The 134,590-nt window shown below is 35.1% G+C and overlaps 2 protein-coding genes across 2 annotated transcripts; one reads left to right on the top strand and one right to left on the bottom strand.

Moving 5' to 3' along the window:
- Nucleotides 1-21,101: 21,101 nt before the first annotated feature.
- LOC132543657 (protein unc-93 homolog A-like) lies at nucleotides 21,102-30,882 on the top strand. The gene is made up of 6 exons (XM_060207172.1): nucleotides 21,102-21,564; nucleotides 23,671-23,828; nucleotides 24,234-24,479; nucleotides 25,111-25,246; nucleotides 25,704-25,835; nucleotides 30,650-30,882. Exons 1-6 carry the CDS (start codon nucleotides 21,117-21,119, stop codon nucleotides 30,880-30,882), a joined length of 1,353 nt encoding a protein of 450 aa, XP_060063155.1. The 5' UTR covers nucleotides 21,102-21,116.
- Nucleotides 30,883-59,771: 28,889 nt separating this feature from the next.
- LOC132543643 (pyrokinin-1 receptor-like) lies at nucleotides 59,772-110,529 on the bottom strand. The gene is made up of 2 exons (XM_060207159.1): nucleotides 110,109-110,529; nucleotides 59,772-60,691 (listed from the first exon to the last, which is right to left on the bottom strand). Exons 1-2 carry the CDS (start codon nucleotides 110,527-110,529, stop codon nucleotides 59,772-59,774), a joined length of 1,341 nt encoding a protein of 446 aa, XP_060063142.1.
- Between the last annotated feature and the right edge of the window lie 24,061 nt (nucleotides 110,530-134,590).

Raw genomic sequence — 134,590 nt, 5'->3', positions numbered from 1 at the left:
TTTGCTGTAGTCTTCACTGTAATAAGTTTGTATAAAGGTAGATTTTCACTCTAGTTTAGAGAAAAAAGCTTGTCAACAAGTTATTGATGCTTATTCCTGACTCCTGTTTTATATTTGTCGATTTATAGCTACAGATAGGGGGCATACTTCTAAATCGTACACATGAGCTATATCTGACGCATTGTTTACGAATGTATACCGACTGTAGATATTATTGTGATGTGTATCCTGGTTCAAAAGAAGAGAATTTATATACAATTATTATTTGTGATTGTAAATAGGTAATTGCAAGCTTGTATTATATTACTATCGGTTGCAGTTCATTGTTCTCCCAACAGTACACAAAGTGTGATAACAAAACATGACGAAGAGTCACGGTTTGTTTAGTCGTCTACTATCTGAAGAAAGAGATTCAAAAGTATAGATATTTTGGAGAAATTTTCACTTTTCTTACAAACAGCGACCGTTTTCACCCGGTCTATGTGTTGATGATAACGTACTCCTAAAACAACAAGAAATTACCAACATGTCAACATAATCATAATCCGAATTCACATTCAATACAACTAGGGCAAAACACCAACAAAGGAAATATTTACACGGAGGTTCCTAAGAAAGTGCAAGGAAAATAAGACCAGGTGTTGCGGAAGATTCGGCGTCTTCTGCTTCATTTATGACATCCGCCGTGCAAATCTTGGTCTATCAGAGTCAGAAACATCACGTTCTCAAATTAGATCAAGGTATACAACAACGGAAACAACAGACAAACTAACGAGAGTAAAAATACGACCTATAGAGTTAACTGGAAGACAAAGTCTATCGATGACTGTGTTACTGATGAATCTTCTTAAAGAGCTCTCAGGCAGGCGCCCGAGTGTAGCTCAAAATGATGTCGAGATATGACATCAAGTGTAAAGTTATCCCGAGATCCCTTCCCTTAAGTATTACCTCGAAAATCGCTACTTTTATCAGCAACTCTATACTTAGAGTCACTATATTAATTAACTTTGAACGGAGACTAACAACATCGGTAATTCTTTCGTTTTCTGAATCAACAGTTCTGAGAATGATACGATACAGGGCCATAGTTTCTATATGTGAAATCATTCATAAACAATTCATATTTAAGGGATCTCATCACAAACAGAACAAAACCAACAACCACAGATTTCTAAATCCAAATAGGTTGGACAACTTCTAGGGAAAGGTTAGAAAGTAAAACAATAAGACACAATACCAAAAAAATGCTTGGGGACGCTGGTAAAGAAAGTACAGCCCATTTTCAGAATAGAAATGCTTAGGAACTCTCAAATCCAAAGAAACACACTGTCCGGAAAACGTTAATGCTGTTTAAAAGATATGCATGGGAAGTTTCTACTCACAGTCTTGGAGTAATGGCATCTAATAACTACTCCCTAGCCTCATACCAATGTAAAACGCAACAACCGCTCCCCCAAAAGACACTACTGGAAAAAAAAAAAAAAAACGCAACATAATGGATGAATATCAGAGTGGTTTTATGAATAAATTTACATTCGATTTGCTAGTTAGAATCGCTTCCGACAAAAAAATAAAAATAAATAAATAAATAAAAAAAAAAAAAAAGGCAAAATCCAACATGTTGCGGCCATGTTTCTAGACCTCAGAAAATTAAAATATTGTTATCTCTCGTAACATCCTAAGATAATTCAAGTCAGGAAAAGAAAATCAATTTAATATCTGAGTAACATCAGTACAGTTCGAGTACAAACCACTAGATAACGGGTGCCTCGAGGTTGTGTTATCTCCCCTACTCTGTTAAAACATCTTGACCAATAGTGATATAAAAAACTCATATGGAGCAATTTGCAGATGATATCGGTATATGAAGTACAAAGAAATTCATTACAAATAATAGTGATAATATCCGGAAAACGTCAAATATAATTCAAGATTCAAGACAAATAACCAGGTCGTTTTTAAGTCGCAAGAGGAAAAAAAAAATGGTAGCAATGTGATTTCATAGGACATTTAAAAAGATGTAGAGTTAGGTGATAAGCACACTGAACATTCAAATCAACTGTTTTGATTTTTTATAGTGAACTACCCCCCGGAATCAACATTTCCAATAGTACACAAGAAAACTTCTTACGATGATCCGCTAGTTAATTTACTAAAGTAATTCGATTTAGACAAAATTTTGATATCAAAGTTTCAAAACCATATAACGTCTGAGCTTAACAATTGTAAAATAGAATAAGATACTGACTTGAATGTTATGATGAGAATTACGTCAGCACACTGCGAGTTCTGTGTAACATCCGGGACAGAACCATATCAAGAATTGAATAAACGATCAAATCCCAATGGGTTCAACCAACCAACTATAGCTACACTGTATATGTGTGTATGTGCTGCGTCGTCACCTCGCCAGGTGCACTAAGAAATTTGCATAATATATATATGTATCTATATGTTTGAAAATTACAAATACAACTCACTGAAAATACTTAGGTGTGATGTCTCGGGCTCATACCTGAGGCACTGTAAGGGATACAATCGGGCTCGTCTACAGAAATTTATGCATGTGTTAGATATGTTTGATGTATGTTATAGCTTCGTCATCCCGTCAGATGTACTTCTGAAATATTATACAAAAAGACACACAATTGACTTGCACCGTTTACAACAAATTTAGAGTCTAACCATTAATCAAACTGTACTGGTTTCGTCAAAGGCTTAAGTGATTGAAAGCAAAGTAGAAACCAAGAAAAGAGATTCACTGGCCTCACCATTAAATACATTTCAAAATTATCCATATATCTGATCAGTTTCGAACAAGTACACGTGCCAATATTCGAATGATGATATGCATGAACATATTATAAAACACACTTAAAAACCAGCAATGCCGCACAGACACATTAACATCAAATAGGCTAGACCATAAGAGTTCAAGTATGAGGAGCGCTTTGTTGCCTTAATACCCAAACAACCCTTTAACCCTGCATCCGATAAGGAGTCAACTTGTCTTTTGTACAATCTTTAAAATAGCAGGTGGTAGACACTGCTGTTTACTTTAAGGCCCCGAGGTTTGCCGTAACCTGCATCTCATGTTTTTATTCACTCGAATACTGGCAAGGTTCGGAATATACACATGTAGGCCTACCGGACGCTGTTCTAAAATTATATGATGTATGGATATTACGAAATGTTAATTATGGGACTGCTTCACCTTCCTGTCTAGATTTTGACATTTCTTTCGATCACTTTAGATTTTCCTTTGTCGCCTCCGAGGTTTCAAAATTTAGGGCATTAGCATCACTGACGAGTCCTAGAAGGACGAAACAGCTGTATGATGTAACATCACTGACGAGTCCTAGAAGGACGAAACAGCTGTATGATGCAGTTAAATTCATTGTACTGTATCTGACTCATTAACAGATGCTTTTCACTCGTGTGTCTTGTGTAGAATCTCTTACATAAAATACATTCTTTGATTCTTTAGTTTGCTTATTAGTTTTTGTTTTAATACACGACTGAATTCATGGAAGTGCTAATGAAAGCAGGCCACAATGACCTTAATAAGTCGTTTAATTTCACTTTCAGATATCTTGTCTGTAGGTAACATGACATTTCTTGACCACGTCCATCGTATACACATTCCAGAATTAGAAATCAAGAACACGCCAGACTCATCTACATCAGCCGCTTATCTCGATATTTTCCTACAACGTAACCAAACATGGAGAGCTTTCCACCAAGCTTTAAGCGTGATGTTTTCGATTTCTCTATTGTGAATTTTCCATTTCTTGATAGCAGCTTCAATGCGTTTCCAACCTATGGTATTTACATGTCGCATTTGATTCAATATTCAAGACCTGTTCCTCATTATCACGTTATCGTCAACTTAAGGACAACCTCGTAACTCGAGGTTTCAAATAATGCAGGTTGATGGAAATTATGTGTCAGTTTTACTACGGTCGTCATAAGATCTCACTGAGAAATATTCTATTTCATTTTGCGATATGAAGCTGTACGTGTTTGATGCGCGTTAGTTTGCCTGTTGGCTCGACTGTTGTATACATTTTTCTCATTTGAAAACGTGGCATTACTTACTTCGTCGACGAAGCAGAGGACGCTTACTCTTCCGGAATACTTAGTGTTATTTTGATGCACATTTTTAGGAGTCTTTCGTTCTTATCTGGCCCTGGTTTTATTGAATTTGATTATGATTATGTTGACATGTTGGTATTTTCGTGTTATTATTTTGTATTCTGTATTTATCTAAATAAATAATAAAAACCCCACCTTATTTACAAAAATTCTTATAATTGTTGTTATATCCGTCAAAGTTCGGAACTGTAATAAGGCGCGGAGATATTAATTTTACATACGTCATCAGGCATAACTCAGGGTAACGTCAGCGGCAGATATACAAAGATCGAACAACAAAGTTTCGATAGTTTGAGTTTTCAATATATGTTACAGGATAAATAGAGTACATTTAATTGTCTTAAAATATAAATAGCAATTTTGCAGGCTGACCACCTTTTGTCTTTCTTCATCCTCTCCAAAATACGGTTTATATAATAAGACATTGACTACAAAGTCTCTTAACATCAGGTGATCGTGACTGAGAATAAGCAATACGGCCTTATTGTTATTGTACGACTCCTACTAGTGAAGTCTTATTTTTCATATGCCAAAGCATCACTTACATTTACATGTGCTGTCTACCTGTCAGTCACGGATGAGTACACAAGGAGTGACAAAAACCCTTCCCATCAATTGACGTAACAAGCTGCGTTTTATCTGCTAGTATTTTGACCAGCAACATCCGCAGATTGCTTTATCGAAAGATAGATTATACACCTGGTTATCAGGTAAGTGTACATACGTTTACTGATTTTGTTTCTGTTTATTGAAGACAATGTTAAATCAATTCAGGAAAGTTAAAACTACTTGCCAAACTTTCAGGGGACACGTCTGGTAACTCGATAACAAATTATTATCCATGGTTTATTATTTGGACCGTAACTATTATCATAAGTATTGTTAAGAATTTATATTGTTGCTATTTTGTATTATGTTAAAATAATGTGAACAGATGTTTTGCACTTCTACATAGGCCACAAGTTTGATTGATACATGAATGTTCGTGTGGCCGGAAGGCACACTATGAGACAGCCACGTCTATATTGTTTTGTTATGTAAAGAATGTTACGGTACACGATGAAATAAACAATGCTTTTCTCTGAGGAATAAACATGTTTATATATAGATATATACCTATATTAATATATGTATATACATATCTATATTGCTCGCGGTATATCGTCTATCCTGTGACCCACCTACCACTGGTCACGATGTCGATGAGCTGCGTTTACATAGATAAACTTTATTACTTAGTAAGAGATTGACATAATATTTACAAGCCGTTTATTTTACCGTATAATTGCTAATACATGTGCTACATTACAATCTATTAACCTTTATATCTGAACAAAATAAAAATCAAGTTAAAGTTAACTATAGATAGATCAATTTTTAAATTGAAGATGTTTTAATCACTGTATAATGTTTGTTTGGGCTAATGAAATTTTGAATTTTGTTTTAGTATACGTATTTTCATGGCGTGTAAGATTTTACGTTTTGATTTATAATACCTGAAGTTTTAAATCTGGTCTAATGGTGTTTTTTGGGATAATATTTGTCTCTTGAATAGTTATGAAACTTTTTTTTTTGTATATGACGTAAAAAAAGTAATGTCAACCTTTACCATAAGGCTGTAACTGACAGGGACGAAATCACAGGTTTATTAACAAGGTTCTCTGTTCTCTCTGTATGACTAATATCAATATATTTCGCCTGTCGTCGCGCGACGTAAATTACCTTTGCTTTTCGAATTCTTAATCACTACTTCACGGATTTTTTGGCGTTTTAAATAGTCTGATTAAGAACTATTTTTACCTCCTTTAACAACGTCATATTTTAACACAAGTCCTGTAACTCTAACACATTCCGATGCCCCTGTGAATAAGGTTATTAGGACTAGAAATGTGATGATCCCTATTCATGAAAATTTGAAAGTTGTGACCCATTGTCTAACACACTAAATGTTACATTTTTGTAATTTGTGTGTACTTTGCTCTCGGAAGATGGGATAATAATAAAATAATTAATTAAATGCCACATTTAAATGGTTTTTGTGGTGAATGCCTTACAATAATAACTTGCCCCGTACCTTTGTTTCCCTTTTTAACCACTGAAAATAGTCTCTCTATTTTGTAAATGAACATTGCTATTTCTTCACTATATTTTCGTGGAGAGTACAGTATTAAGATATGCAATGCTGTTCATATCACGATTCCTCATTGCCAAAGAACGGTTAAATTCGATAGTCCTGGTCTTAATTGTTTAGGTATTTCTGTCGTGTGTTCCATTACTACTGCTGTGTGACCTGATAAACTATTAACATGATATACCAGTAAATGGCACCTTCCAGTACAAAGTATATGTTACAGGAACAGAATAAGCCGAGTAATGACTGAAAACGCATCATGTCTTCTAAAGCTCATGGAGTTCGTCCGAGATTCCCGATATTCTCCGATATTAAGACGAGCGTGGACGTCTTGATTGAGTATTTGTTATCTGTAAACATGAGCCATGATCGATAAGGTTATCTCACTTGTTTATAAAGCTACATAGGTATAGTGTCAGACGTACTTGTGTATTGATTAGAATTTTACTTCCCGGTTCATGAGAGGTTGTTTTCTTGAAATAGTACCTAAGCCTTTGTGTTTCGGTTGAAAAAGGATTTACGAAGAAGTCAGATGGTACCCTTTCAGGGCTTGCCATTACTGAATAACTCGGTTACTATTTGTTATAAGTACTGCTATAATTTACCTTGATTTTGATTATTGATTTATTTATCACACGCACGTACGATATCTGCCATCTTATCTAAGAAATATATACTAACTATTACCATGTTATTAAATGAGCCCAAAATGTTTGAAGCTTATCTCTAATTCAAAACAGGGACCTCCTTTGCATAGATATAGAACACCTTGACTTAATAAATAGAAACTATTACTGGGAATATGTCTTCTGGGAAATTAAGGAAACCGTAACTTTGTAAATAATGTGAAAATAGTTGTATACTGTCTTTAACCATCGAAAGCACTTTAATTCATTCTTAAAATAACCGTTGTTATTTCTTCAAAACATTTCCAGGATGAGAACAATTTGAACATACACAATGTTATTCATAACAATAATTCTTCATCGCCAGTGGACGGTTACGTCCGGTAGTCCTGGTTACAGTAATTCAGGTATTTCTATAATGCCAATCAATACTATTGCTGTTTGACCCGATAAAATGAATAAATAAATATAAATAATAATACAAATAACCCAAACAACAAACACAAACGAGTGCATTTTCAGTTTGGTAAATGCTTTTATTTAGCTTCATTTACAGTTATTATAGAGATATTCTCAGTATTCTTCAACAAGATAAGTGTAATTTGTTTATACACGACACACTAGTGTTACAATCCAGCGTTAATGAAATAACACATGGCATACTGGTGTTAACATCTCGTGTTAATGGATAACACAGGCATCCTAGTGTTACCGGCCAGTGTTAATGGATAACACAGACATCCTAGTGTTACCGCCCAGTGTTAATGGATAACACAGACATCCTAGTGTTACCGGCCAGTGTTAATGGATAACACAGACATCCTAGTGTTACCGGCCAGTGTTAATGAATAACACAGACATCCTAGTGTTACCGGCCAGTGTTAATGGATAACACAGGCATAATAACACATACATCCTAGTGTTACCGGCCAGTGTTAATGGATAACACAGACATCCTAGTGTTACCGGCCAGTGTTAATGGATAACACAGACATCCTAGTGTTACCGGCCAGTGTTAATGGATAACACAGACATCCTAGTGTTACCGGCCAGTGTTAATGGATAACACAGACATCCTAGTGTTACCGGCCAGTGTTAATGGATAACACTGGCATTCTAGTGTTACCGGCCAGTGTTAATGGATAACACAGACATCCTAGTGTTACCGGCCAGTGTTAATGGATAACAGGCCAGTGTTAATGGATAACACAGACATCCTAGTGTTACCGGCCAGTGTTAATGGATAACACAGACATCCTAGTGTTACCGGCCAGTGTTAATGGATAACACAGACATCCTAGTGTTACCGGCCAGTGTTAATGGATAACACAGACATCCTAGTGTTACCGGCCAGTGTTAATGGATAACACAGACATCCTAGTGTTACCGGCCAGTGTTAATGGATAACACAGACATCCTAGTGTTACCGGCCAGTGTTAATGGATAACACAGACATCCTAGTGTTACCGGCCAGTGTTAATGGATAACACAGACATCCTAGTGTTACCGGCCAGTGTTAATGGATAACACAGACATCCTAGTGTTACCGGCCAGTGTTAATGGATAACACAGACATCCTAGTGTTACCGGCCAGTGTTAATGGATAACACAGACATCCTAGTGTTAACGGCCAGTGGTAATGGATAACACAGACATCCTAGTGTTACCGGCCAGTGTTAATGTGTAACACAGACATCCTAGTGTTACCGGCCATCCTAGTGTTACCGGCCAGTGTTAATGGATAACACAGACATCCTAGTGTTACCGGCCAGTGTTAATGGATAACACAGACATCCTAGTGTTACCGGCCAGTGTTAATGGATAACACAGACATCCTAGTGTTACCGCCCAGTGTTAATGGATAACACAGACATCCTAGTGTTACCGGCCAGTGTTAATGGATAACACATACATCCTAGTGTTACCGGCCAGTGTTAATGGATAACACAGACATCCTAGTGTTACTAGCCAGTGTTAATGGATAACACAGACATCCTAGTGTTACCGGCCAGTGTTAATGGATAACACAGTCATACTAGTGTTACCGGACAGTGTTATTGGATAACACAGACATCCTAGTGTTACCGGCCAGTGTTAATGGATAACACAGACATCCTAGTGTTACCGGCCAGTGTTAATGGATAACATAGACATCCTAGTGTTACCGGCCAGTTTTAATGGATAACACAGGCATCCTAGTGTTACCGCCCGTGTTAATGGATAACACAGGCATCCTAGTGTTAACGGCCAGTGGTAATGGATAACACAGACATCCTAGTGTTACCGGCCAGTGTTAATGGATAACACAGACATCCTAGTGTTACCGGCCAGTGTTAATGGATAACACTGGCATTCTAGTGTTACCGGCCAGTGTTAATGGATAACACAGACATCCTAGTGTTACCGGCCAGTGGTAATGGATAACACAGACATCCTAGTGTTACCGGCCAGTGTTAATGGATAACACAGACATCCTAGTGTTACCGGCCAGTGTTAATGGATAACACAGACATCCTAGTGTTACCGGCCAGTGTTAATGGATAACACAGACATCCTAGTGTTACCGGCCAGTGTTAATGGATAACACAGGCATCCTAGTGTTACCGCCCAGTGTTAATGGATAACACAGACATCCTAGTGTTACCGGCCAGTGTTAATGGATAACACAGACATCCTAGTGTTACCGGCCAGTGGTGGTAATGGATAACACAGACATCCTAGTGTTACCGGCCAGTGTTAATGGATAACACAGACATCCTAGTGTTACCGGCCAGTGTTAATGGATAACACAGACATCCTAGTGTTACCGGCCAGTGTTAATGGATAACACAGACATCCTAGTGTTACCGGCCAGTGTTAATGGATAACACAGACATCCTAGTGTTACCGGCCAGTGTTAATGGATAACACAGACATCCTAGTGTTACCGGCCAGTGTTAATGGATAACACAGACATCCTAGTGTTACCGGCCAGTGTTAATGGATAACACAGACATCCTAGTGTTACCGGCCAGTGTTAATGTGTAACACAGACATCCTAGTGTTACCGGCCAGTGTTAATGGATAACACAGACATCCTAGTGTTACCGGCCAGTGTTAATGGATAACACAGACATCCTAGTGTTACCGGCCAGTGTTAATGGATAACACAGACATCCTAGTGTTACCGGCCAGTGTTAATGGATAACACAGACATCCTAGTGTTACCGGCCAGTGTTAATGGATAACACAGACATCCTAGTGTTACCGGCCAGTGTTAATGGATAACACAGACATCCTAGTGTTACCGGCCAGTGTTAATGGATAACACAGACATCCTAGTGTTACCGGCCAGTGTTAATGGATAACACAGACATCCTAGTGTTACCGGCCAGTGTTAATGGATAACACAGACATCCTAGTGTTACCGGCCAGTGTTAATGGATAACACAGACATCCTAGTGTTACCGGCCAGTGTTAATGGATAACACAGACATCCTAGTGTTACCGGCCAGTGTTAATGGATAACACAGACATCCTAGTGTTACCGGCCAGTGTTAATGGATAACACAGACATCCTAGTGTTACCGGCCAGTGTTAATGGATAACACAGACATCCTAGTGTTACCGGCCAGTGTTAATGGATAACACAGACATCCTAGTGTTACCGGCCAGTGTTAATGAATAACACAGACATCCTAGTGTTACCGGCCAGTGTTAATGGATAACACAGACATCCTAGTGTTACCGGCCAGTGTTAATGGATAACACAGACATCCTAGTGTTACCGGCCAGTGTTAATGGATAACACAGACATCCTAGTGTTACCGGCCAGTGTTAATGGATAACACAGACATCCTAGTGTTACCGGCCAGTGTTGATGGATAACACATACATCCTAGTGTTACCGGCCAGTGTTAATGGATAACACAGACATCCTAGTGTTACCGGCCAGTGTTAATGGATAACACAGACATCCTAGTGTTACCGGCCAGTGTTAATGGATAACACAGACATCCTAGTGTTACCGGCCAGTGTTAATGGATAACACAGACATCCTAGTGTTACCGGCCAGTGTTAATGGATAACACAGACATCCTAGTGTTACCGGCCAGTGTTAATGGATAACACAGACATCCTAGTGTTACCGGCCAGTGTTAATGTGTAACACAGACATCCTAGTGTTACCGGCCAGTGTTAATGGATAACACAGACATCCTAGTGTTACCGGCCAGTGTTAATGTGTAACACAGACATCCTAGTGTTACCGGCCAGTGTTAATGGATAACACAGACATCCTAGTGTTACCGGCCAGTGTTAATGGATAACACAGACATCCTAGTGTTACCGGCCAGTGTTAATGGATAACACAGACATCCTAGTGTTACCGGCCAGTGTTAATGTGTAACACAGACATCCTAGTGTTACCGGCCAGTGTTAATGGATTACAGAGGCCATACCAGCGTTACCAGCCAGTGATAAGCGATTACATAGGACACACCAGTATTACGATCTAATGTTAAAAGATTCAGCAGTACAAACTTATGGTACAATTTAGCGTTACCATCCCGTATTAAGTAATAACACAGGATATTTTAGCGTTACCATCTCGTATTAAGTAATAACACAGGATATATTAGTGTTACCATCCCGTATCAAGTAATAACACAGGATATATTAGTGTTACCATCCCGTATCAAGTAATAACACAGGATATATTACACAGGCTATATTAGTGTTACCATCCCGTATTAAATGATTAAACTGGAAACACTAGTGTTATAATAGAGTAATAAGCAATTGCACAGGTCACAATTTTGACATCTGTGTTATAAGTTAACACAGGAAACACTAGTTCTACAATCTATTGTTAAGTAATTGCACAAGATACTCTAGTGTTACAATCGAGAAAAAGAAACTTTGACATGATTAGAAAAATTCAAATTCGAAATGATATCAAACTAAAAGGTGTTATTTGATGCCGTAGGTAAATTAGAATTCGTCAGTATCGTGTTTGCTGTTTCATATTCCTAAAGTGTCCCTTGAGATAACCTGCGTTCAATTTCTGGAATTCGCAACATTTCTTAAAAAGTGAATTCCTTTAAACCGACGCGGAGAATACACAAAAGGGTTTCATAATATGTTCGTCACACGACTTGGAACACTCTACATTTCTATGTTGTCTCAGTGTAACGGTAAGGCATCAGAAAAAATTTCATATATCACGACTAAAGAAGAAATTCGTATGTCTGGATCTCGTAAACATCGTCTTTATCTTCCTAAGATATAAAATCTAATTGACGTCGTCTATAACATTCATATGTTGTTATATACACTACCGTTTACACTTCCTGACTGAAAACATGAAACACTTTTTAAACCAATAAACGCAGTACGTGACACATGTCCAAACAGGATCGGCTGTGATTGGTCAACTAGCGAATTAAACATCCTCGTTCTATCGTCGCCACAGAGAAAAATTAAAGACCAGGCCTATTATGAAAATGTAGAGGTCTATTTTGTTGTTATCACGTTTTCTTTGATACCTGGAATTAAGAGGTTAGAATTTGCGTATTAGTCCAAACATCCAAGTAAAATATATAAGGCGAAACTTTGATATCCGTACCGATTTTCAGCTTGGTACTCGCATATGTTTAGTTGGATTCATATTGCGGAACGTCCCATCGACAACTTTCGTAAATTTAGGATGATCTCACTATGTAAACGAGATGAGTGCGTGTGTCGAGAACGTGTTTGTGGGAGGCGATAAGTACAGTGATGCCTCAAGAAGGACACCCTACTCGGTCACAGAATATAGGCCATTGAGTCAACCAGTCTTGCATAAATATTTAAGACCACTTTAAAGTCTGACTGAGGGTTGCATTTAGGTCCTGACTGCCTGAAATTATACATGACATTCATTGAATATCGTGCTATTTTGAAATCATCAATTATTCAAACGTGACCGTATTGATGGAACTATAGGACAGTGCACATTCCCTTACTTTACATGATGTTAGATTTGGTCCATTCTTCCATTTTCTGTACATGAATTTATCTTCTAGATTATCATAAAGTCAATCTTATTCATATCTAAATATACACTGTACTCGTGTACAATTCATCACATATGTACACTGCTAACCACGTGATTTATATGTACACTTGCCAAAGTTTCCAGCTAAATGTTTTGACGGAAACGAAAGACATATTGGGCCTTGCTATCAGTCATAGACAGCATTGCTATCAGTCATATTGGGCCTTGCTATCAGTCATAGACGGGTCAATACGATATTTCATTCAATACAGAATTGTATGGCAGTAGACCAGACTGGTATACCGATTTTAAAGGGAATGGAATCGATAGTTTCGAGGGAGACAAACTTAGTCGTAGTCTGAGGTCCCTCCGATAAACTAAAGCCTTCTTAATATTATTTTTTAAACGGTTATACTAAATAATTTCAATTTTCGTTCTTGTGATTGACTCTTTGTCATGCTTAACCGAATCTTCGATTGTCAATTTCCTTTTCTGATTTCTACATGTCCTTATTGCTGTATAACACTTGTGCATCTTTAATAAATCTATCGGTTTGTAGCTAACCACGAATTCCATGTAAACTAAAAGTAAACTTGCCAATACTTACCAACTGATTGGTATAAAGGAAACTCATGTTCATATTTGCCCTTGTTATCAGTTGTAGCCGGGTGAAAGTGACTGCATAATCAATGAAAAATATGATGGTTAGTCATATAAGGTTGGAAAGAATTTACGCTTCTCTCGAAGCTGTTTGATAGAAAATAGAAAACAAAAAAGCCTTATAGTTCTCGGAAAGAAACAAACAGTCATCTTTAGTAAACAAAATTAAGATGTCAACGAGTCCATCGCGTGGAGTGACCCCCAGAACATCCGTAACTGTTACATTGACAACGCTTTCATGTTTCACGCACCTGCACCGTCCTCGTGAACGTGTTTGAGATAAGTTGTCACATGTTTAAAGTGGTACTTAATGACATAGATTTAAGTATTTTAGTAATAAATACTACAAAAACCAAACTTTAACCACAAATACTTAACCAGAAAGCTAGTTGTTTGTGATTTGTTTATAACAAGGATTTTGAAAAAAATTAACGGAAATTAAGTTAGTTTCTATAATTACTGAGCCAAAAATTCAGAAAGCATGCTGATGATGAATACTATTTGTACAAAATAAAAGCCAATGACGGATTACATCTGTTTGCAATGAAAACAGCAGGGGTTTCATACATAAAACAATGTTCCTTCTAAAGAAAGTGTACAGGTAGGTGTAAGTTTTCTAGAGTTTTTCGTTTGTGACTGTATTGTTACAGTGATAGCGGCTGAACGACCCACCCTTATTTAAGTAGGTTGTTTGTTATGTCTTTATTTCAGGGTCACGCCCTTCCATAGATCACCACTGTCGTCAATACATAGCTATCGTGTAGGATGTACAAACAGTTTATTGATAAGACAAACATTTTAACACTAGTTCCCATTAGAGAACAATACAGGGCGTACTGTAGAGATATCATAATCATCGTTAGTATCCGAATACAAGTATATAAATATCAAATGTATACAGCACGTTAATTTTACCATCGGTTCAGCTAAGAAAAATATTGAAAAAATGTACTCAAGGGATAAAGAAACGCAGGTTGAGTTATTTGCAATCTTTTGTGAACGCGCTGTTAAAAACAATCAAAATCGGTCAAGCTACTCTCTAGGTTACAGTGCACGTGGCCCTGTATCTAATGTTGCATTATTGTATTGCGTGACGATGTCTTCCGGGAAAAGCACGAAACGGGAAAATTTCGTGCACAAAAGTGCTGTGACATTGAGTTACACTGCTCGTCATACCATTAGGTAATCTTTATAGAGACACATCATTTTCCGATATTGTGATTAATTTCTGATAGCATTAAACAATGGCACTGCTGATGGAAGGAGCTCTTACGACTTTTTCACTAACAACAAAATCCACTCACTGGACTGGCCGCTATACAGCCACGACCTATTCCCCATTGAGCATTTGTGGAACCAGCTGGATAGACAGGTTCGACGACGCCAGTCTCCCCCTGTTATTCTGACCCAACTGAGAGCAGCCCTCTTGGAAGAATGAACCAACATGAGGAGGATAAACTCACTCATGAACTCCATGCCTAAGAGAATCAGGGCTGTGGAGAGAACATTGGGTGAAATTCGAGTTCTCTTTCAATTCCCTTCAATTACTCCTTAATCACTTATCAGGTACAAATAGTTGATTTTGCAGATTGTTCTGTATGGATGAATAATTCATTATACCCGACGTCTTGCCAAGATTCATCTTCAAAATTTACCATGCGTTTCTTTATCCGTTGAGTATATAAAACATTTGTAGTGTTCGGACAATGACTGATATATTAGAGAACAAAAACAATTGTTTACGATTGAAGAAAGTTACAAAACAATCTTTGTAAGATGTGATATTATCAAAACGTTATGTTTATTCTATGAGATTAATTAGGTGTATTGACATATAGCGTATATTTAGCATTTCCCCGTATTAGTTTTTCATTCATATATTTCTAATTCGATAAATGGAGTCCATTTTTTTTTCTATAGAAATGATTTGAACGATTTTCCAACAGTTTTTTTAGTAGGAATCATAATCACAATAAATATTTGGTTAAAACATATGATGCAGTTTTAGTGCTTAAGTCCTATCGGTAGCTAAAGTCAAGCGATGTCCTCAATAATTTGACCACACCAAGACGCATTTATTTTCAATATGAAGAAACGAGAATGTATACACCAGGTTACAATCTATATGTAGCGTCTAAGTTGTATATCATCCCGGATATTATTCCTTAACACTTATGTGTGTCTACTCTGAATATATTAGAGATTGGGTTGTGAATTTATTAAGTTGTTTTTCTTTATACAATCAATTTTGGAACATACGATATCTTTCTAAAAGAAATATAATTACCATCGTCTAAAAATTGTAAATGAATTCTACCATTAAAAATGATGACATATTCGTTTTATGGAGTTGTTTGTTCAAAAGTGCTGAAATTAATCACGAATCTTTATGGAAATAAAAAATGGTAAAAGAAATAATTAAAACGGCTATGCCAGAAAATATTTCATTCTTGTTGTTCCTTGTTATATTAATCATGTTTACAACTGCAAATAACATACAGATTAGTGAAAGTTATTTTTGTACAACGTCATCGCACCCTTCTGAAAAAATCTCGTTAAATTCAACCAGTATTCAACAAAAACATCATCAAAAAGCAGCACACATGACTATTATATGGAATATACGTCATTTAATGCTGAAATGTGTAGTAATGCCATTATTGTACATTACCTGGGGCAGTAATATCTATGTGTATATAAGTATAAGCAAATATCTGTGATGTATACATACCTTTACATAGTTAAATCAAGGCTTTTATTGACCCCAAACTTTATGGTATCCTACTAGAAGGGAAAATATTTACATATAACATAACAAGGAACGATCCCTTTTTATCTTTGCTCGGTGGCAAACGTCAACTTATATCTACTGCTTTTGAAATCTCATTAATTACATTCCACTCATAATTAACGTTTCAATAAGATATGTTGCTGGTGATGGGATTGCAATCGATGTATGAATGCTTGTTGCTTTGTTAGTTTGTTAATGCTTTGTTTATAAAAAATGACAAAAGAAAAAAAAATGCTATTATCCTTGAATCAGAATCTCTTAATTTACCACATAGGGCGATTGTTTTATGTTCATTTGTCTAGTACTTTTACGAAGCTGAACAAACATATCAGTTGTATATTTGTCATTTCCATTAAACTGCACAGAAACACCTTACGTCATCGGTAGTGGCTTTACTTTTTTATTTGCGATTTTACGTCATCACAACTGCCAGGGTCAAATGAAGACAACGTTCCTATATGATGGGGGCACTAACAAATGCCTTTCTAACGTCATCATACCCAGATATCGCCGCATGTCGCGTCATCCGGTTAGATTATACTTAAATAATGGTCAATGGAATAAGTCGAATAATACATATATATTTTTTCTGATATTGAAATATTCCTCATCGGCAAACCCCTATTTTGTTTCATTCTCCATCTGCTTTACATGAAGTGGCAGTGTAATTGTAATACAGAGTACCCTTGAGTAAGCCTGTAGTCACCGTAAGAAAGTTAATACGTTGTTGACAGATTTAAACCTAACTCTTATGTAATACATTAGGTGACTGACAGACGTAATAATTCTTTATTGTCTATCACATAAATTAGGTAGGAGAGGACAAAAATTACGAGCTTCCAGAACGGACGTGACATGTTCATCATTAAACGTTCATGAACATTAAAGGTGCATTTAACTTCATTTATTAACATTTGTCCAGCTAATTATTTCTTTTTCAGTCTGTTTCTTTGACGATAATGTCTCAATTTTTCAAAATATTTCATGATTGGATCATAAAGGGCACAAATGAAAGTCTCGTCAGGAATTCATACATAGAAATTACAATGGAATTATAGAATAAAATGAAGATATATTGGTTCAATAATGAAAATGAGGATGCAGGTGGTAGACAGTGTAGGTGAACTTTTTTACCTGTAATGTTTACCGTAACCTGCATGTCACGTTTTAATCATTCACACATATGTACTTGACTTCCGTTTGAAACCTCATGAAATATTGGGAATTATGAAATGTATTGAATTGTGGTATAACAGCACATACAAATCCGACTTTTCAATTTTATTTCAACCCATTTGAATTTTCCTCAATCGCCTACTAAATAACAACATCGTCATTGGCAAGTCCTAGAAAGACGAAATATGACTGTATGACACAGTTCAATGCATCATTTTAAAGGTGTTATTCACTGGTGCGTCGTTTTGCTACTTTCGTATAATCAAAACGTCATTATAAGTTACCAGTCAATATCTTTGAAGACGATTTCTACCCGTGATTGAACATATTATTGCAATCACAATGATCCAATGAATAGTGGTAGGTTTAAGTTGACTCCAATCGGATAGATATGGTTTTTAAGAAGAAGTTTTTGTTTTACTATTATCCCAAACAAAAAAGGAAATATGAGCATATTCTTAGCGATAAAGAATAAAAGATTATGAAGAATGTTTACAAGTTTCAAGTAGAGCTCCTTATTGAACCTCCGTCATAGAAGTCGGGTGTATCAGAACTTGCTATGATTGACAGGTCACGTGACGACCCTTCCAACGTTTACATTAGTAAGTATACGTATATAAACCCGTAGTTAAATTTACCTGATTTTTCTTCGCAGGTAACTCTGTGTGCATGGACGTTTAAAACTTCACCACATATTCGCTGTTAAGGTAAGTAATCCTTCTATCTCTCTTTAAGTGGCATATCTTATATTCAATATTTTCTAATTGATAAATGTGCAATATCCAAATAAACCAATTTATGTTTATTACTATTAACATTATCCGTAGAATTTTTAATATTGCGAAAACACGGTTTTTCAGACAAGATCGCAAATGTTCTTGTTCGGCATAGACATGGTAGATTTTACAAAAAATGCATTCTATAATCTTTATCATTGAATAGTCAAAATGTTGTCTACCTATCACTTTGAAAAATACACTGTCGTTTATGCACTTCATGGAATAGATTTATTTTGTATATACTTTTTCGCTCACAATGAACTGTCAACACAAATATAGCACTCATTTGTACCAAATGGATTTACATTTCAGGCAAAATTGACTGTTTAGCCTCTGGTCGTATGTAACCCATTATTGCTCTCATTTTCTGAGTCAATATCAGCCGAGTAGTATTGAGAAAAATTCATAACACAACATTTATGAAGTTAAGTCATTTGTAATGTAAGCATACTAATGTTATTTGTATGAACCGATTGTCATCATACATTAAATTCTAATCTAATCGTAGGTAATCAAACATTTACAGGCGACCTAAACAACTTTTACACGACACAGCAATTCCTTTAATAGAGGTAAAAGGTTTTGGTATTTTTTTTCTACATTTGAGAAGCTTTGGAATGAAATTTAGCTGAATATAACTAATACAACAATGTCGAATGCTGTAGCTGTGTAGCTGTTTTCGTCAAGGACAAATAATACTCCCGAGTAAATGATAGTATTATTCCCTGGAGAGGGGAGGTTATTGTTTTATCAAGCTGATAACCTACACTAATTTTTACATCCGAGGCCGATGTTATCTCTTGTTATGACTCCGCTTAAAACAGATAAAATAATAGGATGGTCGATAGACAAGAAAAACCCTTTTTTTTCACTCGCAAACTTCCGGTCTGTCAAACAAATGCGATTGTTGCGTTTAAGTCTCAATGCTGTCTTACTGACCAAATACAGCTGTACAGATTCCAATTACAATGCCATACTGTCAAAACCCTTTGTCGCTATTTGACCGAAATCTCATCCCCTGTTATGTCGGCTTGTCTTTGCAACAAATACTTATTTAATAGCAATAAACATGACAAAATCGTACTGTTAACTGTCCAAAGTCTAAAACATCACCGAAGGAACAATCAAGTAGGTGTGTATATGTCTTGGCCAATCAGATCACAGTAAACGGAAAGCTTGAGACACACCTCATCTTATGAATAGGTACACAAATAGTTTTATCATGGGGGATTACATACCTTTCAAGAGTCTCCATTCCATTGGATTCCTTTTCTTTAAGAAAGTTTCAAGTGTCGTTATAATTCAAATCTTTGAGGGTGCCATTTTATTACCGAATTCGATATAACGAACAGGCCTTATAAATTATTGCAATACTTAAATTGGTTTACGTGGCGCCATTGGCATTCTGAAGTTTCCAGGCAGATCTATCAATCAAGCCAGTGAAGTTTATCTCAGAAGGCTAAGGTCGTGACAGTACAAATATATAAACAGCTACTGAAAGGTATCTGCACAGACTGGTAACAATGTTGATATAAGATGTAATCTCGAGTTGAGTGTCTCTCCGCCATTCTAACCCGATTTTTGGATTCATGGGATAATAAAAATGCATTTACAAAGCATATTTACCACTCAGACTCAATAATGTTGCATGTATGTCGAAAACATATTTTTTGCTTACGGAGGGCGTCAACATCCTTTAAACAGCTACGGTCATAGGAAGGAGGTGTCGGCGGATGATTGCAATTCTTTCATAGCGGCATCACACTGAAATATCACAACTCTGACAGGGTTTATGACACCTCAGCCAGTCACATGTTACTGTCACATGTATATTATTCCTGAATGTCGAGATCAATTTGATGCCATAATGACATCACTGTGTATCACTGACCTTCCTAGAAGATAACCCATTTATTTATTGACAATGATTAGAGTGGTCGGGTGGCAAAGTGGTAACGCACGTACCTTTCACAAGGACGCATGTGTAATTAAAGCAACAATGCCAAAAAAAAAAAAAAAAAAATAAATAAATAAAAAAAATATCAACATTATCATTCATTGATCAAATTAGTATAACCATTTCGGGAATAAAAAGTTACACTGATGTGTTTGGATTATGATTCTGTCACCTTTAACTATGAATGAACATATGTATATAATATATTGATATAAATACTTCTATAATGTGGCCTTTGAACACCCAATAGACAAATTACTACGCAAAGTTCAATCCAACTAAAATCCAAAGCATTGTACAAGATAATCAGGAAATCCCATGGCGATGCAAATTTAGAAATAAATCGTAGAGTATGATAAATGGTTTCACATTAACTTACTATGAGTACAAGAGATAACCGACCAGCTGATCAAACTGACATACTCAAAGTAAGATCTTTCAACAATACAGTAAATAAATAGGCGAGATAGCTGAAAAAAAGACAAGATTTGTTAATGCTACCGTATTGTACTATTTTTTCAATTTGTCAGTAAATGGCGGATACCAATCATGTCGATTGTGTGTACCTTAAAAACTCAGTTGAACTGTCTGGAATCTAGCAATAATGAATTTGGTTTGACATGGGATCTGTTTGGTTTAATTAACGTTAATGCAATGAAATTTATTTCAGATTCAAATCAAATCAATGTAGAATGAATATCAAATATTATTTATTTACAGAAATTGATCATTATGGCGCAGGCTGAAATAGCGATTAGCGATCTTAGCAAAGGATATCAAAATGGTGCCAGCCCTAATCCGTGGAATCCGACTGATAGCCACAGAATGGACAAGAGGACAATCCTCAAAAACGTTGTAGTTGTCAGTTTTGGATTTTTGTTCCTGTTTACATCTTTCCAGTCGTTATCGAACTTGCAGAGTTCACTAAACAAGGAAGATGGACTTGGTACCGGAGGACTGGCTATTATTTATGGAGCTCTGGTAATATCGTGCATGTTCTTCCCGGCATTTATTGTTGCACACTTGGGCTGTAAATGGACTATTGCTCTCGCCATGATATGCTATATTGTGTACATGGCTGCTAATTTCTATGCTGTCTGGGGGACAATGGCTGTGGCTTCAGTGATTGTGGGGCTCGGTGCTGCTCCGTTGTGGTCTGCAAAGTGTACCTACTTAACACAAGCTGCCGTTTGGTATGCAAAACACACAGGTGCCACCGAAGATGACGTAATTAACAGGTTCTTCGGATTCTTCTTCATGGTTTTCCAGACAAGTGAGTATTTGTATGCTTTCATTTGCCTTTGTTTGAGGAACATTGTGGGGAAGTTTTATGATCGCCATAGTGATCTTGAGAAATATTCTAATTTTTTGTGTGACATGAATCTGGACGTATTTGATGATTGTTATTTTGCCTGTTGGTTCGGTTGTTGAATACCTTTCTCTCATTTGAGAACGTGATATTACTTACTTTGATTGACCAAGGTTAATATGTCGGTTGACGTCGATGAAGCATAAGGCGCTTACACTTCCGGAACACCTTGTCTTATTCCTGTATTTTTTGGAAATATTTCTTTGTTTCATATTTTGCCCTAGTTTTATGGAATCTCAGTTTGATTTATAATTATGTTGACATGTTGGTATTTTCATGATGTTTTTTAATTGTTGTACATGAAAAAAGACGCACACTTAATCTGTTTCACTTCAAATCGTCTTACTGCGAGAATGCCAATTTTCTTAATGTCATAGCAGTAATTAATATGTTTCGCATTGCTTCATTGCTCTATTATCTTATCTGCTACAATAAGATGGATGGTGAAGGTAAGAGATGCGGGCCTAAATATTAAAATAGGTTATAAGGAAAAAATCAAAACTATTAACAAATATTAGAATATAGTTGGAAATATGTACCTTATGTATTTGGACTGTATGGTCTTTTTCTGTTGTTGTGATAGATACGATTTCCTCAAATATTAATAATCGATAGCTTCCATATATAAATATGAACAATACATGTCCAGTTTTTTTTTACATAATTCACTTAACATAACGGTCTTAATAAATACTGAGTTAAGCTGTAGACTTGTACATAAAGGAGTTAACTCCCCATACCTCAATATGTTAAATCAATGTATGTTATATATCCGTATTTATACTATCTCTGTTGTCATCGTAATGAGAAGACTTAAATAGGCTAAGCCTGATGTCCAATTCTGTTCACATTTCATTTAACTCCATACTCTTTGATATAATAGTAAAACAGAATAACGCTTCTTAATACAAATTTAGAATAGATAGAGCCAACCAATGAATCAAACTTAATCAAATTAAAGAATAATTGACAATTTCAACACTAATTCAAGTGCTTGTGTACCTTCTAAATTACTATTCATCAAAATTAAGACGTAGATCGCCGATTTTTCATTTACTGTCATGTTTGGTAATAGAAATAACGGGGTGATATCTTCTTGTAGTGATTTTGCTTTTTGTTTTCCTTCTTCCTTCTGTGTTCTTTTGTGAATTTTCCATTGCTCGATAGAAACATTCTTGCATCCCCAACCTATAGTATTCACGTGTCTCAGTTCATTCGCTATTCAAGGCATTGTTCCCTATATGGCGAGTCTCGTGCAAGATGTTGTCAACTTACCAAGGTTCATATGAAGGTTGTCGTCCAGGAGCCATAAGACGCTTACGTTTCATCAAATTTGCATGCTTTCGTTTAAATGTCGTTATTTTCTGTTTTCCTTGATCCTGTGTTACGCTTACCATACTTATTATTTCATCTTTATATGATTCAATTGATTGCATTTTTGCTCTCCTTAGAGGAAATATCGAAATATTGTTTCCGATTGCAAGTGCTTTTTAACGGAAGGGATATTTCAACGACGGTTATGTCATCTTCATGATGCCATCTTACTACAAATAGTCATATAAATACTGACATGAAATTATTTAAATGGATATACAGTATCCATCATGGGCAGGGTTAAGTTGTCAACCTTGCTTAAAATATCTCCGAACAAATACACGACAGTGTCACTTTGATTTCGCAATTGGACGGCGACCTTCAGATATTAAATGAAAGAAAAGAATAGAATTATAAAGTGAAGACCGCACACCCAGCAGACTCTTGGACATTCAGATGTTCTCATTTGTAAACTAAAAAAATAATAAATACTCGCTGAAAAACCCTGATGTGCATGCGTACTCGAATATTAGTAGCAAGCTTCCGGTGACGATGTAAAATTCCCAGGAAAATCAGGTTTGAATAAAAAACAACATTGTAAGAATAATGCAAAAAGACAAAGTGAAAAGCACTTGTTTCTAACATTTCAGGGCGTGACTGTATATATCTGTGTATATAATGTCTTTTACTTTCCAGGTCAAGTATGGGGAAATTTAATTTCATCAACTGTCTTCAGTCAGCGCCCTGACAATATTACTCTTCCGACGCCTGAAGAACTAGAACGATGTGGGGCTTCATTTGACCCCGCATTACCCGTGAATAATTCTAACCTTGCCAGGCCACCAATTGAAAAGGTACGAAGGGAACATTTCATATCAAAATACAAACTGACATCGTCTTTGAAGTGGGTAGAGCAAAATGTGTAATTCTTTATGTATTAGAAGTCTCCATATCACATAAAACAAGCAAAATATCAAGTAAAATATCATAGTAAATGATCACCAATCTTAGTACTTAATCACGCAAAAATCATACCAGCTGAGTCTATAAGAAACACGATGGGCTCCATAAAGAATATACATAGATCAGGTGTTTTGTTTAAGCCACACAAGTAATGCCCTTTTTAGCTTTTATTTTGTTCCAAAATAGACATTATGGTTAATTTGTATCTTGAAAAACATTCAATATTATAGTATCAATTTCATTTCTAAAATGGCCCAATTCAAATGAGGTTTATTTTAATACTTTGGTTACCTCAGGTTTACATCGTCTGCGGAATATATATTGCCTGTGGTTGCGTGGCTTTTCTCATCATCGCCGGACTCCTGGATCCTATTACTTTGGACAAGGACAAAGATACATCCGAGAGGGACAGGAAGTTGTCCTCTGATCTGTTTATCGCAACCTTCCGTCATTGGTGGAATTCTCCTTACCAGAAGCTCTTGACGACCCTCACCATTTACAGTGGAATTGAACAGGCCTTCATTACTGGTGATTACACTAAGGTAATTATCTATTTTGTAACCAACGCCTGACTGTTTTCGTTTCAGATCTAATACATTCACTGCAGCATTTCGTATACAAACTTGTTTTGGAGCATTTGACGAAAGTCTCAGTGAGCTCTGTAAGTACCAAGATGTAATTTTATGTCAATCCTATGCTTTTGTGTATAACAAGAAATAAGCATTATTAACAAGAAATACCATTAATTCTTTATCACAAGATCTCAAATGATCTTCAAATGATAAAGTTGATAGTTATGCATCCTACCGATCATTTTCCTTGCCGATTTGCCTTTTACAAGGTTTTGCCAAATTCTGATTAAACATAATTGGGGAACCTCTATGCAGTTCAGTTCTCCTTCGTATTCTTGTTAATAGACAGTCCATTGTATTATTTCGGTTGGAGACTAAAATTGGGCTTCCTTCATAATATTTCGTCCTGCACTGAGGAGGAGGATTTGCCGCACCATTTGAAGATTTCCGATCTTGATCTTTGATTCCTGCTTGCTCTACATTCTAGTGTTTGGTTCAACTTAAAACATTTATTCGCATGACCCTAGGCTTTGTGGGGACGTTACACCATATATAAATATCATATAAATAGATAAAACTGATGATGTTTCTTTTCTTGCAGTCCTACATCAGCTGTACTCTTGGTATTTGGAATGTGGGCTATGTCATGATTTGTTACGGCGTTGTAGACGCTGCCTGCTCCTTCACATTTGGACGTCTTGTACAGTATGTTGGACATATCCCATTCTTTGTCTTAGGTATGTCACAAATAATATATTTGATATTATTATGATTGGATTTAATGCCTGGGATACGATATTGGGTGGGTTGGGTAATTGTTCTATGATATAAGATGGGAGATAGACATTTTTCCATTTAAAATCAGGAGAATCCTATCATAATTTAAACCCGTTTTGATCAAAATGGTTCTTACTCGTTACATTTAGTGCTTATGTATATTCAATAATTGAATGCTATCATTAACGGAACTCTAGTGTAGAATAAGTTTCCATCAATACTCAATAGGCGGATACAAGTTTACTGTGACATATCGCATGCCATGTATCACTGTCATGTATTTATAATTTTGAAGAAAACAACTTTATATTTCCTGACCTTCTTGGTGTATCTCTTTATTCTCATATTCATTTATGTATAGTTTAAGTCTTCTTTTGTCTGTGTATTTTGACACGTGTACTTTCTCTCCCAATCCAGCATTCTTTGTGCACGGCGGTACGTTGATAGCACTTTTGTTGTGGCAGCCTAACCCAGATCAAGAATATCTCTTCTACATCTTTGCTGCGTTATGGGGAATGGGAGATGCTGTTATACAGACACAGATCAACGGTAAGTTTGTCACACACTTCGATTACAAAATATGTTTGGTATGAATCCTTAAATAATGCACATTTAATATTTCAATCTGAACTACAGTATAACAGTCTCTTCGATGGCCCCTTGATGGAAGACACGATGATAACACCAGGCATTTCAGAGACTCCACTTTCAGTCGCCTTTCATGATCTTTCAGCTGAATACAGCTGAAAACCACCCCTACGGCAGAGGGTGTCCGTAATGAGTTGACCTTCATGATGAGAAGTGAGAAACAGCATTGCGATACAGATGTAATTTCTCGGTCTTCTGCATGGGTTGAAAAAAATGAAATAAAATTTGAATACATTATTGTGCAATAATTTGACAGTGATGACCTGAAAGGTAAGTTGATGGCTACGAGAGTCTGCGGATAGTTTTAGTCACTTCATAAATTTAGCAATAGCCGGAGTTGGAACCATTACGAATTTAGATCCCGTTTAGGTCGTATGACGTGTCACGATTAAAATCTAACAGGTGATGTGTGTTTTTAAAGTATTTGAACACGTGCATCAAGTAAGTACTCTATGTGTCAAGATTATCGCTGGCCGGTTCCATGCTTAGTAGAAATTTATATACGATATATAATCGCTAAGCAATTGGCAAAATAAACAATAATTATCTTCTCTAAATATCACTAAATTAAACATATGTTTTTCATATTTATATGATATGATTATAATACATTTTACTAAGCTTGAGGAAAACAAAATTCCATTGTAAGAAAGATTTCTAAATCTCGAAGCGGATCTGAGGACAAGATAAAAATTCTAAAAGTCGGTCATCACTTCTCCAAAAATGACGAAAAAAAAATTTAGGAAAAGTATATTTTTTGGACAACTGAAATATATCATGAAAGTACGATCAGCGGTATACCACAATGGGTAGAGTCTGTTGGCTTTGATACATTAGGGTGCTTTGTAAACACATACTGAACTTTTAATGGACAGACAAGACTTTTCTTAATTTACCCATGTATATACATCACTGAACTAAAAAAAATATCTAAACAATTTAAGTTCTAAATGTTCTTTGTAATATGTTTCTGGTAGAAAATCGTATTAAAAATACGATCAAATACAGATCTGGACTGCCATTGGTTTGGTTTATTCAAAACACACACCCCTGATTATCATTGACTCCATGTCGTGATATAAATCTGACCATCAAATCCAAAATCATAATGAAATACAATGTTGCGGTTTTCGTATTTACATAACGCACAAACGAACAACTTTTAGTTTTATGTTTTTGTTTCAGCACTATACGGGTTCATCTTTGCAAAGAACCCGGAAGCAGCGTTTGCAAATTATCGGCTGTGGGAATCCCTAGGTTTTATCCTAGCATTTAGTTACAGCAGTTATTTACATACCAGTCTCAAAATGTACATGACAATGGGCTGGCTTGTCTTTGGAATGGTGTTATATGCCGTTGTGGAATCAAAGCACAGAAAAAATAAGGAAAATATTGCATAGACGTCATCATCGTAAGATATTTTCAGAAATGTCTGCATGATGAGTTAACGAAAACACTTTGCATGCTTATATACATTTATGTTTTAATGAAATATACTTTACTAATGTTACTGTTAAAAATATATAAAGGATTTGGGAAAAAACAACATAATTGTAACAGATTGTACAAAAACAGCATATCTGAAAGGTAACTAACAAAAAAACTCACAATAGATTGTCAGAAGCGGCTTTGAAGAATTTGAAACGGAGTTTGAAACGTAGAAACGGACATTTCACGGGAAAAGGTATAATGATTGATGAATAAGGCAAATGTAAACCAACCTTACATCGGCACTCCTTTATCATCTTTTTTCTGTTTATTTTTTCAAAGCGAAAAAAGTTTTCTATTCGCTTTTCTATTTTGCATCTGAATACAATAAAATGACATCATTGATTTATCTATTTAAAGTACGAAACGAAATATGGTAACCGTTTCTGACTTCGACATGCAATAAACAGCAAAGTAGGTGGGCGTTTTTTAGCAGGTATGGGAGAAGGTAATACGATATCTGATATTATGTCTCTAACCATATGCTGAACTTGATTACTAACACCATTTGCATTTATAGATTCATTTTTACAAACCTATAAGGCATATTCAATAAAGATATTGATGAATTTTCTGAGAAAGTAGCAGCTAATGATGTGATATAGTACTTACTCCACGTAACATACTGGAAATGTGGTACATATGTTTATAATACTAAAGTGAATGGCTTTTGAGAGACGATGAGTGATTGTAACCACTTAAATACTACCTAGATACCTAGGCTTGAAATCAGATATATATCTATATGTTGTACACCGACAGCTCAATATTGCTTTCATTTTGTAAGATTGACCCATAAATTGATATAGTATCGTATGTTGTCCACTTATGTTGAATCCATCTCCTCCTTTCGTTCGTGTTGAATGAGTTATGGCATCCAATTCAAATATACCGGTTGAACCTAGTACGTCACTGTAACGCATATCAGATTATCGGACTACTTATACTATTCGTCAGTGTATGTGCAATATATTTAAATGTCGAATTATTGAAGGAATATGCAGGGATTGCGCCGCAACCCACGATATCAATATTACATAACATAGCGACAATCACGATTGGTTCATGACTAGACCTAAATAGGAAAGACTTGTCAACACGTCAGACAATGATAAGACTGGATCATGTAACTAACCCACATTATAGTTGTCAAGTAAACAGTCTACGGGTGGTAAACAAATTCATGTAACACTTGAACGATTTAATCAGAATGACTGTGCGCCACTATCCGGAAGCACATGGTCCGTTCACCTAACCGCTTCGAGCATAAATATTAAGACGAATAACCTATTTAACCTATTTTCCATGAAAATACGGTAAATACACTTAATTCCAATCTTACCAGAGCATTTGTAAGAAATTTACCTTGTTGTTAGAGTTGGCAACAGTTATTTTCATTTGTTTCCAATGACGACGGACGACTGACCAGAACGGAGAGAATTGGAAGCCCTCTATGTGTGAAACAATTAAGGGCGGTGCGTGCGTTGTCGCGATACAATTATAACTAAAGGTTGCCTCCCTTCTTTCAGCAGTCCCATATAATTTGATGGAGTTTTAGGCCGCGATTGGAATCAAACTTACTCCTACAATTACCACCACGGTTAATGAAACAGCAGAAATGTTTCGGAAATAGGTAAAAGAATCTTATTACCAAATCTGGTATTAAGTCAACTTAGGCTGTTATATACATCCCAAAATAACCAGGTGAAGTGGTTGGGACTTACCAATAATGGTAAAACAGATGAACCGGTATCGGTTACCAACAGAACAAGTATTGGTACAATTAACATAACTTTGACTCTTTGTGGTAATAATGGTGTTGAACCAAATGACCAAATATATTTCATTTACTGAATTGTGGAATTCAATTTACATAGTAGAATACATTTAGTAATAATGCTTTGGAATCCGGTATCGGTCACTGACAGCACCAGATAACTATAGAGAACAAAGTTACAATTTAAAATTGTTTTAAACCAAATAACCAATATTAGTTCCAAATAACTTTGACCAAAATGGTGGTAATTTTTTTCAGAAGTAAATTCAACTGGATATTCAAAGAAAACAAAAACCATAGTATGACTTTTACCAGAATTGAAAATCTTATAGATAAGAGATGCTTCGTTGCAATTATAGTAGACAAAGACAGGGTTTAAAAACAGAATTTCCAATAATTAACTGATAAATCAAACTTTACTGGAATACTGGGAAGACCATTGCTTGATTCATCAATGAAATAATGTTTTGGATTAATAAATAATTTTGAAATGCTTAAGAAATAACTAAGTCTGGTTTAGCTTTTCATCAAAATGCTTAGTCTTGGGAGAACTTATCATAACGATTTTTCTACAACCATCATTGATTTTTAACAATCAAGTGAAACTTAAGAATACACTTCAAAAGAAAAAATCGTTACATCATCGATCACGTACGTAATACCATCCACTAGCATATGTTTAAACACATTGCTTATATTGTGCAATATGTATGTAGTCTATGTAGAAGATGTTGTAAAATGTAATCAAGCTGTTTAATTTGGTATGTAAGAGTGGTATGTAGAAGTTAAAGTAAAACATAGCAGTTCATTGTTAAAAGGACGTGCCTAAAGAATGTAATAGCTTATATTTCCTGTCTTTTTGGTTTTTATTGTGATGTATTACCTAAGCACTGCATTTTCACATTAACAATTACGTCATCAGTATGTTTTAACAATGCATGCTGGTAGGTATGATGGCGATATGATCACAAGATGTACATTGTAACAAGCTTTGGTGACCGGGTATTAAACAAAACGAATTTCATACTTGCTCTCATTACGTCATTTCCTCCGCTTTATGAATCAAGCCAATTAACCCCAACATTGCTTGGTGGTGCTTGTATTCATATCGTAATGTTTAATCATCAGTAAGATTAACAATTAAACAAATCTGTTGTAGAATTCAATGCGGTAAACGATTCATTTTCTCGAAAAACAAATACATGTTTTCATGATAGTTATTTCAAGGGTATACATGTTTGACCGGATATTGAATTAACTTGTTTTTATACGCGTTTACTCTTGAATGGTTTCTGTAACATTTAATGGAAGGTAAAGAACTAATATATATGAAACAGTGACTGACATTATCACTTATCACATCTGTCGATAGCCGATATTAAAATACTTTGCTGATAAAAGATAGAAAACATTTTGATAAATTGATAACTATTTCTTTTTAATATTTCAGCTTTGTACGGATACCTCTTTACGAAAAGCACAGAAGCTGGTTTCGCAAATTATCGTCTTTGGGAATCATTTGGATTTATCATGGCTTTCGGATACAGCGCTCATCTCCAGACAAAAATCAAAATGTACGTAGCGATGGCATGGCTCGTCATAGGAATGCTTATGTACAGTTTTGTTGAATTCGGTGACAGGCGTGCGAAAAAATATAGCCATGACATTAAGACTAAGTTGTGAGATATCTGATCGACCGTTATGCTCATTGCTTTCATGAATAACCGGTGGACACTTAACAGCAAATCAACGGACAGAATAATAACTACTGACCTTTTCCGAAATAAAAAAGTCCATACATATTATCTAAAAGGTTTTGTGACGCTGATGAGTCTTTCCTCAGCGATTTTTTGTTATATACATTCCTGTGTATATCGAAAATAGTTATAAGACTAGATTATATTTAGTTATTACTAAATATTCAGTGTTCTGTCTTAGTTATCACGTTATTGTACTTGTGTCGGGTTATTTTATTATAAAGGTTTTAATGTACCAGTTCTTACGCCAAGTCTCAATATTTGTTGCGGTGCCAATGAAATAGTACCATGTTTACCATGTTTAATAACGTCTTAGTCTGCAGTCATCTCTTCAACAAAAAAGTGACAAACTCGAGAACAACCGAACCAAGACTTCAATTTTTCATTAGTGTTCAATTGGAGACTAATGTAGTACGTCTATTTTCATTTTATTAAACACAATTCTGATTTATGTTATGGAACAGAACCATTGAAAATACATATTTCCTGTGTATAATCACAAACATACTACTGTCTGACGAGGGTTGTATATACTGTACACGAACATGAATGTTATACAATGTGATACCAAAACATTATCATCAGTAATCTTTGATCTTAAATTGGCAAGTCTCATTGATATGAAATATCGGATTTGATTATCTGTTGTGTCAGATTTTCGAGGAACGAAGTTCATCATAATATATAAAAAACTATATGTTCTGCACTTAGAATAGGAACATACATATTGCGTTTGTAAATCAGCATCTATATTCACTAACATGAGTTATAATATATGTAATATTATGTTATCAAACATGCTTACAAGTTCCAATCAATGTGACCTCAAAATGATTTTATCGATCGCTTGGAGTTTCAAATATCTGAGATGTTGTTACAAACTTAGGGATGACAACTAAATCAATGTGTTAATACCGGTTGACTACCATACAATAATAATAAATCATAAAAAACAACGGAAATATCATATGCACTGTATGTAAATTTTATTCCAATGCAGGTCATGGGAAAATCCAGAACTAAAAGAGAGTACCTTCTGCCAAACTTTGGTTTGTTGATTTCCCCCTATTTTATGACTTCCGTTGACAAAAACAAAACAAAACAAAAAAAACGTATGAACTGTCTTTTTTACAAAATAAAATATATCGCCATTTTCTCTCCAACATATGAACTGAAATATCAGATATGACTAACATCTTGTACTATTCATTGAGTCATTGATATATGCAAAAGAGCTTCGGATCAATGCTTCCTTGCCATTAGCCATTGTAACTTTGTTCGCATTTGACAACTGTAATATGTCGTAATTTTTGTACCGAGTATTAAATAAAACACGGGAACAAATAATTATCAAATGTATGTTATCATATTTCTATTGCAACAAATAGTTTTCTGCAAGTAATATTATACTGCAGGTAAAGATGAACCACTTGATGTTCTAGATACTAATATTTACAGGAAGCAAAAGTCATTTTGAACGTTTGAAAATGCTTTTTGATATGTTTTAGGCATTATTGAAATTTGAATTTTTGCCAATGTACCTATGGTTCTTAACATTATTACTTTCTTAAAGGCCTGTCGACACTTAAGTAGTCATTATGGCCATCAACCGGTGAAAGACAGCGATCCAAAAAGAAATAACATAAAACAAACTAAAGGGTGAAAGACAAATGATAAAAACTTAAAGGTTATGTTATAACAAGAGATTAAAACGATAAGTTATATTCTATAATACAGCCCAACATCTTTCAGATAACTGAAAATTTTAGAAATCTCAACGATTTCAAAAAGGGTATTTAGACTGGTAACGTTACGATAAAAAAAATCTCGGTTGACAGAAGGTCAATGTAGTCCAATAAAAATCTTTAACGGTGAATGGTTCATCGCCCTATGGTGTTTGATACATTCAACTGTGTGTGTATGTTATTTTTGTTTGCTTGGTTCCTTTTAGAACGTTATCAACTGACGTAGGAACAAGGATACAACATGACATTTCAACATGTAACCAGTCATTACAACTACCGTAAGGGTGGGCGCCAAACAGCAAAGTGCAGCAAACACCTATTCCATATAGATCGTTTAATACAACCTGTATCATTTTCAATTTCACTGGCGTATATTTGTTAACTTACACTGTATAACAGGATCTAAAATGGGTTTTAATTTCAGATGCATCTAAGCCATAACGGTCATCTGACAACCAAATTATTAACTCCAGAAACGATTACATTCCGACGTGATGTTTCATACGAAATAAATTCGGCATGGGCATTTAAAATATACTAGCATTGAAAAACAAAATTTCAGCTAAATTTCCATTTTGGGGCCCCGCCCTCCAGTCCCCTGTTGTCGAATAAACTGTGAATTTAGGAGGTGAGTGGCATCTCCAAGAGATGAGTCCAACTTAATGATAGAAATATCTACATGCGTATGGCAAAGTAGTTTCAAGGAAATCGCCTCGGGACCCCTCCCTTCTGTCGTTTGTGCTGGAATCAATCTCTCAATTAAAAAATGATTGATATTGACAAGTGATATATCATTGGTTGAAATATGACAGGATTTTTAAGTCTAAATGTGGTGTACAAAATCTAACAATTGCAGCCATTTTGATGTACCATTGTCGACTCGTACCGTAATCTCTTATGTCTATATCAAAACACCACAATCAATTTTTGACAGGCGCAGCAACTTAAAAAAGCTCCAGCGTATACAACGTTAGTGACATATGCAAAAATACTATATGACCAAATGGTTTGGTCAGTTTTTTTCTTTATATTCATTAACGTCTCATCAACATCTAGGACCAATTCAGGGCGGCCTTCCGGTGTATGCGAGACGTAAGCATGTATTGAATAGTGTGTTTTGGAGGCTGCGATATGTTTCTGCATATCTCTGAAATCACGTTGAACTGAAGACGACTTCGTAGTGCTATCACAGTGATGTTTGCCGCCGAATGTCCCCAGAACATCGCACCTAGTCACATATTTACTTACAACGTGTAGATCAATCCTAAAATAATGCAGAACGTCACACAGGAGTAGAAACTGACGCTTTTAAATACTCTCCACCAGAATACATAACCCAATCCCATTAGTGAGATCAAATAAATCGGCGTTCGAGTTACTGACAGAATTTCTTAACTGTCATAAAGATATATTAATTTTTCTGTCTCCATTAACTTAAAGAAAATAAGTGCACTGGTGTTCTGCATCTCATGGATGACATTGTGGGAATCAGACAAGATGGATTATTCTATTCAGACATCATTTTGGGAAAAAGCTGGAAACATATATTTGATTTTTTGCCAGTGCAACATTGAAAAGGTATATTATGACAAGAGGAAGTTGATCAGTATTATTATTGATGTAAGATTTAATTGAATAATAAACATGAACAGAGCACATATTGTTAAAACTTAAATATATATATATATTTTGATGAAGGTGACGACGATTTTACATGTGGAAATAAACCAAATTCTCTGTATATAAAACATAATGACTCTCAAACTGGTAATCATGCATACTGCTAACGTTGGATTGACTCTAGAATGTTACTCTCTCGTTCTGTAAAATTTGCCCACACTGAATCTGCATCTTCTAAAATTGGACAAATGAATGTAATGTAAATACTTTCAATAAGAGAAGAAGATTGTAATTTATATAAGTATTTTGATTTTACTTCACAGAATAAAATAATTACTGGGTTTTGTATGGTTCTAAATTTGTCTAATTTCATTTGTCATTCATATTTTATCATTAAGTGTTGCTGTTTTATTAGGGACAAATTGATATACAGCAGTTACTATCGTGTTATTTAGAATAGTATTAATTGGAGCTTTATAGTCTTGAGTAAACTTTGGTCAGGATATCAGAAGCTGGGTCCAAATTTTTATAAAGAATCTATGTCTGCAGTTGATCAAGGGGACAATCTTTCATCTTTCTTCAAAGTGAAGAGGGACTACCGTCAAGGGGCTCAATCGCTCCGTATATTTCCATATGGTATGCTGAGATACTTGCAATTAAACCTGGAAATAATAAAGGTATAAAGGGTATAAAGGTAGACAACTCTCCACTATTGCTGTATTAATGCGCTGATTATACTACTCTTTTCTTAGATGGACCTTTTAAAGAACCTTTAGCTTAACATGACAAATTTGCAAAACATTCTGGCCTGAAAATAAATAAAAGGAAGACACAAGTCATATGGATAGGAGACAAGAAATATTGAAATATAGTAAGTAAACATATTTCCCAGAAATGAACTTGCAGTGGGGAAGATGTTTAACACTTATGAAGATAGGGATATTCTTGCTGTTCTAACTGTGGTTTTGAATATTAAGCAACTGTACAACAGAATTGTAAAAATTTATTCTGGAAAGACGTTCTTCAGTTTTAGCAAACTTTGTCTATCATGCAAAATAAGTTAAATGGAAAAGTAAAGGTGCTAAAACACCTATTTGTTATAACAGACATTTTAAGAGAGGTACAAGGAGTATTATTTATATAGACTTATTCAATAAAGGTGTTGTAATTATAAATGACTTAAAACAGAACGCGTTTCTAACCATTTTAACTCCTTTAATGATTTTTGTTTCAAAACTTCCAAATTTATACAGACTTCCTTACATACTAAGGTGTTGTGTTTATTATGATCAAATACATTCCCAACATTCCCTTAATGCAGAGATAAATTTCCAATATATACCTTAGAACTTTGAAGCATGATAGGGGTATAAAGGATTTCTATAATAAACTTTGTAAAAATAGCTCTACATTCACAAGGAGAAACAAATGGAATGAAGTTTTTGAATTGATGAAACCTGGAAATTAATATACATTACACCTGTTTAAGTAACTAAAGACACAAAAGTGCAATGGCTGCAGTATTGAATTAATCATTACATATTGACGACAAATTCACATCTATTTTAAACGGGTCTTTTCGATAATCTGTTTGCCACCTCTGTAAAACTGAAAGAGGAACAATAGTTCATACATTATGGGATTGTACTGAAATCCAAAACTTACAAAATTGTGAAGTTCTCCTAGATGCACTGTTCATTTCATTTATCTTTAGTAAGAAAACCTTTATTTTTAGTCTTTTTAATCCAAATAGTAGAAGTAGCAAAATAGATAACAATATTAGTCTGTTAATGAAACACTATAAATATAGATCAAGATGTTCGCAAACAACTCTTCATGTGCAAGCAATGGAAATCTAATTAAGGAGATTTTCTTTTCTGAAAGATATTCAGCAATTGGTAAGGGAGATACTTTTGTCCATTAGCTTAATAATGAGTGGGAAAATGGGTTACTTTAGTCTACATAACCTTGACTTTTTGTCTTTCAGCAAAAGGTATGCCACACCTTTTTGGTTTCTGAAATCTTAATTATATTGTATTAGCCTAAATCTTTATCTCCATGCTTCCGACCATTTCTTCCTGCAGTCTTTTCTTTCTTCGTTTTCTCTCTCTCTTTCTCTTCCGTTCTCTTTCTTTACTTCTTTTATTTTTCTTACTTCTTTTTCCCTTTCTAATAAAACAATGCACTCTTGTGTAGGATACTTTTATTTGTTCCCCGAATGAAAACATAAACGATAGCTAGACGTCATAAATATGATGAATGTTGGTATGTAATGTAAGTAGTACATTTAAATATCGATGCTTATGCATTGTTTGAAAATTGGAAAAAATGAAATGTTACAAAAACAGAATAGTATTCATATTGTAAATATCTCCATGTAAATTAATATTCCAATCAACTGAGCTAGAAATATCATTTGCTACGTCAAAATTGGTATTAAGGAAATGGAGAGTGTTTTCTTTTTTGAGGGTTATAGAACTTAAGTTAACACTAACAAGGTAGTGGTCACTACAGGAAGGAAGAAGGGAAAGCAGAGGCATTGTTAATAAAGTTTACATTATAAGTAACCGGTATATGAAGTGATGTTGAAGATTGGTTCATTATAGTATTTTATAATCCATATTTTGATAAAACCCTGTAAAATGATAATTGTGATTAAGAATTAACATGTCTTGATTTATATTCCCACCAGAATTACTTCACTTTGTGCATCAATAATATCATCAAGGTTATTTTCAAATTTTGCCCAGTAATCAACCAGAGTTTGGAGGTATGTATTTACAACCAATAAGAATAGGCCTATTATGTATGGTTTCTTCAACCAAAAGAAGTTCGAGGACATCAGACTCAAGATGAAGTTCTTGATTAATTCGAGGCTTATCTTTAGAATAGATGAGCACGCTTCCTCTACCACCACAATTAGTTCTATCCTCCCTGAAAATATCCCCGTAATTATCAAGTGATATATCAGTAATAGAATTATTAGAATGGGTTTCTGAAACATATGAAAAATCATTATTGGAAAATTCAACATCAAGATCATGTGTTTTGTTTCTTATAGAGCATATATATTAAAATGACATAAAGAAACATTTTTATCATTATTCGGTCCTGGATTTAAGTGAATTCCCCTTCACATAACCTAGATATTAGCTCACCAATTTGTGTGGTAGAAAAAAAGTCTGTTTATTGAGATTGATAACAGAGGATCACCAGCGATACCAGAGGCATTCACAGACTCACCAGGATACTTCCCTGTTTTACCCATTATAAAAAATGGCGTAGGAAAGTGCAGAATAGCCGAAAAAGAAAGAATGTGGTTATAGAACATTACTCATAACGTGCAGTGCATTAATGTGAAAACCTGTTATTAATAGAACGAAACTACGAACAAAACAGAATAAACATTATTTACATAAAGCTAACTGAACCCATTTAAGTGAATTACGACTTGAAGACATGAAGCGAACGTGTTGTTTGGTCTTCGATCCCATTAACATACCTGTATACAACCATGCATCCATAAATGACCATAAATCATATGTTACTTTAATGAAGAGTAGACGACGACAAAAAGACGAACCTGTTCTTACCTGTTAATAAATGGGATATCCTGAGAAGTGAAAACAATATGAAATAACGGGTCAGAAGGCACCCTTACATTTAGCAGAATGGAGCAATTGAAACAGGTTAAAGATACATACACACATAAACCAGATTAGGTTACATTTCTGGTTATGTGAAATATATACATATTGATACATTATTTTCACGTGATAAACAAATCGGGTCATCATTGGCGAGGTAGATAGAACGGGTGGTACATACAAATGTAGTATGTAGTATATCTATATAAATATGTGGGCATCATAATATATTTTGAAATAAAGAAATGCCATATCGTTATGAGCAAGAGAGATAGTCTATTATAGGGATCATTATTACACTTGATTTTACATTCAGATAGCTTAAAGAGAACCAAGTGAAGATATATTTATAAAAATAAAAATCAGTCTTACACAGAGTAATATAAATGGAAGAGAGATAAAAGTCATTTCGTTCGAAGCAGAGTAGAATCGGATTGTAAGGGCTGTAACTGCAGCTAAGCTAAGACCTCATACATTAAGATAAGTCTTACTGGGAAAACAACTCAAAAGCTATATTATTGACGTACATTGGATAAAAATATACTTGTCTAGTATACATGCGTTTTATAAACTGTATCAGAATGTAGGATTATTTCATCTAGACATAGGATATGTAATAGTTTCATATCTTACATGGTACATGGTACAACAGGTCAAACCAACTAAATGGATATATAACATAGGCAGACACACATGGAACTCATATATTTTTGTAATGGGAAATAAATTCTTTTGTATAGGTTATGTACTTTATTTTTATTTTTATCAAATACGGAAAGTAATGGAGATGGCAAGATAAGACTAATTTCTTTGCCAGCAAAATCTGTGATTGTTTTTATTTAAGCACCATGTTCCTCACTGATATAAAGCTGTATATATAGTTTAAACTATGAAGAAAATGCGGTTTAGATATAATGTAGGGATTTGACACAAATGTAACTACATATAAATCAGCAGCCAGTGCAAGAATGTACATTGTAGACAAAATGTATGTATAAACAATCACTTATCAGTCACTTATCTTTACAGAAGTATCAACAATGTAGAACACAAACAATATCTGTTTAGATGAATCAAATAATTAGTATATACACTGTACAATATATCTAATAATCTTATTTTGTAAAATTGAATTGTCATTCTCACAACAAAAACAAAAAACAAAAAAACAAAAAAAAAAAAAAAAAAAAAAATGATAAAAAGATAAGATAAACGAAGTGTTTAGCTATAAGAACAACATTACATTTCATATATGCACACTTGAAGAATATTTTTGGAAATGAATTTGATTCATAGGGATCCAAAAAGTGGACGGTACACATAACCATACTTGTTTTAAACAAGAGTAATAATTTCATTGTAGGGAATAACATTAATCTTATATTATATAGGGCACACTTAGTGCAAATAGATAAAGAAGAATTATTACTGAAATAATGTAAATCTGATGATATGTTACTAAATTGCATTGAACAGTTATTTATGTGTGGCCAATATATAAATATTTTCCAGGTTCAAATATTAAACAACACTAGTTATTATATATTAAAAATATCGAACCATAACAGTAATTATTTACTGTAAGGAATGTACTGATATAACTATACACCTAGAACATATAGAGAACACATGGTCAGTGTCTTTCTGTCCAGAAATACACTGACCATGTATTTATCTATTCATTGTGCAACATTGATTGAAAATCAGACTGTGAAACAAACAGACTTGTTGGTCAATCTGTGTTTCCATGACATTGATGTTACGCCGAATTTTTGCCATATGACGGATGCCAAAATAATTGCTCCGCAAGGAAATATAGTTCCAAACTGATATAACATATTTAATGAATTTCCATAAATCATCTTGTTCATTGCAACATGTAAAATCGCCTATTTCAACAAATATTTGTATTTCAAAACGTAAAATTTTAGTCAATTCAGAGGACATACTAAAATACAGCTGCCATCACTGTGGCATATATTGATGTATATATATAGAGAGAGGTGTACATCATTTACCTGTATGTACAAAGATAAATTATAACATATCCACTTTATTATATATGTATATAAGCAGAATTAATTCTATATAATCATTTTGATAGTCAAGGTATCTGATAACTGTAAGTTTCAGGGATATATCAGTCATAAGTTTGGATGAATAACCAGTTTCAGTATAGTTGGCAGACATACAAATTACAAATATATTGAGTTCACATTGGATGTTTATCATCAAGACATAGATTTAATTCAACAACTATTTCTATAGAAATATTTACAGATTTTTATCAGCATGTTAACGTATAATGAAGAGATGTACTACACTGGATTATGTATATAAGGAATGCAAATACTTAGGTCACTGTCCAGTAGAAACGTTCACAGATGAGGTTGTATTGGGGCCACTCTGATCTTGACAAGTAGTTCTATGGTGGAATATAGCTGCGTGGTTCGGGGCCAACGAGGTAGATGCAGTAGTTGCTCGAGATGAGGCTCCATGCAGTGTGGGACGGAGTGGTTTTGTTTTGGTAGGTGTTAATTATGGATGTAAACATGTTCATACGCATTTAATTGTCAGACGAAAAGGTAAACGTTATTGATTTATAAAGTGAAAAAGCATTTGACAATCAGGAAGTCGATATGATATATAACTCATGAAGTGTCTGAATTTATTTATATTGCTGTTGATATCGGATTAGTGATAAAACACCTGCATTTCATAGTTCTTATCTATACCTACACAGGTAAGTAAATATTGATTGCTATTTCATGTTTCTATATAAACAAAATGCCTATGTATTGACGGACGTTGTTTGGCGAAATTCCCGTGTTTGTTTATCATCATTATGGTTTTGAAACTTTTCCAAATTGTGCAGTTCTACATATGAAAGCGCATAAATTGGTGTGGTTCGTCAGTGCACTTTGTCGTATTTATCTGTACCTACACAGAAAAGTAAATCTTTATATTTTATGTCGAATTCCTATCTTAATAAAATGTTAATAAATTGACGCACGTTGTTGTGTAAAATACCCGACTATAGTTTAAACATTTAATTGATGTACAGTGTAGACTTTATACCTAGTGTACTTGTAATTTTAGATTACAGGTAAGCTGTTTGTGCACTGGACCCGGTGTAGTATGATTAAGTGAAGCCTATGATAAATTTAACCACGGTTCATTTCAACATTACCATTTCATCCCCACAAACCCGGTAAAATGAATCTGCATTATATCTTATTTTCATAGTTGTTTCTTCAATAAATTATTTATCAGTTTACTATTTCATGTTCCACAATACATTTAATAATTCAACTTTACCAAGCATTTCTCTGGTTTCTAGCAATTTTTTTTCCCAGTCACCTTAATTCAATCATACTAATTAAAATTAAAACAAAAATAGGACTTGGGTGGGGAGGTGTAGGTGTGAGGCATTCACTTCACCATGGCTGAAAGCATTTCTCTGTTTTCTACCCGGTTAACTTTTTTCACCGTTTTTTTATCGCACTAATTCAATCATATTAAAACAACAATAACAAAAAAATAAGACTTGATAGACCATATGTGTCAGTATGTGTCACGCTCATCACTGTACTATACATGTCAGTCCTGTATCACACACATCACTATACTATACCTGTCAGTCCTGTATCACACTCATCACTATACTATACCTGTCAGTCCTGTATCACACTCATCACTATACTATACCTGTCAGTCCTGTATCACACACATCACTATACTATACCTGTCAGTCCTGTATCACACTCTACCTCATCACTATACTATATCTGTCAGTCCTGTATCACACTCATCACATCAGTCCTGTATCACACTCTACCTCTTCACTATACTATATCTGTCAGTCCTGTATCACACTCATCACTATACTATACTTGTCAGTCCTGTATCACACTCATCACTATACTATACCTGTCAGTCCTGTATCACACTCTACCTCATCACTATACTATATCTGTCAGTCCTGTATCACACTCATCACAATGTTATACCTGTCAGTCCTGTATCACACTCATCACTATACTATACATGTCAGTCCTGTATCACACTCTACCTCATCACCACACTATACCTGTCGGTCCTGTATCACACTCTACCTCATCACTATACTATACCTGTCGGTCCTGTATCACATTCTACCTCATCACTATACTATACCTGTCAGTCCTGTATCACACTCTACCTCATCACTACACTGTACCTGTCGGTCCTTTATCACACTCTACCTCATCACTATACTATACCTGTCAGTCCTGTATCACACTCTACCTCATCACTACACTATACCTGTCGGTCCTGTATCACACTCTACCTCATCACTATACTATACCTGTCGGTCCTGTATCACACTCTACCTCATCACTATACTATACCTGTCAGTCCTGTATCACACTCTACCTCATCACTATACTATACCTGTCAGTCCTGTATCACACTCTACCTCATCACTATACTATACCTGTCAGTCCTGTATCACACTCATCACTATACTATACCTGTCAGTCCTGTATCACACTCATCACTATACTATATCTGTCAGTCCTGTATCACACTCTACCTCATCACTACACTATACTTGTCAGTCCTGTATCACACTCATCACTATACTATATCTGTCAGTCCTGTATCACACTCTACCTCATCACTATACTATACCTGTCAGTCCTGTATCACACTCTACCTCATCACTATACTATACCTGTCAGTCCTGTATCACACTCATCACTATACTATATCTGTCAGTCCTGTATCACACTCATCACTATACTATACCTGTCAGTCCTGTATCACACTCTACCTCATCACTACACTATACCTGTCAGTCCTGTATCACACTCATCACTATACTATACTTGTCAGTCCTGTATCACACTCTACCTCATCACTATACTATACCTGTCAGTCCTGTATCACACTCTACCTCATCACTATACTATACCTGTCAGTCCTGTATCACACTCTACCTCATCACTATACTATACCTGTCAGTCCTGTATCACACTCTACCTCATCACTATACTATACCTGTCAGTCCTGTATCACACTCTATCTCATCACAATGTTATACCTGTCAGTCCTGTATCACACTCATCACTATACTATACCTGTCAGTCCTGTATCACACTCTATCTATACATCCTGTATCACATGTTATACCTGTCAGTCCTGTATCACACTCATCACTATACTATACCTGTCAGTCCTGTATCACACTCTACCTCATCACTATACTACTATATCTCTATCATCACTATACTACATCTGTCAGTCCTGTATCACACTCATCGCTATACTTTATCTGTCAGTCCTGTATCACACTCTACCTCATCACTATACTATACCTGTCAGTCCTGTATCACACTCATAACTATACTATACCTGTCAGTCCTGTATCACACTCATCACTATACTATACCTGTCGGTCCTGTATCACACTCTACCTCATCACTATACTATACCTGTCAGTCCTGTATCACACTCTACCTCATCACTATACTATACCTGTCGGTCCTGTATCACACTCTACCTCATCACTATACTATACCTGTCAGTCCTGTATCACACTCTACCTCATCACTATACTATACCTGTCAGTCCTGTATCACACTCTACCTCATCACTATACTATACCTGTCAGTCCTGTATCACACTCATCACTATACTATACCTGTCAGTCCTGTATCACACTCTACCTCATCACTATACTATACCTGTCAGTCCTGTATCACACACATCACTATACTATACCTGTCAGTCCTGTATCACACTCTACCTCATCACTATACTATACCTGTCAGTCCTGTATCACACTCATCACTATACTATACCTGTCAGTCCTGTATCACTCTCTACCTCATCACTATACTACATCAGTCAGTCCTGTATCACACTCTACCTCATCACTACACTATACTTGTCAGTCCTGTATCACACTCATCACTATACTATATCTGTCAGTCCTGTATCACACTCTACCTCATCACTATCATACCTGTCCTGTATCACACTCTACCTCATCACTATACTATATCTGTCAGTCCTGTATCACACTCTACCTCATCACTATACTATACCTGTCGGTCCTGTATCACACTCATCACTATACTATACCTGTCAGTCCTGTATCACACTCATCACAATACTGTACCTGTCAGTCCTGTATCACACACATCACTATACTATACCTGTCAGTCCTGTATCACACACATCACTATACTATACCTGTCAGTCCTGTATCACACTCTACCTCATCACTATACTATACCTGTCAGTCCTGTATCACACTCATCACTATACTATACTTGTCAGTCCTGTATCACACTCTACCTCATCACTATACTATACCTGTCAGTCCTGTAACACACTCTACCTCATCACTACACTATACCTGTCAGTCCTGTATCACACTCTACCTCATCACTATACTATACCTGTCAGTCCTGTATCACACTCTACCTCATCACTATACTATACCTGTCAGTCCTGTATCACACTCTATCTCATCACAATATTATACCTGTCAGTCCTGTATCACACTCATCACTATACTATACCTGTCAGTCCTGTATCACACTCTATCTCATCACAATGTTATACCTGTCAGTCCTGCATCACACTCATCACTATACTATACCTGTCAGTCCTGTATCACACTCTACCTCATCACTATACTATATCTGTCAGTCCTGCATCACACTCATCACTATACTATACCTGTCAGTCCTGTATCACACTCTACCTCATCACTATACTATACCTGTCAGTCCTGTATCACACTCTACCTCATCACTATACCATACCTGTCAGTCCTGTATCACACTCATCACTATACTATACCTGTCGGTCCTGTATCACACTCTACCTCATCACTATACTTTACCTGTCAGTCCTGTATCACACTCATCACTATACTATACCTGTCAGTCCTGTATCATACCATATCTTATTTCTATACTAAACAGTAGACATAACGCATGTCGTACTTATTATCCCACTTAACATCAACAAACAAAATAACATAGGAATAGCAATAGATGACATGTTGATAAATTGATTACCTAATTGCTAACATTCTATATAATACAGACTAAAAGTTGATGATATTTATATGTTAACAATAGAAATGATAAAGTGAACCCCTGCCCCACCCCAGACATACTTTTGTTGTATATGTGTTAATATGAATGAATCAGGATTTTAGCCATGTTGAAGTGAACCCCTAACCCCATCGTAAGTTTTCGCACTGCAGACATAGTTTTGTTGTTTATGTATTTATATGAACGAATCATGATGATTAGGAAAAAATTATTTAGTAAGAATGAAATGCACCACTTTACTATGGCCATGTTCCACCCTTGTTAATTTGATGCTTTATAATGTATGGAGGAATAGAATTAAGTAAAGTGATTCCGGTTCATCTCTTCATGTTTCACAATACCATGCTACACCGGTTCATCTCCTCATGGTTCACAATTCCATGCTACACCGGTTCATCTCCTCACGGTTCACAATTCCATGCTACACCGGTTCATCTCCTCATGGTTCACAATTCCATGCTACACCGGTTCATCTCCTCATGGTTCACAATACCATGCTACACCGGTTCATCTCCTCATGGTTCACAATTCCATGCTACACCGGTTCATCTCCTCATGGTTCACAATTCCATGCTACACCGGTTCCTTTCCTTATGGTTCACAATTCCATGCTACACCGGTTCATCTCCTCATGATTCACAATTCCATGCTACATCGGTTCCTTTCCTTATGGTTCACAATTCCATGCAACACCGGTTCCTTTCCTCATGGTTCACAATTCCATGCTACACCGGTTCCTTTCCTCATGGTTCACAATTCCACGCTACACCGGTACTGGTGATGGACACTGTACATAAGACTAACAGAATATTTCACCCCTGTGTTTATATAGACAGGGATATTTCAAACTGAGGTTTTTTTTTCAAAGTTGATAGCTCGAGGCTTGCCGAGAATGGCGTCTGCATACAATAATGTGTAAATAAGTTTGACATGTATGTCAAGATACTACAATTCAATGCGTGTATCAAGTTACGAAATAAACATTAATTAAACAGATTTAGGTGTGTATCTCATACATCATAACATAGTTAACATTTGATTACATTATAATTAATCGTGTCACTCCGAACTATATATGTTTTTGCACACGTAGATCTTGTACACAAGTTCACTCCGAGTCCGAATACAAAATTCTAGGACGCTTCGCCTGAGCTGGGAATGAAGTGTTACTATTGTTTATTGTGATATTGAATGTTCCACCAGTTATAATTGCACCCTGGAAAAGACCTCACACTTCATTTACCGTGGATTCATTACGGCGTTTGCACAAGGAAATACTGTTGTGCGCGGTTAATTTGTTAAATGTTTCTGTTGGTACATGTGTACAGAAAACAGTGACTCAATCATTTCTGTTTTAAAGTGCAGTGGACCAAAGGTCAGATAAATTCAAGTGCGCTGTATATTACGTAACATATTATAATAAGCGCATGTAGCTTGTCTTTTCCCTACCCCGGTAAAGACAGATTTGTCTTTACCTACTCAAAACGAGGATAACCCTGTGAAGTATGGGAAACACAAACCAATAGTTATCTCCCCTATATATAATGGACAGTGCTTACAGCTACCTTTGACTTTTACCTGTACAATGTCTGAAGACCTTACCTGTATATTATCTAACATGTAAGTTCTTATGCATTTCATACTTAAAATAGATTGAATAGCTACAAACTTACAGTGATAATCAATAGTTCAAAAAAACATATATTTAATAGGAACAAAAGATATGTGACGAACGAAAGCCACTCCACTTGAAGGAAAGATATTACATAATTTTATAGAGTTTACATTGTTAGGAAAGGAATTAACTGAAAGCATTATCTAATAGTAATCCAGGTACGTACAAGAAACCATTAATTAATTAATTGAAATAGGAAACCATTAATTAATTAATTGAAATTGAATAGGTATTGAAATTAATTGATATAGGTGAAGTGACACCTCAGGCGTAGGTAAAATTTAATGGGTGGTCTTTTGTTTAGAAACCACAGGTGAGCTAACTTACTTGTACAATGTTCAATACAATGTCAAAATTAACATCTACACTGTATAGCGATCGCGATAGTACCAGTGATGTTGTCATCATACCTATGACACAGTAAGGCTACAATAATTAATCTGATTATGTTATAGAAAAATAAAAGAATTTTGAATTTGGGTCAGTGTTAGGTGTGATCCTGCTGGAGTTTCAAAATGTAATGATATAGCTGTAGTAAATACCACGACAATAAACGGTATTTTAGATTTAAAGAAGTTTCAATTATAAACGTTCGGATTGACTGATCAAGTTTTGTACATAATCAAAAACAGTTTTATTATACTGCACCGGAATGTCTGTAGTACCATGTAGTAAGGTATTTACATTAAAGTTAGGAATAAGATTTCTGAAACATTTATTTCATAGCTGCTGGTAGTGATGATAATGGAGGAAGCAATGTTCTTCAGTTTCAGCAGACCGATTACATGAGCACACATAGCCGTCTATTAAGTTTCGTGGGTTTTTACGAGGCTACAGTTCATTCTTAGTCGCGCATGATGGATCTAACCGTGTCTGCTTCTACAGTAGTACTAATGTGGAGGAATAAAATTAGTATCAGCATTTTTCAACTCAATAATTGACGGATTGAATTTTATATCATCGGAAAGTGCGTTCATAAGTTATAAGTCAACAGAAGGGAGTAGAAGAGAATATTTTAAAAGGTTAGTTAAACAGTTTACTTGACAAAAATTGTTAGCTCTTTAGGTGTTATGAAAACAAATATAAGAGTGACGAGCAGGCAAGCTAGTTAGGTTAGAAGGGCACTGACCATGAACAATCTTATGAAATTGGATAGTTTTGTTTTTAACAAGAAGGGGGTCCCAACCGGGTTATACATGTAGTCTGTCGTAACTTATGCGTTTGTTGTCCCATAAGATGTCAACATTCTCTAACATAGGTCTTATAAAAGTAAAATCTATCTATTGAAGACTTTTCCTGTCAATATTAAATTTAAAGTTCCTAAGGAGATTAAGTTTTCGAGAGGCTTTGCCAATTATATCTTGAATATGATCAGTCCAACTTCTTTTAGTCATGATAGAGATAGCGAGATGTTTGTGGTACGTAACTTCTGTTTATGGAATGTTGTTCATAAACAGGGAGGGATGAATCGGTTTATCAAGTTTCCTGCTTACAATAATTGCTAATTTTTTCTTAGTGTTAAAATCAACAATGTTTAGACCGCTCATGAATTTTCGTTAGATTATCAACCAATAGGTTAACAACTCCACTTCGATATATAGAGACGTATCGTCAGCAAATAGTTTTATATAGCAGTTGTTGTCTTCAAGTAATAGTGATAGTAATGGACCTAAAATAGATCCCTGGGTAACTCCCGCTTTAATATATACCAAATAGGATTTTTACCATTTAAAACAACACGTTTACAGCGATTATGTAAGTAGTCCGCGAAATAAGTAAAAAAAGATTTCTTGTGATACCGAACGATCTTATCTCCGAGAGATGGCCAGAATGTCAAACACCACTTTGTGCTACACGTTATGGTTCGAATCTCTTTCCAAATGTCCAGTTTTACATATGAAAATGCATAGAATGGCTTGGTTCCTAAGGCGACAGTTAAAGTCTTCTTAAGACGTTGTCAACAGATGATGAAAACGGCTCAAGTGTCGTCACACTGAAATGTCATAACTAAGACATAGTAGAATACACTCGTCCTGTCCAAGATAATGCGCTCGATCCGTTATTCTGGTATTGACGGCCTGGAGACAGACCATACAACGTGTTACACACCGACTAACTGATGACAATATTTATAACTATGATTTACTTTTAGTAAAGTATACCTAAATTTATTAGTTTCCTATATAGAAAGGAAGAAACTAAAGAAATTGTAAACAGAATTTTAGATTGATGTCCAAAGGTAGGTAACTCTGGTAGTAATATCAAGTGAATAAACCATAGAATTGTAACGGTATGGACGCTTCAATCGATGACTTTCACAGCGGGTTATTCAGTTCCTTATTATTATCGCACTCTCAACGCAGACAGAAGGTCAATGCAGTCCAATAAAAATAGTTACTTGTAAATGGCTCATCACATGTTATGCAATGAGGATTAGCTTTGCTTCTCAGTATATATAATTGTGTAAGATAAGTATGGCCAATTTGAAGACAGTCAAGGACAACGTCTCAACGGTTGTCTCTATAGTATGGAGATGATTCACCGATGATAGGTTTCATGGAATGCAATATATCATATGTATATTGATTCCATACATCCTGTCATTGAGCTGTTAAAAAATGCTTGATGAATGGTTTAAAATCAGTGAAACGAAGTTTAAAATCAACAGGTGGTAGCGATAAAGCTGTCTTTGCGGCACGATCTGCAAATGAACATCTCTTTGTGCACCCATCACTGCTAAGCACCAATTAGTAGAGATACTTCAGTGTCTTCCTATGAGATTTTTTCCCTCTCCAAGAAAGGTGAACGGCTGTATATTTATATATAGATGTAAATAAAACTGTAGCGTATTTTGTAAATCCCCAACCTATGATGTTTACAAGTTGCAGATTATTCGGTATTCAAGGGCCTATTGTCACGATATAAATATTGATAGCATATTCCGTTTATCGTGCGATTAAACTAAGGATACTAAATTGACGGTAATTAACTCCCCAAATAAGAATGTGAATCGACGACTTTCATATATTTAGATCGAACTCGGTTATGAAAAACACACATTTACAAGGATGAAGTGTATAATTACAATCACATTCCCACAGCACACGCACCACACATGGCCAAGTCATAAAGATATCCTCTGTCAGAAGTTGTATGTAGAGCGACAATAACGAGTTTAACATTATTTTGCTATCTTCCAATATCTATGAGAAAAGAAAGTAGACAACGACAATCCGGTGACCTCTGACCACATTATAAGAAAAGGTTGCAAGAACATATCATTGGTGGCATAGATATTTACTCCGTTTCGGAGCTCAGAAATATACAGCCGCAGGAATTAGAGCCGTGACTTAAAATGCAGATATGTTCGGAAAATGAAATTTATTGATTTTACTTAAGACATAACTAGGTAACCAAAAGAAATTCAGTCATTTTTTCCTAGGTCTGTCAACGTCATTTGCATCAAATGCCAAATTTCTTTCGAAGCTATTCGTGTGGCGACAAGTCATTCCAAAACACATTTATGAACTGCACAACTAGACCCAAATTAAAGACGATAAATCTAATTATATTGCTTGTATAAATTTGCGGAGTAGCACAATAATGCATTTTAACTTCACCTCGAACTGAATTGATTTTAATGAAATATACATGTTGAAATCATTGTCATCTAACGACCACTCTGCACAATTGTCACGTTGTTCGATATTTTGCGTCCTTCACGTAGGTCAGAAGAGACAGGTTCATAATATGGAGAATATTTCAGTTATTCTTTTCTGGAAGCGAACACCGTAATCCATGTAAGTTGACGGTTGAGGTGCATGTATAGACACTAATGGGAAAGCCGCAGCAGACTCGACCGGGTGTCCTACTTTCAGATAATCATTATCGTGTTCGGACAGTTAAATGTCTTACATTCACGTAAAATTGGAAGCCTTACGCCATGTGTCGAACAGTAAAGAGTTGTATAAATACTCAGGTGATTCGTCAAGGGTGAAAAAAAAAATAAAAAAAATAGAAATGATACTGAAAGATTGGAAACGGTCTTTATCATGTTGCCTATAGCGTTTGATTAACCAGTGTGCTGTCATCATAAAGTTCCGACGTTTTGATACATTTTTACAAAAATTGGATTTTGTGTATGATTAAAGTGTTGGCATCCCAAATTGTTAAGGGGATAATAAATTCTCCGACTGTCTGTAGATTGTCGCGACCACCACCGCGTGCCATTTGATTAGAACCTCATGCATCCCCGCGGTGCGATTTGACCCGGAATACAGAACCATGTTTTTCGTTGCCACATTCTACTAAACTGACAATCCAAATCCAGACACTGTCTTAATTCTATTCGTGTGCTGTTTTTTTAACCAAAAAACGAGCCGTCGATATTAACTACTCCTCAATGTATTTCACATGATCTATGGCTAATGTTTTGTATAGAACACAAGAAGTGATCGTTTAGAAAGTTAAAAAGAAATCGCCTTATGAATGAAAACATAGTTTACAGATCACAGATGAAAGTAATCCTTCTCTCATTATGCGTTTATCTTTCTCCTTTTTATCAACAGTAAAACATTTTTTCTACAGGATTTTCATTTGAAACCCCACTCAACCGTACTGTTTATGTATTGAAACAAAACATTTGAGTGAAAATAACAGCGACCCCTTCTTGTTATCATGAAAAAAACATTTTTTGCTGTCAAAGCATAAAGTTTTGAAAAAAGTTACATTTGAGGTCAAAGCATATATCCTCTAACGCATATTCTGACGCCTGTAGCGGTGCAGAGACATAACATTCTTTTTATAGACTTTTGAATTACTAACTGCCACCTTATCATTTGGAGATTCATTTACAGAACAAAAGTTTTGTTTCCTAAATGTTTGGCGTGTGAGATTCATTCGCGATTAAACAGCTCGTATGCGAAGTTGAAGTCCAGTCAATTAAATTGATATACAGGATAAAGAAACCATCACTTCATTAGGATTTCAAGGGTTTTATTGTGTCTTTTATTTATATACAGTATACATGTTCTCGCTACTGACACAGTTAGCTCCACAAGATCGCCAACCTCCTAGAAGTGTCATTTACCAAATTCCCCCATTGTCCTTTTATCTGTGTCAGAATGAATCATCTATATGCTGCTCCTAGCATTGTCCCACTAAAGCATGATATATTAATATGAACATCGATTCTATAAAATTAATCAGTTTGGATTTTGATAATTTGTTTTGTTGTCTTAATCAAATATATCCAAATATATGTCATTGACATCCTTTTTTTTCAAATCTTTGTTATAAGTTCTGTAGCAGTAAGTGACAAAGGTATGAAATAATGATTACATGCCTTTCTAGTCGTCATACGTTAATTGTGCATAAATAGCAGAAACGAATTAATAAAGCAGAGTACTATTTTAAGTTCGTAATAAGATAACCGTGGCAGAAGAACGTTGGCAGGTGCTTTATTTAAACACATTTAAACACAAAAATAACGTCTTTATGCAGCTCGATGATAGTCACAAGATTTATGTGCTCGAGAGTAAATTCCAATTCCAAGCGACATGTACTCGTATAACCTAAGAGAACCCGCTGGTCGGCCGACTTATTATCAAAAATGGTGTCATTATATAGCACAGATATATATAACCTTTAACCGAATTCTTTATGTTCTTAACAATAGTTGGTTTTATCTATCGAAAAAAGTGATGGAATGAATGCAAAAAACCTGAAATAAAATCGGCTTTAAATGTTGATTTAAAGGTTTTTAAATAGGTTATTTGTAAGTGAAAAGTTGAAATACGTTTTAAAAGTCAGAGAACAAGCACTTTTTATATTCTAAATGCATACCAGCAGCACATAATTCAGGATTATCATTTTCATTGAATTATGGAAAAATGAACGGTTTTTTTAAATTGAAACATTTATATGATAGACTATACGCGAATTCAGAATTGGAACGTCCAATTTATTGATAGCATTCCGTCGGGATCTCGAGAAAAAAAGATGACAACATTTATTCATGGCATGAAATAAGATTTTTGTGAACACGAGATATTATTTTCTCTCCTATGTTTTTCTTTTAATCATATGAAATACGAAAACGAGAATTTTCACTGCAACGGCACTGTCGGGGTTACCATATCGGGCCTAGAAAGATTCATCTGCGGTAAGTTAACTTTAGATATTTTGTGAACATAGTTACTTTAAATTAAGATTTGCTTATATTTTTAAATGAATGTTATAACAAGGAAATGCATGCTAAGATAATGCCAGGTAATACATGATCCCCTTGATCCGCTTAAGGGCAAAACTGTTTTTCCGTGGATAGACATGACCTTGCTTTAAGAACGTTGTGTCATCAGAACAATAGCAGGATGAAATCAAGAAGCGCCACTCAGAGCCATCCGTCTGCTGACTTTCTAACATCTAAAGCGTGGGTGATGAATCTCGCTGTAGTCGGTCAGTACATGGATAGTTTAGGACACTTACCAGGTAAATAAATCTAGGTGATCAACACAGTTCAATCAGAAATTTCCTAGCCGACTACAGATGAATTAATCTGTGCACATTTGCTTGTTATTTTGGACATGGTTTATATTCTCTTTGTGTCTGTACCATTTACGCACCTTCTCCAGGACTAAAACTGACACCAATGGAGACCCAAGTCCAGTCACTTTTTCGGTATTCAAATTTTCTTACAGTTGATCTTTTCAACCTGTGCAAGAGACGGGTAAATTAATTACCCTGCCGTATCCCACTACATCCTGTTAAGTGTAAATCATTCTGAGACACCTCTTGTAGATCGGGGATGATTTTTCCGATTCCTTCTTTTAAGGTGTGTTTGGAAAACCCAAGAATATGGTTCGTTGTAATATTCCAATGCATTTTCGTTGGAGGCCCCAAAAACGGCCCTCTTCCCAATCCTGCAGAATCGGGACCAAAACATATCTACTGTACACTCTTTCTTTCTGTTTTGTACTTCTAGACATCCATCTTCATGTAACCCTGCTTGTCGGGAAGCGTTAAACCCCGTAAAGTCAATTGTATCATTGCACGATTTGTTACTTCATTTGGGACATCTGTTTTTTACCTGATGTCTCCATTGACACTGCCCCACTTGTGGATTGCGTTTTGAACAGTCCACCTTTCCATGATGGTGAGATGGAAATAAAGAAAAGAAAAAAAAAACCCATGTTATCACTACGGTAAAAAACTGATTGGCAGGGGGTCACTACATTGGACTGTTTCCAAATGTATGCTTAAGTCGCTGTCAGCACTCAAATTGATTTTGTTTCTGAAATAAACCAAATTCTTGTAAAATCATACATCTTTGTTGGCAACAAACCTATTTTTGTTATTTAGCACCAAATTCAAAAACCCGGTGGTAAACATCTATATGCCTTTGTGTTCTTAAAAAGTCGCATGACTACAACAGAGAGAAAATAATTATAATATAACAAAAAATAAACTCTTTTTTATATTCGAGTTGCGTCCCTTTAGCCACAAAAAAATCTACAAAACAACATTGATCAGCAAACGCAAAATTTATTTACACGAAAAAATATATACAAATATCTGTTAATTCTTTATCCTTTCACACTTCAACAAACTAACGTCTTGATCCCGTCCAAAATGCACAATAAACACAATTGCAAGAAAGTTCACTTCTTTATATCCATCATGTCGAAATAACTGATAGCTTAAGGTCGTTTTCTTATTTAGTAAACCAGTGTTCAATTACCAGAAAGGAGATTAATTAATCTATTTAGAATCTACAAATCCAGTTTGGCATTCCTACACAGTTTGGACGATATGCATAAACGTTGATTTTACATTATTGCTTAACACTTGTTCTTTGCAAAAGCGTTTGGTTTTGATCAATTATGGGCTGCAGTTGGGAGCAAACTCTTACTTGGTATCTGGTGCACTCGCTAGGCTAAACATGATAGAAACATGGCAGTGTTAATGCCGTGGCACCGCAGTGTGAACTACAATGTTAACTCCAGTGTACAACGTTGTTCAGTCCAGTTTTCCAGTAAGACCATGAACGGAAATTAACATTTGTTAAAGAATGTAATTTTTAGTTAAGTAAATGCCACCAAGCCTAATAGATTCAGACAATGATATAATGATATCAGCAAAATCTAAGATTATAAAGGCTTCAAGAACAGATGGCAAGTTATTTTATAATATATCTGTCTTGTAGATTTGGTTAAGGAAGTGTTGAAAGGAGTTTCTACCTCAATAGATGTGTGTTATCCAATTCCCAACGCAATGATTAATCCTCCCATGTGTTACATAAACATTCATGTTATATCATTCAAATGAAAGAAATCCCTTGTATAACAACCACTCGTTGTGCAACCTTTGTTCATTGGGATGCGAAGAGAGATGTACAATATATTGGTCATCACAGTTCTGCAGCAGCACACACTATGAAGGAAAAACAGACAATATACAATAAAAAGGAGATTTTTTTCAAAGAAAGACCCTGATAATGGTGTTTTCAGACGAAGCTATGAACTTCCAGGTAAGTTAATCACATTGTGATGTAAACATTAATAGTCAATCTCATAAGCCAACATGTCAAGCCAGGACAGATTAAGAACACACAATTAGGCGACATTCCAATCAATTCACTGGGGTGATCGGTGGCATTCTGGATACAAAAGACACACATGTGAATAGCACCTTTCAATATAAATTTAAAAATTGAGCATAACCGAGCCATATGAATTTTAATACATCATAAAGCTGTTTCGTCTTCAGTGACTCATCGGTGAAAAAGCTCTATATTGTTAAAGGATGCTATTTGCAATATGAAATTGAAATCTCTTGATATATAGCTACGCATTAATTGTAAAGGAATTCATATTTTCTAAATGTTATATTTTCAGAATCCCTCCAACAACATCTGGAAGGCGTTGATGCGATATTGGTAAATATTGAGAAAGCAGGTTACTTGTGGTATCAAAAGACGCAAAAGAAATGCAAGTTACTGTAAAGGGAGGAAACTCTCCTTTGTGTGTCCTGTTGGTTCCTTATACTTCAGTGTTGTGCAGTAAAAGCCGGTTTTTAATCCCGTATTATCACAAGAAGGCTTTCACAAACACATTGCAGTCATCCACAAATGCATGCACTTTCGCATGAGGAGTTCTTTGTTGAATGACCATAGCTGTTGAGATAAGGAGGAAGACATCTAAAGATCTGGCTTTGAGGGAAATGGCTAATACTGTGTCTTCGTGGTGTGTGTAGGAAACGGATTTACTGCTATTGCGAAACTATTGAATCAGCTTATCAATAAAAAGTCGGAGTTTGTAGAATTCGAATATTTCCTAATAAGGTAATTATAGTTATGAAACCTTCCCAAGCTGCATCTCACGAAAGTTGAGATAATAGGAAGAACTAATTTCAATTCGTAAAAACTCACAGAGTGAGAAGGCAGGGTAGTTGCTATCAAGAAATGATAGAAACATTAGCAAAACTGAAATCACGCTTACCGTTCGATTTGGTGGTAAGTTGTCCATGTTGGGTTTGTTAGACAAATTGATATTGAAAAAACATTGAAAGGCGTCTCATGTGGATTAAAGCAGCACATATTCTTAGAAAGTGAAATATGATTGGGCACAATATGATCTGAACGAATTTGACGGAATGTTTTTATTGAGTTGGGTTCAGCCAGATGGTACGGAAATGGGCTGTTAGATGCAATGTAGAACTTACATGTGGAAACAAAACCAATATCGAGTTTGAGCATTCTTTAGAAAGGATCGCTTTAGACATCATAGTAATTTTCTCCTCGGTTCCTCAAAAGGCAAGCATATGTCTTGGTGGTGACAAATGTCTCGGTGGGCAGAAGGCTATCCCTAATCAGGAAGCTGACACAGAGACCAACGGTCTACTAAAGACGTTAGATACACTTTGTCAAAAGGAAATTGGGACCCCGTATGAGGGATTACAAAGTGGCGTTTTATTTAAATTCTGCAGAGCAGTGACATCCAAATTTCCGCAAATTTCTGTTTGCTGTATAGTTGACTTATCTTTATCCACCGAAGGTCAGAAATGAGCGAGTAAAAAAGCGATCTTTGTGAACCCTTATATGAAGTTTGGTACGAATCAAGAGAAGAACGAAGCAATGGAGCATTTAGAACAATGAACGCGAACATTTTGTAAGCTTCTATTTATAGCATCAGCGACCTTGTATTTGACTGCACAAAGTTTGGACATCAAACTGATATAAGAAATGATGTCTGCTGTGATTATATGTTGAGTTTCGTACAATTAGTTAAGAAATGCAGCCTGTAGACTGGTGACGTGAACATTTCTGTTGATTTTAATCATGTGTGTGGAGTTATATTTGGATGAGAAATGGAGTCTATTGAGCGGTGGCGTCGTTCGTACGAACGGGGGTATCTCTAAAAATGTTTTTGCATTAAAAAGAAATTAATAAGATTTAAAAAAAAATGTGAAATAAGTTAAATGAAAGAGCAAAAAAAGAGTAGTAAACACTCGACATGTTATATTAGAGGGATTACTGTTTGAGTATGAACATTCAGAAGTTTTACAATACTGACGCTTTCAAACCTTAAAACTTCACAAACAACTGAACCAATATGGCGATGGAAGAGCAGCCGACACATTGTGCATAAGATAACGTATAGTTCGGCAAGTAAACTTTGTACAATATTCCTGTTTAGTTAGATCATCTCGATTAGTCCCGATATACTCAGATCAGTCGTTATCTAGTCGTTATGCTCATTAACATAGAAATAATATCACTATGTAAATACGTTTAAAGCAAGCTAACTGTTAGTAAGTATTAACATATCAGTGTATATTGAAAATGCTGTTGTATTTAAGAAATGATATTTTTAAGTATCTGAATACATGTATTGACCAAGGGTCACGTGACACTTTTTAAAAAAATGTATGTATAATAATGCACAATAAATGATTGAAAGGAATATAGCTATTCATCACCCTTGGTAGACGTTTAGTCAAGAGGTTTAGTGTCACCCCCACTAGAGACGTGGTACAATGTTCTGTCCTTTTGATAATTCAACATAAGTGATTACATAGCTCTCAAGAAATATGTTTTGTATACATGTATACGAATTCCAATGACTTATGAACATGTTTATGTAGGATTATGTTACACACATGCAATTCCTGCGATGATTCCTCTTGTCTTTTGTACAGTCATTTGATGATTAAAAGACAACTAAATTTAGCGTCTTGTCCTTTCTTCTCGTTCTTAGACTGTACAAAACATTATCTAAACTACATGTCATAGCTGTTTTTGGTCCTTCTAGAACTCGACAGGGATGCTAACGACCTAAATTTTAAAATCTAGAAAGCTACTGAGCTTGATGAACAGTGATCGATAGAAATATAAAAGTCTTAATGGAGAGATGCAACATCCGCTTAATTCAATACATTTTAATAATTTTATATATCTGTCAATTTTAGAAGAGCGTCAAGCACATGTTTATATTCTTGACCGTGTCACCATTCGAACTAATTGAAACGTAGCATGTAAATTACTGCAAGTCTCGAGAACTAAACTACACCAGTAGTGTCTACCACATGCAACACCGAAGATTGTACAAAAGATAGACGAGTCACAGCTGTTAATTATCCTAATGTCTCTTGACATAGCCTTAATGTTAGCCTGTACTTAGCCACTGTAGGGCTTTATGTTCCGTCTCGTGACCGCGAGGTAACAAAGTCTATGAAAACGGTTTTTATTACTGGGTATTAAACGCAGCCGTGTATCGACTGGTATGCCTGCGACCAGGTGAAGTGTCCTGCCGTGGACCTTCAGTATTATGTGTGGTAGCACTGTAAAGTTGGTTTTAGTTCCGTACAAGTTCAAGGTTTATTGAGGAGAAAACATCGTATTTGTTGCGTGCTTGTTGTCTAGTGGCTGCGATATGGTCACGAAAGCCTTCTTGTGATATTGCAGGACTGAAGCAGACCAAAGCATCTCACTAAAATCACCTCGCATACATAGACACGTTGTCTAAAATGACCATAGCTGTTGGAAGGACGTAAAATAATATAAAATAAATAGGACATTTCCTGTGTTTTCGATACAATCGCTAGAGAGTATTTTATAAACCCGTTTTGGTGATATACTGCTAGTTTGTTCGATTTCATAGTTCTCTATAGAGGGTTCCTGAAATTCTTGTATATATAATTTTGAAGCCAGGACAATATAATACTTTGCAAACTACAAAACAGACAATTCCCAGTGCGCATGCTTTAAAACGAAACATTCGATATAAAGCAACGAAGCATCGTCCGATTATTTTTTATATATTCCTTCCGAAAAAAAAACCCTCACACACACGCACTCGCCCAGAATACATAAAAAGGAAGGCAGACCTGATAAACCATGTATATTAATAGAACCTTAAGCGATGGCAAACCAACCAAAACACAGCTTAAATATCCGCTTGAATTTTGTGAAATCACATATTTACGGAATCATTTATTGTTGTTCATATTATCATTAATGTTATGATAATCTTAACGGTGCGTCAACACATAAAAGGTCATTAGGGTCATCAGCCGTTGAAGCAAACAGCGATCCAAAAAGGAAATAACATCAAACAAACTAAAAGGCAAAAAGACAAATGCTGAAAATCTTATATGGTTATATTATCACAAAAGATTGAAATGGTAAGTGATAGTCTATAATATAGACCACCATTTTACAGATAACCTAGAACCTTTCCTTCAGTGAGCAAATAATGCATCAAGATCTATATATATTTATGTACTTCACACCAGTTAAATGATAAGTATCTGATTGAGCAAGGTATCAATATATATAAAATATCATTTGGTAGTAAAATGATAATGAATGCTAAAGACGAAATGTTAAAAAAAAAAAAGAAAAAAAAAGTTGAAAATATCTTTACACACGTCTGAATTCTCAAAGTTAAAAAAAAATCGATTATTAGTCTTTCACTTGATTTAACTATGAATTCAAACACCGCAGTCAATACAGGTCAGTTTTGCTGATTTGTGATGTCATCGTATTCTCTAGAATTGGCGATGTTTTTATACAGAGGACAAAAATCGTTGATACGCTGTCTATTTGATGATGATGACGTCGATGAAGATGTCTGACGCTGTTGTACTTCTATCCTCATCAAGTTGACTTCACCTTTACAGTACATACCACTGGATTCTCTCGATTTCCTTTCCATAACACGTCTCTGAGAGGAATTATTCCTATTTCGCTTCCCACGGAAATAAATCATCATTTTAAACGTTCGCCTGAATTTTCTTGAAACAAAATTATATAGAATTGGGTTTAATGCATGGTTAACATATAAACATATTCTTGCCGTATAAACTATTGCAAGATATTTTTCTAGTCCCAAACGTGCCAAATTTTTACTGTTTTCAAATATTAGCCATAAACTGACGATTCTGTAAGGAAGATGACACAAGAAAAACATGGAAACTATAGTTGCTATGATATTCACAACTTGTTTTCTGAGACGTAATTTTTCGTTCACGTAACGCTCGTACATATCAAAAGGGCATTCAGAGTCGGGGATAAGCTTGCGACACAGGCGGCAATACAGAGTAAAAAGAAGAGCACACGGAATGATATAGATAAGAAATGTTGATATGACAATATATGCCCGCTGCAATGTTGTTCTGATTGGTGCACGACAGACTTTGATCGGTGTTCCGTCTAGCAAGTTGCTGTCCTTGTATATAACAATAGATATCATTGGTGCACTGACAAAGACGGCAGCTAACCATATGACGACAATCACCTTTGCGACGAAAAGGACGTTCTCTACTTTGACTGATAAAGGTTTGCACACGACCTTGTACCTCTCCACGCTGATAGCAATAATTGTAAACACCGATGCAGACGCAACCACCATCTCGAGGAATGGCACGGTCTTACCTATAAGAGAAAAAACGAATTTGTTAAAAATATTACCAAAAAACCTTCATTTACAAACCTTGAAATATCCCGATAAACTCATCACACAGTGTTTCGAAAGATGAAGGTTGGTAAAGTTTATATGGAAGTTCTATAATCAACACATTGGCGGGAGACAGAAGAGAAGATTTAATTGAATCCCATACCTAGTCGCATCTGATCAATATAGGGGCGCAGCAGATACAATTTCAATGCCAGATCTTCGGGGACATTTGAATTTAGGTTCCGTTCTCATATCAGTATATTCTTTTAACAATTATTACTACCATATGGGGTAGACGTTAATAAACAGGTATATTAGACAGTGGCACGGTTCAGAAAATATGTACTTTGTGTTCTTTACATCATTCAATATATGAGGTGCTTTTAACACTCAAGAGACGCGGTTTGTATATATAGGATATTTGATAGTGTCTTCAGTAATAACAAATATATTTCACTCGTGTGATACGAAAAATATTAGCCACACGAGTGAAATATATTTGTTATTACTGAAGACACTATTAAATATTCTGTTTATTACATTTTCATCGCAAAAATAAACCAAAACAATGGCAAACTTACGATAGCTATAAAATGGGTAAGTTGACCCTGCTTTTTCCAGACACTACTCACTCATTATACAACGATGTTGTGCGCGGCAAAAAATAGTCCATTTTATGAAAAATCAGTAAGAATATACAGACTCATAAATAAATCATAATGAATGTTTATTTGTGTTTGGACATGGATTTTGTAATTTATTGATGTCACTTATACACAATAAAATGGTTTAAACGTTAACTGAAAAAATAAAAACAATGTTTGATAAATTCTTCCGCGCATGAAAATATATGGCGCCGTCCTAGTCGTTGGAGTAGATTTATATCTAGTGAAAAATATCACAAAAGTGATATTTTTCACAGTTTGAGATTAATAGAATCTTCCCCTACCCTGAGGGTGTGATAGAGAAATCTCCAACCCTCGGGGTGATTTTTGTTGTTGTCTAACCCGAGGCTCTGCCGAGGGTTAGACTACAAAAAAAATCACCCCTCGGGTTGGAGATTTCTCTGTCACATCCTCTGAGGGTAGGGGTTGATTATTTTTCTCCCACCCCATTATTTCCGCCACGACGTAAAAAAAAAAAAAATCCCACGGTGTAAGTGCCTGAATGGCGCATGAATATCACCATTCACGTTTCCAAAATTCTACATTCTTCCGCAAGAGCCAAATGACAGACTACAAACGCAATATGAATATGAGGCAGAGCCTCGGGTTAGACAACAACAAAAATCACCCCTCGGGTTGGAGATTTCTCTATCACACCCTCAGGGTAGGGGAAGATTCTATTAATCCTCCATGGGTGTTCCACATTGGACATATGTATCCTACATGGGCAGAGGTGGGAGAAATACCTATATTTCAATGCTAAAAATGTAATTAATAGGTATATCAGTTTTAATGACGTATGATCATGTTTACTCTTTTAAACAACATTATGCGTAACTACAAATGTAATAGCCTGTAAGCAAATAAAAATGAAATAGTTCTTTCAAACTTTGTCGTTTGAAGATATATTACATTTAAGATAATTAATCATTCATATTCTACATGTCTTAAATAAAATAAAATATCTTAAAAAAGTCTTCAAGGATTCCCTAACTAGACGTAGATCGCGTGTAACTAAATCGTGTTCTATGCACGAATGACCGTATTGCACCATCTTTTCAACAGATGTATAAAATTTCAAACGGCAGTTAAAATAAACAAGATATGATTTAGTTTAAAAATACACAAAATTGGTTCATGCTCAACCAAAAAGATTTAAAAAAATAGTACTGACACATGTAACCAGTATTCTCATCATTACCGCAACAAGGAATCAAAATTGAAAATACAGAAGGAGTTATCGCCCTTAGCGCGGAGTTTTCCTGCTCGGCTAGAAGTTTGTCGCGGGAAGACTTCAACCTTCACACATGTCTGCAGGGAATCGGTTCGTTTGTGAAGAAGGACTTGCTTGTAAGTACAAAATTATTAGGGAATGTTTTTACCGGTCATTACCGAACAATTAATATAATGATTAATGTGATGTATGGAATTATGTAATAGTTTGATAGTATAGCTGATACAACCAGCAGCGTGGGAACAAAAGTAAATTCCACAGCCATACTTGTATGAGGTTCCAAAAGGGGATTAATTGATAAAATGTCATTACCAAAACGATCATTACCGAAACGCCACCCCGCGTTTCGGTAATGACGATATCGTTTCGGAGATGACATTTCAGCACATATCAATGATTAAATAATGGTACAACACTAGTACCATCCTGTACAAACTAGTAGTATTTTTATTTCTAGTTTTGCTGGTATTTTGACTAAATTGTCCCTTTGCGCTGAAAATAACCTAAATGTCTTCAAGAATATTAAAGACATGAGAAAGTGATGATTTTGATTTCTAACCTATACAATAAAATAGTTTCCATAAGTATGAGTAAAATGCCCTGCATTGTAATTAATAAGTGGTGATAAGTTCAGTTCACTGTTCGTTTTTTTTTTTTTTTTTTCAATGTTGAACGTCATTACCGCAAAGATCTGTCATTCCCGTAACGGTGTGTCATTACCGTAACATGACATTGTAGGATCGCTAAAAAGTGTTAGAAGCAATAATAACACAAACAAACAACATTTGTTGCAACAAAACATTACACATCTTTCTATGGGTAATACAATGTTCCAATGTCACATTAATACGAGTTTAAATGTTGTTTATCAATTTGAAAAATATTAACTTTTATCATATTTGCCAGTATATAGTCTCAATTCCATAGAATGTCTTCATTAACATGGTTGACTGATTTTTCACAGCTTAATATTGTTTATTTTGGTTTGAATTATGGAATTATGAAAAGAAAACGTTAAATATATTCTAGAATAATAAATACATCAAAGTTACTAATACGTTACGGTAATGACGTCTTAGTTGTTATGGAGATCAAAAAATACATTTTTTTTTATCAATTTTGAACAAATCGACTCACTGCAAATGAATGAATTATGAAATGTATGTTAAATCCATTATGTTCATTAAAAAATTGTTTGAAAATGGAGTTGTTGGATTTTTTATTTTGAAAATATGAAAATGTCGTTTAAATCTGAAATCACCTGAATACTAAGAGCATGAACAATTGAAGTCATTGGCAGAAATAGACATTGGTACTTTTTACTTGGCCGTTCGACGGAACAGGTCGATAGGAAAACAATCTAAATCAAATGAAATGTTAGTAAACGGGAAAATCACGTGCGATCCGGATATTCTGAGAGAAGCGTGGTACAATCACTTTAGTTTTCTTGCATGTCACGTAAGTCAACCACATTGATAACAACTTAAACATTGAGAATACCGTCCGTAACATGCATATAGAAAGTTTAAACAACTGTAATGGTATCTTCTAGTACCAATCCATCACGCCCCCTGCTTTCACACAATTCATATAAACGATAGCGCGTTTCACTTCCGGTATAGATATCGGATGATCATATGGGGTTAGGTCAAGGTCGAGTGACCTCTGCTGGGTATTTCTTGTAATGATTGATGACGTTGCTGGTGAGTAAGACAATTCACGTCTTGGACTTCTGATAAAAGACATACACGTACCAGGTGTCTTACTAGCTGACGAAGCGTTATTTTCAGCCTCAATAGGGTTAATTCAGAAGGCATTAAATGTAGTATATACAACTCGTTTGCGCCTTAATATTAATTAGACAAAGAGCTCTTTCGTAATATTTCAATTTCAACGACGACGTGTAAAGTTAGAAGACTGTGTTCATATATCATTTAGAATTGGCTCTGATACAATTCCGATAACATCACAGAAAATAAACGCTATGATAAATTTTACCAGTAACCTACATACAAAGTATTAGGGTACTCAACCAAAAAAAGTACACTTTAGATATAAAAAAAATAATGGAATATTTAGTCCGGTATTACATCAAGAATAATCTCCCTTCTCGATAATCTACCCTAAAATTAACCAAGCGTGACGATGTCATTTTCTGACTTGCTAAGTTCAAATCATGCGGCGTAATCAAGCAAAGCCAGATTTTTTCAAACGGATAATTAATTTTCCACGTCGGCATTTTGATTTCGCCTTTGACCAAGATGCCACGCTTAACGCAAAATCAGAGAGGAAGAGCGATTGCGATGTTGATGGATGCTGATAGCCAAACTGCTGTCGAACGGCACGAGTGACGTCAGACTTTTTTCTACAGTATTGTAAAGCGTAGACTTGTCCCTTCACATTGATATAAAATGTACAAATTTCCCAATATATCATATGCTATTGATTCCATAAATTAATTGTGCACTTTTTTTGCTGAGTATATAACTGATGCTTGCGTGAAAGGAAAGATAATCTTGAACTCGCTCCAAATCATCGGTATTCACCTTAATGGGTTGAACTCTCTAATAAGTTTTAAAATAATTAAAAAATGTTGTTCACTCAAGTATTCTGTATGGGTGTTAGCTTTGGAACACATATGCAAAAAAAGGCTGTGGAAGAGATAGAACATACTCAAAGATAGGCATGTAGACATGGTATTGGTCTCTGCTCAACAGTGACTGTTCAGCGTCTAGGAGCGTTTGATATGTGGAATGAGATTGAGAGACGTAAACTGTTGCTCTGGAACAAATAGTGTTTAGGTTTTAATAAGTACTTAGGGTAAGCTCTTTTTATAACTAGACTTCTCCAATTAATTTGTGGCAGTTCCTCAGTTACTCTATCAGGACTCTTGCCTGATATTTGTAACATAATATGTAAATCTAATATAGATTCATTAATGACTATGTCTTTAACGTATTCGAAACGTTTTATCAATAACGTTTTATGTGAATTCTATTACACAAAGTGGGAAGACAAACTAAATACAAGGAATGAGAAGAAGAGATATGCCTCTATCCACAGCCATCCAGGAATTAACCCAATTATGTAACAAAAATGTGTATGTAATTTAGTAGAATTACTTAGATACTCTATATCCTTTGAGGATGAAACTTTAAAATGTAGGATATGTCTCGAATGTTTGGGTTTACATCTAAGTCGTGTTAAAATGATGACTAGTGTCGTAAAATCAATAGAAGTATTATGATATGAAAAAATTTCGGAATTTGGAATTGAATACCAATAAAGTTTTATGCTTGTGTATTTGACTGTTTAAGAGTAGGAAACTTTGATGATAAACGTGGCTAGATATATCAAAGTAATGGTGCGTTAGATGGAAACTTTGCTATGATGAACCTATAAATGTATGTATTTAAATATATACACATACATGTATAAACATATTATGAAGGGCTGGTAGACAGGTGAACATTTTGTATAATGAGTTATACATTTAAAGCAATACAATTTGTGTAATATTAAATTCAAAATCATGTTTACATATGGTTTAAGATACATGTTGTAAAAACATATTTTCACATACGAAATCTCTGTCTGTATGTCTATCTTAGCTGTATACTGGCTGAGCTGCCTCTGCCATGAGTTGGTAAAAGGTCGTATTCATACGGGGGCTTCAACAATTATTTCGATCAATTTTGGCTTTCCTCAATCACCACCTAGATTTCAAAATTTATGCTCTTACTTCACGGTTTATGTCAGAACAAAATAAAGAAAATACCAACATGGCAACATTATAATTCATAATTCTATTTCATATTCCATAGAACTGTGGCAAAAAATGAAAAAAAAATTAAAAAAAAAAAAAAAAAACAGGAAGATCTAAACGTGCAAAGATAATGAGACCAGGTATTCCGGAAGAGGAAGCGTCTGCAGTTGTATGATGCGACAGCTGTGTGTTGCGACAGCTTTATTGGCTCTATTGTATATGTAATCCTTTATTTGTATTGAAATGTTCAATGCACATGCGAGTTGTTTGTACAATACCTTTAGTGTTAAAGGGCTGAAATGTCCATTATTAATTTATTTTTAAATGTTCTATTCACTTCATTATAGTGCTAGTGGAAAAATCAATTGGACACATTAATATAACACTGTGACAGGTCACAATATACCGGAAACAGATTAATTAGATGGGCGGTCATCTTTAATTTTAAGTAGGTAGATTGTTATTTCATATAAATGTTCCATTTTGTCCTTAGTTGTGCCTTTCTGAAAATAAAATGACAAAAAAAAAAAAAAAAAATATATATATATATATGCGGCTGTTTTGAATTTTAACTATGAAAGTTTGTTATGGTTATTTTTTCGGAAGTGCTGGTTGGTCCTTACTAGAGCTGTTATCATATATCAGCATCGCGACGTATCGTGATTAGTCAACAGGACGAAAAGTAAGAGGGAACAGTTTAATTTTCAGGTGAAAACATACATGGTTCCAGACAAATAAAGCACAAAAGTTGTTGTCGACAGCATTTCATTCGATTAGGAGAATATTGAGCCAATTCAGAAGAATTTACAATACAACTTGGCGTTTCGCAGACAAATAAAGCTGGTAACATTTGTAAACTAAGTAAATTTCAATTAGATTGGTATATTGAATAAGGGTAGAAAAACAAGGTGGTCGCTCAGCACGGATATCGTATTATCCACTTCGTGCCACTTTTTTGTACGATCAGGAGGGTCAGCGGTCATGCAGCAAGAAAACGCCCATAAAAAAGTTCTGTGTTTTAGTGGAATAACGTATTTATTCTAGATAGAACTGGTACTGAAGTAATGGTTACAAAAAGTGGAAAAAGCCGGTTAAATTTTAGTCCGTGTTTGTACTTTTGAAGCGAAAATAAGGTGTACTGTTGTAAAAACCGAGTGGTGTAAATGAGTGATACGTCACTCATTCTAAATTGACAGACAGACGCGTCGTTGGCAGAAACGTCCGTTTTTCTCTGGAGTCGCAAGATAACGGAGGGTTCAACATATGTAATGATCTGGTAAAAAGTCTCCGAACTGTACTTAAAGTACAATGTCATTTCACAACATACCAGCAGTATAACTAACCACAAGAATGTTAAGGAATGCTTTTAATTTGTTTATTTATATTTAAGTCTTAAAAAGGATAATTATCCCTCAGAAATGAATCGAAAAATAAAGGGAAAAACCGGTTATGAAGAGTTTTGCTGTAAAAAAGACTAAATTTGATAGCAAAATCGAAAATTATGTTTTAATCACCGAAACACATGTCTGATATGTATGTATTTATTATGTTGTATACGGGAATAAGCTGGACAAAATGTTTAATTCAATAAATCTGTCAAAACCTGGATTAGTAATTCATAAGCGTGTTTTATATGTAACCCTATATGTAATATGTAACAGACATGGTGACAGATTTGTAGGACTGAGCATCGTTTCTCATTTATCTCAGTTTTTATTCCGCTCAGTAATTGCTTTGTAAATCAGGGAAAATATATATACTTCTTTGAATAACTCTTCTTCCCTTCTCCTGTTTCGTCATTGTTTTCCTGAACGGACCTTCCCCAAAGTTCGCTGACGGTTCCCATTGGTCTTAGGTGTGTCCTATTTTGGGGGGTGCCCTGTTGATTTGGACTAAATAAGAAAACAGGAAAATTAATTTGACTGAAAGCTTTTTATTGCTTAAGCTTTGATAGTAATAATTTTTAGTTTCAAGCTTGTATGAATAAAAAAACACTTTGAAAACTTAATGAATGGGTGTAACACATTCGCGCCATTTTCAGTCATGCAAAATTCGTTCATGAGCCGTTAAGGTCTAAAAGGAAATGTGTATTGTCAGACAGTTGATGGAAGGGTACCAAGAGCATATGCGTGACAAGTGATTGGTTTACATTATCAGTGGTAAAACTGTTAGATTGAAAGCAGTAGCGATTTGTGATAGAGGTGAATGGAAGAAGAGCAACCTGACTAGAAATTATCGCTGATCATGATACAACAAATAAGGCGGCGCCGATGCTTGCTAGATTCTCATCTACTTCATCATTCAGAAGAAATATTTACGGTATCAAAGCCAAAGGCAAGGCCAGAATTGAAATCCATAGTTTAATCTACAACCAGACACACTATATATAAAAAGACTACGTTTTGATGTGGTGGTCACCGTCAAATTGTTTTCTGCCCTAAGTTCGAGCACATAAAATAGCCGTTTTTCCTCCCGATAAATCAGTCATTTATTCGTTATTTAAGTTGTGTGTACATTGTTAGATATTTGAATATTTTATGATGTTGTAGTCTGTTGTTTGATTACCTCATTAAAACGACAGCGATACACATCAAGCGAATCTAAAAACAGATGTATCTAGACATTCATTGGAAGAAGCAATTACGTTGTATTAGTTGAGCACCAGACAGAGCCAGCAATAAAACATAAACGAAGAACCTATGGTTTGGCATGAAAAAGGTACCAACAAGTTCACATAATCATAATCCAAAATAAAATTAAATAAAAAAGCTATCTTTATTTAAACTTGGTAGGCTAAATCACCATACCATAAAGTTGTGCTTTTCTGAACGCCAGTTTGACTAGGGTTTAACGTTCCTTGTTATTTTGATCCCTTGATAGCTGCCATGTAAATCTTGGTCAACCTAAATTCCAAGATGAGAACAAGGTAAACAATAACGGATTATGGCTTTAATTGTGATTCTATTAACACATTGATTTTTTTTCCTGCCGTTCTTCTTCATTTGGTCTTCCATGACACCTCCTCAATTTTGGCCTTTAGTTCTCAGTGAGGAAGGCTTTTGATTTTGTTTCTAGGCTGACAGTTACCACTTCATGTTTAACGTTCTGCATAGTAGTTGTGTATCAACTGGTTCAGCTAATGTCAGGAAACTAGGTCTGAAACTTCATTAGGGGTGAGCAATCATTTCTCAAATTCAGTTGTTTCAACCCCTGGGGACTACGTAGCAAGGCCTTACATATATGTCCTTAACATCTCAATATTTTTAACCAACTTTGGCTTGGAACATCATTAAAGGTAAGCAATATTTTTTTTAATTTAGAATGTTTATTTCTGCCATGGAGATATACGGCGGAGTCCCGAACAGTGAATTGTGCTTAATCTTTGCTTGAAAACCTCAAATTTCATTGACGCCTCAGTATATGTCACCTTATTTGGCCTGAAACATAATAAGAGGTGAACATTTTTTTCTTAAATCGGGTTGTTCTGCTGTGGGCCCTCGCCATAACAACTCAGTGCCGACTTTACTTCGTAATATCACCGGAAGCCTTTCAGGAACATGAAAAAGCCTCTGACAATAAAGCGCTCACCTCACATACCCTCGGGGGACGTTCATTACCTTTCATGGCCGTAGCTGTTGATAGGGCGTTAAACCGTGATAACAAACTTCTCTTGGTGAACCATTTATTATACTATCATAATGCTGAGCATTGAACAGGAACTAGTAAGTATCATTTTAGCCCATGGCCCGCTTTTCAAATCGCCCTACGTTTGTGGTTCGTCCACAGTGTAAAATGCAAGATATGGATATGATAAGAACCATTGTGTATGCAAAATTGAGCTCCCTTCTCCCAGTGATGCTTCAGACCAAATCCGGACGAAACCTACACAAGGAGAAAATAATTAAAAGTTCAAAAAATACTTTAAAGCATTAGCCATTTCGGTCTCACACTCCAACCTTCCTAATGATTCCCTTGGCCCTTTCCGTTTTGGCCTTTAGTTGAGGACGGGTTTAAGATTTTTCATTTGGCCGAAACCATACTGGAGTATGAAATAGGTAGTTTCTACTACCTGCTCAACGGCTCAGCATTATGGAAACATAAAGATGTGATCAGTATAATGTGACCGGAGAGGATGTCCTATGGCAGTATACTTCAGTGTGATCTCACTTACAAAGTCGCAATATCACAAGGATGTTTCCACCAGAACACCACAGTCTCTCACAAACACAGGAAGCAACACTGAACTCGCCTCTGATAAACCTGGATGCCGTCCTTGAGCCTAACTATTGATCAACATAAAAGTAATCACGCTCAAAGAGAGATCAGAGGCACTATACAGCTCCTTGTGCCTAGAACCATCGTTTATACAAAATTGGTTATTTTTTTTTATCACGGATGTTTCTGACCTAACCCGCTTAGTCGTTTATTACCAAGAACGAAAATTTATAGAAACAACGGGTCCATAAGGATGTATAATTCATCTTATTTACTTTGCTGAATTGCTGTATTATGAACACGTCCATCTGACCCTTCTGGCCATTTATGCTAAAAGCAATGTGTGGAAGAGCGATTTCAGTATGATGTAATGGCACAACATATGCTTAAATTTTATGCTTGACATTTAAAAAATCTATGTTGAACCACATCGGCAGTTTCGGCCTATGGGCTTCCTCGTTAATTATCAGCAGTTTGCTGTTGGATCAGAAGTGATAATCATTTTGGAATAGCTTATATTCCATATGGTTGCGAGATGGGCCATACGGTGATGCAGACGGAACAAAATAAAACTTCCAAATAAGACTACTTGGATCATCTGGTTTATTGGAATTGTTGCGATAATCATTAGCACTAATAAAGATAAAGATATTGATAAAGAATAGTTTTGTTTAAGTAGTAAGGGCTTACAGAATGCAAAATGGATTATCAGCTTCTGTTTAGAAATTGTTGAAAAGATTTTCGTTCATCTGAATGTTAAAATGAAAGCATTTTACCTCAGAAGAGTCATACCTCCGATGGACAGAACTATACATTTGTTAGTGGACAAAGTGGTTGCCGATTTTAAACTCATTTCCAATTTTCCAGTCATTATAATTATCACCACAAAATGAAAATCTGCAAAAAATTGCTTTAGACGCTAGACAAGAGAGGTGAGAGAATTGTTCAATGAATGCGTAACGCATTGATTTTCTTAAAAAACTACTTCAATTTTTTTACTACATGCTTTGTATGCAAAACGCTTTCAATACCTCGGTTAGAAAAAGTTTACACAAGCTTAGCCTAGTAATAAATTGTACCCTCTGATATACGAATTTTCTAACACATTAATCTTTCGCTATTATAATGTGTTGTAGAAATATATGAGATAACTAAAGATATTCTCACTTTGTAATCTTCCATATTGCTCTTTCGAAAACTCGTCACCGTCGTAATTCTAGTTGAATTCCGCCAATTCCAGAAAGATGATCGATTCCCTCCGAGGGTTTGACTAGTTTTATATTGTTACCTTGTATTCATTGAGGAATTAACATTACTTAGCTTGATTCGTGACATTACTCAAACTTCGTCCAGTCCTTGATGCAGTAACACTTACGTTATGGATTTTTGCTCCTCGTGTACACGTAAACGTTGCCAGTGACAGAGGTATTACATAGAGGATAAACCTTTACGTTAGAAAATCTAATGAATACTCTTAGAAAATTTTACAGAAAACATTAGGTGTCCATCATGTTTGAACTACGTTATATTCACCCCCTCTTTCGTACTATCAAAGTGGATTCAGCTAATACTGCCTCCAGGGACCAGCAACATTTTACACCAGAATTCTGTTCAAACCATACTTTCAAAACAGAAACAACCCTGTAATTTCCTTAAGTCACTCCAAGCCCATTGCATCCAAAAGTTTCAACTACAAATAATCGCTTCAAAAACTGAGTGTTACTAAGAAGTAGTCCTCCATCTGTTCGTTTTTGCTTACCTCTACTTATAATTACTGTCCAATTGGCCACATAGCAACGGGTAATTCAAGCATTTTTCAAAATGTCAGTTATTTGGAATATGAATTCAAGATACTTATGGATTCTGTTAAAAACTATGTCGAAGAATGAATGTTACGAGAACATGATTCACTGCATTAATGTCTTGGTGTGTTAAAACCATTCGGTTTTTGCAGCTTGAAACCTAAAATCTAAACATCTACTCAGCTTTACTCTATCCTTATGTAATCCCACACTTCGAGATTTACATGACAGGTAGACTATTATGCGTGCAGTAAAACGTTCAATTACTCTATCCTTGTCTACAAACATTATTACTTTTCTTGTATACAAAAGAAACTAGGCTTACTTGATAGCGAAGGAAACCCCATCTATATGTCAAGCAATCGTTCCTAAGAAGAAATATTGGATAATCATCCTTCATTATTACAATCATTTCGATTGCCCTTCAAAGATAAGGATATGGACCCTCACCTCCCCCCTATCCTGTTTATACGGATTCCTAAACGCCACAAGAGTTCATATAAACGTTTTATTGTTGGCGTGTCAAGTTGTTCAACCATTTTGAACTTTTTCTTTGATCTTTGCAAAATAATGCCGACAAAATGAAAAAAATTGGTTTTCTTCAATGCCTTTGAGAAGCTTTCTCTACTTCATGATAAAACAATTCCTAAGGTATCCTACAGCATGAAGCCTTTTTGACTTGATTGAAAAATCAAAACGACCGCCAGGACGTCGTTTCCGGTTTCATGTAGATTAATGTAACTCCGCTGGACTTAACGTATTGATCCAGTACCAAGTGCCAGCATATTCTTCGACATTTATGTTAACAAAAACATCAAATCAAAGACCATGTATCAGTAGCATTGTCGTATTTTTGTACAAGTGTGTTTCCTTGTCTTAATGTTTAATTTGTTTCTAGTTTATTGCTGCTGTTGTTTTATTATAAAATGTGCAGATATTCCGTGTAAAGGGATTCAATTGAAGGGTATAATGTTTACACACATGCATATACACAATTTATTTTTATAACATTGAAATATATACATTTGTTGCTATGTTTGTGTGCATGATTGTGTAAATCTCTATTTCTACTGTGAATGTGATTAATAAAGGAATGAATGGTTGAAAAGAAAAGAGTAAATGCGATGAAATGAAAAATAAGTGAAAGCGATATCCTGCGAGAGGTTCCATGAAAATAAGGAAGATGAACCCAGGGTCCCAATCTTGGCATCTCCCAAAATCATTTGCCGGAGAAAAAAATCGAATCAAAAAAAGGAAAAAAGGGATGCCTATTGATGACAAACTTTAAAAGACTTATTTTTGGTAACAGACTTATAAAACAGAAACAAAAAATCTTCTCAATTTTTTCATGGTCTAGAGTCTTGGTTTTCCAAACTGTATTTGATTTAAACATATTTTATTTGTACAAAGTATACAAGCAGGATTGGGCACAAGTTTTCTAACTTATATAAAGCCCTTTCCTATAAAATTTTACATAATACATATTAGCAAGACAAGACGACATGTTTAAATACAATTATAATATACGAAAAAAAAAACGAGAGAGAGAGAGAGAGAGAGAGTTTAAATAACTTCATGTAGAGCGGTCTCTCCTGATACAAACAACACAAGTAAAAATACAAAACGCTTTTCATAACTTTCAAACTTTTCTACAGTTCATCACATCCCGTGCGAATATCGCTTTCTCCTGGCATCCGGGTCCTTCAGAAAAAAAAAAAAAAAAAAACGTCACCACTTGTGTCGGAGCAAGGAGAGACCAAATATTTTTACAATTATCACGGAAGGAGATAGAGGGAGGTAGATAGAGAGATAAAGATCAAAATCTGTTTGAATTAAGTATATATTGCTGAGTGATTTGACATATTTTTACATTATCTTCATATGAGTAGATAATACTACCATGTAGGAGTAACTGCAGGTCTAGAGGGATAAAATTATTTAGTTCTCGGTACAGAATGGCTCTCTGGTCCGAATAAATATTACAAACAAAAAAATAGTGGTAAGTATCTTCAACAGGGTGTCCACATTGACAGAAACGATGATCTATTAGATTGGATCTGAAAAGATCATTATTTAAGGTACTGGATTTATTTCTTAACCTAGCGTGTAGTATATTAGCCTTACGACTACCAAGCAAATAATAATATGGAACTAGTGTAGTGGGTCGAAGAGAATGTTTAAAGATAGAGTAAGAAACGCTTTGTCTAAGTTCAAGTTCAAGTTCAAACTGTAAACCACCTTTATCAATTTTCACGTATTTTACGGGCGATTAAAATCCACGATAACATAAATTACTCCAATCACAGGATCAGTAGGCCTTTTACAAGAAAACACTTATTAATCTAATATATAAAATGTGATTTACACAAAGCAATATCACCACAAATTTTATTTACTTAACTTGACATATACTGGCCCTAATTGTCTGAGTTTATGACTGAAAATCACCGAATCAAGTCACCGTGACAAATCGTTACACATTGAAAATAAGTTGGTTTACAGTAGGATTTTTCAATAACAAATAGAGACGGAGTGATGATGTTTGGTCAAAGGCATAACGAGAGCAACTGATTTCGTCAAAAAATGTATCACGTTTCAACATATGGGTTAAGACTTTGAAGTCCCACTATGTCCAGAATCTTGCTATTTGATATAAAAGATTCTAAGGTGATTGGCTGTCAAGTTTGATAATAACATAAATTGATTTAGATTAAAGGTCTCAGGAATAGGTTTTATCAAAAACTTGACTTTTTCTCGACAATCAAGTAGCACATAGTGATGATATATGGTCAATGGCATACTGCGATCAATAACCACAGATGTTAGCAAAAATGTTAAAAATGTCGATTTCCGGTTTTTTTTCGGCAGCGGGACAAATGACATTTTGGTTACAGTCTTTTAAATTCTTCTCAAATTCTGTATAGCTTTGAATCTGAATACGATATGAAAGATGCCTAGGTAATCAGATTTACAAAGATAAATGAATTTGACCTTGGTTCAAGATCATCAAGGTCAACTGTCTTAAAATCTTTAAAAGACTGTGTCACAATGACCAAGAGCCATGGGCGATGATTAAAGGTGACCAGCATACTGCTATAAATTGCAACGGTATGGATGAAATTTACAACGTTTAAAGTCGGGTAAAACAAATAAGAAATTTAAAATTCTACGTGGTCTATAGACCTGATGTGCACATTATGTAGTGTTGAGATGATTGGCGATCAAGTTGAATTTGAGTCTTATGATTCTTTTAATATGATGGTATCTTCTTTGTTGATCCCCAACTTAGTAGTATCATTACAATTTATACTCTACCTGCTGGGCCTGTGCCCAAAGATCGCCATATCGAAAGCAATCACCAATAAAACTGATAGCTGATATTCAACGATTCGACGATAACCACTAAACGAAATTTCATCAATGGTCGTATCTGGCCAATTACGGCGTTATTTTATGGATCGAGTATGAGAAACATTCAGTGTCTATGCAACAAAGTAGGCAACCTATGTAAAACGCTACATACGCATTACAAGGACGTGAAACAAGCGAAATCTTGAAACCATATTTAGAGGGTAAAGAATAAATCTCTGTATCTATGTATGTCTTAAGAGATAGCCAATTAAAGCGTACCACTTGCAGATCGGCTGTTATCTTTGATAACTGTTCTTTTGAAGACATTGGAAGCATGGTCATTGAACAAATGACATGCAAGTCACCAGCAGATTTCAATAAAAATAATCATTTTCAAGAACAAGAAAAGTTTGACCACGTACAAATTTAAAACTCAACTGTGTGTTGTGAAATAACATTTACAACATATTTGTTATTTTTGTGGTTTACAGTGGTTTTTAAAACTTAATATAAGTGATGCAACCAATTTTGGTTCTTATGAACGTTATACTATCACTTAAGTAAGAAAACTATGTTAATATTTGTATCTGTGACGAATCTATTACAAGCATTATATGAAAGACTTTAGGTGTGCTATTTTCCCCCTAATACTTCGTCTTCGTTTAATCTTTAAATTCGATTCAGATTCTGTTACATGATAGATGCTATTTAGTTGAACAGTAGAGTTTAAACATCTTTTTTAAGCAATATTTTATTTGGCTATAATAACATCTAATATAGGTGGTAATGTATGGGGCGCAGCTGTCTGCAGGACCGGGAAGTAGACGATGACATTGTGTACGTCGTCGACTCGCATTCATTGGTGTTGTTTCCTTTCTTTTTCCAAAACTCATTAATAGACATAAACGACTGAGGGTATTTTCACTTAAATTGTACATACAAACAACAAAAAATACCAACATTATAACAGACTTTTTTACCCAAACTCAAATCCATTAACAATAAGGCTAAATACGAAAAAAAGAACAAAAAATACACGGATATTCCTGCGAAAAGCACAAAGAAAATAAGACCAGGTACCCCAGAATCATCAGCAACTTCATCAACGACAACTACCATGTAAATCTGGGTCAGTTCAAGTAAGTTATGGTACGATGGACCGAGCTGGAAATCAGTGTGCATATTAAGGAAAGGAAGCAAACGAAATGTTATACAAGGCAACCATTTGGTAACATGATATCGCAAATAAAGAGTCCTTGAACATCATCATGTTTTAGTTATTCTGTAGTTATTCAAGTAGGAATCAGCAGAAACTGCTGTTACTGTTAAGGCCAGTCCGAAATACAACATGACTGCAATGTTAGTCACATTGAAAAACACTGTTACATACCGGTTGTAAGCTCATCTATAGATTTATTGTAAGTATGTTTTATTTTATTTTGTCTCATTTGAATAACGCACTATTTCTTGCGCCTAACGTTTAAGAGGTATTGGCGCCTTGGTAATACACGAGGAGAAAGGTAAACGGGCAGACGTATTCATGGGTTAATGTGTTTATAATATCAAGAGAGCGTACAGGAGCCATGGTAAGTTTGGATGTGTTTATTTCAGGTATATGTTTTGAATATGAACTATTGAACGTGTATAGGTGTATGAGCTCGTGCATAGCGGGTTGTTGATAGTGTTGAGCTAACAGGTGCGGGATATCGAGTGCAGTGATGTGCATTGTTATTTCGTATAAAATGCTTGTATTGATTAACTACAATTATAATGACCAGGACATACTCTTATAGAGATTATTATTTGTATATTGTAGCTCCATGTCCAGATTTATATCGCTAGTAACTGAGCAGACGGGTGAAATATATGGAAGCCCTAAACTGTCACATGGAAATAGTATCTGTATTCGTCACTACGGAACGGTAGAGGGATCAACCCAGTGTGTTATAAGGAGAACCGGGAGAACTGCACTGATATTATTGTGTTGGTTGTTGTACCAGTTACTTGTGGAGCTCATACGAATTCTTTAGGATTGGTAGATTTTGTGATAGTGCAATATTTTCCTTTAGAATATAGTAGGGCATGGTTAGACATTATCAGTGTGATACATCATTATATAGAGCGCGAGTCCGTCGCGTGAAAGAGAATCACGTGTATGTATGTGATTTTGTATATTTTGCGAAATCGGAAGCTTATGGCCGTTATGGCCTCCATCGTGAATAAAAACCATATTACCGGTACTATTGATATGAAAATTGCGAGATTGTTGAGAAACTAAATAAAAAAGTGTTTTTGCTTTGAATAGTTGTTACTACTACTGTTGTAGTCGAACGACCGTAAAGACCCACTGACCTCTTTTTCCCAGAGGTTTGCCGTTACGTGCATAGCTGCATGTCATGTATTCATGCATTTGGAAAGCAGTTTTGGTTTTGTATTGTTTTAACGTCTTATCAACCTATTTGGTAATTGAAGTATCCCGATGTATGCAATGTTAAGTACTAAGTACATGGGTTGAGGAGGCTTTGGCACGTTAGTGTTAGTCTCCTTGATGTTAGTTAACATCGATATGTTTAAAACCCCATAGTGCTATCTCTTTGAAGCATCCTTCCATGGGCATCAAGTTTTAGAGGTTACGGCCACAAGACTTGTCAATAAATCCGACGCGACAGTGTGTACTCTTGTATGGTGTAAAAATGCCGTATTAGACACATATAAATAATTATTTCTAATTTTCAGAAGTTAAAAATATCTCTCTTGAATATGTAAATATGTTTAATGTCAGTATAAATTTTGATTTAATATTGCAACAGGTAATAATTCACGCATTTTGCAGCTGGAAATTCCCTGAATGAACAAACAGCATTTGTAGCAAAAATGGAAAAGAAAATAGAACAGAAGTGAAAATCCAAGTATTTTTTTGGGTAGCTGCTGATATGTTGAAATTCGTTTCGGAATACAATTCCCAAGTCGACGAAGGATATTATAGCTTGATTTTGATTAAAAAATCATTCAGAGCAAAGAAAAAGAATCACCGTTATAGCATAATATTGATTACTAACATCAGGCCCTAGAGCATATATTTTCCTCCTTGCTTTACTTGACTTAATTGCTCCATACAAACTAATGGAAAAGGAATTATAAATCTTTATATTCGCATTGGACCCTACCCTTTGCTCCAAGGGGGTACGCCAAGCAAATGTTTTCACTTCAGCATGCTTCAAACCAAATTGGAGCAGAATCCTAACATCGATACAGAAGAAGAATTTTAAATAACGTTTTTCTACTTCCCCTCACCAAATTGGGAAAAAATCCTTATATTGCTACAGAAGACCTTCTATGCATGCAAAGTTGATTTCCCTTCATCACAGTGTGCTTGGAAAAAAATCTGACAGAATTAAGACAGGAGAAGTAGGATTTAACAGAGGTAACTTTTTGTCCATATTGGGCACAGTCATTCTGGTTTCAGGGAAGTCTGACCAATCATTTATATATATAAAAAAAAAAATTCAGAACCCAAATAAGGATAAAAATCCTGGCGTTTTTCAGAAGAAGAATTTTAAGGAATTTCAGCTATTTCCCTTTTGGGTCCCTCCAACCGTTTGTACAAAATTGATTTCCTTTTACCCAAATGAATCTTGGAACCTCATTTTAACAGAATCAAAAGTATTCCTACAGACGACGTAGAACATTACATCACTTGAGTCCGCATACAAGGCTGTTTCACACCATGTTGGAATGAAATTCCCAAAGAAGTACGATTTTAAAGGATTTGGCCTATTTTCGCGATTGAAAAAAACATTCCTTTCGTGATAAACATGGTAATATAAAGAAGGATCCTGTTGAATCAATTACACATTGACGAGATGTTCTTAGACATATAACCATAACCTCTCCAGAAATGAGAATCAATTTAAATTTGAGCGAGGCGTTTGTATCGAACGCAACTTTAAGACATTTAAGTAGCGGATATGTCGTTCAGAAAAATCGTGATCTGAATCATGATGTTTGAAGTGAGTTCCTAGTGTTTATAGTTCATCGTTTGATTACGCATGTATATCTATTGATTATGGCACTTGCTGGATAGTTAAAATGACATCAAAATAAAACGATTTTTACTGCAGTTTTTCCATTACATACAGATCACCTTTTAAACAATGGAAAAATTCTCGTCGTATATCAATAGTTTATATGTGTATATATAATAACGTATAGCAACTGAACTTGAAACGTAGAAAACACGCACAAACAATAAGAATAATAACGTTTTTACTGCGATGTCGCTTTAAAGGCTGAGTACAAGTACTTTGTGTCTACCTAGTCTGTGCAAGTTAAGGGACATTGACATATGACGACAAATTGCCTTTGCTATCTAATATATTTCTGCTTCGTTTTTCTAAAAGAATGTTTTATGAACATCCTATTCCTTATCAAGAAGAATGTTTTGTCATTAATGTGCCATACATCTTATCCTGATAGGTTTCAATTTTCTAGTAATGGAAAATAATTAACTATCGGTTAACCGTCTGCTATACTGAAAAACGCCATGATTGTTTTGCATTCGAGATCTCTGATTATATTGCTTGTATGAAGTTACATCTTAACATGTGAAAACCAGAGATTTGTTTTACATCCGAGATACTCGATTTGTTCTGTGCATTCTGACTGGTTGACTAAATAGTATAGATATTTGGCAAACGCGTAAATTCATTGATATCAATTTTACTCCTGTCTCGAGACTGTTGTTCTCTTGTGACACCTGCTCAGATCCAATCGACATTATTACACCCAATATAATTAAAGCATCTGATGTTAAGGTAACTATTCACATACTTGTGAGTTATTGTAAAAAGAACATCACTCTTACTAAGATTGATATCTTTGTTATGTATCCAGTCTTAAGTATTCTACATTTGTAGACATATTAAGCTGACAGTATAGGAAGACAGGAAGTCTGTAGGTTTTTATAAAGATTAAAAACAGGTTTATTGCCTATATTGTTAATAAAACTCTGTGATATTCATTCAGTCGACTCTAATTGTATTTATTCAATATTAATCTTAATTCGCCAATGGTCTTTAACAGGCTCCTTGCGGTGTTATTGCTGCGAAGAGATATATCCGGGTCTTATTTATCAAGTTAGTTTGTATGAGAGGCGTGTGTAAACTGTATATACATTGTTTTACATATATGATTATTGCTTTGTTGTACTATCAAATGTTCTAAATTGAATTTTGTACTTGTTTGCCGTTGTTTATAACCGTCGTGTAGGGTCCTGTTTAAGATTAGGGAATATCAAGTGTACCAAAAGCCAAGACCAGACGAACCCAATAGACGTCAATTTACTTACATACAGAGTAGATAATGGCGTAAGATTTAATTACCCTACAACGACGTATTATTTCGAACATCTGTCACAGTTCAAGTTCCAGACTTGTCAGAAGTACATGCCAGGATAGGCTATGCCTATCGATCAGCTGTTGATAATACATGACTTGAAGTTAAAGCTAAACTGTAGAAGTTGGATGACGACCTTCTGTCATTGAGAATTCCAATTAATTGTCACGCCATCTAGTTCATGTCGTGCCTTATTTTCATTGTACTTTGTGATCGTGTTCACACAACATCTTGTCTTCGTGCTTTAATACCTACTGGCGCAACAATAAACAGAAACATATATTTGTTTTGACGTTATCGGTCTCATTCCTGATTGGTGTACAAATGAAAATTTTCGATCTGTTAGTCAGAGGTGGAGATGAAAGATTCAGTTTTGCAAATTCAATCTATACAATTCAATACTGTAAACGTCTGTATTTTGGGGTATTTCGGTCAATAATCTCACGCGTGTTCTTGCATGAACCGTCCATTTGTTTAGGAAGGTAGGTATAGGTCCTGATCGGATTTGCTTGAACGATATCGCAACCGTGTACCTACTCGTTCGCAAAGACAATTATGGTGCCGATCTCGTATAAAAGACAAGTGGCGACTAAACCCAGGATTTTATGATTATTGGACATAGATTATAGGAACCACACAAAAAACACCGACAGATTTGCCTAAGCTCTTATTGCATTGCTAGAAAACTTCAACATTCGAATCCACTGTCCTTTCGAATCCGGAATGGACGCATTAGCGGGCAAACCACAACAATTCATTCGAAACCTTCTCTTTGAGTTATTCTGCATATACTGAAGGTTATTGAAAAGCACAATGCGATAGCAACCATAATATCAGTATCTCTTTGTGATATAATTATTGACAAGTTTTAAAAACACTAGGAACCAGTGACATCGAATTGCATCAAACAAGTCTGGTATCCTTGCTGACTTTCTTTGTTCCGTTGCTCTGACTTAGGAAAATCAAAGCTGAATTGTATAGTTGCAAATATCAATATTTTGCATAACGCATTGAACAACACAAGTTGATTACCACAGATTCACATACTTAATGTAACATATTCATTTTAATTGTGCCAGCGTATACTCAGTAACATATAAAACAAGTTTATTACAGGTCAAAAATTGATTTTATTTCTTGAGAGAACAATTTCGAAATGTCTATAAAGGATCTCCGTTTCAAGGCTTTCGAATTACTCATCGTCTTTGCTATGTCGCACAAGTGAATATCACCGTTTAATACAAAGGCTGGGTTCCAGCAATGTTAATTTCCTATAATTTTCTAAATATCTGTTCACCCTTCCTGACCACGCACTGATACATTGCTTTGTGCCATCATAGTTGGTTCCCTTAGCTTTACATTTGAACGAAAATAAACGAGGACACACCTGCCTGATTAACCAATTATGTCAGTTAATTATAGAGCGCTGATTGTCGCAAAATAGATACAATTCATTAATTATTTTAATGAAATAGAAAGTTTGGAACTATGAACTAAATACCAAAATAATAAAACAGTAAGTATTACGCCGATGTTATTGATTTTTTTAGCATTTGGTGAGAAAACCCGTATTTTTTTGTAAACAAATGACATTTTGAATGTCTTTCATATTCAGTCCATTCAAAACTATTTATTATATTGAAGATCGAAACTTCACCATTTGTGCTTAGTCTTGATTTTTGGCTTTGAAGTGACCTCTGCGACTTGTTGTACGATAGTGGTATATGCAATTTCAATGTAATACTCCAAACCTTCGTGTAGGACGTTAAATATGATTTATTATATGACCGATATTACAGAAATCTTCCAACATTATATTATATTCTACATATGCCCCTATATCATTAATCGTTCTTTTGAAAAGCGCAAAGGACAGGGAATTGACAGCCAAAATGAAAACGTGCCATAGCGTTCACAACAATTTAGATCAACTTTTGAAAATGAGGCAGATCTTACCAAAAGGGACAAGCAACTATTTGTCAAACTAGATGTTACTGATAAATGCGACTTTTCAAAGTAAGACATGGACTGCCTTCCAACAACATCCTGTGGCACAAACCAAATATCATAGGCACCTGGCTAAATAAATTAGCACGAGACATTGTACGATGTCAGATCGAGGCATAATAGCGGTGTAAAGTACAATGTTTTAATCCAGCATGACAGCTCCGACGCCATTAATCCCATAAAAGAATATCAACAGTATCCTGCTGGACAGAGGACCATCAGGATATGTGACCACGTAGCCAGTATCCTGTACTATTTAGGATACTACATGCATTTAGAAACTATTAAGTCTTTGCATCCAAAAGTCAAAAGGTTTAAGACAAACCTTAAGTTATATAGATTTCGCTACCAACTGTCATTTTCAAGGCATTAGGTATAGTCAGGTTGGACAATTAGATCCGCGTAACTGTGCTATGTATACCAACACTGATATGGTCAATCAGATTCTAGGACGAATAAGCTTTAATATATTTCAGATTATGTGATTAAATGTGTAAACCAGCTTAAATCTATTGTTTAGCATTCTTATTTGAATATTGATCCAGCATTTGTAGGAACATGTAACTTTCGTAGTTATAAGGAAACATGACGGCTATTTTGAAAGTTGAAAATTCACTTTAGTGGGTTATTATTGTAGGTGACAGTCCCTTTGTACTAATAAAACTAAATGTGATTTTTTAATTTCAGTTCTCTTCACACTACTTCAATCAAAAACAGATTTCCCCCGTTGCTTGTATTAAAAAAATACATAGCAATATTGTAAACCAATTTTTATCGCTTTGCAAAAAAACTCCTAATTACTTTTTTTTGTATATCTATTTCATACTCTTTGGAGATGTTTTAGCACATAATTATGAATGCTCTTCAATAGGAAGTTATATTTTTGACCTTCAGAAATTTCGCTTAATGTAAAAAAAAAAAAAAAAAAAAATACCAATAGTCTCGTGGAATATATAACCACCTAACTCGACGAAGATGTTGTCCTCCGTATATATCTTTGATTTGGACGTAATTTTCACGAAATACTCTTCAGTATAGATCAAACCTTAGAACGACTCACATTCATCTGAAAAGTTGTAGAAGGATAGATACCAGCAATACTACCCGAACATTCAATTACTTACCAAAAACAAAATCGTTGACTTAAGGCAAAAAACATTAGAGCTGTGAAACATTGTAAAATTAGTAAGAATTAATTGTAAATCAGTAGTCATTCCATCTGGCAAAAGTAAACGGTACAGAAATTCTGTCTGTGCGCCCTGCACTCAACTGGAACCATCTGTCTAGAGCACTAAGGCAGAGTCCATGAAACTCGCCCTTGCGTGGCACCGTGCGAGCACCATTTGATAGCCCAGCTGAAATCGATGATAAATACAGATACAAAACACTTGTCTATTGTGACCACAATCCTACATGAACCATTTTTCAGACATTATTTTTGTCCGCAAGGTAACGATCAATATAACGTTAGTAATAGGAAATGTCACAGTTTATTTAATATATTCATGATTTTCTCCAGAGATGTTTGTCATTATATATTACATCATAAGTGACATTGTTGGACATATTAACGGCGAGAACTGGAAATGCGCCCGTTTTTTTCCGTTTAAAGTGCACAATTTATTTCATATTCTGTCATGTCTGATCGCCAAAACAAATACAGCAAATAAAGCGTGCTGTTTCAAGTTATTTTCGTCATGTAATTAAACGTAATATATATAATTTTCTGTCCGTAATTATTTAATAATAAAACAATAAAAATATAGTAAGATGACTTGAAGATATTACGAAAGACACAAAAGTGAATAGCACAGATTTAGAATTAGATACGGTAGCGTCATACAATGAATTAAAATCAATTAAACAGCTGTTTCGTCTTTCTAAGTATCGGCGGTGGCACTACAGGTTTAAATCGAAATGTTGTCGAAATGAAAGTCGAAATATAGACGGGGAGGTGCATTATCCGATAATTTAATACCTTTCGTAATTTTCCAATATAGATCATTTTAAAACAACATGATGAACGTGAATATTCTGGATAAATTAAAACGTGATATGCTGGTTACGGCAAACCCTGGGAACTAAATGTGCACCCACAAAAGTGTCTTCCATCTGTTACCTCGAACGAACGACCTTATACACGTAGTGCCAATTGACACATTGCATTGCCATCCCATGCTAATTTTAAAAAAAATGAATAATATTAAAAAATATGATTTGCCTTTATGAACCATAATCAAATGTACCGCCTCCCCAGGAGAAATGTAAGACCTGGAGATCCTCCAATTCAATATGGTGTGAACAATGTTTATGAAATTTACCTCAATCCGACCATTTTTGGTCCATCAGTCACTTGGATCAGCCAAGGTGAGCATGTGCAATTTGAACTTTCCTATCACTGAATGATATTTGATTCTATCACATTTATGTAGTGAGAAGAATGTTATTGAAATTTAAGTCATTTAAAACCCGTCCAGCTGTAAGCGTATTAGTTTTAATCGGTCGTTATGAATGTCATTTTTAATTTGATCGAAATTCAACCGGACCCCGAATTGATTAGTCTGTCTATCATTTAGATTTGATCCTTCACAGAATGGCGAGTGGTTAACCCTGGGAACAAAAAAGGCAAACACAATGCTTAGAAATTACTTGTGTATGTATCTATTTTTTTTACAAAACGACGGGAAATTAAAGCAATCCAGAAGGAATGTATATGTCATTTCCTTTCTGACGCCATACGGTATACGATGATTCATTGCTGAGGCAAAAAGGGGCGTCCATTTAAATGGTTTTGGCCACTATTTTCCATAATGCTATACTTCAGCTTAGAATGATGCATTAACATGTGTAGTCCGCGGTATCCCATCACTCTGACATATACGGTTTTAAATTGAGTGTCTGTACTTTAAGACGCTGTTACTAGTGTATAATTATTCAGTCTGTATCTAAAAGATATGAATGTTTCTGACCTATAAATAAGACCGAATTAGGAAATATACTTAGCTGCTATTGTATATACGTCGTGTTAATTTACTTATCGAAGTTTTACAATTTTAGATTATTTCTACGTCATCATTTAAAAACCTTGGATATATTTTTGAAGCCACTTATAAAATCATTGGAAATGTTGATATACAATGACACATAGGCCATTTCATCGGTTTTCCCCAAAAACTGACCAGCAGCGGACATCGCTACATTATAAGATATGTAAAATTTTGTTGGAAATGCTATCTGCTCAATCTCAGAGGCATCGTATACCTGCCTAGGTTTTCTCTGTAAGAAACGAAAAACTATTCTAGGGACTGTTAAATGAACTTGTGAAGTGAAAATGAGTCTGACGTTATGTATAGTTGGATAAGCAAGTCAAATTTGAAGATAATGACCTAATCACCAAAATAACGTTGCAAAAACCCTGTTTAAATCAATGCAATGATTACCGTATGACATTAATCAGAGAAATACGAACATCTATTAGCCTACATTTGATACAAATTCATGGCTTCGTTTGTGTAAATTAAGATAAGACAGAAGTGTTTCCGTGTTCCTTGATCTCCTTTTAACTACATGTCTCTGCATATTTATATCAGGACGGCAATGTTTGTATCATCGACGTCACCGTGTTGCGAAAGCAAACGGTCTACATGTCAATCACGTATAATGGTGTACAATTGCCACGTAATTGTCATTTTTTGCTTCAGTGTCAACCAATCACAAGCATTATGATGTTATGACAGTTGACAAGACAAACTGCTGACACTTTAAGGATAATTGTTGTATCAGTGTTTTGAAAGACTAACATCGTAATAGTACACCTAACAAAACAAGGGGAAAATTAGTTACATGAGATTGTATTTTGCTTCATGTTCAGTAATCCTTTAGGTCAAGAGCGGCCTGGTATGGTGGCTTATACCTGACATATCGTCTTTTCGTTTTGTTCCCGCGAAACGATGAAAAAAGCTAAAAGACGAAAACCGAAGGGAAAATAATAAAAAGAGCCAAACCGAGATAAAAAAGGACGGTAAAGCATTCAGTTAAAGGACGTCTTTTTACCCCGGTTTGACGTCTTTTCATTATTATTCTTTGGCGTGTTTTCGTCTTTCTGGTATTTTGTCTTTTCGTCTTTTGGTGTGCATGTGATCAGCAGGATGTTGCGGTATGTTTGTGCGTGCCTTCCTGTGGTCGAACTAATTCCTACTTGAAATGTAGTTTAACTTCCGGCAAAGGTACATTTTATCGTTCAAACCGAAACAACACAAGAAAGAATATAAATATTTGTTTCCAAAATCACACCACCGTTTTTTCATCACGTAAGAACATGTCTACAGTTTAAAGATTAACACTGACTGTGTCTTTCCCGAGGAATCTTACAGATTCCAAAAGTAATTATAAGTAAGAAATGTATGTGTATTAATTTCTGTATCCAAAATATGCAGGAGTATTGACCGCCAACACACACTGCTAACACAGATGACTTATTCCCATGTCACAATGTCCTTTGACCGTATTTGGTAACATAATCAATATCATGCCACAAACCACAGAATTAAGAAATTACCTGAAGACCCTTGATATTCAAAATAATTAAAGTAAGCCGTTAAATATTTATGGTTACAGAGTGCTGAATCTGAACGTTTTTGAGAAATGGACCAAATTCTTTAAAAGTCTACTTCTGCTGCAGGAATGATTGAGTGTTTACCCAAATTTGATAAGAAGCATCCTAGAGGTGCCTGAAGGGCGGATCCCAAAAGGGGACATTTTGTGACTCTTTAAACTCCTATTCCTCCTGTAGCAATGAATGGATATTGCCAAAATTTGGTGTAAATCATTTTGGGGTGAATGTGAATCAATATTAAATAGGTCTCGGCCCTCAGGGACTGGTCCCAAAAGGAAATAGAGGAAGGTTCTTTTAAAATCCTCCTCCTCCTGTAGGAATGATTGGATTTTCCTAAAGTAAGGTCGTATGCATTATTGGATGAATGGGAATCAATTTTGTTTGAACGGTTTGGATGGGTCTCTGCACCCTTGGGAGGGATGGAGTAAAAAAGGGAAATAGAGACAGTTCTTTAAAAATCCTTCTTATCCTATAGGAAACGAACCTTATTTTGTATCAAATAAGAGTCTGACATCAAAGGTGTGGGATCAAATAGTGGAAAAGTAAGTTCTTCAAAATCCTTCTTTCGTACAAGGAAGACGTTTAGTACAAGAAGTAAAAATTTGGTATGAAGCAACTTTCATGAATAGTGAATCTGACTAATTTTTGACCACAGAATCGGGGCCCAAAAGGATTTATCTCAAGAAGTCATGTGTCATATTTGCAATTCTTTGTTAAATGACGAAATAGCTAAATAAGCCAGATGTACAATGCATGGCCTTTGGGCTCTTGTTAGTACATAGAATAACGAACAGCATTTGCCTTATACTTCGGAATCACGACAGTGAAATGAAGACAGATAATTCAAAGGATACAGAAGACTAGGTTCAAAAAGATGATACTAATACAATTCAAAATCAATATGATCTCAATGAGGTATATGAATGCCGTGCATAATGGATAGAGGGATAACTTATAATGGCCCTGGAAGAATCACGCTTTGGCACTGGGTTGAGCTGTCTGGGCCATGATATTGTGAAGGACGATACCATAATGCTAGACATGATTGTATCAAATAACTGCTAGGAAATGTCATTGCTGTTTTTGCTGAATGCTGGATGCATATGCGTAATAAGTCTGATGGTGGCAGACTTTGTTAACAGTGGATCATTGCATACTACAAGTTATGGTGGACCTTTGAAGAGCAACTTGAGTCTTGATTGGTCATCAAAAGTTTGGCAAAAGGTCACCTCGACAGATTCTAGCTTCTATTTCACCAACAATATCAATACACCAGTCCAGATAATACCGAACTCAATGGAATACAGATGGAAACGTCCAAAAAAGCAACTCTAAGAAAGCCTGTATGCTTTATGGTAAGGAGGCAGTTGACATGATGTGTAATCTGGACTCAAAGAGATTTTATTTAATTTGATGCAAAATTAATTCATTGAAATTAATATAAACATATCTTGTGAACGAATAGTGGTTACTGAGCTAGTTACAAAGCATCCGTCAACCCGGAATTGACACTCCATCATCATTCGGTTGTCTTCTCAAGAGAAATCGAAACCTTCATACGACCATATTAGTTCGTCGACTGTTGTACGGAACAATAGGGGGAATGCACATAATAGGAAAGGATTGCTGGAAGAAAGGATAGCAAAACAGGAATTTGTACTGACGATGCCAAAACATTGAATGAATGTCCAAACATGTCCAATGTGCTTTGTAATAAGTGATGTGCACTTTCCTATTTTTAAGCAGGAAATCAAAATAGGAAAGTGCACAGAGTCGCACAGGTCTTGTAAACAATTGAATGTGATGTCTTTCTTGAAAAAGAACCCGCCATGAAAATGACTTTGAGCATGAAAAAAAACTTGAAAATGAATCTTCTTTCTTGAAAGTGGTTTTAAGTTCTTACAAATACCACGGAGCTTCCTTCAGTATAGGTAGATTTTTCGTTAAAAATATTGTGATTATTACTTTTTTTTTTGTAAATTTACTGAACGTTTTTCGTAAATCCTTGTAAATTAAATAAGCTTGGGATGTTATCCATTATGAGAAAAAGCATGGAGAAATGTACCTTCAATTGAAAATGGTAGTCGGATCCAAAGTGTCTGAATCCCTGAAATCAAAGGAGATTATCACATGGCAAACTGGTTTGTGTAAGAGACTTATAGACTTGGGGATATTATCTATACCAGGAACAAGTAATCCGTCTCAGTCGGGTGTTAGTGTTAATGACTTTGTTTCATGAACTGATACATTAAAAGCAGACAGTTTGTGGGTCATTTCACAGCCAATGTACCTCATATGAATCAAATGATGACATAATACGATCGTTTCCAGTTCTTTTCCGAACGGTAAAAGTCTTCATGTCTAGCAATATTTGTCATTTCTGAACATCAAATCGGTAAAAAGGAAAAGTAGACTTAAACTAATTATGTTTATTGCGTCATTAAATAAAAATGATCAAACAAATCAAATGGATATTCATGTAAGGATTATTAAGAAATCGCATTTTCTTGGTCTTAATGGAAATTAACAATAAATCAATCTGAATGTGTAGGAAAGTGAGCTTAAGGATGGGACACCAGCGCTTCAGAGAAGGTTTTAATTAAAGGCAAAATAAGACAGATAATAGTTGTTTGCACTTCAAAAATCGGCCATTAAATTATATTAAAAATGTCTTGAAACCCTTGAATTTCGACTTCCATAATTGTTTTTGTCCCTGTTGTATGTGGTGGAGAGACTAGACTTATTGAAGCGAAACATAGGGTGCTCAAACAGAAAAAAAATATTCTTTTTTAATTTTCATTCTTGAAATTAGCATTTAAGACATCACATAGATTATTTCTTCCAATGCCAAATGGAGAGATATCTTTGAAGTAGAAGGTGACGATGACACCTGAGATATCTTTGCTTATTACATTATTTACACACAGTTGAGATAAACTGTCAATGTATAAATGGAAAACGGTGTCCTGAAATTCACTTCTTATTGTGTTGCATCAGATAAAACCGCATATTGTTCATTAAATGAATCCAATATGATTGTTTTATGAAAGAAATTTAACAACAGAAGGAAGGGTCCAATTGAAAACTTTATTACAAAGACAAAGACCTTCATTTGTATTGATTTTGAAATGTTTGACCTCACACTCATATCTTATAACTTGAAATCAACATGAGGAGCATATTTGAAATTTGATAAATGCTCTTTACGATTAACAGATTTGTAGACAAGTTATATGATTATTCACACATACTTTCTCTTTGCCAATGATTTGATAGTTTTCTCATTATATCCAAGATTTGTATTTATAAGCCTATGTACAGTCGATTTAGTTACGATCTTGGCTATTCCATCATCCACGTGGTGGACACTCTTCACACAACACAGTTCACAGCTTTATACAATGGATCCACTTGATAATATTTGGTGAAGCCAAATCACCTTAAATGATAAATTTCTGAATGTTAAAACTTTTGTAGACACGGTAAAAATATTCATAGTTATGTATAGTATGTTATTCAAGTTATCGGTCCTTCTATTCAAGCCAACACTACCCTGTTCACATTTGTGTCTTGTGGTATAAACTTCAGATATTGGAAATATAGAACACCTATAACTGTTCATTAGGATACTCCGTTATATAACTGATCACGAGGAAAAGTAAGTGAAAATAGTCCACATATTGTACATCATTATTACGATGAATAATGTTGTGAATAAAAATTCATTAAAAAAGGCAAGGATCTCCTTTTGCTCTCTTCTCGGCTTCCATACTTCTACTGTCTTCCTCCCTTACACTATTTGTAAACAATAATTCTAATACATCTTCTTGCAATCTGAAACCCTACAACTAAAGTGAAGAAGATTTTCTGTAGATCTCATGCAAGGCCACCCGAAGTTCCAGAACCTACTTGGAGCATTTTAATCGTGCTTGATATGCACTTTACATCCTGCAGATGATGCCGGTACGCTATATTAAAGCCAAAACGAAATGTTATTAAACAGAAAATATCAGTCATAAAGTTACTCCATAACAAACTAATCCAGACTGTATAGTCAACAAGCAAATATACCAAATTGCCAAACAGTCATTCAATTGTCTAGCAAACAGACCAAAACATTAAGAACTAAGCAAAACATTTGGTGGGGTATCAGTTTCCATTCCATACTTTTACTTGGAAGCATACACAAATTTCTCACAATCTGTCATTACCTACCAAACAGGATATCAAACTTTGTATTTAATGTCATTTTAGTCTGGACTATATTTCCAGATATCTCTTTTTGCAAACTCACCTACTGCAAGCATTGCAGTTAATTAAATCCCCATTTCTCGCTATACCTCGCCTGCCACTACTCTCAGTCACACTAGGTACAAAATAGATGCTGGTCCTTATTGGAACTAAAGTCAAGAAAATTTTATTAATGCTCGCCATTTTACTTAGAATGTACAATAACTATAATTTTATACATTTGTTTTTCTTGTCTGCTGTATTGTTTGAATAATTGCAACATTGCTCGACATTCTCTTGTCCGATTCAGGCATGAATAGATCATTTAAGACACATTATCAAAAGACAAACGTTTATATCTGATGACATGAGCCAATCGGGATGGTTTTTTATAGGAAAAGCTTGAATATAAATAGCTGTTAATAGCCACTATGTAAGGAAAGACGACTCCATATGGTCGTTCGGGAATTGCAATAGAACAGAGATCAATAATGACTGTCCGTAATTCACATCAACTACTTCAGTCGAGTGTATAACCGCTAACAATCCAAAATATACTATGTAAGACTATTACGGTTAACGACATCGAATTATATGCCAACTGTACATAAAATTAGTAAAAAGGATATTGCCGATACTATCAAAATATGAAATATTTACTTCTCCGGGTAAGGTTTAGAAACCTAAATACAGTACACTTTTATGAGGATGCTTTTAAGCGTACATTCGACGCGAATCCATTTACTTCTCACAATTTATATAAATCTTTTCTAACAAATTATTTCAAAAAAGGCTGATTTAGTAGTGTGCCGAGTTTGTTTCAAACTGTGGTTGTCTGCTGACACCAAGAATGAAGTTAATGGTGAGTCTAAAGGGATATGATTAGCGGAGTGATAATTTACAACGGCTGTTGCCTGTGAGGCATCAGCGTCTGCAATCTATCATGACGTATTACTTTTGAGTCTAATTGATATTTATTAAAGTGTTGGGCGAGAACTTAAAACTTGCAACTTAAAAAAGTAAAAACAAAAAGAAGAAAACACTGAATATCGTTACAAATACAACTATCGATGTCATCACCTATGTACTTCGAGGGAAACCACTTAGAAAGAGGAGTAGGGATGCAGGGTCTAGGATGTTTATACATGCAATTATCGAAAGGGCCACAGAAACAACTTTTCACAATTTAATTGAATAACTGGGCTAAGCAGTACGAAGTGTTCAAAACCATCATATTAATTGATGGAAAACAACAATGAAGTTGTTTTTTTTTTACTTATTTCAATTAATTTAAAAGTAAAATCATATTCGATCAAGAATTTTAAAAAAATCAGAAAAAAACGAATGAATTGTTAAATTGAACAATATTCATTGTTTCAAAGGGTGTAGGCATTCAAATTGCACAACAAATACGAAATTGGAAAGCATTTTTAACATATTGCTTGGAAGGAAATGGAATAATGAAATACAACAGAAAGCTGACTCCGACATCGAATAATTGTCATAGATATTTTGTGATGTGAACTCTGGCTATGGATCATCTCATTCCATAATAAAATATCCCATCTAAGAAATTATTAAATGACATTTCAAATTACAAAATCATTATTGTTAGCTACATTCATGATATGAACAAGATAATGCTGTGAATTGTAGTTTCTGATGTGGGATTATAAACAAACCTAAAAAAACTGTTAACCTAAAGCGTTTGGTATTTCCATCATATTTATCTTAAGGAAAAAGAGGTACCGGATTTATATAAGGCATAGACAATTATTACCCTTTTAATTGATGTATAGCGGAATGTGAATGTTATTTTGTTATAATTTTATTCTGTTGTGACAATGACGTAGTCAGTGTTCTGTTGATGTGTTGCCATTTAAAACATAGTTACACTGATTACCATTCATTTTACTTACTATCAACCCCTACGACAAATTATTCATTCATGCAAGGCGAATGCATGTATTGCGTGAATGTCTTTGGCAGTACAAGAATGATTAAACCAGGTGTTCAGGAAGAGTACGCGTTTTCTGCTAAGTAAGTAATGTCACGTTCCCAGATAAAAATAAATCATACTTCAACGAAAACAGGCACAGTAAAGAGCATTTAACACATGCAGTTTCACATTGCAGCACAAATGAACAGAATGATTCTCAGTGAAATCGCTTTGATGACCGGGGAAGTAGGCATGTTGCTATCCAGAAATGAAAAATTCATAACAGGGAATTTTAAAATCATGAATTATCAGGGAAAAGCGATAACAAACTTTCATTTTAAAAATTTGAAGCGACTTCCTGACAGCTTCTTACGTTATAACGATCAGTCCCAAAATCAAAATGGAACCACTAGGGCCAAGGGATAATTACATATGAAGTCTGAGAAATATTCATCCAGATATAGCAATAACAATTCTTTTTTCAATCTAAGTTTTTGATCAGCCTTAAAGCGATAATGGTTAGCTAATAAGAAGAAAACCACGTATTTACAAAGGCTGTGAAGTGCAAGTATATTTATCAAAACAGAAAGATGTCGTCATTGGCCCATGATATATGCAACTGCGGAATAACCCTGACACAATGTATCTTATTATATAATCACATATGAATTCTGAAACGAATATACAGACATACCACGCAATGGCATATTAGACACTAATAACCATTAAAATACAATTTAACATAATAAAATTTGCATAAGATACCTTATATTCCACTTCAAAGTTTTAATGACAAATGCAGTTTTAAAATGTCACAAGGTCATGTCCTTTCATTTCAGATGACTTTATTATTTTTAATTAAAAATTAATGATGGAAAAAAAATTGAAAAATTCTCGATTTTATTAATATCTTACCAACGGGAATGCTGTTCCTGTAGACATAACGAGAAATATGCATGTGTGCTATCAGAGGTCATTAACCTGTCCCGTCCCTCGACTCATTATTAAACAATTAACTGCATACTTTAAATCTCACAACATGGAAACGTGTGGGTAATAAATCACTTGCAACACAATCCACTGCACACCTTAGTTTCTTTCACGGGTAATCAAGATTATAAGACCATGAAAGGGCCTGTCTGCAGTGGACTGTGGTAACATTTTTCGAAGAAAATGAGAGATAATCAGTGCGGTTAGTTATATATTAAGTAAATTATACAGAGCAAAGGGTCAATTTTAAATGACATGTGATTTACAACGGTGTCATTAAAAATCCTTGGCTTTTACATATATCACACAGTTGACAACATAATGTAAAACATCCTCATTATTTCTGGAAATGTATGTAATCTCCAGGAGCTACATGTTCTTCGTCACAAAATGACACATTTAAATAAACTTTTCCTCGGGATATACACTTAGGAAGTAATTGAGCTTGAATCACTAAGCGATTGAAAATGCCGTGTATATGAAAATGAATTTTAGTATCCTGCGCCTTAATCTGTTTCTCTCGTGAACAGTATGTATACCGCATTGTTGTTGTCCTCATTTTTTCTCAAAATCCAACCTTCTCTGATACTGGTGTTTAAGTTATCCAAGTTACGAAACTTTCCTGATTCTCTGGAATATTTTGTGTTGAAATGCCCTATCCATGTTATCTTAATTTATTTTTTTAGGCCAACAATCGTCAACTTACTTCATAGGATAATTGGCCAAGTGTCCATTGTAATGGATAAAGACACCTGGCCCCACTTGTATAAAACATCTCAACTTGAGATTTCCTGAAGTCGAGATTTTCCTCAGCTAATATCTCCTTGAAAATATCTTGTATGAAAATTCCGCAAGGAATTTCAGGACATCCTAGCCGATGACTTCCTCCTGTTCCTTGAGAACATTTTATACAAGCCGTTTTGAGGAGATATCAGCTTAGGAAAATCTCGACTTGAGGAAATCTCAAGTTGAGATGTTTTATATAAGTGGGGCCTGATATCAACACTGGGCCAATAGATCCCTGGTGGCGAGAAATACTCACACAGACACAAGTATATTATTCATAGCAAGGAAGATTTTTTTATGCCCACTGTCTATTTATTTGACTTGCGAAGTATACAATAAGTCAGTTATTGAATGATTCCTCGCCATTCGGCTGTAACCTACACAACCAACGGCAGTCGTGGCAAAGTCATCTTGCGTAAAAATGTCTCGATTATAACATGACTTACAAAGCCTTTCCCTCAAATGACAGGACGCTATGGAGTATCTGCCAATCTCGATTGCTACAGGTAGACTGCTACAATGATGACAGTTCATAGGGACTTGGTTTCGGGAAGGAAAGAAATATGATATCAGTAAATAATTAAAGAAGTTGAAAGCTGATATCAACACATTAAATGAATCCACGGCATCAAAGTATCTCGATCGTGAAATTTTGGGATGTGTACGAAACGGAAACGTGTGTATTTTTTCTCTAGCATTTGGCATTTAATGTATTTTCTGTTTTCTTTTTATATTGATTTAGAGGATGTAGATGTCTTGACGCAACGTATTCAGGTCATTAAAGATATGATGAGCATCGATGGAATTTATCAATTTCCATACGTTGAAACCCCATCCTATTCTCCTCATGTCCGACCATTTTTACAACTTTACTGGCGAGTCTGTTATCGTCAGTACGTCTTAATTTACACATACGTCGCACACTATCAGTACGTTGTCTTGTATCTGCTGACGTCAAGCCCATATCTATGACTTAATAAGAAATAGACCAACCCAACGATAAAGCAACTTCAAACTTTCTTTTGCCCTATATCATTACCACTGTAAAACTTTGTTCCCAATATGCTATTTCCAATTATGTGAATCGGTACCGCCCATATGACTTGATATTTTAGTGTACACTTAATATGTCACCCCTCGTGTACTGCGCGACTTGAAATTCCAATGAAGCTAAAACGAAATAAGAACAAAAGAAGGATTTACACGGATACTACTGAAAGTGCCCAAGAAAACCAAGCCCAGATGTTCCGAAAGGGTAAACGTCTTATGGTTAGTTCATGATACCCAACACATAAATCTTGTCAATTCAAATATATGATGTCGTATTTCCAAATGAAAACATGGGAAACTAGCCGGCACCACATGACACACTAACGAGCACCAAAAATGTCCAAATTATCTCGCACAAGGTAATTGCATACTTCCTAATAAAATCTTCTCCATAATTTTCGTTAACAAGCATCTCTCGAAACTCTGTGTTGTGAGTTTATATGTCAGTAGGAGACATCTTATACGGAAATCATGATTTTGGGAACCAGCATTTAAATATCGAATCAACTGCGACATGTCAACTCCTCAGTTTTGAAAATAATTAAATGTTCATCAAGACAAGGTCTAAGGTAATAAATTGTTACTATTTGAATCACGCGTGCTCTAATTGAAATTCGCAAATTTCGACTTCCTGTCAGAGAGAATTTGGAAATTCAATATTTTCTTTTTTGGCGAGTTGATTTCAATCTTCGTATAAACGATTGGTGGACGTTGGAAATTTTCTCGGAAGACGTGAATAAAGAAACTAAGCGTGATATCGTCCATGTCTAGTCCAAACATTCCGTGGAGCCAGATCATTGTTATTGATAAACCTTCGCCCTGTTGGACTTCCAGTCATGAGGACTATTGTGTGTGTATACATGATAGTGATTGTTATTATTTTTTTTTCGAACTTTCCTTCAATACCAATTTTCGCTAATTTATATTAATGGAGTTTAAAACTGTAGAGAATCAAATGCCCTTTCATATGAACGAAACATGCATGCAGACCCCACATACAAACATCTTGATCGTATTTACCTTTGGTTGAATATCTATAGGAATGTTTACTTACGTATGTCAACACACTAAAATTTCAGTCTTGGTCTTAATTTGGATATTGTACATTATTGAGATTCATATAGAGCGTTCTGGTTATAGTACATATATTTCTCTGAGTTCTTTATTTCATTCTTCAATCCCAGTAACTAAAACAATGAAGGGAGAATAAGCAAACAGTCAATACAATGTTTTAACTGCCGACATTTTAATCATTACGAAATACCCGTTTTCCTCAGATGGCCTTAACGAAAAAAAGTCAAAGAGATTTGAAGGTTCGTAATTTCGTTCGTAACTTGGGTTTCGCTTATAGAAATGGCAGCAATTACTGCCTCAAATGCAAGTGGTACAGTGTTACACATTCCCGACTTCCTCATATTACTTTGATGTTACAAAGTTACGTTTCGCATTTTCCCGGTCATCAGAATATGAAAAGTCAATAGATTGGAATGGCCCCTGGAAAAACATGTGATTTTTCATATCAATATGGCGTGCACAAAATTATATCATGCTGCCATAAGGTTACAGGGTTAAAACATTAGAGGGCGTTCGATATATGTTGATGCCGAGATCTTTTGTTTGTGTGTAATGCTCATGATTCTGACAAACAAGTCCGCGTAGGGCGATAGATGATCCCAGATGCAGTTTTTCTTGTCAAAAAGGCATAAATATCGTACAATAACCGGAATTACAACCGAACCTTTTGATCGCAAGAAATCGGCAATGTTGGTCCACCACTGGTCTCTGACGTCCTCACCATTTTTGTATAACGTTTGACCCTCTGATGGTTGTGTCAAACGTATGGCGATGATTCAGTGACAGTATAAGATAAACAAAATGTTATCCATGCTGCTTGTGCTACATATATAATTCGAAGAGAACTTGAAATGGAATTGCCATAAAGCCTAAGGCCCACTAGCCGACGTGCTTGTATCGATGAATGATCTCCTTTCTATAGCATGCAAAGGTATATTTACAGTAAGACACATTTTTCAATTGTATTGGACTTGCGTTTACACGAGATACTTTTTAAACAACATAACGAGACTAAAACGTCTTTATAAAACCTTCCTGGAGACGAAAAATTATGAGGCAACCCACTCTATCCTACCGCCTTCCCAAATTACGACTTGTGTTTGCTTTTAGTCAAGGGCACCTAGGAGACCTTGGGACCTGACATTGAAGAAAACCACAATAGATCCGGTATCCCCATGGCAACACTGATTAAAACCTTCCTTTCTTCTTTTGAGACTCACAATTCTCCTGTCTCTGACTTGTGCAAGGAAAACACAATTCGTAAAATAAGGAAACTTAACAGTAAGAATACAATGGTAAGTATAAAATTTTGGACTCTCTGAAAGCTGTCGATCTGCACCAGGAAATAACTTACCATGTTAATTTTGTTGTTTTGAACTCAGTATGAGAATGTCCTGAAATTTGTCTTTTACTTTCGTTTAAAGTTGATGACCTTTTTGACAAATGTCTTTGGTCCTAAAGCTTGTATGATATGTACCGGTCGGAAGCGTTGTTTACACAAAGGTGGGACTAAAGGAAACCCCCTGGAAGCTAACACGTCAACTATCAACGCTTTTTCGTCTGTAATTACTTTACCCTTTACAAATTACCGAGGTTAATCGAAGACTATAACATGCCATTTATTTATTTATTATGGCCACGTTCATAATATTCATTCAAGACATTTTGCATTACATAAGTTCAACACATCTTGCATGATCTTTATCCAAGACCGCTCACATCTTGAATATATATTGCTTAATAATAAGAATTAGTTCGGGAAATTTGTCAGTTAATTAACTAACGAGATAAACCCTCCTTCCTTGTAATTAATCTGTTTAATGTCAATGTGACAGTTGATAAGTCTATTAAATGCACTTCTGGATATACGTCACGAAGATATTGCCCTGCCCAACAACTTTGTCAGATTGTACTGTAAAATCATCTCTCGTACATGGTACTAAGCTCACCGGGACGACGTTACTTTTATGGATAATTAAGCTGTGCTTGATGATAACAGAGAGACACATATAATCCCTTTATGTATTATATGTTTCTTTTCCTTTTCCAGAACCAAATTAATCAGTAGTTTGTTAGAAATTCCGTTCTCGATGTTGAGACACAACAGAAACGAATCCGTGAAATTATTACCGGGTTTCGATTTATCATTAAGTATTCCGAAAGCTTCCTGACGCTAGAAACATATAATGAATAACGGTGCAGTGCAAGCGTGTAGATGACTGTGATGACTGTGATATTGGTAATACCAATAATCACAAAACGAAACTTCTCTCTGTTAGGAAGGCTTTTGCTTTGGGTGCTATCGCCTAGCCGGGACAATCGACTTCTTTATAACGTTCGGCATTTTAATAGAGTAACTACCGGGTTGTCAGCAAAGTATGACCGGAAAGAATGTCCTGTTTGGGGCGTTGGAAGTATTCTTCAGTATGATAGTACTATAAAGTCAGCTTTAATTTTGCATTATCTCTAGTTGTCTAAAACGAACATATTGCAGACTCCCCAAAACCCTACATTGAACACTTATACTTACCTCAGGTACCCCGAGAGTGCGTCCTGGAATTACCTGAGTCGCTGTTAGGACATTACGGATAATGAGACTTGAACCATTCAAGTGCCATATATCATATAATAGTGATATCAGGACCTTTTACCGAGCTAAATATTACTATCAGTAGAGAAATACTTAAATATAATCATCTGCAATATAATGAACTTGATTGGTTAAATGATATGTTCTGTTTCATTATTGACGTCGTTTATGATACAGGTGCCTTTTCTAATAAGATAATACTTTATTCTGATGTTGATATCAACTAGTCAGTCTTATTATACTACATTATTTTGTGTGTGTGTGTTTTTCCTTGTTGGCTGGTATTTTTATTGAAACCTTAAAGGACGAAAAACAAAACCAAACACAAGTATTGCCTTAGCGTTCAATCAGTATTTATGATAATTTGACATTTGTATATGAAGTGTGATGCGATTTGTTCACGTCAGCGTCCCTATGGTAGGTTGGTATTGCTGCCGACTATATAGTACGACTGTCCAAATGAAATGCTACATCACTGTCGCAACTAATGAAAAGTCAATAAAAACCAACCGACTTTATCCCCGAATTATAATCAGGCACTCTCGAATAGAATCGGGTTTGTTCATAGTCAATAAATATGTATGTCTGTAAGAAAGGTAATTGTTAAGAGGAACCGTTAGTAAAGTATCTTTGTAATCTTCAATTATTGGTAAATAAGAAAAATATTTTTAGACGTACATAATACATGTACAAATAAGATTTTTATAGTAATGGGAAAACAAAATAGCTGACAGGCGGCTTTCGTGGATTTTGACAATGAAGACTTGTTATCGTTATTTCAACTAGAATTACTGGATGGGTCTTCCTCAAATTTCATATGTATGTTTCCCTTGCTCCGTAGTTTTGTCTGATTAGAAAGATAATGGCTGAAATGAGCCCATTCCTGATTTTAACAATGGAAGTTTGTTATCCCTATTTCTTAGAACTACTTGATAGCGCTTTCTGAAATTTTGTTTATAAGTTTCCTTCGGTACTTTGTTGTGACTGTTTTGTTTTAGGACGAATCAAAAACACGAAATGGTTGATATGCGGCCATCTTGGATTTTAACCATAAATGTTTGTAATTGCTATTTCTTGAGAGTTATATCAGAAGAATCTTTGCATCTGGTGATTCGTTTTGATCTCTAATTATGTTACTTTGGACTTCGGGACTGACTAAAAACAACAACAAAAGGTTGGCATGCAAATCTCTTGGTTTCAGCAATGAAAGATTTTCGTCACTTTTTCATCAGAGGAATTCTTAAATTTCATATTAAAGCAAAAACAGAGTAAAGAAGGGAAAAGATAATTTTTTGTCAGTCGCCAAGATCCATATGGGATATTTTGTATTTAACTTTAAGAGTAGAGGACTTAAAAGAAATTAGGCTTGGTTTGTTTTGAAATGGATTGACTTCCAATCGATAAGTTATATGAGTGCATGAATTGCGTGCGTGTTTATTTGAGGCTACGATTTTCGTGCAAGCCTCCGTGCGATAGTAATGAAATCAAGCCAACTATTTGCTATATGCACACGACATCAAACCCCATCAAACTAGTCAATATACTGACAATGGATAAAGCAAAGGAACATAACGCAAAACATTCATAACAGAGTCGAACTCGCATCTTAAAGCCATCCGAGGCAGTATCACGGGAGACAATAGGAGGAAAATGGTTGTTTAGAAAGAATATAAAATATCAGAGAATTACAGGATTTGTGCATTAGTTAATGTAAAATATATTCTAACCAGAAAACTAATTGTTTCATGTATGTGAATGACTTTTTAAAAGTAGCCTTTATAATTTAACACAGAAATCACAAATCAGTTTTATCAATCGGAGGCCGTATATTTAAGGACAGTGTAAGTTTGATGAATAAAATGGGGAAATATGATTACTCGCAGTAATTTATTCAAGTTGTAATACAAATGTTATTTTAATTACAACGGTATTTATTAAAACTCTCTCAAGATTTTGCATATTTTGTACAAAGTACGTGTAGTAGTAATTAATTTCTCTTATTGGATAAATCATATTGAATTGTTTGTTTTCTCTCGGAGACATTTGGCCAAATTACTGTATGATAAGTTGTATTTTCCATTTTGGACTCCGTTCCTGGTATTTTGTGTTTAGCAATATCTCGAAGATTATAAGATGCCTCATCCAAATGTATTACAAACTCCTTCCAAATCACAGAACTCCTCAATACTAATGAATGCTACTCTTATTATACACACCATCTGTGTATCTAGACCTGGTTTGTCCGCGCATAATTTTATATTTTAGATAGAACATAAACACCAGAGAACAAATGTTTTGTACAAGCTGTTACACCGATATTGAAGATATTTTTCAGTTTGAGAAGCAAAATTTACCATAATAAAGTCATATTGGCAGATGCTGTCTATGTATAGAATGCAATTACAATGTGTTAGTAACACAAATGACAACGCCAACTGGCTAGATATATATATATTCATGGCTTTGGAGGTAAGATAATGACAATTTCAATCATTTTATATTATATATGAAGTGATGTTATGTAGACTAGATTGATGTTTTATTGAGGAGAATAAATTGTCCGTGTATAGTTATAAGATGTAACTTCGGCAAAGATCTATAAAACACAATCTGGAGGATCCATTGGTGGGTCCTTTCTATCCGAAGACAAGGTGCAGCTTATATCTATCCTGCAACATTTTTTGAAACTTTAGACTATATCAGCTGAGATAGTTTGTAGTGAAAGTATTTACCTGATGTCGACATATTCCTCATGATTTATATCTAATAATTTGATTAAATAATTCTAAGCGTGATAATTTTTGAAAACATCAATTTACAATTTTTTTGTTAAATTAATTTGCTCGATACTACAAACATCATACCATGAAACAAATCATGCATATAGCAGTTGTATTCCAACAATGAATAGTGTTAGTTTTAAGGTGAATTAAGATATATTGAATAATGAAGTCAGTATCTATGAAGCCATAATAGATGGTGCATTACAGATTATACAAGGGACACACAAGTGAAGAACACCTTTTCTTTTGCCTCCTGTGGCACGAGGGGCGGGGCCCACTTGGGGAAATAGAGCAATTTCCTTAAAATAATACTTTCTCCGTCAGAAATGATTGGATTTTGCTTAAGTTGAATGAGGGACTAAATTACATTACAACAGAGCAAACAATATAATATAAAGAACTTTCTAATTGTTTAAGCCAAATTTTATAGGTAGTCACTCAAGGTGCTACAAATATCACCCACTTTTATTTAATTTTGTGTTTGGGCAACATTCAATTGTTCCTGAGAAAGAGATCATTTAGAAATATATAACCAAACATTTATATAAATAAATAAGAATTTTAATAAATATAGTATTACATTTGTTTCTTAACTTTAGGACTCGTGGATGGTGATAAGGACCTAAATTTTGAAGCCTAAGAATCGACTGAGGAAAATCGAAAAAGAAATAAAAAATTTCAACGGGGTGGTGCACTAGCCCCTTAATTAAATCAATTTCGAAATTTTCATATATCTGATAATTTGAGAAAAAACGTCAAGTACATGTGTATATTTTAAATCGTGCAACCATTCCAATGAATTAAAACGTGGCACGCAGGTAACGGAAAACCTGGTGAACTAAATGTCTACCAGCAGTATCTGCCACCTGCTTACAATCTGAGTGAAGCAGTCTAAAATTTGGTTGTAGGACAACGCTACTTATTCTTACACAACGAAAATGCCAAAATAGAATTGAGAAACATATCAAATTTCAATGTAAACATTTTTTGAAAAGATTCTACAAAAGACTCAGTAGAGTAAAATGATTAATAAAACTGCACAATACAGCTGTTTCGGCTCCTCTAGGACTAGTCAGTGATGCCAAGTGCGTATACATAGGAGGTGACTGAGGTTAAAATCCAAGTGATCGACTAAAATGTTGATATCAAGAAGGATAGGTGCACTAGGCCTATTATTCCATCAACGATTCAGAAGCCATGACAGGATAGCTTTATCACCAGTATTCATCTTTCAAAGCCACAAATGAGCCATACAATTCGACTTAAATCCGTCATCATGTATAGCCAGAAATCCTCCCGTTAGCGGTTTGTCTGAGTTTAGTTTATTAATTTTCATTAATGCCGTTATTCACAGGTCTTTACTTCTAAGCGCGTAGACAAAGTCTTTAACCAAGTCGAGCTACCAGTCGTTTGTAGTAACACTTCATTTGACTGCAATGCCGTAAAACTGAAATGACAGAACTTTATTTGACGCAATTATCAAACGCATAGCTCTATCAGACATCTTTACCACACGTTAATTTATACATACGACGTCTGTTTGCTTTTATTTGATTTATCAGTTTTTGATATAATTTTTCTCGTTCGTTTGATGTTGCTCGATTCATTAGGCTTTTTTTTATTGAGCGTGTGTTAGCCTAATGATCTTGTCTGTGTCGGTGAGATAGGACAGCTTTCAATAGAATGGCAGGTTGATATTTATGTAAGGTCCTTAAGTTTAGTGCAAAGCGGACATATGAACCAAAAGTACAGTGTGATGATTAAAGCTTCTTAACAAAGTACATGTGTGAGGCCGCTAAAGATATCATGCAAATGTGAATATGCAGAATTGTAAACTGTAGATATAATCAAATATTGAAATAATCACAGCTGTTTCCGCAAATGTCAATCTCAAAGGATTGTACAACTAAAAATCTGACATATCAAGAAGATCTTAATTCAATTTCAAACTCTTGCAAATGAGGCCCAATTAGTGGAGTGCATTTTGGTTTATTCTGAAACAACTCCATTGTTTAGATTAAATACAAATAAACAAGTCGTGATTGAGGAATTCGATTTTTGAATTTTTTACTACAATGACAATTTAACTCCATGGTTATACAGCGATTGTTCCCTGGCCTCTACGTAGAAATTTACTGAGTTAAGTACAAGTGAATTGTGGAATTGAATTTTTTAGAAGTTCGCACTGCAGTGAATTTACTTGTATCTTGATTATATTACAGCTGCGATTCGTTGGCCCTATGTAGAAACTTCCCGATGATGTTGCTATGAAGGCTTCAGGCACAAGACTCTGTGTTTATGATTGTGGGATTCATAAACGATGAACTGTATTAAATTTTATCTGATCTGAGCTTTACAGTCTTTCCTATTCAAAACGATGTCAATCTTGGACATGAATGTCATTGCCAATATTTTAATTAATTAATTAATTAATAAATTAATTAATAGTCATCAATTTTGTATTGAATTATAAACGTCGTTTATGTCTTGCTGCTGAATTATAACTTTTCAACGAAATCAAATCAACAAATTAACGATTTACCAGTTAACATAGAATGTTGACATCTGTGCCATCATACACTAGTTTTATTTGAACATTCTGGATCCTTATTCAATAACAAGGTATATGTATTCACCAGTGAAACATCCAATATTTGACCTAGTTCTTCAACCTAATTACCTTCATGTAATAGGAAAATATGAACCTTATAAATGACTCGTCAAAATGCTTAGTATATAACAGGATAAAAAGGTTGATGACCAGTACATAATTAGGGGAATAACTTCCGAGCGCAACTGGTATTACTCTCCATGTACGCTTGCAAAGATATCTGTGATCTTAATTTGGCATCACTTCATCCCGTTTGAATACAGAAGCGTAGCGACAAACGGAGAGCAGTATTGATTTGTTAAGATTTATATCTCCTCTATTTATCACACTTTGTGGTTCAGGCAATGTGTGAAGTGAGGACCAATAAGATACAAAAGGTCGCACAGCGTGGCATTATATCAAGTGACTTTAACTATGTGGAAGCCGAATTTGGAACCGACATATGAGAATTAGTGTTAGGAGTACAATTATAGATGAATAATGTTGATATGACTATTTGTTATCATGTTAACAGTTAAACTACCAAAGACAATAATTCATTTTACCACTCTCATAAAGCAAAGTTACTTTGTATATGTATTTTTGTACAGATATCGTACACAGTTTTTTTAAATAGGCTTACGGGGATCTTAATCGAGGCTATTTTTGTGGAGAACAGTTCAACGATGTGTGAGTTGAATTTTGTATCTATAAAATTATGTTTCAATGGTAACATAAAAGACACATCAAAGTTCTAATCTCGCCAATAGTCATTTCCCTGTAGATCAGTTGAATGGTAATTCATCGGTTGTCAAGGTTGCTCAAGGACCAGCCATTAAACACCAAAAAACTTTTAATATACCAAGTGAAATTATTCATTTATTCATTCAGACTCTTTGTTTTACAAATTTCTAGTATTTAAAACCTTGGCAATATCTTCATTTGCAATTAATTACTAATACAACATATTCTTATTACATCGATCACTCCCACTGTCAGTGAATGATCTCTCGTTATAGACAAAATCGTCCCTGCAGCACCTGTTGATAGTCCAGATAGTAAAACTTTTTAATTGGATTGCATTTACTTGCTACATACCAGAGATATTTCAAATAACTGATTAAAAAAAAAGTAGACATGTAAAACAATTTTTCGACTATGTTAAAGTTGTCGGCCTGATGGTATAAGATATGGCTTATCATAATCTCTTTTAAATTTCAACTGCGTTATTCTTAACTGTATATCCGAGTGTTCTGACATTTGTCTTTTGTCTTGTTCTTTTGTTTGATGTCGTTTAATTTAGGACGCTTTCGTTCATGCACTTTAACGATATTTTCTCTGTTGGTAAACAGTTACGAATAATAGCTGGTTAAATAGATAATTTTGTTAAATGTGCAATTCATATTTTTATTAGATAGTATTAATCGGAAATCCCGCATATAGCCAAGGTGAAATAGTGAGAGTTGCATTGATTCTTCAACAGGCAGCCCAATTTAATATCATCGATCTACGTATGCGTTTTATGGGGAAGAAAAACCAACATGATGTCTATTCGGATTTTAAGCGCGAGTGATCGGTTATACTCGGCCAGGGTATAATACTGCACGTGGCATAGGGACTTTGTGGTGTGTGTAACTAATTGGAATGTTGTACCGGCACGGTTAAGGCTAGTAACACGACGCCTCTGGTTGTTACGTTATCGTTTATGATTTCTCGCTGGAAATTTTTAATAGACAGATAAATAATGTTTTTTTTTCTTTCGGTACATGAATAACTGTATATCATGGCACGAGATAGTAGTCGATAGCCCCTACAAAATGTCGAGGAAATGTCATATTTAAGCTTATAATAAGATATCGATATCATACAGAATTTTTACTTGATAATGTCGAAAAAAAAAAAAAAAAAAAACCTTTAAGCCATCATTGACCAATTATTTTTCATTGGCAATGATTTATTATTATCATTATCAACATTATTAGCGGCCCATTAGCAATGGTGAATAAAACATCATGAAAGGAACAACATAAAACGACACAAAAGGTGGAAAAGTGATATCTTAACTTCAGGTAGCTTACAGTACTTAACTAACTAATCTAACATTTACCCCACCTAATTGAAAGATAAAGCCAAGCAGGTGATCAACAGTGCTGTTTAGGGAATATGTAATTTGTTTACAAAAAGACACTCGTTATATATACATTACATATGTAAATATTTTCAAAATATTCAGAAACAAATGTTGTAGATTGGTGTAGTGAAACAAATAGAATTGATTGCAGTGAAGCATATATTATAGATTGTAGTGAAACATATAGTATAGATTGTAGTGAAACATATATTATAGATTGTAGTGAAACATATAGTATAGATTGCAGTGAACATATAGTATAGATTGTAGTGAAAAATATACTATAGATTGTAGTGAAACACATATTATAGATTGTAGTGAAACATATAGTATAGATTGTAGTGAAACACATATTATAGATTGTAGTGAAACACATATTATAGATTGTAGTGAAACATATAGTATAGATTGTAGTTAAACATATAGTATAGATTGTAGTGAAAAATATACTATAAGTGAAACACATATTATAGATTGTAGTGAAACATATAGTATAGATTGTAGTGAAACATATATTATAGATTGTAGTGAAACATATAGTATAGATTGTAGTGAAACATATAGTATAGATTGTAGTGAAACATATATTATAGATTGTAGTGAAACATATATTATAGTTTGTAGTGAAACATATATTATAGATTGTAGTGAAACAAATAGTATAGATTGTAGTGAAACATATAATGTAGATTGTAGTGAAACATATAGTATAGATTGTAGTGAAACATATAGTATAGATTGTAGTGAAACAAATAGTATAGATTGTAGTGAAACATATAATATAGATTGCAGTGAACATATAGTATAGATTGTAGTGAAACATATATTATAGTTTGTAGTAAACATATTGTAGTGAAACATATAATATAGATTGTAGTGAAACATATATTATAGATTGTAGTGAAACATATAGTATATATTGTAGTTATAATGTAGTGAAACATATATTATAGATTGTAGTGAAACATATAATGTTGATTGTAGTGAAACATATATTATAGTTTGTAGTGAAGCATATATTATAGAAGCATATATTATAGATTGTAGTGATACATATAGTGAAGATTGTGGATTTACATTTTCGTACTAAACAAGTTCATATAACCTCTACGTAAATAACATTTAGTACATACCATCATTCATCCGCTATCAAAAAAGTCTGACAATCTAAGACAGCCTAACCTATTAACACGTATCATCGGTGTGCAAACAGTGTGATCCTTTGAAACAGCCCTCTGCCAAATACCAAACATCATGTGCTCAAAGCAAATACATTATATATTTACATGTATACGGTTATTTTTAACTCGTAAACTGCTGATAGGACTTGGTGTTGAATAGTAATAAAACCAATGATGGATACGGATCAGAGTTAAGATAATGCCAGCGATAGCTTGTTAGCCTGTATAACAGTGATGACATTTGTGACTGTAGGGAGCTAAGCTACAAGAGCGTGTAGACGATTAGGTAGAGAGATTGAACAAGAGCAGTAAATACTGCAGGCTAAGGAGCCGCCAACATAGACACGAATTTTCTATAGTAATGGTGATACGACAGGTATTCTCTTATTCGTCTAGACATTTATACAAGTCCTCACCCAGTTTGTTATAAGGTTTACTTCACGAAATAACACTGGTTACGATTAACTTTTCTGATTTTATTGGATCGGGTCACTTACCGGAAAGCCAACGTTTGATTGGATGGGTGTATAAATACGGTTTGTTGGAGCTATATAACATGTTCTTAACTTTGAATTATGAGGGGAAAAGTCTGTAGCTTGGGAAACTTTGAAAAATGTCATGCTAAATATATATATTTTTTTTCTCGGAGAACGGATCGCTCAAGGTTAACTCACTTGTCTTTGCTCTAAAGCAGACATTCTCAAAATGTTAACTTAGCGACGATTAACCCAAGATTGCATAAAAGCCCCTTCTATTTGGCGTTTATGATCCCAATAGGAAATAATATATCAGTAAGGTGATTTCAATGTCTAAATTATAAGCGATTCTCTACACACGAAAGTAAACAAATTATACAATGCATTATAATTAGCTAATATCGTGTTCCAGCAATGTGTGAAATGATTCAGATAATCAATACGGTTAAAGATCATACATATTTTATCTGTATAAAAACTCAAAACAGACATTCCAAACAAGACAAAAAAATAATGGATTACTTACACATGACCTCGCCGAAATACCAGACCTCCTTAGTATGTAACTCTACGAGGACAGGTGGCATGCACACAACCATGACAAGGAGGTCTGCCACACACAAGTTAATTAGATATAGATTGACAGCATTCTTGATATTTCTTCCATAAATTATGACAGCAATCACAGCCGAATTACCTATAATTCCAATTAAGAAAATCACTACATAAAACAATGTAGCGAAGAGTAACAGGTACACAGGGGGCTCAGGTACTGCCCCTCTGTCGCCCCGAGACGTTTCATTCTCAGCAGTCTCATTAGAATCAAAATTCACAGAAAAATTTTCCTTTGAATAATTGTAAGCACTGAGGATGTGTTGTGATAGCAATGGAACCGTAGTATTCACTTGTATACATGGTCCCGACATAGGCTGGTGTGGACCATTCATGTTCGATCCACAGTCGCGACTCCTGTACAGCAACAGTTATATATCAGTTTTGCTGTTTTGTCTGCTTCGTGCGCTCCTTCAGATACCTAACATTGCATGGAAACGGGCGTGCACGTGGATAATATTACTCTCTCTCTCTCCCCTCCCCCCTCTCTCTGACAGTAAATTACAAGGCCTTCGTCACAACGATTTAACAGTCAGTTATTTACATTAATTAAGCAATATACATATATGTATGATTTTTTTGTTGAAATGTATTTTTTTTCAAATGGTGTCTCGTTGAGAAAATCTTAATTGAATAATCAAGCAATAAAAATGTTAAACTGACACAAACTTGCATGTTTTTATCGAATTAACATGATTCAAACCGGTCAAGCGTATATATTAAACATTCAAATATTTAAGACAAATAATATATTTAATTCAATTTCTATTTAAACGTAATGCATATCCTTTTTCAATACTTCGAATATTATCACACGGATTTTTAAGATCTGTAAATAGTATTTTCCATAGGGAAAGACAGATATTTCAAATTATCCTGTCATCCGATATGAGTCAGAATTAAAGTATTTATCGCGGTTCGCCCATCAGCGCGTTACGTAAACAGTGTCTTATTACCGCTGTTTTCAGAAGAAGTGAAAGATAAAGTCGGAAATAATATACATTTGTGATATTGGCCATTGTTGAGCATGCAACATTTTTATCTTTCTTGGATATTCCGAATGGCCGCCATATTCCAATTTTTAGTATCAACATTTGTCATGTCTTAATGTTATACTGAAAGTCTTCTGACAGCATCGAGTTGTATTTTGCCGTTTAAAATTTGTCAACTCTTTTTCTGAACCACTAAAAAACAATCCCCCAGATACATTATCTTTCATTTTATCCGATATTCAAGACGGCTTTCAGCCGACATTGACGAAGTTTGACAGTTAAATTGTGTTACCAACTGGTTTTGTGAACGAACGAAGAACTGTTTTTGTTTTGTTGTTCATCAAAAATAGAACCATTTTTTTTTACTGAGAAAATGTCGCCGTACAAGGACACTTGCAAGTACAATAGGAGTTTAAGAATACTAAAACAGTGACATTGTGAAGTTAAACATGACAAATAACAAGGAAAGAGGTTTTCCTTTCTTTTTTCTTCTTCTAAATTTCACATGAAATGGATACTTGTTAGTGAAAAGTTTTCGTTGAAATGAATTTAATCCAACATTGGTCCTTCTTCCACTCTTTGGCAAATATGTAATAGTTATTTCTATATATGCTTTTAAGGTGGAAATATGTTAGTATAATAAAAACTAAATTCTTAAATATAACTGGATGCTGTTATTGTATTTGAACAAATGGCACGTGTACTTACCAACATATTTAAACCAAAAAGCAGCATTATCATTACCACCAGTAGATTAAATTTCTTTTTTTTACAAATTTTAGTTTGTGAACACCTTTTTAATGTCACAGAGGCAAAAAGAATGTAATCAGTAATCAGTAATTGGACAAGAAAAAATATCGGATTCAGCGGACAATATAATAGCTTTCTTGTCCCAGAGACAGGAACAGAGACGAGTGAGGGGTATCCCTGGCCTGTCTGGGTTTTACAGATATCATTTCACAGTCTTATGTATTAAGGAATGAAGAGCAAACACAGCGCATAGCATGCAGTGACCCATTTACAGTAAAACACAATATATTGGACTAAATTGACTTACGATCCCCTGAGATAATTCCTTTAATAGCATGGGAAATCTTGCACTTTTTAGAATTTAGATTATCTGAAAACTATATACCACTGTTCTATGCCGTTTCAAAATTAGATTATCAGAATAACGCGATGGAGAAATTGAACGAAGTTGACCTCTGTAGGCCATTAGGTTGCAGTTTATACATTATAGTATAGGACACTTAAACAGTTAGCTTCGGAAATAGCAAAGCTGATAGCAACTTGGCAACAACGAATTGCATGTAAATTTGATGACCCGGTCAACATCTAGTGTAATTATTAACTTATACACGAGGAAAACAATGACATGTTACCAGAATATCAATCCAAACAACGATTAGATAAAAACATGGAAAAACATAAAAACAATTGAGGGATTAACACGGAAACGCCTAAAGCTATACACGGAAGTCCAAATAATTTAGTCATTTTCCCGAAATCATCTAGACAATATGAACATGTCACAAAATCATACCCAAAACTCAAATTCAGTTAAACTAGGGTAAAATACGATTAAAAAAAGCAAAAACAAAACATAGGTAAAAGAATAACATCTGGTGTTTCGGAAGAATAAGCTTCTTCTGTTTCATCGATGACACCCGCAATGCAAGGATTGGTCAATCTAAGAAAGTAATGTCACGTTCTCAAATGAGCATATATAGACAACGAAACCAACAGGCAAAGTAACGAGTAACAAACATGTCAAGCTTCATATCGCACAAAGAAATCGAATATTTCTCAATGAGATATCTATGACGGCCATAAAACTTCCTAATAATTTTCATCAACCTTCATCTTTTGAAACTCTGTGTTACAAGTTTGTCCACTAGTTGATGACTTCTTGCACGAAATTCGTGGTAATTGGAGCAGGTCCTTGACATCGAATCAAGTGCGACATGTGAATATAGTAAGTTTGGGATGTAGGGCTGTTGCTGTCCAAAAAAGAGAAATTCACAGAAGGAAAATTGAAGTCATCCCGCTTATCATACAGCTTGGTGGAAAGCTGTCCATGTTGGTTTCGTCGAAGGAAAAGATCGTGATAAGCGTCTGCTGTAGAATAGTCTGTAGTGTCCTAGTTTTCCAATTCTGTCGGGTCTTTATGATGGACGTGGTCAATAAATTTCTTGTTATCCAAAGACCAGTCATCAGCATATCTGAACGTGAAATTAAAACAAATTCTTCGAGGTCTTTGTGACCTGTTTTGATAAACTTTTCGATAAATTTAGTCTCGTATAAAAACAAAAACGACTCCGCCAACAGAGGGGGCAGTAAGTTCCCATGGGTATTGCATTAGTCTGTTGGAAGATCTTAACACCAAACTCGACGAAGATATAAATGTCATAATGACGTGAGTGACACAATTGAAATTGACGTGAGCTGCTTGCAATACCACTCGCAATGAGCTTGATGCGTATTTGCACATAATAGAGGATTTTGTTGATAAAAAAATGAAACTTAAAAGAAAACGACATTTTATTACTTTAGGAAAATTAGGAAAATATGACTCGTGAAAAATGATTACACATAATCAAAATGAAGGTTCTGTATTGTGTTTATATGATGTTAATACAAAATCTTCGAATCGGGGACAAAATACCAGAAACAACGAAGTGTTTATTCAAGATTCATTAGAAATCATCTGAAGCGACGTTAAGGTGTTTTTGTTTTTTTCTCTTTACTTTAGTGACTACTAATATGTAACCAGGTTAATTCTTTTCGCAACTTGACAGCTTTCAATACCAAATACTAAACATACCATTTAAAGTTTTATAGTCAATAAAAAGAAATTAAAGAAGCAATACATCAAATTATATTGCGATGACCATGGATAAGGGTGAAGGTCTTTTGGTTTTGTAAACTCTTTCAATGCCAGGAAACCGCTTTCAAAAAGGATAATTTTAGTAGACACGGTGAACGAAAACGAACCTTTTTGTTTTGTTTGTTTGTGTTTTTATCAAAATCGACCCCACTGGCCTTGTATATGGGACAAATTAATTTTGTCAGTCATAAGCCCCGACACATTGTAACCAAACCGTATGAATGTGAACCCATTTTAAAAGCATGGGCCGTAAATGTTCAAAATTAAATGTCTTTAATACATATGTAAGGTACATTTATTCCACTTGTAAAGTGCCACTAAATGTCTTAAGGAAGTGATTTCATAGGATTGTTATGAAATATTATCAGTCCTAATTAAGAACATTTTTCACTTGAAATATTGTTCTTATACATGTGTAACATTTGTAAAAATGACATTAATTGGTCAACCAACTAAGGTAATGCGCAGAGAACCACACAGAAGTAAGCAAACCAGTCTCTTCATACGAAATGTATTAATACAATTGTACTGCTATATAATCTTACAATAAATTTTGATCGGCATATAGAAAATGGCCGATTGTGCTTGAAAAGCGATTTTGTCGTTACCATTATTTGATTTTAACCTTCACTGGCGATTTTTTATTGTCATAGCGGCAAAATTGGTCAGAATGAAAACGCATACAATAAAACATATCCAATAAAGTAGACTATCGGTTAGTGATCGCTTTGTTACAGAGAATGACGCCGAGATGAGGTCTTCCTAAACCGCCATCGAATGGGAAATATACTGTTCGTTATGCATTGATATATAATGAAAATATTGAAGACCAGTCTGAATGCATCAAATGAAATACAATCACTGCATTTATCTGAATTCTAACTGATGTTTTTTATAATTACATTACAAAACCTGCACTTTTTTGAATTGGTAAACATATCGAGTTTTCTAGACTATCTGATGTCCCAAAATGATGCGACTTACTAAGGCCATATTTTAATTTAACTGTATATGCGTGTCATTTACAATTTTCGTTTATTTGATGTCTAATTTTGGACGATTTCTGCTCATCATTTATTGGTCCTAGTGGTAATTTCTGTTTTGGTTGGGTGTTAAGAATTTACAAATGTTAATATATGCTCGACCGATTTTTATGCAAGAGACATCAGCTGATGTTAAGACATTACATGTTTATGATAAGAAAGCGTTTACAAGAACAGACTTGTTGAAATAGAGGACAAACTACCTGGAACAAAGTAACGGGTCTTCATTAAGATGTATTTTCACCTTTTAGGAATGTTTGTCCATAGTTCCATAGTTAAATTGCTGAATGGACTTTACCGCCGATAAAGAACTGGTCCACAGGAAGGGGCTAAAGTATAGCATTGTTCACTGCGAAAAAGAATGGCGGCTGTTATATAGAGTGTGCCCATTATGTTCATTTTAATTACTAACACCATTTCGCTTACATTCGTGAGCATGTCGCATGTAATTTTGTAACCGAGAACAGATAGGAATGGCATTTCTGACGTGTTCCTGGGGAGCTGCATCAAAAAACGGATATTGTATCGCCGGAATTTCCCTGTCTCAACATCTCTTACACGACAGGACATTACAAAAGCTGAACGTACGCACTATCTGCTTTATAACATGTACATGACATCACCACTACTCTCTTTTTTCCCAGAGTGTGCAGTTTTACGTTCTCAAAATAAATTTACTCTATTTCACCTATACTTAAGACTCCGCTCCTCTGGACCTTCGATGTCAACCTTATCTTTTTCCCAAAATTCCCTTTCACCAAACGATTTATCAAAGCAAGTTATATTGCTCGATACAATGAGACGGCCTTTGAACGTTATTGATATTCGTTGGTATGCTAGGTCGTCACGTTGTTGTTTGCATTATTTACGTTGAGGAATGTGACAACGCTAACTTCAATTGGCCTAGATTTGTACAGCTGATGTCGTTCAAACATTTTGACATGACATTTTTTGTTAAGATTATGTTAATATCTCCGATTTCTTTGTAGTCGTTGTTCTACCTTGATATGTTGCACTGTCTATGATGAAGTCAGTCTTTCCCGAATATTAAACTTTTCATAATCAAATATGCCTAAATTTACTTGAAGAAATAAGCTTAGTACAAAAGTACTAACATCACTAATATACATGCTATTGATGCAATTACTGTAAAATGCTTACTAGATAGCTACACTCTATTCTCTCTGGACCTATGAAATCGATATTATGAATTCGTGTTTCTGAAGTCGGTGTTGTGCGTTACAGATCCGATACAGAAAGTATACGATCATAATAAAACGGATAATATCGTTACGAAAGACTTATTATGTTCTCCATGTGAACCGCTTGCGATTCCGATGACTTGATTTGCCGTTTTACAGCTTCTGTCTCAGATATTTATAGGCGCTATGTTTTAAATGATGGATCGATCCCCTCTCCTAGCATTGTATTAAACCCTGAGCCAATAACTGATTTCAAAGCTAACGGGAAGTTATCGTTGCCCGTCCATACATACATTAAACATTTGTATTCAATAAACTGTCGTCGCCAGTGTTTAACATACCATCATAAACTTACGGTAAAATATGTTTTTGAAACATGTTATTTTAAATATTCGTATGTTTGATATTATTTCTTGCACATCTTTTGATTAATGACAATTTCTGTATTGGTTGACTGTTAAAAATATCTACAAAAAAATCGTACATGTTTTGTCTGCCTATATTTAACCGACCAGTAAAAACAGTTGTAGGCAGGGGGGCATTTAACAATGCAGGGTTATTTTGTGTTATTTATATATATATGTACATTAAGGTATATAGTAACACATATTGTTTAAAGTCCTATCAAAAGGTACGGTCATGGGCAGTCTCCTATACATGCAAACTGAGTGTGTGTAATTAGAGAAGACATAAGCCTCCTTCCGATACTATCTCAATGACGTATGTTACGGAAGTCCCCAGGCCAAGATCCCTTTTGTAACATTATTATAACAACTGGCGAACAAGCCTTTTTTCTACCCAGCTAATCACCTCAGTGCGAAGTGTTTCGAATGGATGATATCATTATCGACAACAACATTAGACTACGCGTAGTCTCGGTTTGCCCATGTTTGGATGTAGATTGATCAGAAAGACGTAAGGAAAGGTAGGCGGACACCTTTGATCTGACACATAAAGTTTAGGGTCGCTTTTTCTTCCGAAGTTCTTGCCATGGGTTATTACCAAATTGAAGTTGCCCTCTCTGCCTAGTTATTAGAGTATAGTTTTCAGATGGGCGTACATAACTGTTTGATAATTTGTTCTCAGGAATCATTCGCAGATACCTCGGGCAAGGTCCATTGTTTTACACATTTTTTCCTTAATGCAATTTCGTTATTGATATTGGGAAAATAATAAAGAATAGACATACACTTTGAATTCCGACATATTCAGACTATTTGAACTACTTGTTAAGAGGAAGGAAATGGTTGTATAATTTTTAGATTGTATTTTTTAGGATTGCAACGATACAAAGAATGATCATGATGAAAAGAAGAGAAAATCATATTTACATAAATACAATACATAGAATGAATGGCGCCAATATCTCTGACACCTCTTGACACTTGAAGGACCAGTGCCACAGCCATCGATTTTCCCGTTAGATCGTTAGCTTCACATTGAGAAAGAACCATCCATAGCTTCTCAAAAGAAAATGTCATAACAAGAATAATGTAGGGAAATACAGACCATTGACGCTGAGCGATTTGAATGAACCACCATCCATCTGATGATCATGTGGTAAAAACAGGAAACAATCATTACTGCTGAAGCAATATTGATAATCCGAGCTAAATTTAGTCCCGAGGTTAGTCGTACCGACATGTCATACATTCAAAATGTGGCACGGTTCAGAATACAACAGTATAAAAACTACAAATAAATATTGAATTATGGGGGTAATACATCTTCCTATCTAGATTTAACATTTTGACAGAAATCTCATATAAATCTTTTTTGTAACTTCCTAACTAAATGACATGTCGTTTAATTCTATCTTGGTTTGGTTTTCATATTGCTTAAGTTCTATCACCAGTAATGGTCATTACTGCCTTCCTAATATATGCGACGTGAACATGGAATGAGTGCGTGTGTGTATTGGGTACTACAATATTGAAACATGTTCGTATAAGTCTCCGAGTGACAAAGTGAACTGAAGTCTATCTTAGTGCTACCACAATACTTCCGAAGACCTTAATCAGGACACCCCAGCAGGTCACTTTATATACCGACCAGTAGGCATTCATTACTCTACTTCAAGGAAGGATAAACATCGAATCATCAAACACAATTGTGTCGGTATTGGAATGTCTGCCAAGTGGAAGAATCCAAAGTGTAATGTCCCAATAACAGGACAAGTTCAAGTCATACTTGAATTAGTTAAGGCATTGCCTATGCTACAAATAAACGCTACAACTTTTACTCTGATAATCAAATTTTTTTATTGGAAGAAACTGGCTAAACAATTCATATCAAAAACATACATGTCAAATTAAATATAACGTGTTACAGGTGGAGCGAAGTTGTCCTATTGTGGTAAAGGAGAATGCGTATACATGTATTGATTTTTTACCACATAGTCGTATTTTATCAATAGAAGATCTTCCTTGAAATGTAAGATTAATTTGTTTTGCAACAACTGCGAAACAAGTTTTACATTAAATGTTAATTACTCTTGTTGACCCCGATGGCAATGCAAGGGGTTTTACTTGGGGGAAATCCAGCGTGGTCGAGCGTCGAGCAGGTGTCCCCATCCTTTTTTTCACGGCCGTTCCGGGAATCGAACCCTGGACGACAAGGTAAAATGTATGTATGATACCACTGCTCCATCCGACCACCCAATATCCTCCAGTTAAACCTCCTCCTAGTTTATTAAGGGTATAATCGGGGAGAGGCATATTCGTCTGTCACGTCCCTTTCCTAATCATTGGGATGGGTTCGGAGCATTATTGGTTATTTGAAAAAGTCGACAGTGGCACGATGGTCTGATGATTCATGGTCAGGCACGAATATCTTGTTGACTCCATGATCAGTATTCGTTTCTTGTTCCTCTCCCGTAAATTATCCCGTTTGAAAAGTTTAGAAGGGTTATTATAGTTAAAGGTATATTTATAAAGCACGGTTGATAATCTGTGAACCTCTTTGAGACAGGTTTGTCGCTGTGATGTAGCGTACTTCAGAACTTCGTAATATCGTTGTTATACAATCCATCTTTAAAATGGCCCGTTTCGGTCTTAGTTTTAAATTATTCTTCGGGAAATTGATATCTTAAACTGTGGAGCGAGTAAATAATTTCAAAAATGATTTTTTTCTCATTTTGAGATTTTCAACGGCAAGGGAGTTCCAGTATCAAGGTAATGATTTCTAATCCTCTGTATTCAGTTTTCACTGGTATTCATGACGTTTCAGAATGTTTAATGCAATAAAATCAGAGATAATTTTATGCACCATACTGGTGCTCATTTGACAATGATTTACATATTTACCCAGATCAAAACAAATTAAAGTAAGCTTTTAGGACTTAGGTATTGTGTAAACAGCATTAAGATGAAATGGTAGAACCCTGATGCAACTGGAAATGGACAAAATGAAATAGGTCCACAATTAGAAACGTGAAACTGTTTCATCTAAGGCATGTCGTTACAAAAAATATCGTTATAAGACATGAAAACCTGTGTATCATTTAAACCCAGACCGATTACCAAAACATATTCTCAAGTGTGAATCTTGAGAGTGTTACATGGATATGAATCTAATTTGTTTAGAGATAACGTTTTTATCGCAAACAGCGTCATAAATATTTCAAATAGCATAGGGAAACTATCGGAATACTGTGTTATGAGTTTGCCTGTCAGTTCCCGATGTGGTACCGAGAACAAGCCATATAATGTCAATCAACTGCAACATATAAACATCACAGAATGAGGATGCTGTTATTGTTGAACTAAGCTAAAGTCAAATCCTTCAAATCCTGCTTTTTTATTTGTTTTTTTTTTATCAAAATGTACAATCGTGTTTCAAAACACACCAAAGATCATTCCACCATTTGGTATTCGGATGTCCTCTCTTTTGCTAAACGCCAAATATTGATATTGACCAAATTCAGTAATTTGGAGCGTGAGAAATTCCACCCTGGCTCTTGAATTCACTGGAAATTATCTTTTCACTTCATGAAATGGTTAAATCAGACATTGACAGTTGTACCTTCATCCTTCTCGAAATTGCAGTTGAAAAAACATTTATATACTGATTGTTCAAAATGCAATAAGGGTGCCCCGGCCATGGTTACACAAGATAAAGCCGACGGATGCCGGCTATCCACCAACGCCTTAATCTTCTCGGCTGAAGTAATGAGAGCTATTATCTATTCATGCTCTCTTTCTGTACTTCAGAGTCTTAGCAATAGAAATATCGAAACTATTTTCATTCTTTATGCATTAATGCTATGTAGTGAAATTGTCTTTAACTTTCGTATTGTTTCTTGCTGGGTCCTGGGCACATTTGAATATCAGGCAATGGAAAAACAGATCGTGCCACAAGACAGCTTTATCACGACCACCTGTTGTTTTCAAACTTCATTTTACTGATTTTAAACCATTTTAACTGTTTTTTAATTACTCAGTGGCAGGAGGAATTGAATCAATATATAGAAAATTAATTACATTCCGTAAAACCTATCATCGGTGAATGGTCTCCATGCCATAGAGACATTCACCGAGACGAAATTGTCCTTGCCTGTCTTCGGATGGACCATACTTACCTGCCATATTTATAGTTGTTGGAAGGCAAAGATAATGCACGGTGCACAGGATATGATGAGCCATTCAGCGATAAATATTTTTTATTGGATAGCATTGACCTTCTGTCTATTCGAGAATTTTTTAACATAATGATGTATGTCCAAAGACTCTTTTTTAACTTTTGAGATTTATAAAATTCTAGGTTATCTGAAAGCTGCTGGTATATATTTTGCAATATTTTGTGATAACATATACATTTGTCTTTTACCTTTTAGTTTGTTGGATGTTATTTCCTTTTGGATCACTGTGTCTTTCATCGGTTGATGACCCTAATGACCTTTTTAGTGTTGAAGGTAATTAAGATTGTAATAGTAATAATAATGACAAATCATGATAATAATACTAACAATAATATGCAGTCTCGCATGAGAACAAAAAACAAGCCGGCATAAAGAGGGGAATAATTTTATTTCCATGGGTGCATATTTCTTTCCATTGTTATTCAAATAATTTGTTTGAACAAGACTATCATTATAGTAATTTCAAAATAAACATATTTCATATTTTAGTTTATAAAAATTAACCAAATAATTCGTTCATTAGAATAAAATGATCACGTTCAATACTTGCAATCAATTTACAAGGTAAAGTGGTGAGATAACAAGACTTTCACACTTATGTCCCTTAGTTCATTATATATTTCAAGAGTCAGAAAAAGTGTGAATGTCACAATAAAAACAGGAAACAGTAATCCAGAATTCGTAAAAAGTCGCGATTTATGTCTTCCTTTTGAAGGGTAAGTTTATTTCGGTATTATAACAAAGGGATGCCTTACAAACAACTTGGCTGTGAATTTGAGGTGTTTCGCCATTCCGTGTCTTCATTGGATTGATACTTGACACCTAATGACTATAAATATCCAATGGGTGGTAAGATATAACACGCAAAACATGACACTCCGTCCGTTGGTATTTTTTTGTAAAGAAAAAGTCTCCACACGACCACGACCTGGTGGCACAGTGACGATGTGTCAGGTTTTACTGATATTGCGTTAAAAAGATTTGCCCTCAATTTTTTGGACTTGGTTTATATTACATTATTTCTAACTGCTATCACTGTTTGTAACAGTCTAGGCACGAAATAGAAACGAATTGACACTTGCCAATATATCGAAATAATAATATTTGAGTGTGACAATATGATAGCGGTTTCGAGAGGTCCTGTAGTCCGTGATCACGACGTATTAGATTTACGCTTGTGTTAGGCCGCAAAAACCAAAACAACGCACGTATTTACCGTTCGTACTGACGTTTGCATAGTGTGAACACGGTATTAGAACTATAACTCTGTTTTAATCAATGGTGGGCACGAATTTATTGTGAATGTTTCTATACTGTCTCACTCTGCTCGAATATAACCGTGAACAGGTTGGGTGTCTTGCCGGAGATTGTGAAAATTTACTCAGCTCCCAAAAACCGAGATGGTGTCCTTAATTGACCTTAGCTGCTACAGGTAAAAGTTACACAATGTAAACATAAACAATTGTTCGCATGCTTCACTTAACAACTGTTCTGTACATTACACCTCGCGAACAAAAATGCTCTAATTATATCTCCGCAGATGCTGATAACTGCATGCTGAGCTCTTATCACGTTACCCGATTTTCGTATACTATTTAAATTTCACAAAGCAAGAAAAGAACCTTTTCATGAATTTTCATGTTTGCTAATAATCGACATATTTTTAGATAAATTTCAAGTATGATGTACTTTCGACCTGTGCAGAATCTTCATAGGATGCACTTTTGTTTGATAATTTCGAATTTCTACTCACTGTGCTCCAAATCGCAGACTACCTAACACGTACTCTCTGCTGTGCCTGTTATTATCTGGAATATTCAAGCGTGTACTCGGTATTCAAATTCCACAATCAAATCGTTTACATTAACTGAAAAAAACATAATTGATGCTGTGTAATGTCTTTGTCCAAGTTACTACGTTCTCTCTGTTTTAATTGCCGATTTTGATTCTGATAGGAGTGTTGTTGCTGCCGGCCGCTTTTGTTTGGCTTATATTGCTATTGCTATTATAGGTAAATGGTGCCTTGTTACAGATACAAATAACTGAAGTACTTATGAGTTAAGTTTGATAAAAAACAATACTGTAAAAATAAACAAAAAAAACAGATATAATTTACTGATATCATTCGGCGAATAAACTTGCACCCTGAGTCCTGTAATGGGTTTTCAAATAAAATCAGAAAAGAACAAGGCAATACCAAAATGTCCAAACTCAAATCCAATAAAACTGGGGGAAAATATGAACCAAAAAAAAAAAAAAAAAAAAAGATTTACACTGCTACTCCTGGGAAACGGAAAAGAGTAAGTGTCTTCTGCTTCATCGACAACACCCACCAAGTAATCCGTGGTCAATCCAAGTAAGTAATGTTACATCTGCTATCTGAAAGATTGTATACAAGACACACAAGTGAATAGCGCCATTTAATACAAAGTTAGATACAGTTGAGCCGAACCATGAACTATACTGCAGCATGAAGCTCTGTCATCCTTGTTGTACTCTTAATCAATGCTAATGGCCTATATTTTGAAGTGTAGGCGGTAAAGGACAAAAACGAACATTCCGCGAAAAACTCCGATATTAAAGGTAAAAACATGGCAGAAACTCATGCATAATGGGGCGGCTGGGAAAGCAACTCCAAGAGAGAGCGAGAGATTAGATAAAATACCGTTGTAATTTCCACAATATATTTCGTTGAACGTTAAACTGCTGTATAACAACATACTCCGGTTTCGAAGTATCATATATAATAAAGTATAAACAATATGTTGATATTATATTCTATTCTTAACTGATTATACTGGTTGACTGTTGAAGTTTATCTTTCCTTTAAAGAGACAATTTGTGAAAACGCATTTAAACTATCGTTATTTTCAGTAACTATGACTCAAACATCAATCAGATGAGGAAGATCGAGTAATGTTATTTTAAAATGGCTGGCAACTAAGCCTCTACATTCTCTTGAGATGTCGATGCTGTCTACACAACGCTCAAACACGCTAAACACTAATTATCGAGATCAGGTTTTTTGTCACGACTCTATCATAAGCTAAGAAATATGAACATTGGAATTTCATTTCACGTCTTTTTAATGTTAAAAATAAAACCTTGATGAAATGAAGATTAATCTTGTTATGTAAATGCAATAATTTCCGCGACAACTAGGCTACAGCAGTAGACGTAAATACTACGGTCTTGGTGTTGTCACGGTATAGCAACAAACTTGAATGTTCACATGAACACATCTAAAGCTAAAATTTCCCAACGCGAGTACTACGAGAAGCTATCAGAAGACGGGAAGACGTAACAAAGAATAGATCTGAATTTGACCATTTAGTATTAAGACATACAAATTAAAACGTTACTACAGTGCTTGACTTCCGGAAAAAAGTAGGCGATGAAAGGATATTGTCTAACTAGCCTTAACAGTTCGACAGGTTTTAGCTAGTCAACATTGACTAAAATAATGTTATAAAAGTAATTTTAGCCTCCAAAAAAGCAAAACAAAAACGAAATAAAACAAAATTGTGAAAATCGCTTGCTAAAATATCAAATCCAGAAAAATAATTACAGCTAGAAAAAGAGGGTCATCCCTGAGCTAGCTTTAAAGCTTCCTGTAGAGTAAGTTATTCGGGCTTTCAATGCTGGTCCTCAATAAAGAGCATGTATAATGGACTTACCAATCTCCGCAACTTTTATCAACTTTTGATGATCTGGAAATATTTTTTTCGTGGACATTGTCTGGCTTGACATGAGCTTTCTCAGGAGCCTGCATATATCCAATTCAAAAGAATCTGGATGTGATGTCATATCCAGTCAATGACCGGAGACCAGGAAGAGAGGAACATATTGCAAGGGGTCCAAAGAATTTGATATGATAAAGAAATATGGCCGAACGGTGATAAATGAAACCTAGATATCTTATGAATGTAAAACGTAAGATTCCAATTATTATCGCGCTTCGGTGATAAAATCATTGGTTAGAAGTTAGTGAGCAGATTACAAGATATTCTAAGACAGAAAACAACACATCCCAAACACACCAAATCAAACACATTTTACTCCCTGATAGTGACTAGATAAGTTTACCGACTGCAGTTTGAATATCCCAGATCTTTATTGTCTTCCCTCTCGCTTTTTTACAGCCTGACCTAAAGGCGAAAGTGTTTGCTGTATGATGGCAGTAACCAAAAATAGTAAGTTAGTCTGTGTTTTCGCTGATGACCTCTACAACCGTACTCAACTTAAAGCAGTCTTGACGGTCAGCTTCCTGTATATTTTGTCAAGAAAGAAGTAAGGATATTAACATTTTTCGTTGATGGTCCGTTGTCGTATCCACCAATTGTCACCGTATACATTCAAGTCATATTTGTGATGTACATATTGCAGATAGAAATAAAAGATTCGCCAGTTATCCAAGCGCTCTTCTGTACTAAGGACCACCATCTAGCACTGAAAATACATCATCGGGTAGCTCGTGTACTCAACAATGTCTCGGACTCCAGATGTATTCAGCTAACACCGCCTTGGTAATCCATAAGAACCGAATAAAGATTCAGGACGATTGTAAGTATCTGGAATAGGAACTGGGGTCAATGTCGATGGTTATTCCATCAGCTTGTTTAACTTTTGATAACCATTGTTCGCACGTTAGTTCTATATTCCTGTATATGCTGTACAGACATTTATTGGATTATCTTCTCCCCAACCTCTACTGTGTTGTCTTGCTTAAATCTACCTTCTTCAACACGGGCCATTTCGATGTCTCTTAGAGACGGGTCATAACTGAATGGATTCGTCTTATCCATGTAATAAGTGATAATATTGATGTTCTTATGATATCCTATCTTTCTAACGAAGGAAGCTTCCATATGCTGTTTACATTTAGAATAGCCAACTCCAGCCAGTTGTTGCAAGACGTTGCTTAAACAAAAATCACGGAGACCTCTGTAATCAAGCAATGCTCGACCTCTTGGAAGCCCACCAGATGTTTTCACATGTCTCATCAAATGTTGTCCAATAATTAATCGGTTGAAAAAACTCCTTTACACTTATCGGTTCGTCTGTGGACATTGTAACCATATATATAGTTGCTGCATAGGGATGATGTATTTTTAGGTTTTGCATTTTGAGACACCTAAAAAGCATTCTATGGAACCTGGCCTTTCTGCAAAAATAGAATTTTGCAGTAACTGTAAACATCTTAGAATACTGTAGACTAACTAACAAAACAAAAATGGTGTCTCTGAGCCCTAAACGTTCAATTCCATGGTGTGTCGTTTCTTGATCGTTCGTTTCCTTCACATCCGCGCCTCGCTCATATGTTCGAAGCGGTAATGCGTAAACCTGGGATGCTGGCTTTGCATGAACTGTAGTATCAACTAACATATGCCCTGTTGCCACTGCCTTACCAGTTAACATTTGGACAACAGCTATTTGGGCAGTACGCTATTTCCAGAACCTCTTGAAGTTGAGCCTTTTATAATGTCTCCAATGGAACCAAGAGAGTTCATCCTCAATGTAGGTCCTTCAAGTCAAAGTATCACACAATTCATATCACTAAGGTTGAGGTCGATCATGACCAATGCATAAGTCCTGACCAACTAGCCAAAGGCGATTTTAAAGGTCTCTAATATTCCAGTCAATTTACGACACTGATCGAGCGGATATTCTTCACCGTGAACCATTCCAGTGTTTGATATTGCATGACAGACACGATATTGGTTTGCTGTCCGTGATGAAAATCATCTGAAGTGACAGTCATCCGGCGAATAGGAGCGCTTTTGCAGCTGCCTGGTGTAAAGCAGGCGATGATTTCCATTCCGTGAAAATTACATTGTCCTTCAAGGATGCATTGGTTGTGGTCGGCATTACCTACAACAAACTTTAAGCTGGTGTTCTGGCAAAAAGCTTATAGGATGTCTCTCTGTGATATATAATGCACAAAGCCCTAGAGGATGACACGCATCTATCTGAAATCTAGACCCAAAATGATGGTGAAGCTGAACACTAAGACCACTAAGACCTAAGGTGGGCGCATTTCATGCGCAATTGCCTGTCCAATAGAAGACACATTCAAATCAAAATCATTCTGTGACATATTCAAAGCTCTTCCTCTTGCATCAGATGTGGCTAGGGAATATTTCTTTGACATAGGAAAAGATTTGACCAATTTAGCTGCAGCTTCCATCAATGCTCGTTTTCCAAGATAAGATTTGTTTCTGGGTGTTGTGAAGAACTTGCCTTTATTCTAACATCGGATTCACCAGTCACATGAAAACGATTATGTCAACCTTAAAGTGATTAAAAATATATTTTGGACGGTGTGTTCTTATTCCATAGATTTTAGTCATTTTAGCCACAAGATCAGAAATGGTTTCGTCTTCATTTTCCATTAAATGCAGGTGATGGTTTGCAGTAACGTCGTATAGCTTTGCCATTTTTCTTTTTTGGCCGCCCAGCTTTAGAATTCTTGTTCTTTTCTGGGATGAATAATTGAGGAATGGTGTGATGTGTTTAGAAATTGACGTCTCACGAGTTATAGTAAACAGCATCTGCTGCTTCTAAATCATTAACGGATTCCAGGCGCCCACGAATGTCAGCTGTCCATTCATCATCTCTCTGTAAACACTTCAGAAAACCTTCAGCCTGACAAATCTGATGTGCTCACAGGACATACATCAATATGTCTCTTCTTGCCATTGACATTGGGTGGCTTTGTACGAAATATATATTTTGTAGAGAAGCTTAACATCTCTTGAGACCGCAGTGATGGTGCTTTGTCTTTATCATTGTACTTTGGCTTTGATCCCTTAAAACACCAGATGGTTTGTATACGTTTTTCCTGTAGTTAATAACGATACATTATTTTGACTGGATTGTATCATCTTGTATTGCACTGGCATGCCTGATGCCACCACTGCCCTTATTCCAAAACTGACAACTGATCAATCGTTAATAACCGTATATGGACATAAAAGGCAAGAGGTCTGGTTTTCAAAGTAAATCGTACGAGTAAATCAAAGTAAATTCACTTCCTAATATGACATTGGAAGCTTTGCTCGTGAGTTTGAATGTTCACACTTGCCGATGTCAATAACAATCTCCTTTGTGTGCTAGTGTGGCCCGTACACGTCGTACAGCCTACACAAATAACGACATATTTCAATTGTTTATTATGATACTTCCCACAAATAACATTTCTGTATGGTGTTACATGATTGAAAGGGACAACATAGCATAGATTTTCCTCCTTTTCTCGTTCCTTTTCTCCTTCTTTTCGATAATTTTTCATCGTCAAGGTGAACGTGTGGCTGTTGGGTTTTTTCCTCTAACCGTAAAAGTAATCAAGATGGCATTTCATAATTGAATGATATATGCTAGTACTCGTAGACCCTTGTCAATATTTGTGACTGGTAATGTGTAAGGCTTTCGCGACAAGATAATCAGTCGGAGACTGTAAAATGCAGAAAGAAAGTATTTGGCACTGGATCCTTTAACATGTGTTGGTATTATATTATTCAATAATGTAACAGAAAGCACTAGACAGCAGCTTATCAGTATGATAAAACGAGGTACTTGACGTCGAGAAACCTTTTTAACAGACGAATGAATAAAATGCTATAATCCATTCTGTCATAATTGACCAATTTGATAAGAAAAAAGTACTTCTATTAAAGCTGATATATATTTTAGCCATTATCACACTGGTTTGTTCAAAGTTCAGAGGATATAAAACCCTATTTATGATTTTACAGTTCCGTTTCGGATTCAGTTTTGATACGAGAACTCAACTGCGACGATGTAAAATCTCATATGAAGGAAAACAAGGAAACACCAGTTTTTGTCTAGGATATAGTTATCGTAGGATTACATTTGGGGGTAGGGGGTGCTGCGAGGTCACGTGACGCATGACATCATCGATTTACTTTGGAGATTTTATTTACCTAATATTACGCCAACACAGGTCAAGCCTTTATTTATTCAAAAACGTTCAAAAATCAACCAACTATGAACTCAGTTAATAGTGATCTAAACATTGTTCAACATGATAAGCTACGAGAGCTTTCCATGAAGGGTTATAAACCCCGTCCGTTAATTTAGATATGAATCTCAAGATACTAATGGATTTTCTGTCGAAAACTACGCAAGAGAATGGATGAAGCGAGAACATGTTGCATTGGATTTACTCTCAGATTTGGTTAAGTCCATTCGGTCCATCATTCGTAAAATAATTAGCAACTTGAAATCAAAACAAAAGCAAAGCACAGGTCAGCTTTCCTCGATCCTGATGTTAAAAACACATTTTAAGATTAACATTACAGGTGTGTTATTGTGCCTATAAATAAAGTGTCAAATAACTTCATCTCTGCAGACATCATTATATTTCTTGTAACAAAAAGAACTAGACTTGCCTGATAACGGAGGGAAACCCGTCTTTGCATTATGCATTTTTTTCAAAAGATGAAATACTAGCTACAAAGTATTTCTTATTAATGATAAGGATACGGACCTCACCCGTATGACTCGTCTAATTGTTCAACATAGCCGTTGTCAAAACTACTAACCACCAATGTAAGTACTGTCAAATCGGGGTTACAGTCTTACAGTGATACTGTTTACAGCTTTTGACTCCTATCTTCTGGAAAAGTTTCTTCTATGAGAACATCGGATTTTCCCACTCTGTAAAACTGAAGAAAAACATTCGTATTCATACAAATATATTGTTGTGAACTATTCGTAAAAAATGCATCAAAATCAAAGAAAAAATATACAGTTTCCGGTTGACAACATCTTCACCGAGTTTGCAGGTAAGGTCTTCCAACAAACTATAGGCACATCTTGTAACTAACTGTACCCCTCTGTTGACTGACCTTTTTTTTGTTTTCATACAAGGCTGAATTTATCGAAGATCTTATCAAAACAGGTCACAAAGTCCTCTAATTTCACTTTTAGATATATTGATGTCTTCTTGTTTTTAAATAACAAGACATTTATTGACCACGTCTGTCGTATATACCCACCAGAATTGGAAATCAAAGACATAACAGAATCTTCTACATCAACTACTTGTCTCGATCTATTCCTAAAACAAAACCCAACCTTGAACGATTTCCAGCAAGCTGTACGATAAACGTGTTGATTTTAATTTCCTTGTCGTGCATTTTCAATTACTGGATAGCAACATACCTGCATCTCCAAAAAATGGTATTTAAATGTCATTCGAGGCCTGTTCACATTATCGCGTTTTTCTTTCATGTAGCCGTCAACTGGCGCACACACACGTAACAAAGAGGTTCAAAAGATATAGGTTGACAAAATTATGGGGAAATATCATGGTCTCCACCGTGATCTTATTGAGAAATATTCTATTTCTTTGTTTGATGTGAAGCTAGGCGTGTCTGATGCTCGTTAGTATTTGCCTGTTGGCTCCATTGTTGTATGCCTTGCTCTCATTTGAGAACGTGACATTACTTACTTGAATTGACCAAATTTTACTTCGTGGGTTTCGTCGATAAAGCAGAAGACGCTTAATCTTCCAGAACACCTGGCCTTATTCGTCATGTACTTATTCAGGAGTCTCCCTCATAATTTCTTTTGTTCATATTTGTTTTTGTTTGGATTTTGAGTTCGGATTATGATTATGTTGTCTTGTTGGAATTTTCCTGATTGTTTAAAGTGATATCTACCTTTGAATATAGTGTTTTGTTTACATAATGTTGCACAATATCAGAAAATAAAGCGTCTTTCGTCATGTTGAAAAGCAAGCCATAACGGGACACGATTATCTGCAGTTAAGTGAGAAACCCTGTTAGAGATGATTCATAGCCTACATATCAAGAATAATTACATTTGGTGATAGTAAATGTCACGAGGATTCATATCTTTCATCAATTAGTCCTGGCAACGCTTCCTTGTTTACGTTCATATTGTTAGCACACGTCAACATGAAAGGAACGTATTGTACGTGTCATGTATGTAAATACATGTACTATTAAGCTACTTTATACCGCCGAAACTCACAGGCCGAAATCAAAAAGGCTATATGATAATATTAAAAAATTCTTTTTCCAATAGTAGCACCTGTTTTAACCACAAACACGCATTATCGTCAACCGCTTTTTATCACATATTTGGTCATCGCTCTTCAAAATGCTGGATGACGGGGCTTTTTAACGGATGTCATCAAGGCAAGACCTTATAATCAATATTATTATACATTTATCACATCTGTATATATTTATTTGTTGTTCCATGTTATGTATGTATTGTATAGCTAACACATCTGTATGCATTTTGATGATGTCCTATGTAATGTTTTTATGGTATAGCTAACACATCTGTAAAAATCTAAATGATGTTGAATGTAATGTTTGAAAAATTTACTTCATTTTTAATTTTTTTTTTTTTTTTATTTATACTAAGGGTATCTACAATTACAGGAATCCTAAATCCCTTAGGAACTGTTTTTTTATTTTAAATGTCTTGCATGGCAACGCGTTTATATGAACTTACACGAAAGATGTGTGATTTATGATCAGATAAATGTGACCCAGCGGGTAATCATGATAACGTCAGTGTTCACAAATTGCCTTATATTCTTAACCGCGCCCAGGCAAATTAGTAATGGCCAACAAATGGCGGGTTTATATATTAGCAACCGCAAAGGTGAAAAACTTCACCCCCAACTTCAACATTTTCTGGTAGTAATTTCTTTAAGCGCTTTTGTTGACGTTTATACCTGCAGGAACACGAGTACTAAACCCTCAGTAACTATTCCTAGTCTAAATAGTCTTGCACTACAACGCATGCTTGAAACTAACGGTCAAGACAGAAGTGTGATTTATAATTTGATAAATGTCATTCAGCGAGTGATCATGATGCTGTCACTTCTGTGAGCATAGACATATTTTATTCATAACGGCGAAAAAAAATCCCAAATAGTTGGTAAAAAGAATTGCTACAGGAAACGATATTTCATAAAAGCAGGTTTTATAAGACAGATGTCAAAATATAAAATCCAATAGTTGGTTAAACAAAACTGCTACAGGAAACGATATTTTAAACAAAAGAGCATGTTTTATAAGACAGTTGTCAAAATCCTCAAGTATATAGTTAAAAATGAAGTGTCCATGGCAAATAATAGTGTATAGTAAAATTGTTTCCATCTAAAATTTAGTATAAATTGTAAAATAGATTTTAGATTTGCTGTTTTCTTTAACTAGTTAAGTTTACATAAATCTGTGATTGGCATAAGGCATCATATTTGACAGGAAACATGAAGTTTGCATTCAAAACTCTTATTTATAGCGACCATCAATGCCATTACAGGAGAGAATGAATTAGCATATGCAACAGGAAACCATAGCACTTTCCCTAAACAAGATTAGTTTGAAGTGCAATTGATGGACACTGCTGGTGGACATTTAAGTCCCCGAGGTAAGCTTAATTTCACGTTTAAATTCATTCGAATAAAATTCAATAAAATGCGATTCATTGTAAAACGCTTTATTGCATGCTTTTGTTTGAGGCTGAATTTTGACGGCGACAGTTCGTATTGAAGATGGCTACTTGACGAATTACACTTTCAAAGGTAAACAAACTAGTTAAGTTTACATAAATCTGTGATTGGCATAAGGCATCATATTTGACAGCAAACATGATGTTTGCATTCAAAACTCTCATTTATAGCGACCATCAATGCCATTACAGGAGAGAATGAATTAGCATATGCAACAGGAAACCACAGCACTTTCCCTAAACAAGATTAGTTTGAAGTGCAATTGATGGACACTGCTGGTGGACTTTTAAGTCCCCGAGGTAAGCTTAATTCCAATTTAAATAGTGGCATGGTTTAGACACATGTACTTGACGTTGTTCTAAATTTATCTGATATATGAAAATTATGATTGACTTTTCTTTCGATCACTTTAGTTTTTCCTCAATCACTTTCATGGCTTCAAAATGTAGACGTTAGTATCACTGTTGAGTCCAAGAAGGACAAGGTATAAAACAGATGAAGAAGGTTTATATAATACACAGAAGCGGTATAAAACGAGATGAAGAAGGTTATATAATACACAGAAGCGGTATAAAACGAGATGAAGAAGATATATATAATACACAGAAGCGGTATAAAACGAGATGAAGAAGGTTTATATAATACACAGAAGCGGTATAAAACGAGATGAAGAAGGATTATATAATACACAGAAGCGGTATAAAACGAGATGAAGAAGGATTATATAATACACAGAAGCGGTATAAAACGAGATGAAGAAGATATATATAACACACAGAAGCGGTATAAAACGAGATGAAGAAGATATATATAATACACAGAAGCGGTATAAAACGAGATGAAGAAGGATTTATATAATACACAGAAGCGGTATAAAACGAGATGAAGAAGATATATATAACACACAGAAGCGGTATAAAACGAGATGAAGAAGATATATATAATACACAGAAGCGGTATAAAACGAGATGAAGAAGATATATATAATACACAGAAGCGGTATAAAACGAGATGAAGAAGGATTATATAATACACAGAAGCGGTATAAAACGAGATGAAGAAGATATATATAATACACAGAAGCGGTATAAAACGAGATGAAGAAGGATTATATAATACACAGAAGCGGTATAAAACGAGATGAAGAAGGTATATATAATACACAGAAGCGGTATAAAACGAGATGAAGAAGATATATATAATACACAGAAGATAAAACGAGATGAAGAAGATATATATAATACACAGAAGCGGTATAAAACGAGATGAAGAAGGATTATATAATACACAGAAGCGGTATAAAACGAGATGAAGAAGGTTTATATAATACACAGAAGCGGTATAAAACGAGATGAAGAAGATATATATAATACACAGAAGCGGTATAAAACGAGATGAAGAAGATATATATAATACACAGAAGCGGTATATATATATAATACACAGAAGCGGTATAAAACGAGATGAAGAAGATTATATAATACACAGAAGCGGTATATATATAATACACAGAAGCGGTATAAAACGAGATGAAGAAGGGTATATATAAAGAAGATACACAGAAGCGGTATAAAACGAGATGAAGAAGGTATATATAATACACAGAAGCGGTATAAAACGAGATGAAGAAGGATTATATAATACACAGAAGCGGTATAAAACGAGATGAAGAAGATATATATAATACACAGAAGCGGTATAAAACGAGATGAAGAAGACATATATAATACACAGAAGCGGTATAAAACGAGATGAAGAAGATATATATAATACACACAGAAGCGGTATAAAACGAGATGAAGAAGATATATATAATACACAGAAGCGGTATAAAACGAGATGAAGAAGGATTATATAATACACAGAAGCGGTATAAAACGAGATGAAGAAGGATTATATAATACACAGAAGCGGTATAAAACGAGATGAAGAAGGATTATATAATACACAGAAGCGGTATAAAACGAGATGAAGAAGATATATATAATACACAGAAGCGGTATAAAACGAGATGAAGAAGATATATATAATACACAGAAGCGGTATAAAACGAGATGAAGAAGGATTATATAATACACAGACACAGAAGCGGTATAAAACGAGATGAAGAAGATA

The sequence above is a fragment of the Ylistrum balloti genome, unplaced genomic scaffold, assembly GCF_031769215.1.
Source record: "Ylistrum balloti isolate Yb309-2 unplaced genomic scaffold, AGI_CSIRO_Ybal_v1 Utg369760, whole genome shotgun sequence".
NCBI lineage: Eukaryota > Metazoa > Mollusca > Bivalvia > Pectinida > Pectinidae > Ylistrum > Ylistrum balloti.
This window is presented reverse-complemented; position numbering and strand designations above follow the sequence as displayed.

Bases quoted from the DNA above. Each gene is read 5' to 3' on its own strand.
- LOC132543657 (XM_060207172.1), top strand. From the start codon at position 21,117: ATGGACAAGAGGACAATCCTCAAAAACGTTGTAGTTGTCAGTTTTGGA. The intron at 24,480-25,110 runs GTAATTATCTAT...CTTTTCTTGCAG, and splicing joins TTACTGGTGATTACACTAAG to TCCTACATCAGCTGTACTCT. The intron at 25,836-30,649 runs GTAAGTTTGTCA...TTAATATTTCAG, and splicing joins TATACAGACACAGATCAACG to CTTTGTACGGATACCTCTTT.
- LOC132543643 (XM_060207159.1), bottom strand. From the start codon at position 110,529: ATGAATGGTCCACACCAGCCTATGTCGGGACCATGTATACAAGTGAAT. The intron at 60,692-110,108 runs GTAAGTAATCCA...TTTCTCTTATAG, and splicing joins GTATTTCGGCGAGGTCATGT to GTAAGACCGTGCCATTCCTC.